General features: G+C 44.4%; 3 protein-coding genes across 4 annotated transcripts; 2 read left to right on the top strand and 1 right to left on the bottom strand.

The window, feature by feature from the left end:
* Positions 1-567: 567 nt before the first annotated feature.
* Positions 568-8877, bottom strand: golga7 (golgin A7). 2 transcript variants are annotated; one of them, XM_062451552.1, is made up of 6 exons: positions 8739-8877; positions 7767-7892; positions 5351-5503; positions 4539-4640; positions 3433-3482; positions 568-2076 (listed from the first exon to the last, which is right to left on the bottom strand). In XM_062451552.1, exons 1-5 carry the CDS (start codon positions 8787-8789, stop codon positions 3444-3446), a joined length of 471 nt encoding a protein of 156 aa, XP_062307536.1. In that variant the 5' UTR covers positions 8790-8877; the 3' UTR covers positions 568-2076; positions 3433-3443. The 2 variants fall into 2 exon arrangements, with proteins under 2 accessions (XP_062307536.1, XP_062307537.1); XM_062451553.1 differs by lacking the exon at positions 568-2076 and adding an exon at positions 2540-2558.
* A 10547-nt stretch (positions 8878-19424) lies between these two features.
* On the top strand, positions 19425-29260 carry sfrp1a (secreted frizzled-related protein 1a). Its single transcript, XM_062451543.1, has 3 exons — positions 19425-20202; positions 23452-23532; positions 27936-29260. The coding sequence occupies exons 1-3, from the start codon at positions 19677-19679 to the stop codon at positions 28256-28258; spliced, it is 930 nt and encodes a 309-aa protein (XP_062307527.1). The 5' UTR covers positions 19425-19676; the 3' UTR covers positions 28259-29260.
* An 18618-nt stretch (positions 29261-47878) lies between these two features.
* zmat4a (zinc finger, matrin-type 4a) lies at positions 47879-107989 on the top strand. Its single transcript, XM_062451550.1, has 7 exons — positions 47879-48127; positions 56411-56512; positions 67310-67399; positions 79065-79221; positions 88696-88917; positions 97179-97275; positions 107864-107989. Exons 1-7 carry the CDS (start codon positions 48041-48043, stop codon positions 107889-107891), a joined length of 783 nt encoding a protein of 260 aa, XP_062307534.1. The 5' UTR covers positions 47879-48040; the 3' UTR covers positions 107892-107989.
* The last annotated feature ends 30577 nt before the right edge of the window (positions 107990-138566 follow it).

Here is a 138566-nt window from a genome sequence, read left to right as displayed (position 1 = left end):
GGAAAAGCAATTATGTGTGAGGCTGGTTGAATAGTCCGGGCATGGTAAAAAAAAGAACTTTTAAAAAAACTGGAGGGGATATGGTTCATCGGTCACTTTCTTTTGCTGTTCCTGGGAGCAGAAGGAACAGGTGATCAGGTCTCAGTCCTTCCCGTCCGCTGGGCAGACGGGTTACTCAGCCAGGTGCTCTCTCTGGATCTCCACTCCACTTGAAACATGGCTTCCTGCTCATGCTATTCCTTAGCTGTGAGAAGGCATTTTTCAGAGGATTTAGGCAGGCCTAGTCCTACGCTAATAATTCTTGTAGACAGGAGAAAATATTGCCTTGAAGTGAGCGCAGCTTCAGGAAAGTCCTGGTGTTATTCCAGACTCTCTGTTGGGTATTTTTCCTCTCTAAATCAAGGTGGGAAGGCTTTACCAGAACTGGCTGTGTTCAAATTAGGTATGTGGAGATACGATTAACATGGGTGTACTAGCCATTATATGCAGAAATAGATTAGCAAGGAATGGATAATCACTCCTGCAGACATGCGAGTTGCCTTTTCAAAATACAATTCACAAGCTGAAAATATTTCAGTTTCTTTATTGATACAAGACATAGATTAAGAAAAGAGTTTGCTTGTGAACTTAAAAAAAAAGAACATATAAAAGTTTAAAATTTTTCAATTAAACACAAAAGTTAAAAAGGCCAAATGAAATCAATGAGTCATCATTCATCATTATTTAACAAAACACACAATCATATGTACATTATAATTATAGGTAATGTGAATGCTTCAGCAGTGCCTTCCATAAACCATCATCTCTCAAAGTCTCCATAAAATCTGTAACTTTATATTTTGGTGGCGATAAATTACTTGCAAAATCTTACAGAGATATTTTATTTCAGATAAAATATTTCACATTCAAAACACATTATTGTAGCAAAGCAACAGTGAGCACTTTTCAATCTCATTGTCTGGGAGTTCAACAACATGAGCTGAGATTTCTCAACCAAGTCCTTTATCTGAAACACATTAAGAATCAAGAGGTTTGCGAGGTGGGCCTCGGACAGGAATCCTTTTCAGTTTTCGGTTTGTAATGCTTGCCATCAACCGTAGAACAAAGCGAACTCTAATAAGATAAATATTACAATACACCGGACAGCACCCAACTTTGAACTTACTACGAGGCAATATTCACAGCCAATACAGGCACTGTCTATCAAGAGCACTTCTCTGCTTCGGTCAAAGGCATCATGATGAGTACAATTACTACACGAGAAAGCACGACAAAACCAACAGTCACTGTATCCTATGCATGGCACAGGTGAGGACATGTACAGTTAACTACACAAACAAAAGAACCATGGTGCTTAACATTTTTTGAAACATGCAGAATGCATGATGGGGTATTTGTGCCGTTGGGTTTTGAAATGTGAAGCTTTGACAAAGATGGATTACAGATAACAGAACACATTCTTACATGGAATATTTAGGCAACTTTGTTTGGAGGGTGCCTTTGTGAATGGAGCCACACTTAAACAAAGAACCTTCTTCCTTAAGTCTTAAACATCCCAGTCCCTAGGAAGCAGTTCATTTGATAGATGTAGATGCTCAAAAGGGGTCCCCTCAAAACAAAGCACAGCCTAAGTAACGTATTTACAAAGGAGTAAGATGGCCATTACTGTACATACACGAGTTAGGATAGTTAGCAACGAACAGGACAGATTGTTTAGACGCAGAAGTGAAGATTTAAATCCTCGGCCACATTCGCAAAACTAAAAAAGAAAAAAGAAAAAAAAAGCCGTCCGAACGCTCGAAAAGTTAGTCCCTTCCTCCCTCCCGTCGCTCCTACGGATGGGTCGATGAACGTTGGGGCAGGTCGGCACGGACCGATCCTAATGACTTTCGGGAATCGAAACCCCCGACGGCTTACGATGAGCAGTAAGGACGGACGCAGCGTATCGGAAAAGGGCCCGGGAGGGAGAGAGGGAGCGAGGCCCCGGGGGGGCCTCTGCGGTGGCGAGGAGGTGAAGTCCCCGCGTGCTGCGGAACACGACCAGCCTCCGAAGTTCCGCACACGCAGGCATCCGATCTGCCAGGGGAAACGTCACGCGTCAGACACTCAGACAACACAAACAAGTCGTTGCCCAGGACACCATTTCGGCAGGCCTGCCCATAAACACAGTTGCGAAAGCTAATGATTTGTAGGAGCCTGCTCTTGCGGGCTTGGGCCAGGGACGTGGAAGTGGACCGACTGAGGGGCGATCTCGCCGCAGTGGGTCTGAGGTCTGGAGGAGGGTGGAGGGAACCATTTGGGTCATCTCTGAACGACTTCTTTTACAGCTATTCTCCTGCTGTAGGGCCTGTTTTCCTACAGTACCGGCTGGGGCCATTACACCAGGGGACGATTCGTCTCATACTTCCACCTGAACTGTAAAATTCCAGGACAGCTCCTCTGGGGCTTCCAACCATGGAGGAGAGAGGGGGAGGGGGAGCAAAGAGGGGTAGAGAGAGGGACTAAGAGAGCAGGAGAAAGGAGGAGGGGGAAAAGAGCACATCTTGCCCATTCTGTGCCTGGAAGGATAGATGGGGAGCAGCTTTACATACTACTTGAGTGTAGTTTACCCTTGCTATGACCATGGCCAAGATCCAGGGCACCCGTCTCTCAACAGCTACTTGTAAAAATGTACCCCCCCCCCCCCCCCCAAAAAAAAGGACGTTTACATTCCTCAACGAGACATGTATACGTGTAGAGGAACCAGGCAGGAATTTGGGACATGAGAAGATTAATCTCCCTGTTCACTTTGTCCCATAGGGGCTGCGGCACCTGAGGTACACAGAGCGAGCAGTGTTCTGCATCGCCAGAGGCCTGGAGACTCCACAGGGACAGTGCTATCTGAGAGGCGGGGGGTGGGGTGGGGGGGGGGGAATAACTGAGGAGTTAAGACGCGAGGGTTTCATCGTCTGCCGTCGGAGACTAGCTCCAGCGTCTTCACGGCAGGATGCTCGCCCTCAAGAAGAAGGAGAAGAAAATCTAACTCTTAATGGGGAAATGATGTCGGTTTGTCACATGTAATAACTTACAACGGTGGAAAAGACTGTTGAGATATTGAGAGGGGGGAGATTAATGTGAGTGGTGGAGATCCGGGGTTTGTGAACATGAAACTGTTTTATGCAAGAAATCCATCCGGCGGTGACTGAGGAATCAGAGCGATACTGACTAAGAGAACCCCATGGCTTCACTGACTTAAGAACACAGCAGGAGAGCACTGACATAAGAACACAGCAGGAGAGTAATTAGGAATTCCTCACTGCGCGTAAATGATGCACACTTAATAATTCCACTCAATCTCACCATTGGACAAATCAAAGAGAAACATTTTCAGACATTTCTTTCCGAGAAACGTACCGTTTTTAGGTTTACGGTCGGCAACTTTGTAACACTCACCCATTGGTCTTTTATCTTCCCATGTGGTCTTCGAAGATGGTGATCTCAACCTTGATGAAGTTGGCAGGTTAAGAAAACGGAACCGGATCACTTCAAATACAGTAGGTCATTAGCCTGACATCCTTTCACTACAGTGTTGTCATTAACAGCAACTTGGCTACGCTGACACCATTTGGTTCGGAAGCCAACAGGCTTCATCCACCTCCCACAGCCAGAGGTTGTCACAGAGGTCCCCGTGTACCGGGAAGGGGGGGGGGGGGGGGCGGGGGGGACGCGAGTGGCGTGGTTGGTGGGGGTGAAGGTGTGACATTCCCGTCAATCTCCACCCCCTGCCACAGCAGTCGGCAAACCAACAGCCCTGGAGTCACGGCCCAGGCCACATGACCCCAGCCTCGGTTGCAAGCGAGTTCAGTCATGTCTCTCGATCACCCCACCAGCCAGGAGCCCTGCCACTCCCCGCACCATCCGCTGGAATGTCGAGCCTAGTCACCCAGGCATGCACCTGCACACGCACGTTTACGCCCCCACACTCAAACTTGGGAGAGCAGAGGCATTTCGGCACCCTCTGATTTTATGCAGATGCCATGGATTACATGTCACTTTTAGCTGGTGTTATTATAGTGCAACCGTACGTACCACACGGTTCCGGCTGGAGGGTGCACGGCTGGCTTCCATTACCAGGAAGCAGCGGTGGAGGGGAGCACAGAGCACTGGAAACCACACACACACACACACACACACACACACACAGGATGCATACACAGACGCGCGCGCGCACACACACCAAACTCTATTGTTTTAGCACATCAGCCCAGTAGAGCTGGTCCTGAATGATATCAATCCCAGCTTTGTTATCGTATGAACCTCAGCTCGAATTTCTCTGTTTACCACCGCGAGCTAAGTTTCTTCAGATCCTGATCATTTTTTATTTATTTTTTAAAGCCTCAAAAGGCATTAGGAAAAACACACCCCGCTTCCAATCGTGCTGGACGGGTCTGTTCTGACATGGATGCTGGAGAATGCAGGGGTCAGATTTTCCTAGTGTTGTAATGAACAACAGTTGGATGTGCTTGCTGGTCATGGGTCAGGTTGAACAGATAGGATACGACTCGGAGGCCCCTCTCTATGGGGTCGGTGAGGAGGAGACCCCTCGGAGCGTAGATCTTATCGTTCTGCTCCTGGATGTACTTGGCGATCTTCTTCAGAACCTGCGATGGGGCCAAAAACAGAAGAGCAACAGATTTTTCCATCTCATCACAAGTCACATTCGGTTCTCTTGCCTGTCCCACTTTGACTCCGAAGGGTTAGGCGATTGGCCGTACTCCAACTGATCGAGTCATAGGAAACAACCTCATCTCCTCAACCCCACCCCCCCGCCCCCGCCCCCTTGTGTTCTCTGTAGATGAAGACAGCCAGTGTGCTGAAGCGAGAACTTTTGCTTTAGAGGCCGTTGACCAACGTTCTCTCACCCTCGACCCTCATGGGTCGAAACACGGGTGAGAGACTTCCTGGTATTGTGCCTGGATATCGGCAGTCGATTTCCTTTCAACAAAACTAACTTGACTAGTCATCTCAAATAACACACATTTCCATCCTGATGGTCCACCATTAAAAACAAATCAAGCCCAAATTTGTTATCCCACATTCCTGTCTGTTCCAATAGAGAGCTTTGTGAACAGGAAGTACGACTGACAGACTGGGCTGCTGCAGGACGGAACACGCTAGAAGGACCTTCAGCTTCTATAAATCAAACACAGGCCTCGGCTGGATTGAAAATCCAAGCTGTAAACAGTTTGGAACTTCTACAGACAACTCGAGGGGATGTACGTTCTAGTAATCAATGCAAAGGGGGGGAAAACGGAGACGTGCTATAACCGTCTTTCGTCAATCCTCCTACTGGCAAGTGCGCGAGCCTGACCTTTTCATAGTGGGTCTCCAGACAGAGGAAGATGGTGTAGGCGGTGAGGCAGGCAAGACAGCCCTCCAGGTACGACTGGCCTCCCAGCTTCTCAGCCTCCAGGTACAGGTTGTTCAGCGTCCGCACGGTCTCCTCGAACTGCTGCTTGTCAATCTGCAACACACACACCCCACACGGAGGGATCAATTCGAACATCCACGCCGAGTCGTCGGATGAACGGCAGTGCGGAAGGGCATTTCTTGACTCCGTTCCTTTCTATGCTCGTATATGCTCGGATTCCCAGAATTTAGCTTCCCCCCCCCCCCTTCCGTTTTGAAAATTAAGAGAACTAAGCGTCTTTCTCCACTCCTTGAAGAATGAGGACGCCTTGGCTGGAGGCTCACCGCATGTTTTCACTTTCGACCCTGCAGGACACACCAGAGGCAGCGAGGGAAGATCTCATCAGGGAACACATTCATCTTGCCAGAGTTTCCACCAAACCAGCGCTGACTGCTTGTATGACTTATATGAGAAACACGATGTGGCCAAGTAATCACACTCCCCTATTACAGACCAGTTGAAAGAGGCAGTGTAGCTATACTTTTTTTCCCCCCCCCTCAGGCCCTCCTCACGCACGTTGAGAGGAGAAGGGAGGCGGAGGACGGGTGTGGGACTGGGCCCATTTGACTGGGTGATGGTGGGACTGGGTGTCAGTGTGACAGGACACCTGTGTGACAGCGTGAATGGGTGGCTGGGTGACAGCGAGGCTGGGCGACAGTGTGAGTCGGATCTGGTCCCGAGTGGGTCCCACACCGTGGCGAGGCAGCAGACATGGAGGCAGCTACCCAAGACCCTGGAGACCAGACCAGCAAGAGTCAGGCTCTCCTGAACACCCTCCAAGTTCGGCTCCATCATGTGCCCAAGGAATTGAGCAACAAGCTCCAGCACGTAAGTGGTCTCAGTGTACGAATCTGGTGCCCACCATTAGCAGCTCTTTGTTCTGACTCTAGTTTCTCATCCAACCGTCCACGATTCAAACCACATTGCTGCATTTGAGCATCTTTCCATTACGTCGGACGCACTGAGCGTTCTTGTTTTTGCGTTCCGGGAACAGGGAGAAAGTACAGCCCTGGGAGAGAACATTACTGAAGATAGTCTTGTTTACTGAAGATAGTATTGTTTGCCATTCTATGTCGAGCTATTAGACATGCTCATCTTGACCAGTGAATTGAAAGTCTGCATGGTACACTGTCAAGAGCAAAAAATCATTGCGTAAGTGGGGGTGGAAGATGTTTGAATTGCGCTAGTCATTTTTTGACGCTGTCCTGACTCAGTGCTCTGTATTTGCCAAACATGGTCAAATCTCACTGCCTTTCCACACATGTTGTCTCCTAAAAAAAAAAATTGAATGTAGAACCTATAATAATAAATCAACAGACCAGAAATGTTGTGCATCCTCATTTAGTTCTCCCAATCCAGAAAATGATTATAGAGAATTAGAGGACTAAAATCGAGTTCAGGGATGGTAGAACATTTCTTCCAGGATTGAAACTTGAAACCTCTCTCAACAGAGGAAAAATAAATAAAAGCTCTCTTAATGGCTTGGCAGTGCACTGCAGAGCCCATTTGTTATACAGCACTGGATTCTAGTGGAAGAAAAATGTTGGAGAGGGTTTTAATTTATGACAAGGTACTGTTGATGTTGACTCCATGGAGAGACAGCCTCTGTTTCTCCAGTGGTTCTAATTTGGGACTCTGTGTGTGTGTGTGTGTGTGTGTGTGTGTGTGTGTGTGTGTGTGTGTGTGTACACTGCTGTGCATCCAACAGGAAAACAAGTGTGCTAGAGACCACCCACTCAAGAGGAAACGTAAGAAGTGCTGGGCTTACAGAGTTATAAAGCTAAGCTTTCATGTGGTCCGCGCGTGGAGAAATGGCGCTCTTTGTCCTGCGAACTCTGAACCGCTTTGCTCGCAAGTTCTTTCATGTGGCACGGAGCAAGACTCTGTTTAGCCTCAGAGACTAGCGTTTCCCTCCCTGGATCATTCCCAAGTCCTGGAATTCAAACCTTTTCTGCAACTCTCAGACCAGGAAGTTCAAGTGAGGATAAAAAAAAACTCATCAGTAGAATCTCCAGCCTTTACTGGAGTGTTTAACTTCACAAACCCATAGGATTCTAACGCCTATGGAAATTAGGTGGCGTTAATGACTTACACATAACTGATTGGTATATTTAATAGGTTAACCGTCTCTGGAGGAGGGGATCCCTCGCTGAATTGCTCCTCCCAAGGTTTCTTCCAGTTTTTATCCTTGTCTTCCTTGAGGGGTTGGGTTGGTGGAGGAGCAGTTCTATGGGCGTATGTGAAGCCCTCTGCGACATTGCTTGTAAAAAGGATTATACAAATACATTTGATTTGATGTTCACTGTGTGTACTGTACCCTGGTCTCCAGCTCAGAGGGGAACTTGGTCTGGAACTGGCAGACAGTACCATTGGTGTAGTCTCTCTGGATGAACACTTTGGCAGAGATGGCTGGCGGCTGCCTCATGTCCTGCAAGCTGTGAGTCTGGAGGGTAAAGACATGTAAAAAAAAAAAAAAAAAAAAGAAGATGCATCAACAGGCTTTACCTAAATTTGCGGAACAAAGCTATAATTGAAGAACGCTTAAAAGTTGTCAATTAATGAAACTGATTCATAAAATAGCACAAAACAACCAACACCACCACAACAAATACAGGAAGATATAGCTAGAAGACTTTGAAATTGAGAGGGGGAGGGGTGAAGGTGGTTCCGTCTGCCCCATTCACGGTGAACTATCATACAGCTAGTGCTAGGTAGCTAGATTTTCAAATATACAGCTGGTTTTTCATTGTAATTCATAATATAACAGTAATTTGATAGCATAACACTTTAGTGTTATAAACAAACCGTATACATTTTTCTGAAAAATCGTTAGCTCCACTAGCTAGGCTGGTTATCAGAAATGTTGATAACTAGCATTGGCTACTAACGCGTTGTACTCGTAGCAGCTAAAGTTAGCTATAGCCAATTAGCTCTGCCTCTATACTGCTTGTTTAGAATATTTCAAGAAACCTTGCTAAAGACAACCGACAATATGGAACTTATTGATAATAAAAATTTAGAAGTTAGTAAATGACAGATTTGATACGTTGTGATATTGTGAGCGGACTAGCTCTAGCTAATACAGCACTGTAACTAGCTAGGCTAGCTCTACTAGTAGTGTCCCTTAAACGTTGTACCGCAAGAAACCCCAGTTAAATAGCTAGGTAAAACAGACTTCTAACAACAACAACAAATCGTAAGATTACTAATTAATTGTGTGGTTGAAGCAATGTTTGTTAATTATGGCATAAAACGATTGAAAAAACTTATTAGCTTTCTTAGTCCTTACCTCTGCCATGTTGACGGCTTCTGTGACAGCTGATTCTTGTTTATCTCTCATCAGCTAGTGCTACTTTGTGCGTCTGGATAACGTGTCCGGGTAAGAAGGAGAGAGCTTTCTTGGTTCCACGAGAATGGTCTCGGTGGCTATTAATTTTAACGTGTGAGGAACCAGAAGTATTTCATTAGTTCACAAGTTCAGCCTTCTTCGGAGCTTATGGAAAATTGAATATAAGACATCGCATTAACCAAGACCAGGACCAGAATACATTGAACCTTTAGTTTTGTAAAGTCTGTGGACTGATTTACTCCAATCTAGTATCCACAATCATTAATGTGATTAGAGACAGTGTTTATCTTGTGAACATGTTTTGTTGTGAGTCTCATTAGGTTTATTATCTTAAAATTAAATGATTCTGAAGAAGACTTAAATACATTTTGAAGACAGATGTCCATCCTCTGAGCTTTCTGTCATTCTCTCTTTCCAACGACAAACAACTTTATTATACAAAGTTGTACAAAAATAGACACCAAGGTCACATCAATATAAACACTCATCTGGAGGTGACTTTTTTACTGAGTGATCCAACTGCAGTGAACACATATAAATCTCAGGTTGACGTTTCAACAGTGGTGAGCTTGTGAGCATGTCTAGTGTTTCTCCATTAGAGAGCTGCTCCAGCCAGAACAGCCTGAGCTGCAGTTAAACCATGGTTGCGGGCTATTAACCAGCATGTGTTGTAAATGTAGGACCCAAATGGTGCTCATTAGTGGGCTCTCCCAGACTCAGGTCATCAGAGAAGAGGGGGCTTTAAAGCTTTGCCCCATTGCCAGGACACAAACAAACCCTGTGGAGGACCAATAGAGGGATTTTTACATTTACACAGATCCACTCTAATTGCCTCGTGATGCAAGGGATGGCTGAGAATATGCATTCCTCAAGGGCAAGTCACACAGATCAGCCAAGTGAACAGTTCAAAACCCCTCAAGAAGCAGTGGGAAACTGAAGTCAGGCTTCCAAAACCTTGCAGTAGCACCAATGACCTGGGGAGTTGGACTAGTGTTGGTCCTTTTCAGCTCTTAAATATTATCATCAGTTCCAGAGGGAGGATATTCTCATCTCTGGTGGGTGAGAATTCTTGATCTGGAGGAGTCTTCTGTGCTATCGAGGAGTCTACTTGAAAGTCTGAACATGCCACTGATGTCATTATCAGATCGTGTGTCTCTGTACTGGTATGACATGCCAGGAGACCCCTCTACACACATCACACACACACATGCATGCACACACACACACACACTTTTTTGGACTGCTAGGGGTTATTATCATCTTGAAGGCATGCAAATTCTTTTCAGAGACAGAGGGTCTGCCACACTCTTGGCCAGTGATCCATGCACACAAGAGGAGTGATGCAAGCTGGTTCCTTTAAAACTCTGATTTGCCGCCATGAGACTAATAGGTGAAGACACAGAACTGAACCAGATTTCAATTTCTCCTACAGTAAATGTAAAAACCCCTTACATATGGTGCTAATCTGAAAACCTTGTGCATGATATCCTGTAATGTCCTCTGCCCCAAAAGCCTTCCTGTTCTATAGTAGCCAAGAAGGAGAAACAGCATGGTCAATGTGGGTTCAAACTGGATCAAGCAGCAATATTTCATTCTTCCATGATTGGATATTCATACTTCTTCCCAGATGCCAAATCACTATAAATCTTGGAGTTTCTCTAATGTAAACATAGCTGAGTAAAGTTGCTAAAAGGATTAACTTCCAAAAACTCTTGTCCCTTGAATTTGTCACCATCCATCAAATGGGGTGTCAGGAATTTTTTAATTGATTTTAGTTCCAGTATGTCTTGATGAAAAGCTTTTCAAACTGAGAATTACAGATGCAAAGGGTTTTTCCCTAGTGTGTGGTTCTGTGGAATCCCACTCTGCCAACCCAAATTACCATGGTAACGATGTGTCACTATTACCTCACCACGATGTGACATACTGCATCAAATGTGGTGAGCAGTTTTCATTCAACACCCTGTGAAAATTCAAACAATCGCCTTCCTCAAGATGCCGGTTAAGCATTTCAAGAGTAACATTATATGCCTCTAAATGTTTATTAGCTGTTTAATATCCTGTTTAGAGCGTGTTTTATCAGTCTGGTGCATTTTAGGTCCCCTATTTCCTGCAAGTACCAATTCTTCTCACCTCATCCACCATTATTCTCCTTTAGACATGCGCATACTGTATATTGTTATATCATTTATTTATATTTTGTAGTACATACCAATCATTACTTAATTGGAGTACATAATAACATAGAGAATACTTGAGGTGTGTAATCGTTCAAATATTGAGAAATGGTGTGGTGTGTCTGTGTGTGAGAGGGGTGGGGGTGAGGGGGTGTGGCCAGTGCTCTTTCTTCACTGCTGCAGGATGTGGGCTGCCCTCACATTGGGCATGTTTTGGCTAGGATCAGGGAGTCAGGTTACCTCATATTTGGTTCAGTAGTCTGAGAAGTGTTAATCATCCAGTTAAATCACGACAGTTTTACAGCCCTGTGTGCGGGGACGCTCATGACCCGCATAACTCTGCTGCTCTGTTTAGACCTACAGATTGAAAAGTCAAACTTAACAGGCTTAAATCTCTATAGTGGGATATTCCTAGTATCGAGGACCAACACTTTCTGACTGAAACCACTCAAAGCCTGCATCACAATCATGACAATTCTAAAAGTAACAATTTGTCAAACCTGATATAAGGCCCGTGGTCTCTGTGATCCTGAACAACTGATTATTCTAGATATGGAGGACATTTAGCATTCTATGAATACATAGTATTAGACAGTATACTGCATTGCACAAGATGGATGGCAGTAGTTTTTGTGTGTCATAGCTAGTTGCATGGTTTTCAAAGATATCTGACCACTCACGCCAGTTCTGCACAAATTAGAATGATCAAAGCAAACCACAAAGCCGTGCAACAATTCCACTTTCAACATTGTTTGTGGAATTTTGTGCTTCGAAGAAAATTGATAAGACAAAGATTAAAATAAATGGCTTGTGCAAACCAAATGAGGTGGAATGATGATTGTGTTTCTCCCTGGAAAACTGGTGTAGATTACACTTTTAGAAATGGAAACATCTTCCTCTCCTTTCATTACTTGGAACTTAATGTATTTGGTGGTAAAACATCCCATTGTTTCAAATTTCACGCAGTGATTACTAAAACAAAAACAGTAAGAGAGCTGATGATCAATGAGCCACATAGTTGCTAGTCTTGCAGGGTCATTATTATCATTATTTGGTCAGGGTTTTGGCCCTCAGAGTCTTGAGATTTCTGATGTTTACAGCATCTCTTTTACCGCATGCCTTCCATAGACAGTTCCTGTGCCACAGAGTTCCCAAACCACCGCTGATAGCACCAGAGGTTGTTGAAGTTCACACAATGTGGTGAGAGCACTTCAGCAAATCGATCTTCACCTAGAAGGCACCATCAGGGATGGTCTGCATCAGTACATTCAGATACATATTTCCTCGACAAAATTCACCTCTGGGTCAAAACATTAAATCCACCGATCACTTAAATCGTGCTATTATGTCTCCAATCAAACAAATGACCTGCGTGCAGATGTGTCAAAAACAATGGTGGTCAGAGCATGCCTCACAGTGGATTTATCTCTGGCTGATCTGAGCCGGAATACTGCAGAAAGAACTAGGTCACACTGCAGTCAACCTGAGAGGGAGACCTACTCTAAAAGCAACCTGAATAAACCTCTCTTTGGAGACCTTCCAGCCGTCCAGACTTTCCTTTTCTACAAATTCCAGAGAAATGGTCTTATATGTGAATTGAGTCAATGCAATCGTGTGACCAGTTTGTAATTAATGAACATTCAAAGTGTATAACATAAGGAACCAAGAAATTTGTACATTTCCAGACAACATTGAATATTTTTTTGTGTCACTAGTCAGACAGTCCAGTATCCGTAACATTTTTGGAGTGTGCCTTTTCATAAAATGGTGAAAGTAACAAGTCTGTGGTCAAGCATTTGTAACAAGCTGGGCTGTCTTTAAAATGTCTACAGAAGCCTAAGGAATCGTTTACAAGTCTTGTTTAGTTTCTTTATATGAAAAATACATTCAAATTCACACAACAGAGAACCAATCCACCAGTAAGTAAGTTGGTCAGGGTGTTAGAAGTTCTAGAGAAGAGTGTTTTAATTCTATATGCACGGTTATGGAAATCTCTGTACAATGACCCGGAGAGAAACCTGTCTTAGGCCTCTCAATCAAACCCAGGATAGGTCTGAGTATGGAGAGCTTGAGTAAAGGCAAGGGTAGCGATGGGGGGTTATATTCATGTGAAACCAGCCCAAACAAAGACTCCCTGTTTCTGAGACCAGACAACCCCCACTTTCTCTGAACAAGATAAATAAATAAATACAAATGGAAAAAGAACCCACATACGCCCACTGAAAAGACCAGTAAGAGAGTGAGTGACAGACAATTGAAAAGACAAATTGTTACATTGTCTTTGGGTGGGGGTTGAAGCAGGGTGGATGCGCAAAGGTAATTACGGGAAGACGTGAAACATTGGGTCAAAGGTCAGACTATGTGTCTGACCCTGAGTTTTAGGCCGTCCGGTAAAGAAAGAGCCTCTGAATTGGGCCAATGTCTCTCTTACCCTATTTCTTACACCGCTCGCCTGGTGACACACACTGTCTTTTTTGAGGCTTCTCTTCTTTCTCACTTTCAATACTCTTTTCCCTTAAAATACCTAGAGAAACAAAAAAGTCTCCATGGGCTTTTCTCTGGCCGAGCTGAGAAACGCTGACGAGGCGTTTGTCCCGCAGCCACTCACCCATGTTTGATTTAATTGCTTTTCCAGTCCTCTGTGGCACAGCTCTCAGCAGCTGGCTGGAAGGGACACTGTTGCCTGAAGGAGAGTTTCTGTTTTCCTGACAGTCAGGAGACAAGCTCGGTCTGACCCACACTCACTTAGTTGGCCCATTGTACCGTTCTTTAGTACTAATCCAGGCTGGGAATTCTCCTGTGGTTGCTTCTCATTTTGGTACCACCACCTCCATCACCCCCTCTACCACCACCATCAACACCCCCACTACCATCACTACCACCCTCACCACCACCTCCACCACCCCCTCTACCACCACCATCAACACCCCCACTACCATCACTACCACCCTCACCACCACCTCCATCACCCCCTCTACCACCACCATCAACACCCTCACTACCACCACCACCTCCATCTCCCCCTCTATCACCACCATCAACACCCCCACTACCACCACCACCTCCATCTCCCCCTCTATCACCACCATCAACACCCCCACTACCATCACTACCACCCTCACCACCACCTCCATCACCCCCACTACCACCACCATCACAATCACCACCACCACTACTTCCATCCTCATTACCATCACTCTCACCACCATTTTACATTTGTCAACATTGATCAGTATGATTTCGAAAGCTTTTATGGGTCATGGGTACAGTTCAACATTTTACAGCATCACCATATGTTAAATTTGTTATGTTAAATCAAATTCTCTGGATTAATTAAACTTCTGACATTGAAAGATTTTTTCATTTGCTTAATCATGCGTAATGATTGTGACGACAGTAAAGAGATTCTGCTTACAGTGTAAGGACAGTTTAGGGTGTTTAGGGTCTACTGTGGGACAAATTCCAGTATTTTATATCAAAGAAAGAGGGGGTGGTTCAGTCCCTGGTGATAAGTATGACTAAACTAAAAGCAACATGCTTTCCTAGTTAACTGCAATGGGTTCCGGATGAAACCACATTGGTTTTTCTCTGGAGAAAAAAGTTGGAAGGGTGCCAATTAGTTTGCGCAAAGACAAGAATGAAACATTCAACCCTGACTACCTCCGCTTGTTTAAGGAGCAGCTGACAATAAACTTCCCGATTGCAGTGTATTTCCCGAAAATAGCCACTGCACCATTTGAATGACCTGATGTTGTTTTAGAATACACAGTACAGTACATCACCATTTTCTTTTAGGTCTGAAATGTCATCTGATGGGGGGGAAGGGTGTATGTGGGGATAGCCGGGGAGGTGGGAGGGTGGGGGGGGGGGACTGGGGAGGGTGGGGGGGGGGACTGTGGAGGTGGGTGGAGTGGGATGGTGGGACTCTGAGTAGAATGTAGGGTGGGGGGGCCGGAGCTTTGGGAGGTGGTTGTTTACATTTTGTGGCGCTGTTGTAGTATTAGACTTGTGGTGACGGACAGGTCCTAATCGATTGCATGAAAAATTGCACTTAATTTGTTGGAGGGGTAGAGGCCATGTTAACCTTACACTGTTGCCGTAGCCCATTAATTTGAATGTTTATGCGTGTTCATGTTAACCAGATCGCCCTGAGAGCACTGCTTTGTGTCAAGAAGACAGCTGGAGAGTGCTCTGAGGCCTGAAGGCAGAGCTGGGGTCTAATGTCTTTGGGAAATGCATGTGAGACGATGGGGATACAAAACCCAGAACACGCCACTGTGTCCACACAACACACAGCATGCCTGCCACACTCAACAAGTTACTAACGGCCTTTTCTCTATTGAGCTTTTCCCCTTTTATGACAGAAGGGTAAAATGGAAAGCTGTGCAGAGTGTAATATAAATAGTTGTGACAATAACCCCAAACACCTGCCTTGTTTTCCATTCTGCGATTGGTCTGTAGGTTTCTGTCTTAGACTCGAACTATGTCTGAATGAAGTCGTTTGTTTCCGTTACAACCAACTGCAGTGGCACGTTCTGCAGTCAGTCTCCCTCTGTATGTCTAATTTTTGTTAACTCAAAGAAATGTTGCACGATTCATATTCTGACTAAGATAATAAACTAGGTGAAGAAAGACATCAAAAAGTAAAATGAATACATTAAAAGATGATGATGGAGAGGGTGTTACTTGGTGGTGTAAAGTCAATGTAATAAAACACAGATGGATGTCAAAATGACTTTCGGCTGTAGCCACCCTTCCTAACCATTCCTACCACACATTCACATGTCTTAAAATGATATCTTCATGGAAGATTTCTTTGTTGATCATATTACTTATTGCTCATTATAACACCAACCTTTTAAAATATTGTTCCAAGTACTGTTAACTATTCTAACCGTGTAGGCTATTTAGGTTTGACTATTTCTGTTTTCTCACTTGTGTGGTATGACAGGACAAGCGATGCTCACAGATTACCCCACGCTGGTTGTGCACTGTGCAGCAGCAGGATTTTCTCTGCTTTCCTTGGCTGGCAGCTAAGCAAGAAAAGCAAAGACATGTTTGTTTTGCTGTTTCTTCCCCCTCTCACACAAATCAGTCTGTCATTTCTGGCTAGCAGGATAAAAAATGCACTGTGTGAGTATGTGGAGTGTTAAGAACCAGTTTTTGGTTTTGGTATTTCCCCAAAAAAGCATGCTGTGCACTGTACCCATCTTAACTAGCCTCTGTATCCTGTGAAATTCAGTCAGGCTGATGGGCCATGAATCAGGGTGTTGCCACAAACGGATCAAATTTTCCACGCCTAATTAAAAAAATTGTTACATGAACAATTTATGTGCAGATGAACTGAGAGTACATCCCAAATCAATTACGAACGGAGAAAACTGCAGACGAGATGCTCTCTCTTGAGTTTTTCAGTTCTGTTCTAGCTCCATTCTCTGACCCCAAAGTTGACCTCAACAAATAAGGAAGTACCTGTAACTTACTGTAATACAAGAATTCCTTATATGTGTGAAACATACAGGCCCTGATGGGGCAGGAACCCTAGTAGTGACTGAGCACCTCTCAGTACAATGTGAGCCAGATAAGTGTGTTCTCCTCTGGGCGGACCATGAGGTACGAGTTATGTGAAAAGAGATTTTGGCTCCAGTCCTCAATAGCGCAAAGACCTCAGGAACCTGCAGTAACAGAAGCAAACTTTTTTTTTTTTGGAGGGGCCAATCCCTATTCTTCGTCTGAATCCAAATTTCGCAAAGGACACGCATTAGTCATGTCCATGGCAGAGCCCAAAGACAAGCCATCACAGGCAACACGATAGCTTACTGCATTTGGGAAATTCCCTCTAGGTGCTACTGCAACATTTGCTCTGGTGTGGAGCTGCATGGAAATACCAGAAGTGTTGCTGCCAGTATTACTTCTTTGCCACAAACCTTCCTTTAATGCTAATGCATAAAATTGTGTGACTGCAGTGCACATTTTGGCGCTGTGGTAACCCAACACATCGATTTCATTGAAGGTTATCCTGATCAGTTGGAAGGAAGCACAACAATTAGGATCACGTTAATTATGTACAAGATAAACATCTAATGCAAATGTGCTCATTTGCCTTTCACAAGCCTTTTAGCCCTATCTGTGTGGTTCACCTATATACCTGAATGCGCATAACCTGATTGGAATCTGCATCGTCACAATCGTTTTGAACATGAATTGAGCACCTGCTGTTAAGCTTGGTTTATCCTAATGTTATGTGAAGTGACTGACTGAGAAGTTGTTACCACCACTAGTAAGGAGTCAGTCAACCCCAATGCAGCAGTTATACGTTACCTACACTGTCCCAGTTCTCTCTTATTGCCCTTGGTCGTAAGCCACACAGGCACTCAACTACAGGACACTGGCTAAACTAGACTAGCTAAAGTACGCCAGTCATGTTACACTCCCTCTGTGCTAAGTGCTACCTGACAGAAAGCAGGTATGGTTGTTATTTCTAAACATTTTTATCCTTAAAACACTAGCTTTTTCATTCTTGTTGGACATAGCAGAGCTTTTTCACCACATGTCATTTTTCTTGTACATACACCTTGTCACACTTGAGAGATCCAGTGTTTAACTAACGGTCACCGATGACAAATGTTTTGTGACATACATGTTGGCCCTGATCTACCAAATGCCCTTTCATAGGTATGCATGCACATGCATGTGAGATTATGAATTCAAACACTGTTGAATGAAGATGAGTGGAGAGTACACGGGAAACTCAATTTTCTTAGGCCCTGAAAGTCCAAATATTTAGTCTCTCTATTTTTGAAATGTATGCAGCTGCTATCATAGACCTTATGCAAGTTTTGTTTTAAAAGAGTTTGGTCCATTTGCATAGCATTACGTATTGATAAAGATGACTGGCACTGGACAGTGTCAATATATTGTCTATTAGGTTACTATTTAATAAGCTAATTCCTACTGAATACTTAATGTCTATCAAAACCAATTGTTGATTGCTTTCTCTTTGATATGCTGTGACTTCACCTTTCCAACCATTTTTTAATTTTGTACCAACCAGTCATTTAGTTAAAGGGTGCATGTCTTCTTTTGTGTTCTATGTGGAGATTGCTACTAAGGGTTCATGCGGATCACAGTAACAGACCATTTCCCCACCATTATCTTCACTGGCACATCCTCTCTGATAGCAGGCTTTCTCATCAATCTGAGCAAAACCAGGTCTTAAGAGGAAAAAAACATTCTCTAGTAGTGTCTCCTAAATAGATGAAGTTTGTTTTAGCAACCGTCTGTGTGAAAACTGTAGTTAGATTCCATCACCTCATAAAGCTGTCTAAGGAGTAGAATGGCAGTCACAGAAACCCGTATTAAGTCATCATTGTTTATTTGAGTAAGATATAAGTACCAGTGCTATTTCTAAAATACTTTGGAGAATCTATCTGCCCTCTCATTAAGTTGTGTCATAGCTAAGGCATGTGGGCTATGCTGCAATGCACTATAGGTGTATAAAAACCGGAAGAAGTCATGTTGTCCTGAATTATCACTTCTTTTAACGTTATCGGTGGATCAAGAGTTTTTCTAATGCTTTCATTTATAGGTTAGTCATCAGCACAAATGGGTACCATCAATAGTTATGTTACGAAAAGAATTGTTAGATTCATTGATTTATGTTGGACACATCAATTTAAAATAATTCAGTAAAAGTTTACCGTGCACTGATAAATGTTAATGTATTTTTTTACCGTCATGATAAAACTTGCATGCAAGTTGAAATACTAGTCACATGACGATGGTATTAACGAAAACGGTCCTTGCAGGGTTCCCTCCTTGTGTAAAGGGTGGCTTTTTGTTCTCCAACAAGTGTTTTAATTGGGTTTTAACGTCATTAACAAGACAATGACCAGCAAATGAATGAGGATTTACATAAAGGCGTTTGGCATGTCTTATGGGTAACATTGTAAGGAAGTAAACACATTTACGGACGAACAAATTTGCTTTGGCCTAATTAGTTCTATGTTCGCAAAAAATAACATCCTGCAAGGATGGCAGCATACAGCCTGTGAATGAGTAAACGATTTAAAATAACATATGCGACTTGATTGGCTCGCAAACCTCTTGAGACATATATCGTTTAGAGACACAATTTATATTCAATTATTAACGTCTAAGAACACATAATTTACATTGGTTGAACGGATAATTCAGACCAATTTAACACTGAACTGCAAGTCATTGCGCGATACCTTTTACGTATAATTTCGTTTTGTCGACAGGTCACGTCAGGTAGTTTGTTTTGACTAAGGAATAGAAAAGATAATGAGGGGGGTAGGGAGAGTTGAGCTGGTTACGCAGTGGGTAATTGAGCACTTTGATTGACATGAGAGTGCCAAAAGGCACAGGCGCTCTCCCATTGGACAACGCGCACTTCACCATCTCCTCTTGTTTCCGAGCTGCGCGTACACCGGGAACAGTTATCTCCGCACGAGCTTGTGCGAGCTAGTCGAACCAGAAGGGAACGGAGTTTGCAACGAAAGACTCTGCAGTGGAGTTATTGAAACCTGAAACTTGCTACAGAACATTTATCATCAAGATTCATCTTTCCTCCGTTGTTTTTTTTTTTTTTTTTTTTTTTTTTTTTTACTTTCCAGCATAACTCTTTTTTCAATTGAAAGTAGCATTACTTGGGCTCTGCAGACTTCCTGGTCTAAGTATGAGGTCCTTGGAACCTTTGTGTGATTGGAGGATCATCCCCCTGGCTTTGTTCCTGGCACTGGCATCTATGTGCAGAGCATCTGAATATGAGTACTTGAGCTGGAAGTCTGACATTTACAATGGGGGCCGCAGCTACGGCAAGCCCCCCCAGTGTATGGACATCCCAGACGACCTAAGACTGTGCCACGGCGTGGGATACAACCAGATGCTTCTCCCCAACCTGTTGGAGCACGAGACCATGGCGGAGGTGAAGCAGCAGGCTGGTAGCTGGGTGCCCCTGGTCCACAAGAACTGCCACCCAGGCACCCAGGTGTTCCTCTGCTCTCTGTTTGCCCCCGTGTGCATGGAGCACCCCATCTACCCATGCCGCTGGCTGTGTGAGGCGGTGCGTGACGGCTGCACCCCCATCATGGAGGCGTTCGGCTTCCCCTGGCCAGAGATGCTCACCTGCGACAAGTTCCCCCAGGACGATGTGTGCATCGCCATGACGGCGCCCAACGCCACTGAGAGCACCAGGCCCACGGGTAAGAGAAGCTACCAGCATGCCTCCTGTCCTCCTGTCCTCCCCCTCGTCCTGCTTCTTATCCTCCTGCCAGGCGGTTTCACTAGAGCTGAGTAGCTGTTTGGTGCTGGGAGATCATTTTCTTTCATATCAGTTTGTGATACTGGGTCGCTTTTTATGAAGCTTTGAAGGAGTTTTCAAAAGCACGAAGAATCTAGGTACTGAGTTTTCTCCAGTTTGTGAATGTGCATATCAGAGGGGGTTTGAGATGTGTATCTGATGTGCACACAACTCGGATCCTTTCCTTTAATCATGTGCCCAGGAACACTCCTTAGTTAGAGCACCTTAAAAGCCAGAGAACGCTATCACGCCAAGCTAACACGCCACACTATTGCCTGAGTGCATGCAGAGCTCTTTGGCTAAGATAATAAACAGGCTCTACTTTGACGTGCTGTGAGAATTGACACCCTTACAAATCCTCACACAACACAATGTTGTTTCAGGGGTTACGGTCTGTTTGGAGATGTAAATCCTAACACAAATGAACCAACATGACCTTTTGGGTTGCATTTACCTGTGACTGAAGAATTAGATCTCACAGTAAACTAAACAACAAGTGTCACTAGATAACAAATGTTTCTTGGGTATAATGTGTGCCTTTATTCTTTGTAAACCACTGTGCTGGGACAAAGAAGTGATGTTGTAATATTGTAATGGTCCTACCAGATGGAAACAATCTTATTCAAGGTGTTCGTTGAGTTTGTGGACAATGCTGGGAGGCAGGCCAGATTTCAATAAAATATATACTAAAAGTACTGTATATGTTATATACAATAATTCAAGTTTGATGCAAGCAGAAATATCTAATTTAGAAATAGCTTAATAGCTGATTGACTGGTAGTACACTTTTAAAAGAGAGAGAGAGATTGACAAAGAGAGAGCAGGGGGTGGGGGTAATCGAGGTTGGAGGGAGAGTGGGGGTTAGAGTAAGAAAAGTTGAATCCAGCTGGACCACAGAGACAGATTTCAATAAAATGCATAGTATAATGCATAGTGTAACAAATAAATAAAAAGCATAGTGTAAATGCTGTAAATGTAATAACATTAGTTTGAAGGCTGGAGAACTCCAACAGACCCCATCCCTCACTAAACCAATGCCTGTGTATAGCATAACCTGCCTGGAATCAACTTCTGTCTTAAGAACCTGAACTAAACCTTAATATGCTTTAGCTAAATCTCTATAGATGCTCCGGGAATCAACATGTTAGTGCTGCATGAGGAATAAAGAAAGTCACTGGGTTGTCTGAATTGCTAGTTTTTGTCTTCATAGTCTAGTCTGTAGACTTGTCAGTCTCTAAAATGAATCAGTCTCAGGGTCTGTTCCTGTTTCCTGGAGTTTCGTACAGAAGGGAAAGTACAGCTAGCTCATGCAGATTGCTCATAAATAAGACAAGGGGAGGGAGCGAGTGTGTGTGTGGGGGGGGAGGGGAAAGTGGCAAGTGGGGGAGGTTGGGGGTGGTGGGGAGGGGACCATTGGGACTGACATGGTGGTATGGACGGGATCCCAGGAGCCTGAGTAAGTGCCCACTGGAAGCTCAGGGACCACACAGGGATCCTCCGTTACAAGACGTCACCTGTTATTGTATGGTGTCAGCACCCAGGGATAAATAAACCCAGCACCGTCTGCCTGGCCTTGCAGGCCCCAGTCTGTTCAGCAGTAAGATTCTTCTCTCTGAACTGGACTCACAGACATGCCTTTTATCTCTGATAAACTCATCTAATATTTACTTGTATTGTATTTGCGAATATTAAAGTTTCAAGCAACATAGTTTCACTAAGTACATTTAAATAATAAAGATGTGCCCCCCCTTTATTACATTTCCATAAAGGGTTAACAAACATGGTTTTGTGCTCATGTTAAACAAGTGATTGTATTGAGCTGATAGATTTAAAGGAGAAACTAGTTTAAATGAAAAAAAGGGCCTATTTGGGTGGGTTTGTCCACAGCATCTGTTTTTACAAGTTCTTTACACCAGGGTGTAACTTTCTCAAGTTTTTGTCAAACACACATAATGAACAACTGGCAACCATAACACACAAACAGGCTGAGTATGTGCAAATATGTATTTGTTTATGTTTAGCTGTTTGCAGATTGATTTAATGCATTCAGAATGTTTTGAACAAAAGCAAAAATGTAAAAATGTTCAATGGTTTTAGTTCCCAATCTTTTGTTTTGAGAAATGAGCTCTGTAGTTTGACCAGAACTAATCAGTTATTTAAGCATTGCATTGTTCATGAAACAATCATGAAAGTTACTAGACCTTAACCAAAAACACATGTTTGGGTTTTGGTATATAAAAAAAAATCGTGAATTTCTTTAATTGACATTGTCACAACATAAAAATATAAACAAATCTGAAACTTGGCTTCTGCAACATAAGCACTGGATATGATGGCACCCAAGGGCTCCTGTTGAAGTATCACTTACTATCTTGGGCATGGGGTTCTAACTATCTTGGGCATGGGGTTCTAACTAGCTTGGGCATGGGGTTCTAACTAGCTTGGGCATGGGGTTCTAACTAGCTTGGGCATGGGGTTCTAACTAGCTTGGGAATGGGGTTCTAACTAGCTTGGGCATGGGGTTCTAACTAGCTTGGGAATGGGGCTCTGTGTCTGTCGTGTGTGTGTGTGTGTGTGCTTATGTGAATAGGGGTTTGCAGACCTGAATGTGTGTCCAGATCCAGAAAAGACAGCAGGATGTCATGGCAGCTGGACAGAGCATGTTTCAACCTAGAGCCTTAGGCCAGAACTAGTCACGCGATTACAATGGAATGAAGGTCACTTTGACCACAGTATAGGGCAGTTTAAAGAGCGGACATCTTGCCAATGGTGATCTGCTGTGTTCACAGCAAGGCTTAGTTACTACATGCTATAAAAGAGGAAGACATTCCAAATTGAGGTCAGGTCATCAGAACATTGACCGCACCGGCAGTTTCACTGTCCAAAAAGACTAGAGGAGGGAGGAGGGATTCCAAACAGATAGGATGGGAAATTGGTTGTCCTAGAGACAAAATTAAACTGGACTGAATTAAATTAGACTGTCCTGACCTTTTTATGTCCTTTTTCTTGGCTTTCCCTTTTCACCGTTTCTGTGCTTCATTTGAAAGACAAGGACGACGCAAATGAAAATAGTAACGATAACGAACTGTTATTTGGATCACCCTCTGCATATACAGTCATTTGTTTTTTAACACTGTCCTCTCCTTCACAGACTTCTCCCCCATCTGCCCTCCATGTGACAATGAAATGAAAACAGACGCTATGCTGGAGCACATGTGTGCCAGTGAATTTGGTAAGCATCCTCCCAATACACACACACACACATACACACGTGCGCGGTCACAAACAAAAACAGGCAAACCACACACGTTTACTTCATGACAGTACTTTTGCTACCTGGACACTCTGCCAGTTTTAGTGTTAACTATATTGGATAATATAAAAACATGAATATTAAACTAGTAAAAAACGAAACAAAAAATACCTTTGATTATACATTTTATGCGTTCCCACATTCAGCCTGCAAAACAGTCAGAAAAGCCTAGAGAAGTTTAAGTGGCTGTGTTCTGACTGGAGCACTTGAATGCATTCCTGGATTGTGACTATTCCTGCTGCAGTAAAGGCATTCGGTTCAGAATAAGCTATGATTGCCTGTGCAGCTCAGCTGACACACAGCCCATATAGTCTTTGTATTAAAAATGAGGTGATAGAAGCGAATCTGTCTGAAGGAAACCTACGTTAGATTAGACGTGAGAAAAATGAAGGCCACATTAAGAGTACCTATGTAAAGAGATAAAGTTCAAAGATTCAAGCTTTTTGTCGGTGCCATGAACTATGAACATTATGTACACCATTGGTTCCAACATTGTCTGTTAAGAATTTGGTTTATCAATGTTTCAAGAAGAATTGCAACATTCCATTCACATTGAAATGAAAAGTGATCTGTTTCTTGGCTGGTACTGGCTAGTATGTGTTAATGGTCATTCTGTTGACAATTAATAGATAGAACATATCTATCTAGAACATATCTATCTAGAACATATACCCATCTTCTAAAAATAAAAAAAGACAGAAAATGACTAGAAAATATGCAACGCCTGTGAATTAATCACAGTCTTTATTATCCTTTTAAAGGCCCATATAGTGTTACTAATTAATTGGGGTAATTGGGAGTAGCACTTAAGTCTTTATGTGGCAGGTATTTCAGGCAGTAAATCTTAGATGTTTGTTTTGTTGTCTGGTCTGCCCAAAGTGTCAGAAGGCTTGTTAGTTATAGGTCAATTTCACAGCTACGGAACTTATGACGTGTCAATGCAATTCTTCAACTTAAAAGTCTACAGTATATTAAATTGATAATGTATGTATATGTTAACAGTAGCCAGTGCTTCTATGAAGCAAGAATGGTCTCCAGTTTATAGGAAACTGTTCGGGGGGTTTATTTGCTTGCTGGCCCCTGAGTTCTGTTGTTTTCAAACTTCATTCCAAGCTCCAGATCTGGGGCAGACGGACTATGTGCATTAGAAACAGATTTTCGTCCAGTGTGGTTCGCAGGGAAAGCACTGTCATAAGTTATGTTTGTTAAGTAAACTCCCATATTCTTGTACTGTAAAGACAAGCCTCAGTGTTGTGCGAACAAAGCCCGTCCAGGGTTGCCGACCTAGAGTGACACATCTCCGACTGATTTCATCTCTAATGGAGACATATGTCGTATGTTTGGATCCTTGTCGCGAGTGCTTCATCACTTCACATTGGAGCTAACCCAGTCTGAGGGATGGTAATGACTGTTTAATGAGCCTGTGATTGCAGCAATTGGAACTGATATCACAGGGGGTTCCTTGCACAGGGGCCATCCCAGCTATAGTTTCTTTAGGGACAGTCTTGCCATAAAAGAGAATTGTACTGTTTTCAGTATTATCACTGTGGCCATGCCATGGCAACAAGCTATGGAGGGCAACATGCCAAATGTTGTGTTACAATTTTTAATTCTTTGGCTATATACTTCATTGCTGCTTACGGCCATTGTACCCAACATAAAGGGATTTATTTAACTGTGTAAACTAATCATGCCTAAAATATGCTGCCTCTCACTCTTTCCCCCCTTTTGTGCTCTAAAAAAGGCTGGTTCCTGGAAACGTCCTATTGCGAAAGATCTGTTCTCATTTACCATTGAGGTTAAGTGTGAATTTTTTCTATAAAGAACGTGCTATTGTTTGAAGTCCGAAAATAATTGCTTCCCTCCAATCTCACGATCGTGTTTGACATTCTCGTGCAAGTTGATCTTGATAAAGCTTCAGTATTGATGCAAGACAGCTTTTGATTCAGTGTGATTGGATACAAGACAATGTAGTAGAAGTCATTTTCTAAGCATAGGATTTTTAGTCTTAAAGGTCCAGGAGGATCATTTGTAACTTCCAATGGTATATCTATCGATTAAGCCGAACATTCTTCAATTGAATGGTATGTTGGAAATTATTTAAAAAAAAATCAGAAAGTAAGGCCTATTAACATCTTTGTGGAAATTTTGATTTCCAAGTTTGAAGTTGACTGTCATTAAGATTGTCATTAAGTGATTTTAAGGAAACACCTCAAGAGATGGCTCCAACTCTCCCTGGATCTTCAAAGATACATATGGACATTTGCTTCAACACATGACTGCTTTCAGCCGCTGATGGTTTTACTGCACATCCCCCTGCACAGTTTATCTCCTTACTTAAGGCTTTATGGCAACTCATTGCCACAACACGTCCAGAGAACTTCAAATAGGGCCGGCTCTATGTTTGACAGAAGACTTTGTTATTGCCATTTGCACTATCCCCATGCTAATGCAGTAAACAAAAGTTGGCTGGGCTGACTGATTGCATAGGCTTATCGGAAAAGACGGGTCTCATGGTGTTGAATAGTCCCGGCTCAGTCTCTCCTGCTGGGTTTATGGCACCATCTGAGATGCCTAAGAGGCTGTCTCGCCCTCTAAATCTGGGGAGGAAACCAGGCCAAAGGTTACAGACAAAGGTTAAAGGGCTGGATGAACTTTATAGCACTAAGGATGGATAGACATGTTTGACTTCTCTAGAACTTACCTAAAGACAATGTTATGTTTCACTTTTTTTATCGCCTGGAACATGAAAAACTGCATTGTGCAATGATTTTAAGTGTTATGGTTAGATAAACATTCTGGGTAAAAAGTTTGCATAACTGGGGCCCTGAATGTATTTGATTAAGAGTAACATACAACCAAACTCAACTGCCCCTCAGGCACTGTAAATGAATGACGGATTTCTCCCATTTAACAGTTAAATCATTTCCCATCAATTCACCTTGGCTACAAGCGGTTACTGTACACTTTGGCTGAGGAGATTATGAACACAAATAACACTAGGTGCAAATAAAGTTCAGCCCAGAGTGTAAGCTGGGTTTATCTAGATGAAGTGGTTTCAGGAGTGGGGCCGTACCTTTCTTTTCTGACTGCTAATTATGAAAGCTGCTCATTTTAAATTTCATTTAACACTAAGCCTCCTCACGGCAAATTCTCAAGGACCAGAGACGAAGGATAAAAGCTCTAATCCTTACCATGTGCACTGTTAATACCTGGAGAATACGACTGGTCCTTTCTAACACTTTAATTGGGGAGATGAAATGCAAAAGAGAAGGGTTGTCGGGCTTTAATCTAAGAAATTACAATGCAATGGTGCATACAATTCTGCAACACAATTGTGCGTATCTGGATAGCGGATCTTAGATATTGAGATAATGTGCCACGCAGGTGTTGTGAAGTTACCATGCACCAGGTTGCCCTGCTCTACACAACACAGTCACAGGGACGTGGGCATCTAGCTCCAGGGAGACTGGGACCACCTCGGGGCAGACCTCTGCTCTAGTTCAGAAGGGGAGTCAGAGGAAACAAAGAGATTATGAGGTTAAAGAGAGTTTAGTGAAAGATCAGACCGATTATGGCAAATCAGAGGCCTAGTGTGAGATTTGGTTGGGGGATAAAATGTAAGAAGAATTATAGAATTGAGACGTTTCTGGGGAGTCTTTTTTTGGTCAGGAATGAGCCACAATGTTGACCAGAAAGAGGCTGGCAATTTTTTTCATGTAAGACTTTCCCTCAATTCATCTGTCACAAGGGTGACTAGGCTACGGAAATTCCTTTCAAGAAGCCCACAAGAGAGGGTTCTTCTGAGGAATGAAACCCTGCTCAGGTTACTTCTGGAGGGCCATGTGGCTCGACAGGACGGGATTTGAACATTCCTGTCCAGTGAAAGGAATAGAAAATGTAGACGTCTCAGTTTCCCATACCTGGACACTGACTAAGAGTCATGTCCACGAAAGACAGACTTCTTTTCATAACTAACCCCAGTACCTTACAGCGCAAGGCTCTATTGTATGTGTCTCCCCTTTCAGCTGCGGTCACATATTCGTTCTCTTTCCTGCACGGTCCTATGGCGCTGGTGGGAGCTGTCGTTGAGTCCCCTCTGAAACCCAGCCTCCCAGCTTGCGGCATGTACTCACAATGTGACTGGCCTGTTCTCTACTGACATGAAATAACACCTACTGTTTCACTTGAGTTGCTAAGTGAAAGTGAGCACATTTAGCAAACATCTGACATATCACATGACACAATGCAAAACATGAGCCGCAAACATAGATGTCGTTTTTTTTCTTTCAAATCTCCCATCTCTCCTTCTGTCATTGTAGCTTTCAGAGCCAAGATCAAGGAGGTGAAGCGGGAGCACATGGATCGCAAGGTGATCTTGCAAAAGAGGAAGAAGATGTTGAAACCTGGCAACCTTAAGAAGAAAGACCTGAAAAAGCTGGTGGTCTACTTGAAGAACGGAGCCGACTGCCCCTGTCAGCAGCTGGATAACCTGGGCAACCAGTACCTGATCATGGGCCGCAAGGTCGACAAGCAGTACCTTCTGACAGGCATCCACAAGTGGGACAAGTCCAGCAAAGAGTTCAAGAAGGCCATAAAGAAACTTAAAACCTACAAGTGTCCTGCTTTTGAGAATGTCTTCTAATAATGCACCCAGTTAGCATCTCATAAGAACTTGCACAACCGTAAAAAAAAAAATCCACATTTTGGCTTTCGTTTTGTTTATATATCTATATATATATATATCTTTGTATATTTACAGACCTACGTTGTCCATTTCTGGTCAAACACAACGATCGCGGAAACCTCCTGTTATAGGGGTGGGTCTCCATTTGGTTCCTCAAAAAATACTTAGTAGGTCCTCTTCCTCACTGAAATAATCTCCACATCTTTATATGTAGATATTTGTGTTACACACTCCCCGATTATGCTGTAAAAAAAAAATGAAGAAATTTGACAATTCAGTGATTTTGGCTGAAATTGATGAAGTTTCTCTTGTTCTGATCATATATTAATCAAAGAATCAACAATTAGATCACATTAAGTAGATAATGCAGAATCAACAGTTACTTGCATTCTAGCTTTAAAAGCCACATCGTAGAGGAGGTACAGATAGGGTCATTACATAACTTATTGACAGTAGTATAATAGAGTGCTGCATTCACATGATTGTTTTGTCTTATAAATTACTGCACTACAGGTGATTCTACTATTTAGATTTTCTCTGACTTGAAAGTATTCAAATATCAATCCATCTACACGAACTACATGTACACCGTTAAATAGTTTACTTCCGCTTTATAGTAGGCTACAGTTTATTTTGTGCCAAATGTCATCCGTTTCACTATGTATTATACAGTATTTCAAGTTACTCACTGTTACAGGCAAGCTATCTGATAAACAATACTGAAACGCTTTGCGTATAGTAATCATACTTGACCAAAGTTTTTTTTATGCAGCTCCTTATTGCTGTTCATGTAAACCATTATTCAGTTTGAGAAAACTGTGGGTTGACAAATCTGTTTTGCTCAGTATTGCTGGTCCATATTAGCACTGTCAAGTTAAATGACTGTAACTTTGAATGTCAGCAATGCATTGCTGCCCATTATTATGTACATACAAATTTTACATAAATATTGAAAAAAACTTGAAACTGTTGTCTTGAATACTTGAAACAACATACTTTTGAATATACCTAGTTTTCCATTTTAGTACAAAGAACATCCACCATAATCCTACAATTCTCCCTGGAAATGTCTGATGATTTACGCTCCTAGTTCTCCTTTCCTCTCAAATAGGTGAAGCAATATAAACGTTCACATGCTGCACACGAGGAAGAGAAACCCTCACGCTAACCCACAAACAAGGCATACTACTATATGGTTAACTGGATGGAATGCTTCCCTTGTGTGATGACCATTTCCTTTCTCCTAATTGGTGGAGAAAACCTGGTGTCATTCACCCCACTGGGATCTGTTTTCAAGATGCTTTTCTAACACTGTTGAACATGATCAAATATGATGCAGTTTGAATTTCACATATTTACAGTCTCTTGGTAAGTGTTTCTTTTGTCTTGAAAAGCACAAAATAAGCAGGCATTCTTATTTGAGTTTGAAAGGTAAATAGTCCATAATTGTTTAGGATTTATGTCTTCGACTGTAACATGTGAATTTAGTTATATGAGGCAGACATGAGTTATAACTTGTCACGGCCTAAACCTTTATGGTTTGATGGTGCAATTATATCTAACAATCTGTCTTAGAATCACAGTACGATGTTTCAAACTCAGTGTAAACGTACATTTTCCGCTTTGCTGATGATGTGTGCGTATCGTCTGCTGCTATAACAACAAAACAGGAGATGCTATGCCAATAAAGTTTGCATGAGTTCAAAGTTAACTTTCATCTGTCATGGCTGTCAGATAGATTGGAGTTGCTTTTGCAGATCAAATTTTACATCCCCATGTTTTGGAAAGAATGGATCTCTCACGCATGATGTTTTTATTCCATCTCAGACCATGTTCTTTAAACAACCAATTATTTTCTTGACATCTTTGCTAACTGTGGTTTTACAGTCTATTTGAATCTTGGAATGCTGTGTAAATGCTAAAAGAATTTATATAGGCCTATATTTATTTAATCACACTGTCGGCAGTAAATTGTTGTTGATTTTACAAAACAAGAAATGGCAATATTATCTAATCAACTGTCAAAATGAAAAATATGTTTTAAAGACTTATGTATTACCATGCCGCACAGGATTTTGAAATGTAATTAATAAAGATTGGTACTGTCTTGCAGGTGGATAAAACGCATGGATAAAAAGCTAAACATTGGCCACCTTTGTTGTTCCTATCAATAAAAAGGCTTGCTGGATAATTTTTTTTATATATCATTGGGAGCAGACCCTAGACCATCTGTTTTCAGTAATGGCTTTGGTATTACAAAATACATCTCAGACGGGGATTCAGCTCTCTAATTATTGCTTCAGCTGTCTTCAAAATACCCCAAAAAGCACAGAGCGCACACCACTTTACTTGAATAAGAGACAATCTGCATAAGAACTTCTCTCATGAGCACATGCTCTCCTGGGGTAGGAAGTCCTGGTAGATGTACTTTGGTCCTAAACCATGTAATGATTTGTACACAAGAAGCTTTACTTTACATTTACATTACATTTACATTTATGCATTTAGCAGACGCTTTTATCCAAAGCGACTTCCTTTACTTTAAACTCAATGCAGCTATTTGGAAGCCAATATAGGACTCTAAGAACTGGAGATATGTGGCAAGTTTCTTTGTTTTGATAGCTGCCGCATTCTGGATGCGCTGCGACTTCCTAATCATCTTTTTAGGAAGGCCTGTCAGGAGGTTTCAATAGTCTACCCTGCTTGCAATAAATGCATGGAAGAGTTTCTCAAAATTCTGTCTGGACAGGAGCCCCCTTATTCTTGAAATGTTTCTAATATGGTAACAGGATGATTTGGCTACTGCTTTGATGAAAATATACAATTTGATAATCTGACACTGTTTTTCCAACTGTACACTGGCTCAGTATGGATCAGTGTCATTGCTAATTATACACAAACTGCATATTCGCTGTTTTCCTGCTTGCCCGTATGCTTAAGCAAACCTTAGTTTAGTCTCGACAGGAATTGTTATGCTAAGGATAGACACATTTCTTTCTTTCAGGGATTTTTTCTTCTTCTCCGAGAACCATCTGGACACTTCTGTCCACCCCTCTGCACTGTTTTCCAGGATGCAACTCCACATCCTCACATAAACTGGAGGAAACAGTAAAGTGTTGTTTAGATTTACAGTGCAAATATTTGGCAGCAAATAGACTGTCGTAACAGAAGACTTTTTTCTTCCTCAGAAAACTTTATCTTTTTCTTTTTTTTTAATGGATTTTTGAAACCAGGCTGAGCCTGAAGGTTTTCAAAGTGAGGCAGTTCTCTGTTCTTAATGCACGCATGTGCCTTCAAAGGGACAACATTACCACTAACTAGTAAAAAAAACATCCTCTGTATTTAATGGTAAAGCTGTTGCCTATTCTCCGCTTTATTGCGCACCATCAGTAGCTAGCCAGCAACATAAAAGGGTCATTTTGGGTGTTTTGTGCAAGCACCCATCCATGCAGCCATAAAACATAGACCTTGTCAGAAATAATGCTGAGCTGTAGGCTAAATCATGAAAATGGTTTCCATAGTAAGCCAACTACATAAAAATGAAACATATTGGGTCGCCCTGGTAGCTCACTCGATAAGTGCATGTACCGTTACATTCTAGTTTAGTCTTCTGCACTTTCTAGATCTTTTATTGTTTTTCTGTGAGATCACACATTTTTATGTTAATGGCATCTTACAACTGTAATTTGGTTTCAAATGGCAAATTAGCAGTTAGCAAAGAAGAAGCGTTACCTGGAAATGTGGGTGCCATAACGCCTGACGACACAACAGGTGGATGTTCACATTAGAAAAATGATTGATCCGAAAAACAAAGGACGGATTTCTAATGCGAAAGAGAAAGGCTCATGCGAAGAGCAATGAAGAGACTGATGAATGGAGCAAGCTGGAAGTCAATATTACGGAATCTTGTACAGAGTGAATGGCAAAAACAGTTAGTATTGCCAAGCAAGCTGAAAGCAGTAGTGCTGAAGAACTTCCATGATGACATGGGCCATGTGGATGCAGACAATGTGCTTCTCTTAGTCAGGGAACGGTCCTATTGGCCATCCATGCAGTGTCTAACCAACGAAGAAGAAATCAGAAAAATATTCCAAGATGTTATTCCTTGTTTTGGGTATCCTGAGAAACTGCACCATGACCAAGGGCGTGAGTTTGAGCACAGCTTGTTCAAACAGCTTGCAGGAATCTCACATTCTCAAACCACCCCCTACCATCTGTAGGGGAACCCAGTGGAAAGGTTGAACAGAATGCTTTGACAGATGCTCCATACTTGACGAGAAGAGTGAATGGACAGACCATCCAAACCAGACACAGAGCAACAAGCTACTCTCCTTTATTTCTGTTGGATTGTAGAGACCTTTGGTTGCCCTTTGACTTGAAACCAGGTAGCGAGTGTGGTGGGAAATGAGGGACACAACACTGTGGCTGAACACAAAGGCCCTGGAGAAGCAGGTTTATTGGGAGAGCTCAGAAGAGGTGAGCTTGCGGTCAAGCGTCGCATTGCAGGGAGAAGAGGGTTTTCTAACAGCTCGTGGTGCATGGGCGGTTGGGTGTTTTCTTCTGTAGAATTTGCTTGTCAGAACACAAATTCAGGTGTGGATTTGTCTTATCAACTCTCCTCATGGACCTCGCAGGTAAATGGTAAATGGATTGCATTTATATAGCGCTTTTCTACCTTAGCGGCACTCAAAGCGCTTTACAATGTTTGCCTCTCATTCGCCCATTCATACTCACACATACCGACGGCAGCGAGCTACCATGCAAGGCGCCGGTCTGCCCATCGTGAGCAACTTGGGGTTCAGAGTCTTGCTCAAGGATACTTCGGCACATGACCTAGGAGGAGTCGGGGATCGAACTGCCAACCTTGCGATTAACAGACAACCCTCTCTACCCCCTGAGCCACAGCCGCCCAGGGTCTTTATGGGAGGCTGATATGAAGGAATTGAGGTCAGGTGTGCCTCATCAGCCTCTGCCCAATGTGTCCTTGTGCTCCTGGGTCCTTGTGCTTGTCGCTTTAAGTGAGTGGTCAACTCACGCCACATGAGACACAGACAAGACAGGAATTTGCACAGTGGGCAACATAGATGCAAGAGGCATTAAAATATTGCATCAGATAAAAGTTAGATATTGTCAGCAAAGAGAAAGAAATATCACGACAAAGGTGTTGAACGTACCATTCTCAAAACAGGTGACAGAGTACTGATGAGAGTGGAACAGCTTGATTTTCGGCCCCACGGAGCGAGAGAGAGAGAGAGAACATAAGAGAAGTTTGTTTTGGAAATGGGACCAAAATCGAAGTTGCTCTGAAAAACTGTAAAAGAGGAGGGCCGCATGTAAAAATGAATACTAACCTTTTTATGTCGCGTCTTTACTTGGATGTTGGTCCAAACTTCTCATATGCTCTCTCTTTCGCTTGGTGGGGCCGAAAATCAAGCTGTTCCACTTAGCGCTCCCCCTAGAGGCCTGGAGAACTTCCGTTGTGAAAACTGGATGCAGCGTTTTTGGTTTGCGTGCTTTTGTTTTTGCAACGCGTTTATGTATTTGATTGTGTTGTGTGTATTTGCAGCGCGTTTGCTGAATGCTGCGCATGTGTTGTCAAATTAATGAAATGAAGCAAATTAATTTGCTTGTGTTTTGTCTATTTGCATGTGTTTTCTTAATTTGCAGCGCGTTTGCACATGTCGGCCACCGTATTTATTCTGCCTTTTATCGGACGTGGCCCAATGGGTATGCGCTGCTATGGGTGTAGTAGTGGGCGGAGGAAAGGAAGATGAAGTAAGGCGCCTTACGTCCCAGACAAAAGGATGACGCGCGCTGCCCGATTGCCCTGCCTGAACTAGCTGCGCTTATGAAAGTTTATTTCTCACTAGGTAGGGAGTCAGGTGGCTGAGCGGTTAGGGAAGCAGGCTAGTAATCTGAAGGTTGCCAGTTCGATTCCCCGGCTGTGCAAAATGACGTTGTGTCCTTGGGCAAGGCACTTCACCCTACTTGCCTCGGGGAGAATGTCCCTGTACTTACTATAAGTCGCTCTGGATAAGAGCGTCTGCTAAATGACTAAATGTAAATGTAGGTAGCTAGGTATGGACAAACTTGTTTTATTTACTTGCTAGACAACAATTCAATCGGTAATTTATTAACCCATATTTCCAGCAAACTTATATTGGCAAGCTTTCTAAAAATACAGTTAAAGCTTATAAAAAAAAGAAATGGGCACACTTTCAGTTAACAGATGCTACTGTTTGTATTGCGATTCCAGATACGGCCAGAGTTTCATGCTTTTTAATCTGTGTATCTTCATAAACAAGTATACATATTTATTTTAAATATACAAAAATGTCAGTTGTAAAATTTCAATACACCCATGAAAACTCTGAAATCTTCTCGAAATATTTGGATATTTGATTTGAGTTTAAATCATATGTTTCACGAGTTCAGTAATCACACCATAGATTGAATAGATAGCTTTTATTGAAGCAGAGCTGGTAGCAGAGCCAAGCTCGATGGTGGAGGAGGCTGGTAGCAGAGCCGAGCCTGCAGTGGTTGGTGGAGGCCGGTAGCAGAGCCGGGCCTGGTGTCCGGGCATGGACTCGGGGTGTGGCGGAGAGTCCTAATGGGTCACGGCCGAGCAGCAGCTCAACCAGATCCCCTGGGAAGCCTGGATAGATGACAGGGAGAAGCAGAGAAGAAAGGGAAGGGTGGGAGGGTGACCACAACATGCAAGCACAGGGACCAGAGGAATGGAAGATACTTTATACAGAACTCTTAATTGACCAAGGGGAGTTTGGTCGCATTCTTCCGTGCTTTACTGGGCTGATGCGTATTAGTTTTATTGGAGAAGGAGGAGTCTTGGTGTGCCACCTTCCTCCCGAACCTTAGTTAACCCTTTCAGGCCTAACTCCATTTGGCGATATAGTTAAAGAAACTATCCCAGAAGGGGCAGCCGCAAGCACACTTCACAATTTCCCCCAAAATGTCCCCCTCTCTGGTTATTGTTATTACACATCAGGTGGAGTCAGGGGAGTCAGGTGGCTGAGCGGTTAGAGAATCGGGCTAGTAATCAGAATGTCGCTGGTTTGATTCCCGGCCGTGCCAAATGACGTTGTGTCCTTGGGCAAGGCACTTCACCCTACTTGCCTCGGGGGAATGTCTCTGTACTTACTGTAAGTCGCTCTGGATAAGAGTGGCTGCTAAATGACTAAAATGTAAATGTAAGAACAGCTCTTATCCAGAGCGTCTGCTAAATGAACTAAGGTTGTCTCATCTCTGCTTCACTTTGCTTCACCTCAGATCTAGAACTTGCCACATCATTATCCACCCATGAATGATAATCGTTCAAACTAGAGTGTATGACCTGTCCTTTTCTCTCTGAGACTCTGAGCCTCTCAACAATGAAATATTCTACTTTTTTCTTAAACCATCCTCCAGGGAAGCAACTGTCTGGTTGGTTCATGGGGTTGGGAGTGTGCTTCCAGCTGATTCTTGACTGAGGCATACGTTAACATACTGTAGTACCATGGTTAATGACCCACTTAAATATCTCCTTGCCCTCCATCATTTCTACAGGGGGTACAGGATATCAGTGGTTGGAGCATTTGACTGCAGATAAAAAGGTAAAATCCCCCCCTGTGCTGTACATCTCTTTGGAGAAAAGCATCTGAACTAAAATAATATTATTATTGTCATGTTTTACCTCCAAATCCTGATTCCAGAAATGGCACTAGTTTAATCTTATGTTTCTCTGGTTCCAGGTCTCTATCCCACAGACACACCTGCTAGAGCTGAACGCAGTGATTACCCTCTAAACCCACCTCCTCCTCACAAACAGCTTTTGAACTGGATCTGCATGTTTGGTATGCCATCTTGCTGGATTCAAGCAAAAAGACAGCTTTATAGATTTTTTCCATTTGAAATGAATGTTAGGCACATTACATATTTACTTTTCCTGGCAGACTTCTCCTCGGAAAAAGTTAAAGGTGTTTTTTCAAAGAACTGAACTTCACAAGTGTGTATGCTCCTTGAATTTCCATAGGTAATGAATGGTACAAAAAGTACACAGAGATTGACCTGTGGAGTTACCCCTGGAGTAAAGAAACCTGTGTGAGTCTTGTTCCCCCACACAATCAAATTTAATCTGTTCAGTCTTTTTTTTACAAGCAATGTCACAGAGGTCTTCACACACGCCAATAAAACCCTCACAGCCTCAACACGTTCTACCTGCAGATTTTTTGTTTTTGCAGAGTTAGAGTAAATGTTTATTGTCATTTGAATTCAGAACTCAGAACAGGACATTATTAGTTTTGGTTTATGGGATTCTGTCTAATAGTACAACACAGAAATGCATTATGCTGCACATGTATGTATTTTTGGGTTGGATCCTATGCTTGAAGGTTGGAGCTTTTTTTATACTGTAAGCTCATAAGGAAAGTGTATGTGCTGGTAATTTACAATGTGGCACTTTTTCCAACCCCTAACCCCCACCACCTCCCTAAACCAGATGGAGCTGAGAGGTGAAAGAGTTACCTTTCCCGAAATAAGCCATAAACATTACATATGGTAATGGAGTGTTTAGTGTGTGAGAGGATATTAGAACGCTAGCTGAACTAGGCTTACGTAAACGTCTGTTTCAGCTGACTCCGTAGATCAGCGACCTTACGTCAACTACATTGTATGTATAGCTGGAGAAACGTGGAAGAACAGAACATACGTTTGTACTGTCAAGTCCCAAAAAGTTATCTACTGGTTCCAAACACTGCATATACGTATGGTTTAGCGGTTTGCTAACTGTTATAGGTTATAGCTTTAGACATGGTGCTTCAGGCAAAGCTTAGATGAGACAGACAATTGCCTCAACAACCCCAATCTGTCACATGGATTTCAAGCCCAGGCATTGCTCTCAGACTTCCCCGTTAACATGGAAGATATTGTGCTGTTCTTGTTTCGTCTGATTAAGTAAACAAGAAATCATGAACAATTACCAAAACAGACATAAATCAAATTAGAATGGGATTTCTCTGGCAGGATTTTCCAGTGCTCACTGCCTATATTGCACACTTTTAAAGATTTCCCCTGGGGCCTCTTTCATGCCCCCCCACCTCCTTCATTCTCCCTTTCACACACACACACACACACACACACACACACACACACACACACACACACACACACACACACACACACACACACACAATAGGAGTTAAGAGCTGTTTAACATTCGTAAGCGTTTATAGTGGTACTGCTTTATAAATATGGTATTGTGTGCCCACTTTCTTTTGCCAACAGGCAGACTAATGACGTGACAGATGAGTCCCGTGGTCATAACAAAGTGTTTTTACAATGTATGCGCTGGACACACAAGTCCCTGGCACAGAGGGAGGCTGCCCTCAGCCATAGCAGGAGAACTGGGTTGTAACAGGGAGTATTGCAGCTGGTATAGGCTCCTACAGACAAACCAATGAGTGCATTTGTATTAGGTTTAAAATACAGCATGGGCATTTTTTGCCGTGCTCTTTAATATTGAGCGTTTTCCCCCGCCCATTCAAGGACACCTCCAAAATAATGCACTTTACTGTTATTTAAACCTCATGCTACCGCGCGCAACTATCATCTTGGTTACAGTGGACATACAGGAATGTCTGTCTGAATCTCTGCGGGTCCCTCTCTTCCTGCTGTGGGTAGAGGGATAGTCAAGAGGAGGGAGACTGGGGAAAAGTCTGCTCATATTTCAGCCGGCTGAAAGAGGAGATTGAACTCTTATTTGTCCAAGCCTGCAGGGCGCATAATGAACTACATCATGTTTCTGTTAGAGGACCAGTATCAGGCAATATATCAGCCGTGTCAGCGAAAACACTGGAGGGGAGGGGGGGGGGGGGGAGGAGAGGGGGGAAAGGGAGGGGGGGATCTCCACTGCTCTGATCCTGATGGATGTCCTGGCGGATTTTGTGTGCCCCCACTTGAAAGCAGCATACTGTTATGTCCCCCCCTCCCCTCCTTTGAGCACAGTAACGGAGGAGGGGGGACGGGGGGGCGGGGGGACGGGGGGGCGGGGGAACAGGGGGTGGGACGGACACAACATTATGCTGGCTTCAAGTGCCTGATAATCCATGGACCGGCACTAATACATTATTCCACATCATGTCAAAGCTCAGTATGGCCAATTTGTGATTGCGCATCTCTACGTTGAAGAAGCTATTCAACTGTCAAAGGAGTGTAGGCGTAGCACAAGGTGTTTCCAGAAGCCAGTCAGACCTGGTTCCTGTGAGAGTGGACAGGAGCCTCAGGCCGCCCTCTAGTGGTGGCTGCAGACCATTGTCCCTGTGGGTCTTAGACTGACCTCGAAATCATGACTGGAGAACAATTCTGATTTATCCCTCACAGTGCAAAACGGGAGTATGCATTTACAGCAGATATACGATTGAAAACAAACTGACTAATATTTATTTTTGGGAAAATACTTTATTGGGGATTGGGGTTCCATTGACCTCTATCCATCCATCCTCCCACCCCTTCCATTATCTATCCATCCATCCGTCCATCCACCCATTATAGAAGAGTTGAGATCCCCCCCCACACACACACACAGGGGAGATTCTGTGGGTCATGCACCCCCCACCTCTGATCCCTGGATACAGGGGGTCTTCTCCCTCCTCATCCTGCACGGCGAGGGATTCCAAGACAAACGCAGCTCTGGCGAGCATCCATCCCTGTGGGCACGCCTGGCGCTGGCTGGCCGCTGCCGTGCCAACCAGCCGTCAGCTGCCAGCCTCCTCTCCGAAGTGAGAGCCATGCGTATTCACGGATCGCTTCACTTTGTCTCCTAGCCTAGATTTTCTGAAAGCTCCATGCTTAAATAGAAACAGGCCTGAATGTGGTTTTGGCCAGGGATTGGCTGTGGTTTGGATTTAAACGCAATCCAATGAGGTGTGGAGGGGTGCCCCTGATATTCCCCCGAAGTGCTTTGTTCCTGATAAACATCCTTCATCCACTTTGAGAAGAAATGCTTTTATTGTTCACTTTTCCTTCCCACACTGCACCTTGATTTACATTTACATTTACATTTAGTCATTTAGCAGACGCTCTTATCCAGAGCGACTTACAGTAAGTACAGGGACATTCCCCCGAGGCAAGTAGGGTGAAGTGCCTTGCCCAAGGACACAACGTCAGTTGGCATGACCGGGAATCGAACTGGCAACCTTCGGATTACTAGCCCGACTCCCTCACCGCTCACCCTCCTAATCCCATTGATTATGAAGCTGTTGCAGAGTTGGTTGACGACCTGCACGAAAAACAGTCAAAATGTCATGAATTTGATTACATGACTACACCAATTGTATTTCAGGATAACTTTTCAAATGTTCGTAACTTTATGTTGAAATTCTATTCGGACAAATAAGTAATGTTGGTGAATCTCCACAAGAGGGAACCATTGTGTAGCCTTTTACGCAGACATTTTGGCCACTATCACTCGACTTCTCATTACACACTAAGAATATAGTAAAATACCCCAAATACTGGTGTGATCTTGCGAAAACAGCTTTCCACAAACAAGGCCTTATGCTATCGGTTCAAAAGCCGAACCTCGTTATCATCGTATCATCATAGGTCTGCAAGTCAAAGAACGGAGGGGCCAAAACCTGGCATGTCCAATCCAAACAGATATTGTGTGACCCCATCCACCTGCTGATGACATTGTACCTGTGCTCCGTGACCTCTGTGACCTCCGCTGGCATTCCCACACCTGCCCCATGGTCTACGAGATGGGACGGCAGAGTCATGCTCTATAGTAGGGTCGGTGGGCGTGCACTCTGATAAATCCAGAGGAAGGGGTCTCAGTCAGGGGCACCGCTAATCATTTTGGGGCCCATGAAGAGATCGCAATTTGGGGCCCCCTCCTCCCTATTTTGGTTATGTCTGTTTTTTCATTCAACATATTTTCTAGATTTTCAAGCCCCCCCCCCCCCCACACACAAACACACACACCAACACTATTCCCCCCACGCCGACGCCCTTGGTCTCAGGTCAACATGGATCTCAGCTGGTATGCTATACCCCAACACTGTCAGCAGGATGGAAGGACATGAAGTGGGTGCATAACCTCAGTGATTAGGTGATCAATCACGTACATGTTTGATGTAGGATCTCTGAACAATGTCAGCAGCATTTAATATGTGAGGGAAATAAATGCCCGTACTGTCATGTTAACTGCTTCACTGCATCTTACCATCCAGGACCTGTCTATAGTCTGTGTTGAGGATCTCAGACTGCACTCTGTAAAACCTTCAGTTGACTTGACCTGCTATGATACACACACATAACACAACACATAATCTCTGTAAGTGAAGGTGCAGACCGTTGATTGAGAGAGGGCCCCCTCTGTTAAACTTGAGACTGAAAGGATTTCTCTGCCTGTCTATAGGCTCTTCTTTTCTTTGAGGTTAAAATGAGGTTACAGAAGGATTTGAAGTAGTGCCTTCCTTTCCACCATTGCCTTTTCCCCCCACAGTGCAGTCTGGAATTATTGAGCTGTAATCCCTTAGTCGCTTTGTCAGCCTGGCAAGGTGAAGATAAGAGCTCTGTGCAGGTGCTTTTCTGAGGCAAAACTCTGACCACCTCCTCTCATCGATCCTCCTCTGCTCTGTCAACGTTGCATTAGCCTTCGTTGCCGTCGTCGTCCGCTTTGAATGGATATTTCTCCCATGATGCCACTGAACGAGTGAGCACTATTCAATTGGCCGTACTCTTGATTTGAGTGAAGCCTTCTTAGACCTCACAGCTTGTTTTTCACCACCCAGTCAGTGCCTCGTCCCGCTACCCACCCTGCTCCCCACCTCAAGGTCAACGTCCAGGTGAACTTGACTATCCCACAAGGGGAAATGTATGTGGTCATACACGTCCCGTTCAAAACAGAGGCACACACACCAACAAACACATACAGACGTCAGCACAATCGTCAAGAAGAATATCTTGTGCAACGCTAGCAATATAAAATCGACATCATATACACTACAATGTCCAATTCGAATATGCAGTACACTCAATCAAAATACCCCAAACTAGTAATATAGGTGTATCTATCTATCATTGAGTAATCGGATCGCTAAAGGCACAAATGATTTTGCTGTAACTGTTTTCTTCTGCTGGGTTCTGTTTGACCTGCCACTCCTTCAGAAACACAAGAGAGGATGAAGAGGTTTATTGAGGATCTGGTCAGCCTTTTCTTTTAAAATAAGGTCAATGTACAGCTGTGCCGCAGACACCTGACCGACCCCAATGATCCTACATGCTATCTTGATCATGCACTGCCGTTTGGCCTGATCTTGAACACGCATGTTTCCAATGGTGCAGATCAGGCTGAAGGACGGAACACTCTGCTCTCTCCCTGCTCCCCGCTCCTCAACCTGCAGCACATCCAGCGGCCCTCTCTCAGGGACAGTCAGCCACTTGGAGATGGAACAATTGATCACAAGATTGGTATAGATGGAAACACCAGGATCTGAAGCGGTGTCGTGGCCTTCAGTTGCACTGAGTTCAATCAACCTAAGAATGCAGCAGTGCAAATGCCTTCACAGCTGTACGCATGCCATACACTCATGTCACCCAACCAAGGGCGAAATAGTCACACATTGGGGGTGACACATTTTGTGGGGAAGAAAACGAACAATAATAGGCCTACCGAGTCGAACTTACCTTAAATGACATGCTGTACTTGTAGAAAAGTTAGCAAGCTGTCCATCTGACATTTACGTCATACTCCTAACAGCCAAATATTGTGCTGTGAAAAAAGTCTAAACTCACTGTAACCATGGGAGCAAGGATGAGTAAAGTATGACATCGGTTCTAAGAGATTCTTATATAAAAAATAAAAAAAGAAATGCAAATGGAATCGATTTTGGAAGGACTTTGAAACGCAGACGGGCCCACGGCCGTGTATTATTAGTATATATGATATATTTTTTGCATTATGCCATGGCTGTTTGACCCTGGACAAGATACATAAATGATAAAAGTATTAACACAGAAAGTCACATCAGCCCCATTTGAAATGAAATTATAATCCTACCAACATAAACATGCCAATTATATCGAGGGCGGACACATTTTCCTTCCTAGAACATTGAGAGGGGCCTGTTCCCCACCCCCCCCTGGGAATTTTGTCCCTGAACCCAACAGTAACGAACAGCAATATTGCATGTGTTAAGGTAGCGTGATTAATCAGTCACTCCATTAACAAACACTATGGATCAGGGAAACTCCAAAAGCTTTTAGCACATCGCATGTTTCCGTTGCTGCGTTTCTCTGGCATGAAACTTCCATGTGGTTGTCTAACCTGGGCTCTGGACCGTGAACCTCACAGTTCAACCCTCTAGTGCATGCAGTGGGTTTACAAACACACACATGCTTACATGCGCCCACTTCATACACACATGCACCAGCACGCATGCACATATTTATTTAAATCTCCCTCCCTCTCACACACACACACACACACACCACACACACACACACACACACACACACGTAGGATCACATCGTACCTAAAGCACAGTGCTAATCTCAGTTCTCTGGCAACTAGTGCTGGCTGGTTTGATGCTTCTAAGCCGACAGGACTCTGGGCCAGACACACATACCCCTGGCAGGCAGGCAGAAGCCAATCTAGGATGTATTTCCTAATCAATCTGCCTCCTTGATTGTGGTCCCACTGTGTGTCTGAGGCATGGGGTTGTTCAAAAAGACGAACAAAGTACAAAACAGTACAAGGGTTCAGGACAATAGGACAATAGGACAAGAAACAAATGGAGCCATAATTCTCCTTTAGAATCAATCCCACTTTATAGATCGGTTCAGCAATGAGTCAGCAGATACGAATAACCTGTTTTGCGTGCATCAAACAAAGCACACAGGAAGCCTGCATGACTTGAAGGCAGACGTCGATTGTAAAATTGAGCAGAAAGGTGACAAGTCACCCCATGGCGACATACCCCTCTTTTCGTGTGTCTCGAGCTGTCGCATGTTATAACCCTCAATTTGCAGAGAGCTTTCAGGGTAAGATGAAAAGGGTGATGGAGGGGTGGAAAAGAAAAACACCTTTTCCCCGACGGCACCACATAGCAAACGTTGTCCTCCGATTCCTACAGCCAGTCAATTCACCTTGGTCCTCTACAATCTTACAGGCACTTTTCTGCCTGACAGGACCCCTTTGCGATGCTAAAGATGACCACGCATCGCTCTGCTCCAACACAATAGGTGGGAGGCTGGTGTAGGAGGTGTGTGCATGTGTGCGTGCGCCCGTGTGCGCTTGTGTTGGTGTGTGCGCACGAGTGTGTGTGTGCGCGCGCGCATGTCTATATGCATGTGTGTTGGTGTGTTTGTTTCCGCCACTGCAGCAGCTGCTCAGCTAATGTTAAGTGTTCTAAAGCAGGGGGAAAGAAGGTACTAGGTATGTTGGCGTACAGTGTGCACGTTGCGTGAATGAGTCTGCAAATAAAGTGAGAGAGCACCTATTTATAGCTGGGAAATTGTACTCATATAAGAAGCGGAATATGGCTTTGAGGCTATAATATGACGTGTTGAGAAGCAAGACAGGCGCTGAGCAATTTGCCCAAAAGGTTCAACAAAACGTTTGTGCTTCTCACTGTCCAATGGGAACAGATAGGCTCCTTTGTTTTCTTCTGCTTTACATAACAAACCCTTTCTCTGAGGAATCAAATGGGTTAGCTAAGAGACTAAGTTCACTGCGATCCTCGCACATCCCTCAACAAATACAAGTACAAATACAAGCTGAGTGGAGTAGGATGACCTAATAAAAAAGCCTGGCTTTTGTCTGACCTGACTGAGTTAGAATGAGAAGTGAATAAGACAGAGGTCCTGGCGGTCTTGAGCACACAACCTTAGGGCCTCATCTCAAGGCCCGTTTCTGCTCCACAGTACACAGAGCTGAGCCACGGCATGAAGTCACAACCCCCCTCCGACATACCAGGAGACTCACACACTAGCGCTGCTCCTATCACTGCCCCCTCAGTGAATTGGTGCTCACAGACTGTTCCCCGGGGAGAGGGGGAGAGGCAGGCCATTCCGGAGCCATCCCCAACCCCAGCGCTGCAAGGCCAGGCAGGCTGGGTTGAAGAAGCCAGCTGCTTCCATGTCACCAATGCCCAGCCACATGAGACAGCAGGCGGGGGATATCCTCATTACGGACTTTCTCTGACCGCGGACACGCCATGGGGACTCTTCCTGTCACCTCTAGAAGAAACTCCTACCCGGTTCGCACCAAATAAGCAAGGTAAACATCCAACATGGCTGCTGCTCTGAATGACCTGGACCCTCCTAAATCTAATACTGCAGGGGATTCAACAGGGGCATTGTTAGACATAAAGCTTTAATGGGGCACAGGCCCCTATTCATATTCTTTTTTTTCTTCCAAGCTTGCTGCGCACAATACACTACTCGGCTATAGAAACTCCCCTTGCTTAACCCACTATACAACAGTTCAGGGACGCAAGTTTGATATCAGATTTGGCAGGGACATCAATAGTTAATGCGAGCGTGCGCATTTTTGAGCTTCATGTAATATTGTTTTTATGTTTTAGTCAAAATAAGATGATCGGTAGGCCTATGATTTAGAAACTTTCAATAGTTTTGTCATGTTTTCTTAGCCTACCTATTCTGACTTGTGTGCCGAGTCGGACACCTGGACTTCTCTGTGCGTGCTGCAGTGGCTATTTGGCAAACTCAGAAGAGCGCGCTGACATGGAATTCTGCGGGCATCGGTTTGTGTTTTCGGTTAAACTGCTTTGATTTTACAAGCGTTGATTGGGATACTGTGTTCATTTTTTTCCGGGATTATCAATCTAAATGAATGCACTGACTAATTAAGTAAATTTGTTAAAACTCAAACTTTTGATTTTACTGGGGCACAGCAGATTTGTACTGGGGCACGTGCCCCAGTAAAAAGGGTCTAACGACGCCCCTGGGATTCAATATCTAATGCTGCATGTAATACATTATCCAATGCTACATGTAATACAATACCTAATGCTGCATGGAATACAATATCTAATGCTATATGGAATACAATAATACATGTCAAAAGATCCCATTCGTGGGTAGCACATGGCAGTTCAATGCAAAATTAGAATAACAGCTTTGGGTGAGCTCTAATCTAATACAAGTCACATCAAGAGGTCTGAAATGAGACAAGTGTGACCGGCCATCTATATCCTCCCCCTGGATCAGCCTATTCGCTACAGAGCAGTCCTGCATGGAATATGAATCAGCCAGGCCATTTACGTCTCATGTCCATGGAGTCTAATGGAGTAGAGCCCAGGAAATACACAAGAATAAAAACAGTTTATATGGAACGTATCTACTTCACTTGTCAATTGAGGCCTCCAAAAAGAAATGGTGCATGTCAACATCATCTCTGACAAGCTAAACCTCTAATTGTTCAGGAACAGCCACAGCCACTGAGCCCTTTAATGTTTACCCTGTTGTGCTTTGTTTTGAAGGGCTTTGGGACATAAACCTACTTTGAGTATTTTGATCCAAACATAACTTGATGAAAATGGACGTTAGTGGGAAGACGGCAAAATCAGTAGTCTGGCACCAAAGTGGCTCATGAAGGTTAAAAACAAGGTGAGTCACTCTCTTGCGTCTAAGGGATTTTGATGGAAAGTCAGGTGGCTGAGCGGTTAGGGAATCGGGCTAGTAATCAGAAGGTTGCTGGTTCGATCCCCGGCTCTGCCAAATGACGTTGTGTCCTTGGGCAAGGCACTTCACCCTACTTGCCTCGGGGGAATGTCCCTGTACTTACTGTAAGTCGCTCTGGATAAGAGCGTCTGCTAAATGAAAGGAAAGCAGAGTTTGAGAAGAAAAGGGTGAAAGCTGATATCTCCTATTGGCTACATTCCCCTGCTCCTGTCCCTGTACCAGTGCTACCTGTCATGGACTGTCGTTTATTTCTGCATCCAAGCTTCTTCCCAGACACTGCTCTTTCTCCCTTGTGTGTTTGTGTTTATTTATGTGTGCCTCCGTAAGTGTTGCCTTGACATTTTCTCATATCTGGTTGATTGCACCTGCATCAATTAATTTAATTTAGTCAATTTAATGGACAATAAAGTTGTCTTATCTTGCCTTATGAATTCAAAGTAAACTGTTGCTATTTAGAGGGATTCTTACACCAAATGAATAGTAATAGTGATGAACAATACAGTTAAACAAGAACTTGACCTCCAATTTAATTTGCATGTTGTGTGTTACTTGTCTTCATCCTGAATGTGAGTCTGCTGGGGCTAAAGGGGTTGTGGTTGTAAACAGAAATAGTAATGTACTTTAATATAACAGAAGCTGTCACTTCTCTGGGCTATTATGGTATGTCTGATTCCACCTCCAGCACGCAACTCAGATACCTTATCAACCTGGGGCTATATAACTGCTGTATGGCATACGCACGCACACACACACCTCACATTACTATACAAGCACAGTTTTTTTGACAGCACTCCCCTATTCTGGGTCACTGGGGGTTTGGTGGTGGTGGTGGTGGTGGTGGTTGCCACGGGCTACAGATCAGTGATTGACTGACGGTGACATTCTCTCTCTTTGTGTGGCTTGTCATGCTAAAATGGCATCAGCTAAAACAATAATGTCAGCCTCATGCAGATACCGCTGTGATGAATTCATAGAGACATGGATGCCGGCAATAACATTTGTGCTATCGATTGTGTATAACAGACTATTTATTAGAGATGTAGTTAAAGAAGCACTGGCAAACAACTGCTACAGAATTGATCCCCCTGCAATGCATTCTGTCATTGTTCCTGTCAGGATGCGATCCCCTGAGGACCTACCCTTTGGGACTGCATTAGGCCAGTGATGGGCGTATGGGATGATTATTAGCATGAACGTGCTGAGCGGCAGTGTCTAATGAGGTTTCTGGTCATCCATCATCACCAGACTGTACAGGAGGAGAGTTTCTTGTTATAACTTGCTGTTTTGTACTTGCTGCTTAAACACGCTGTTTGTGTGCTGTTAGTGGTTGTGTGATCAAACAGCTCGGCTCTGGGGGTGGTGTGTGGGTTGGGGGGGGGGGTAGATAACACAGACACTGTACCTCTCTCACACAAAGATTGAGCCCAGTCCAGCCCCCCTAGATTCACAGAGCCGAGTAATGCACTGGAGCTCAAGGACACAGCAAGGACACGGTAGGCATGGTGAGGTTCCCCCTGTTCCCTCCACTGAAAGTGTGTGACCTTGATATTCTGACCTACTTGATGAAATCAGCAAACCAGATTGCGTCCCTGGATCTCTGGGAATAAATCTTCCTTGGACGGAATGCCTTTAGTTTGTTCGAATTCAATAGGCAAAATGAATTATTAATGATGGTAGTCATCATATTTAAAACACAGTGTTAGCACGTTATTAGTTGAAGCTAATAAGCCTGTTTAATGTAGCTACATTACTAGTGTCAGGCTGCATCATTAAGTCAGGCTGCTTTTGTAAGGGCGGTCCTACAGAGCACGGCAGGTGTTCTACCACATAACCGGCACTAAACCTCTGATTACTTTGAAACTGGTGAGGCACTGCCGTACAGGCACAGTGTCAGAGCCACAACTACTATAGCAACCCACCAATGGGGTAGGAGCGGGGCGGAGAACAGTCGACGATTGTACTACAGAAAGGCTATACAACTGCAAAAAGCAGTGGAAGCGTCTTCTGTTTTGTACACGCGTTTCGCTCATCTGGTCAATGGATTACACAGTTTCCCTACAAGTGCAACATCAATTGACGGTGTTTCCGACACACTTGTACCAGGGCTACAGTTTGGAGTTACAGGTACCAGAATTAAATTCCTGAGTCATTTATTTTGTCTGTTGCATCGTATATTGTTTATACAACTAAGCATGCATTTAAATAGATTTGAAATGTATGTTTTTATTTTTTATTTTACCGTAACATTATGTTTTGTATTTGCTTCGTTGTGAGAAATATCGGCATCACTGACATGAGGATTTTCAATGCGCACTACCAGCAGAGGAAAATATTGTGTAGGCTACGCCGTCATGGGATGTTTTAACGACACATGTTTAAAAGTATCGGCCACGCCATTCCGCAAAATTGTGCAGTTCAATGGATTATGCATTGCTATGCTGAGATTTTAGAATATTGTTATTAGATGCGGTTTTGAATTTGAAGCCGCGCGCTTCGGACTCCTAGAAAACCATTCCCACTATTTATAAAGTCTGGTGACATCAAGCCAATATAATGTTTTGTGCCTTACACTGACCATTACAGTGACTTCAAACTATTGTTCCAACACTGCATGTTAAACCCAGCCCTGAATTTGGTATTGCATGGTCTTGTTGACAATTCAACAAAATAAACATGCAAAGAGCACGTTTACACTAACTCCCAGCTATCCAGTGTGGCCACTAGGTTAGGATTAAGGATGGTGACAAGCCACGCTGATAGGACACACTCGGTGCACCCTAGTATTTAACGCACCAAATTCTTCTAACATCTTTTTTGGCCTGATGTTTGTCAAGACGATCCTATCTCACTTACCCTGCATAATATGTGTCATTCAAACTCTGTTTCACATGCAGTGAAACATTTGGATTAGACTACTAAAATGCAGGCTACACAAGGGAAGTTTGAAATGCAACAACTCTGTTTACCATTGACAGCTTGCGTTGCACCTCTGCGTCTGTGACGTATGTTCCCCAGGTACTGTCAAGCTTATCTTTTTGCACCACTGCATTTCATTCTTTGTCATCTCAAGATCCCCATAGCATAGTGTAGCCTACGCCTTCTTGGAGAAAGATGATGTTATTCTCTTCCTGCCGTGTTTGAGTCGTAATGTAGCTTCTCTGGAATATTCTGAGGTATTCATTGTAGTTTCAATCTTTTTGAATTTACTCTGCCCTTCCTACTCTTCGGAATGGCAACACAACAAAAAAGGGTAGCATTAGGTTGTTCAGCGTCAGTGGACATGGCTTTATGCGAGCGGGATAACAACCCTGAAAAATGAATCCACCTGTTTCACCTTCATCTTATGCATTGAAACATGTTTCAGATGTGGTTGTCTGTGTCCCTATCTGCTCTCTCTGAGGCCTCATCTAGCCAGCTTAGTATTTACATTTAGTCATTTAGCAGACGCTCTTATCCAGAGCGACTTACAGTAAGTACAGGGACATTCTCCCCGAGGCAAGTAGGGTGAAGTGCCTTACCCAAGGACACAACGTCATTTGGCACGGCCGGGAATCGAACTGGCAACCTTCAGATTACGAGCCCGATTCCCTAACCACTCAGCCACCTGACTCCCTAGTAGTGCAACACTGCTTTACTCAGTAGCTCAACACTGCTACTGCTGTGCTCAGTAGACTACTGTTGGCGTGGTGGCCAGAGTTGTGAAGTCGCATAATACTTGGTATCTGTGCGGACCACAAGGTGGCTCCGTCAGTGCACTACCAAACTTTGTTTTCCTCCTTTGTCTATGATATCTGTTTCCTGCCAGTGCTACATGCTGTCTGGATGGGTTTGCTTTAGGAGATATGATAAACGTCCTTTGCCCAGCAGTGTTCCCCATTTGATATCACATGAAAATCGATCACATGGAGAATGTGCTTAGCACACCGCCCATACGAGTTCTCGGGATGAGAACCTTTATTGGCAAATGTGTCTGCTCAGACGCTGTTTGTTCATTCTATTTGTAAAAAGCTTGAAGTCGTAAAACGCTTAGGATCCTTTTCCTGCCGTCAGTCATGTGTAGGAGCTATATATAAGCCGCTTTGAAGCACTCTGCTTTGGTGTCATCAATAAATGTCTGCTTTTGTAAACGAAAAATGTGCCTTCCTTTTAAAGTTGTTTTAAAAAAAAACTTCTGTTAGGTTTCTGTTTTCCTCAATGCTGTGTATCAAACAATGAGCGGATAGGACTGGAACAGGTCCGTTATTATAAATAGCTTATGTAACAAGTAACTTCAATAAGGCCAGCCAAATATATTCTCAGATCTTTGTAAAAAGTTGAAACTGCTTAAAAGCAAAGAGCATTAGGTAGATCCAAATATATCACAGAAGCAGGTCAAGAATACGCGGAATCAGAGAACTGCCTCACAGTTTGAGATTTTTCGAAGGAAGCTAGACTCCAGTGGCCTTGCGTTAGGATTTTGTGCAATGCAGTCAAATAACAACACCGGGAACATTTGAAAGTTATGTAGATTGTACGTCGCCAGTCTCACTTATTAATAGCAACACACTCCACACTGGCTCACCTCCAACCTGATTATGTTACGGAGGTGTCTGCAACATGCTCAGGTAGAGTAGCACATTAATGTTTACACCCTGCTGTTCTTGTGGCCTGACGCTGGGCAGAATCACAACGCGTGCTCCTCAGGACAGCTGTAGGGTACGAGAACCGGAAGTTAATGATACCAGTTCTGCTCTGCAGTGCCTTGTCTCACGAAGCCTGTAGTCGTGGAAGGAGCTGCAGTGTGGTATGGGACATGTAGTCCTGCAGTCAGTAGAGCCCAGAGTGCGAGTGTGCTGCCTCCCCCAGCTGGCTTGGTCCGCGTGCTCCCCTGGGTGATCAGCTGAGCTGGGATGTCACTTTGAGGCCCCCGAGCACCAGCTGGACCAACACTGCAGATGTTTGCCGACGATAGTTGACCGACAAGCCCGTCGACAGCACAGGTCAGCCTGGGTGTGGCGTCGGAGCAGCTGATCCGTCTTCCACTGCATGGCTGAGCCGTGCTCCTGTGGCCTCCCTGTACACCTGCCTTCTCTCTCCCCTGAAGCCTGGACCACAGCTCGCCTACCTCTCCTCTCAGAAAGCAACAGTATCCCCCCACCAAATCCTCCTCGGAGCATTTCAGTAGATTCATTCAGTCGTATTCTCATTCCCTTTCCAGATATCCAGACGCGTGCGTGCCTGTCGGAGGCTTTGTGTTTTTTGACGACTTCGGGTCCTTTGTTCTCGTTCTTCGGGTTCTTAAGAGGATCACTTCGTTATTATTTGCGTGTCAACACTGATGACATGCAGACTCACTAGGAGCTCCATCAGGCTGATAAACGCCGGCGTGACCTTCGGTAAGCCCGTGAGATGTAGAGGTGGAGTGGTGGACTGCACTCAAATGATTTGAGTCCTTGAGACGACTGCCAGGGCCTTCTTACTCGATGCTGTTGACTTGATGATTAGGCAGGGATGAGAAAAAGCCCTAAACAGGACAGCCTTTTTTTGTAGGTACTTGTGTTGAAGATTTGGATATCTGCCACTAACTCTTATCATTTAGAAGTTTTTCACTGTAAGTTTAATAAATAACGACTGCATTTTTGTTAAGCATTATGGCCTGAGTCCAGGATTCTGAAAGTCTTAGTTGTCTCCTTAGCCTTGGATCATCTCTGTTGCTCAAGAGAGATGGTTCATGTTGGCAAGACATGTAGGTCTCTCTAGATACAGCCACTGTAAAGAAGGCTGCTACAGTCTGCTTTATCAGGATGCCATTGGCCTGACAAGTGATCTGACATCCAAAGGAAAGCTTTGAAAGGCATTCAAAATTCATGACGTCCTCCTTGAAAGGACACTGTTCATTATCCGCAGGACAACAACAGGTAAGGTAAGACAACCTTTCTTCATTTGCAGGATAGCAGGAAGACAGTGGGCAATGTAATCTATCAATGATTTATTGTCTTTTTAAATTATTCTTTTCACATGTAGAGTATGGGAAAATGAGTTTTGAGTGTGCTGTGTAGCTCTGATGGGGTAGAGTACCTCAAGGTGAGGCCTGTTAAGGGAATATGGGGAATGAAAATAAGCCAAGATAAACCAAAGGTATTAGAGAAAGGTAAGCTAATGAGGACCAGCAGTAATTAGGATGCAACGCTGGAAGCCTGGTCTGGTTTCACACTGTTTAACTCGGAAAGCTGCTTGTCCTTAGTGCATCATTGAAGGAAGCAAACTTTATCCAATTTCTTTTTTGCACGTTTAAATGTCTGTGGTCATGTTTCTGATTAGTGCGTTGGGCTGCCTTCCGCCTCTGTCCCTTTCTCTCTCATCTCTGATTCCACTCTTGCTCTATGATGTCCTGCCACTGAGCGGCTGCCTGCCTGGATGCTGCTGATTGTAATGAGCTCAGCTGGGATAGCACAAGAATACTCCTGTAGAGACAGGCCACCGTTGGTCATTGTGTATATCCCACACTGCACTTCTCTGAGCTGTGTTCATTAACTGTTATCTGCAAAAATACATGCGCAAAACTGAATGAATATTTCACTTTGGAATGTAAAAAATGCCTTCCCTTTGAACTTTTTTTTTGGTGTCATCTTGTGATCTGTATGTATTGTTTGTGGTAGATCTCAAATGGAACAGGGCTGATTTATTCCATAGTGCTGCACATTTTTTGGAGAATGAAAAATGTGGCCTTCAAGCCAGAGCCATTCCAGCTTTTAACTACAGCAGATTTCAGATCATCTTTATGTATTCTGTATTCTTTAATGTTTTAGAGAAAATTATTGAAAAAATAAAACACTATGCAACAATCTATTGTTCCAAATCAAAATGACAGTCCCTAGAACAAAGGAATGAAGACACTTTATCTAACTCATCCTTTATCCAAAGAGTTGTATTAATTATGTAAATGGGGAATACTTAAAACAACACACTTTTTGTCATGAATTATGGAAGTACCTCTTGCTTTAAAAATTCACAGGCCGAGTTGAAGTCGAGCTCTGGACAACTTGAGAATGAAGAGTCAGTATTTTTAACCAAACTTGTTTAATTAATTAATAAACAAATCACCTTGTGGCCTATATGATATAGACACCAAACTTTTCTCTTTGTCTTTCCACTACTTGATTCCAAACCAGAATATTAAGCCCTCTTCTTGTCAGTGTCAAGTTATCTTCCTATCAATCCCAGGCCCCAAGCCTGTCATATTGTGGAGCCTGCTCCCCCAACCCCCAGGAGCAGAAGAACCAATCTGTGCCGTGTCAAACCTTCCCTCAGCCAAAGGGTCACCTTGACGACAGCCCAGTGTGACTCAACACATGCTCATGGCTGCGCTCCAGCATCACAGATCAACACCTTCTCGAAAGCGTTACATATGACCTTTAGTAGCCTGAACATCTGCAGTGACACACCACATCGCTCTCTCTCTGTAATCTCTAAGCTGCCTCCCTGCCACACCTCCTGCCAAACCCCCCCTCTTCTACCTCTGTCCTGCTGCCCCAGCCTGCCAGCTACTCCCCTCCCTCCTCTACCTCCACAGCCTGCCAGCTACAAACCTCCCTCCGTCCTTCTGTTTCCCACCACAACCAGCTGCTCAGGCTGATTTGCTGCCTGCCTGCCTGCGGTAAACAGTGTGAACCGGGTGTGAGAGGCAGGGTAATGCCACTCCTGCTAATTTGATTGTCCGGAGAGGCAAACCGGCTCCGTTTCATTGAAGCGCAGCACGGCTCCACACTAGCTCCGACTCCTCTGCGTCGTTTTCCACAATAACCTATGAAAGAAGGTTTGTGTGTGGCGCTCCTCGGGATGACCCTAATGATGCCAAGAGGGGCAGCTTCTGTGATCGGTTATTGACTGTGTGTATCCAGCCCCCATACAACCCCTGTGGGTGGCACTCCTTTGTCTACTTAAAGCAAAGGGAAATTTATATTTGTGGGCATCTCATTTATTAGATATTCAACCCATCGCAATCAGAGCTCGCTATCTGACTGTGGTCCATCGTGTTCATGAATTGACTGTCAAGGAGGGAGAAGTGGAACATGTTAATTGCGTGAGCTCTTTTCGATCTCTCGTGAGCCGCGCGGCCTCACAATCGCTATCGTTTTTCATCCCCATAAGACCGGCGGCTCTGCTACAATGATACTAATACTGACGGACAAGGACAGGGCCTGTGTCGGGTCATGCGGGTATCTGGCCAACAATGCTTCTGTCAAAGGGAGGGTGGAGAGGTCTTTCGCCCCTCATTCCCTACTACCGCCATCTCCTCCTCCGCCGCCTCTGCTCCCAAACAGTGTTTAGACTGATTAATGATTCATCTGCTGTATCTGTGTGCCTTCGCCCAAGCCGGGCTGAGGGCTGAGGAAGGCCGATAGAGCTCTTAAAGCCCCTCATTTAGGCTGTTTGTCCTGTGGAATTTGCGCACTGTCTCGTACCAAGGAAATAGTGCTGCTCTCAGCCGATTACAAGACTAAGAGGGCCGTTTGAGCTGCACTGATTTATTAATTTATCCTCCCGCTCTTTCTTTTCCTCTTCTATTTTCTGTTTCTCTCTCTCTCTCTCTCTCTCTCTCTCTCTCTCTCTCTCTCTCTCTCTCTCTCTCTCTCTCTCTCTCTCTCTCTCTCTCTCTCTCTCTCTCTCTCTCTCTCTCTCTCTCTCTCTCTCTCTCTCTCTCTCTCTCTCTCTCTCTCTCTCTCTCTCTCTCTCTCTCTCATCTCTCTCTCTCTCTCTCTCTCTCTCTCTCTCTCTCTCTCTCTCTCTCTCTCTCTCTCTCTCTCTCTCTCTCTCTCTCTGTGTGTCTTTCTGTCTCTTATCCCTCAGTCCATTGTGCTGCAGACACTGTGGGGATGTGACAGGGTTTCTGCTCACCCTGTCAGTCTGGCCCTGGCCTCTGGGTGATCGAATGTGCAACAGCTACGAGGCACAGTGTGACCTGCTGAAACTCTCTGCCAAGGTCACTTTATTTTCAGGAACAGCCACACTAACAGCCAAAGGTAATAGGCAGTCTGGAACAAATGCACGGTGTCTGCTTCAATAGGATCATTCAAATGGAAGAGTTCAGAGGTTTGTCCAGATTAGTAGAGCGATGTTCCCCTCAAAGCGGTAGTGATATACTTACTGCTTTTTAATACAGTGTCAAGATAAAGTAACCCTATAAAGAAAAAGAACATTGGAATGACAAGGTGACCTCTCAGGAGAGAACCAACTGGAACTGGAATCTATAAAGGTTGTTTCAAGTTAAAATATCTGTAAGGTGCTCTGATAAATGATCTGGTTTTGACAAATCAATCGTTCTTTTCCCAGTTATTAAATTTTTTATTTGTTTGTCACAACTGTTTCTCCAGGGAACATAAACCGATAATGTGCGAGAACTGGCTGAGTCTCGAGTTCATCATTTATTTAAGTATCCAGGGTAGAGAAGAGATGAAAAGAAACAGCATGTTTGCCTTAAATCAGAGCTCTTGTTATCACATCCCCAACCTGATATATTTTGAGGGTCATCATATACAAATGATCCCAGTAATTCCCAGATTTGGGGATAAAAAAACTAAAGTGAATTAAGTGAGTAACTTGTTTGCTGTTAGTTCAAGAATGGATTTGGACAAAAATAATTTTTAAAATCATATGCATCATTCACTCGCACTGAGGGAACTGTACATCCGTTTTGGTTTATATCATTATTTTATTATTTCCAAGTACCTACTCCGGTCTTCCAAGCTCTATGTTTATTCTCCGTTAGTGACTTTTAAAGGACGGGCCTCATACCCACATGACCTGTATGCTCATCTGTCCGACAGGCCTTAATGAGGACGTGACTGGCTAAATGAGGATAAGTTGAGCATGAGTGCTCCCAAATATGGGATGTGGACCTCTAATGGAAGCGGGGCTGAATTAGTAATGGAGAGCTGAAATGACCCAGAATGACAGAGCTCTCAAAGGAATGGATGAAATAGCAACACACCAGAATCACCATCCACATTACCATTTCCCATGCTGTGATTTATTTTTATGAATATCCTCAATGGACAGATTCTATCTGACTCTCAGGTTCTGTATTGTTCACAGAAATGGTTTTGACTTGGCAACAGAGCATTGGCCCAGATGCTAATGCTCTTTAGATACCCGAAATGAGGTGTTATTGATTACAATTTCCTTATTTTATGACTCATTGCTGGCACAACATACCCTGCATTTGTTTGTGATGAAATATTGATGAAACAACTGTAAAGCTATGACATGGTGTGTGTTTACCTACTTCGTTACATCACAACTTGGCATGTAAAGCATTGAAGCGTAATCCTGTGTAATTCATTTGTTTCATGTCAGCAATTCCCATTTGGCTGTTGCTGGTGTAGAGAGATGATATGATACGCTAACGCTTGTCTGTCTTCTCCACAGATGAAGTCTACAGAAGTGGACCAAGGGCTTTTCACAGACAGCTACTGCAAAGTGTGCAGCGCTCAGCTCATCTCAGAGTCTCAGAGGGTTGCCCACTATGAGGTGAGGAAGACCACCTGCTCCCTTCTCTGGGGGTCTCTGACCCCCCCCCCCCCACACTCACACACACACACACACACACCTTCTTTGGGTTACCTCAGGAAAACAAGCAGCAACACACTCAGTGTTAATTAAGGTTGCGGGTCATTTGTTTTTCCTCAGTCAGCCTGCACAAAAAAATCGTAGCAATGGCCCGAACAGCAAAGCACTGCAGGTTAGACATTCCAATCAGCATATGACTCATGTGGTCTCAACCCAGTTATTAGCTGTAGTACTGTACACCAGGCGTACAGTAGTAAGCTGCACCAGGTGTACTGTACCACACCTGGCTGCTTCCTCTCCTGGCTGTTCCTCCAGGCACTGGGGAAGAAATAACCATTTTGGTCAATATTGAGATCGGGAATATTTAACGCTACTTATTGATATCATGCAGTTGTGGAGCTTGAAAATAGTGTGTTTTTTTAGCTGGGCCGAGAAGCTCAATAGCTCACTCAGTCTGAGTGAGCTATTGAATGTGTACGTTGTCACAGCTATTGCAAATTAGTGCTTGTTAACAGTGGATTTTCTTGAACTTTAAATCAAATTTGACTGAAAAACAAATAGGAAAAATTATGTAAAAAACATCAAAATGAGATCAATAAATCCAGCACATATCAGGAAAGCAAATCTCATTGATATTCTTGTCTCGAAGTCTCACCCGATGAGAGTCCTAAGGATAGGGGCTAGGTGCAGTTTGCCAAGCCCGAGGTAGAAAAGGAGTGCATTCAACACCGCACTGCTCCCTTTTTGACGGGTATACCACATTTCTATTAGCATTAGTGTACCCTAGCACACCCTAACCTTGAGAGATACACCATTAGTCAGGTACGTTACTGCTGTATGTGTACTACTGGGCCAGCTCTCCCCCCCCCTTTCCCCAACTCCCATCCTCCTTGCAGATGCTGCTGCTCAGTCACTGTCAGCTGGTGTTACTGGACAAGCCTGTCTGACTGCAAAGCCCTAGTGTGGGACGTGGGGAATAATAAGAGTTGAAAGGTCTCATATGAGACTCTGTGGCTGTCGAGGTATGAGTGTTCTTCCAGCCTGCTGGTCACTGTTGTAAAACGGTCGACGCCATTGGACCGTTTACCACTGTTGTAAGATGCATCACAGGCTTAAGGACATTGTCTATATTCATCATATGTAGTTCTTATTCCGACTGATCACTCAGCGACTAGCGCTGTCATCAGTGTTTCCCGAGAAACACTGTGTGAACACGGTGTCGAGTGTGCACATATTAAGAAGGGATTTGGCAGTATATTATGGGTAGGATATAAATAATCGGAACTGGCCATGGGTAGAAGAAACATACATCTATTCTGCAGTGCACTGCAGTGCACAGGACAAAAGATTTAACCTTCACCCACTGGTATGAAATATTTACTCCGTTATTGTGGAGTGTGCGGGTGACTCCAGCATGTTTCCTGTTGTCTCCTGCAGACGAGCCTGTTCTGGTCTCTAATGGACAGCGACGTGTTGGGGGCAGAGAGTGACGACAGCAACTGTACAGGACGAGTAGCGAAGAGAGATTTGGTTTAGTCTTCTTCAGGGGTCGTGTCCTGTGTGATTTCCATACTTTGTTTGAAACTGCTCTCTTGACCCTATCTGTAGTCTGTATTATTGATGCTGCATTTTAACAAGCCTTTAGTGGTTTCCTTCAACCCAATTTTGGTGGATCCTAAACTTAAAAGGTCCTGCATCTCTTGCTTTTCACCCTAAGACTTTTCTCTCCAGTGTGACCTTGGCATTGGCCTTGTAACAGTATTTCCTTTTTTTTATGACTGGAAGATTTGTGAGACCAATCCAGCCTTCTGAGGTTGATCAAAGTTGAAAATGCTAAATGAAGCCTTTAGGCCAAGCTCTGCTTCCAGTTGAGTCTGAGGACGTCATTATTTCTGGGCGATACAGCCTTTAATCCCTTCTTCAAACACAATAGAGACCTACCTCAGAAGATCTCTGAGATCTGGTCCATAGTGGAAAGAATCACTTCCTTCACCAGGTCACATTAATTTACAGTTCTGTAGCATTGTTCTAAACATACAGGGTTCAACATTAGGTAATCAATTCAGTGTGTCCCACATCTCACGCTTCTTACAAAGTTGATTAGCAAAGTATGTTCCGGAAAACGATGTTTTGCTTAACAGACAGTATCGCACAAAACAGAGAGAAATAGATTTTTACGGTTTTGACTATTAAATTCATTGATAGTATTATATAGACAATTTCTTTCTTAGGATTGATATTAGCAGCAGTACTGTACCAATGTGGGAAATAGTATTGTTATCATTTGCCACAGAGCCCCTTGCTCTGCACGGTTGCTTTCATCCTCTGTGTATTTCTCTGCCTTAGCAAGAATAATCTAATTTTCCTGATCTTCTGAGCCTGCCTGTCAACTGGCATTTGTCAGCACTTCTTACTCTTGTCCTTGTTTTGCATATCTCCAGCTTTTGGGCTGTATGGTAGAACAGCTGTTTCCAAATCCAGTTTTCCATGGGAACTCTCAAACTAAATTCACACGTTTTGTTTCCCCTTCACAATAGCACGGGTCTCATTTCAACAGCAGCTAATCGTTTTGGAATTGTCTTACCAGCAGCGCCTATTCCTTGGCTTGCTTGGACCAATTTGGCTACCCTCCCTCTATATAATATGACTTCACTTTAACTCTGTGTCTTACAGAATGGGTTGTCATTATCTCTCTACTCTGGAAAATGAGTTTACAAAGCAACATAGAGCTAGTTATCAACCGTTCTGTTCAGCCACCTGTGCACTGCGGCACGCTCTCTAGGATTTCGGTACCATGCCTTTCAGGATATCCCTGACCCTTCCCTTGACTGGAGGGGTGTGTGAGGAGATGTGTGGAGGATACCGAGGGACTGTACAGGGTTGTCGAGTGTGTGGACTGACCCATCTCCCCTCGTGCTCGATCGTATTCCATAGCCGAAAAAACGTAGCCTGCTTATCTAAAGGCAACAAAACTGGGCACAGTATTTCACATCAGGAAACATTATCCAGTCTAGAGACTGAATGTGGAGCATTGATGCTGTTAATAACCGAGACGAAACCACCGAGACTAATCTGGTTCGAGCTTCCATGTGACTCTTAACGTCCATATCGAACCAAACCCTGTCGAGATTTTGGGCTTCACACGTTTACCCTCCCACTCTACACGCATATAGACTTTCCTCCCTGCGCGTTAGCTCCTATTGTCTTTCTCTCCTCGCAGCGAACACGGCGCTGCTTCCTCGCCCTCGGCCTGTAGGTTTTGTTCACTGGATTCCCACGTTCAGCCTTCTCCTGGCTCGTAAATATGCATGAAGAAGGGAGAGATTGAGAGGAGAGACCAGAGGGCTGAATGTCTACACTTGGTCCCGGCGATATCATCAGCCCTAAAGCCTTCCTACCATGCCGTAGACATGTTGGGTATGACTGTCAAGGCCTTAGGCTGCGTTTCCCGAAAGCTTCGTAAGCCTAAGTTGATCGTAGAATCCATCGTACGACGATTCTTAGTTTTACGGGCCGTTCCCAAAGACACCGTAGCTAAAGTGTCTCTTAAAAATGCTCTTGAAAGCTCATAGATTAGCCTACTCCTTACGAGCATGTTTGGGAAACGCACGTAAGAAATATTGATGGTTTCGTTATTTTGCTCGATCGTTGCTACGATCCATCGTTATCGGGAAACGCAGCCCTAGATGGTTACTGCGGTGGCCTTTCTCTGTCCTTGAGCTTGCCGCCCCCTGAGACCTCACCTTGTCACAGGGGGTGAGTGTCAAATAAGGCCAATTAGAGACAATCTGATGTTCCGTATGTCTTATCGTATTATCCCCGAATCTAGGCTCTCTACGGACAGCAAGAGTGGAGCCGGCTGGTCCGTGGAATGCTGATTCGGCTTCAGTCTCTGAACCTAAATGTCCATTTGATCTCCGTTTGTTCATCGAATTTACCAGCAGCTACAGCTCTCTGTGGCCTGTGTTGGAAATATTCGTACAGCGCTCGCTCATACAACCTGCAGGTGACTTGAACACAGCCCCATCTACGGAGGCTCTTTGTGGACATACTTTTCTCCCCAGGACTTCTAACTTGGCTAGAACATAGCCAAGTTAAGACATGCTGTTTATCGGCGAGCTCATTTGCATTTCTAATGCCAACTCTGCCTGACCTTTCACTATTGATTGTGGGTTCTGGGGGCAGGGGATAAGAGAAGCCCATGGTGGAATACCGTTGTATACTTGGCTCAGTATAGATGCCTTTCATTATGTATGTACATGATAGAACTCCAGATAATATGAAGCTATCAATGCTGATTCAATCAGTCCGTATTTGAAATAACCAGATAAACACTGAATAATGAACAATTACACTGGAACCGTTCTGCTGGGTTGTGACTGTAATACAATACAATGACAAAATAAACAATTCAGAAAATTGACAGTTTATTCTGAGAGGTGAATAGCCCACGGTGGCATGTGTTCCCTTGAAGCCTCATTTGGTTAGGGTTAGGGTTAGCCCTAACTGTTGGTGGCAGTGTCAGGGCAGGCGTGTGTCGGTCAGATGCAGAAGGGAATCTAGATCCCCACATCCCCTTTAATTACATCTCATGTATCATTACACCAGTGATATCCTCTAATTGTTGCACTAGATCAGATTGGCCATCAGAGATGTTGTAGCCTGTGCTGTATGTAAGGATGTGATGCATGCAAAATGGCTATCAATCAGAAACTCTGTGGGTTCCATTAGACTCTGGAGTTAATGGGTGGAAATATTAGGCTCTTTTTATGCTGACAATGTAATGAATGAAATTGGCGCTCAGAGTCCTTTTTACCCCAGTAACGTATAATTGAGAGGGCTGATATGTTGATTGGTGCCCAGATGATTGGGTCTTTAGTGTATCAGCGGCATTCATGCCATGAGGAACGTCACGCAATTCTTATCTAATTTAGAAGGCCTTTGGAGACACTAACATTATAAGTGATTAGTCTCCTAAGGGGTGCTTCTGTCTCTCTGATGTGTGCTAATGATGGACAAACAGAAGAAGATGCTCTCAACCATGTTGTCATGAGGGAAACTTTGTCTCTCATTGGGTGCAATTACTTTTGAGAGGAAAGGTTCCCACTGCAAGTTTTGGTCAATAAACTGAATATAATCCTCTTAATGTGAAGATAACACTATACATGTGAACTTGAACAGACATGAGAACCGTTGTTACCCCAACACTAACATCTCTGTGTCCCAATACAATTCTCTCTCACAATGTCATGTATTTCACTTGAGGATATGGTTTTGAATGCCTTCAAAATGGCCTTTTCATTTGTCTCATACGCACACGTTAATAAGGGATTATAAACTGGAGTTTGTACTTTCCGCTTACATACAACAAGAACTGATTTGAACTCAATGCTGAATTATTTCCTGAATTCAGCTTGGGCTGAAATTCTGCTCATAATAATAATAATATAATAATAATATATATTTATATAATATATATATATATATATATATATAATATAAATCATAATAATGTCATGTTAGTGTTAATGTATGATGAAATCAAACCCCATGTGAGTAAGCTCTATCACACACATGGCAGAGAGGGAGAGAGCTGGATTATAAACCTCTGAATTTCATCTTTGGGTGATTTTTGAAACTGGCTTTCTTCCCTGGGTGCAATTTCCTGAGATATGAATGACATACAATTGTGTGCTATCCATCAATGCGGAATGCCGACGAATTCTTAATTAGATTTGAACACCTTTAAAACTTTCTGGGTTTTAATCAAGTAATGGGAGTTTTATTTTGGAGGAATAAAGAGTGAAATACGATGGCATTCTCCAATGTGTTCAACTATTCTTGCTTTTTTCTCTGCAGATAAAACTTGAGGAAAACCCCAAAGGCAATCGCTTACAAACAAATCACTTACTGAAAATGAGCTATAAAAAAAAATACTTTTGAAGTTGTGGGGTCCAGGAACAAGGTATAATATATGAGCTGTCAGGAAGGGAAAAAATGAATATTTGAGAAATCCCATGGCATGGTGGGAAGGTCTGTTGGGAACTCTCCAAGGTGTGTGCAGAATTTTAGTGCTGAGAGTTTTAGATCTTTATCCCTCAGTGGTTTGAGACCCTGCTCAGTTATTTCCCCAACGTCCAACGGTAGCTAGCCATTAACTTCCACATCGCTTTCACTTCCTGGTCTGGTTTCACTTCCTGGTAACTGATGTTAATGCTATACTTCAGGCTCAGATAATGATTAGACGTGGAGCGACAGACAAAAAGGTAGGCAGACAGACAGGCAGGCAGGCATTGCAATCAGGAAGGCAGACAGATTCAAAACACACAAAGTTCAAAGTGTTTCTTGTTCAAAGGCACGTGTGTCTATTATGTCTATTGTTCTTACAGTGGTATTTCTGGTTGTGTGATATACTTATTTTTCCGCATTGTTGGGTAATGCCTTCAGTTTGTGCCAGCACAACCAAAATAAGGCTCAGATCCAAGTACAAGTAAACACATCCGCATTATGTTGCCTGTTGCAGATGAAACACCATCAATGTACAGTTGTTCTTCCTCTCCTCTAATGTAGGATGTGATTGCAGATTGAGAGTGTCTTCCTCTTATCTTTGAGGGGGTAAACTCGCGTCAGAAAGTGGGTTTGTTAGTGGGAGTTTTGAGAATGAACCGCTTGGCCTAGTTTTTGACAGCATGCTGCCAAGTGTTAGGAGGAGCACATCGTCAGTTGTCTAGTGATCTACCGACTGAACAATTCACTGGTTAAGTGGGCCTTGGCTGCTCCTTGAGAAGCCAACTTGGTTCCGGGGGTCTGTCACAGTCGGGGTAGGTTTTAGCTGCAAAGACAGATTATATAAAGACAAAAATGTTCACACGACAAGATGATTTGTCTGAGGCATCAAACTGAGAATACATTCTCTCGATGACATTGAGATATTCCTAACTCAAATGTACTGTATGTCAACAGATGAATGTCACATGTTCAGTCTGAGCTGATTTTGTCCACTCGTCTACAATACAGCATCTCGACATCCTGGTACAGACTCCTCCTTGTCATTTAAGAGATTGCAGTCCCAAATGTGGCCTAACTAAAAGCGTCTTTGATTTAATGAGGTGGTCAGGCAAGAGTCATCCATGACAGACACAAGATGAGAAGAACCAGAACGGAGTGGTGAGGTGTTTACAAAATGGCTGCCTGGGGCCCAATTAGAGGGAGCCTGCAGGTTGTGCTTATGGGTGTCACTCGCCCACACTGAGTGCAGCGTGCCTGCTAACGTCTGCAGTCGCATCAATTAGTCCTCCGCTGCTTCACAGCAGCTTTATGTGGGACGACGGCGCTCTCCGCTGATGTCCGCTTTGCGAACAGCTGGGACTGCATGGTGTCTGATTAATCCATCACACACATACACACACACACAGCTGCTTAACTGCTTATAAACTTGCATGCATACACATACACACACACACACACACATACAGGGCAAACACAGGCATACACACACAGACACAGCTCTATGAAGCAAATGCAAGGAAATCGAATTATTTGAATATTACCTTTTCGGAAAAGGTCAGAAAACAATCTTTTTGCCAACTATACAAATGAGTAACCTAAGGATGTTATTTGCCAAGTGGCTGATGATGTGCTGTTCTGGGGATTAGTTTCCACACAATGATCTGTGTGTGCTCGGAAACAGCCTATTACTGGGAATCAATGGGACATTGGCGCAATTACATGCTATATGTGCTAGAAGATATTAGTCAGATTCACTGGTTCACTGTGCATGCTGTTGGCCGTATTCCTGCATACACTCTGTATGCTATTCGATTGAGAAAGTTAGCTAGAACACCGTTTTCACAAAGTCAGTCCTCTGGAAATGTCAAACCCTGATTCATTCCCACACATAATACAGACAAGCAGCCCTATGCTCATACGCCCTGATTCCGCCTGGTGTATGTCATGCAAATGAATGATGTTTCTCTGAGATCACATGGTCTCTGGATCACTGGTCACATGGGCGCATGACTGGATGATAAACACTTAAAAGCCTCTTCAGAGTACAACAAAGTGACAGCCTCACACCTCCACCTCACCCCGCTTCGCCCCACCCCCTGTCCCGACTGTCTCCAGAGCCCACCTGCCCTACTTGATGTCAGGCCTGCTTTGTCTGACTTTACGTAATTGGAAAGAACCTAGAAGGCTCAAAGCCCAGTAGGCCCACTTGTCCAGTCCGTATCAGCGCAACGACAACATAGGAAAGAGCACAGCACTGCACACTTAAGAGTTTGCTCATGTAAATGGCTTCAATTGGTGACAGGGAGATAGACGGGCACTGTAGCTCTGCCATGACATGGCATTATGTAACTGTCACAGCAGCAGGCAGACAGTTGAGTAAGATGGCTCTTTGATGTCACTAATTGGTTCTAGGCTATGAACGAGCAGTATGGATATGTACTGAAGGTCTGAGTTGTCCCTGGGCTGATGAGCTAAATAGAAGAATACCTTCAGAATACCTACTGTACATCAGAATACCTACTGTACATCAGAACACCTACTGTACATCAGAACACCTACTGTACATCAGAACACCTACTGTACATCAGAATACCTACTGTACATCAGAATACCTACTGTACATCAGAACACCTACTGTACATCAGAATACCTACTGTACATCAGAATACCTACTGTACATCAGAATACCTACTGTACATCAGAATACCTACTGTACATCAGTTGAATACCTACTGTACATCAGTTGAATACCTACTGTACATCAGTTGAATACCTATTCATATGAATTCACGTATATATATATTCATATATTCCTATTCATGTAAATCCAAATGATTCAAATATACACATCAAAAAGTAATGTAATGTAAATGTAAACACAGACTTTTTCATTGCCTTTTTTGTAAAACTTTATCAAAATTGCTGCTGCTTGTGTGATTTTGTTTGTTGCTACGTAAAGCCTGAGCCGCCATACAAACCCCTGGTTTGTGAAGTGAAGAATCTCTTCCCTGTAGCATAGAGCAGGGTTGTCTCAGGGCAACTCCGGAGCCTCAATGCTCGTCCCTTCTGTGCTCATCCCACTCTGAACTCATCCCCTCAGGCCCAGAGACAGTCCTGGGCCACACCACAACAGACCGATGGGAACTTTGATCAACTCACCCATGTGCTGATAATGCAATATGGATTTTTCCTCAGCGCTGATCATGTCAAGCGTGCATTTGGAGGCATGATTGTAAAAACAAGACACACCAGGGAGACATCCTGTTCTACTCCCTGGTTTATTTATATCTCCCTTCTCCAGTCACCATCTGAAACATACACTTTTATATGGACACACAGATGAACAGACACACGGAGGGATTGATACATTGACAGACGGTCAGCAGACAGGCAGACGGGTAGGCAGACAGACAGGCAGGCGGACAGGTAGGCAGGCAGAAGCACAGACAGAAATGCCATCAGTAGTGTAATACCATGTGTTGGTCCCAGTCTTAAACTGGTGGAGGCTTGTAGAATACAACTGGTCGACTGGTGTGAGTCCAAAGGCATGCACCAGTCCACCACCCACAGTGTGTTCACCCACTGACTTAATGAAAGGCTGCCTTTATGATCTGGTTTTAGGTCTGTTCCTGCTATGGGTTGACTGTCTTAAGTGGGTCACCCCCCCCCCCACCCCGAGACATGGTGCCTTAAATTACCCCCAGCTATGGAGCAACTGCACATGGCTACAGGCAGAGCCTACATATTGCATCTAACCGCTCCGCTGTTTGACAATGTCTTATTGTGTCCAAAGGAGATTCCTATAAAAGTCAACTCAGGTCAGTGGTAACTAAGTTTCCACTAAATTATAGTTCTGGGCTATTTGTTCTGACGTGAGATAAGAGGATCTTCCTGATGAAGCCTTTCTCATCGAAATAGACTCAGGATGCAATATCCTCCGCCGGAATCGGGAGAGACAAGACAAATAGATTTATCTGGCGCCGTCCAAGTTGACAGGAAGCCATTTGAAAAGCTTGTGGTGTCGTGTGTTCTCACACCTCGCTGCTGTGAATCTCCCAGAAAAAGGCTGTCAAACGGAAAGGCTGTCAATCTCCAACTCTCTTTTTCGCTGTCTCCTTTTCCCTTTCTGTTCTTCGCGCCCTCTTCTATCTCTCTCTCTCTCTCTCTCTCTCTCTCTCCCTTTTTGTCTTTCTCTATTCATCGTTTGAGATGTAATGAAAGGTTTTCAATAGGATCTCCTTCAGTGACTCTCAGTCCCTCTCAGTCAATGAAACCAGCCCCCCCACCTCACCTCACCTCCTCCTTTTAATTTAGGTACACATCCATGTCTCTGCAGAGTCAGAGGTGGTGTGGGTGCTGGGTGTGTGAGGGGGTCGATCGACAGTCATCCCCCACCCCAATGGACTGTCTGCTGTCAAAGCGAAGGAATCAATCGACTTGCGATGAGGGACTCTCCGTGCCTCGTCAATGGAAGCTGCACTAATTACCCAGGATATTCAGTGGTATCCATGTGCTGTGGATTTCACTGTTTTCCATCATTGCTTTTCCAGTCGATCGAGCGGTACCTTGCTATAATGCAGATGTACCCGATAACCGTGGTGACCCTAAGCTATGAATGTCAATCAATATGTCAATGAAATCTAATTATGTTGTGCGTCTATATCATTTCAGCTGAGCTCCATCAGTTATTGTTATTGGAGAAATACTGCAAGGAAGTTCTTTGTAACAATTGTTCATTTGTATTTTCAGAGTCGGAAACATGCAAACAAAGTGCGTCTGTACTACATGCTACATCCCAGAGATGGGGGCTGTCCAGCTAAGAAGCTCAGAACAGACAATGTGAGTATACACACCCCACACACACACCACACACCATGCACACACACACCCAACACACACCGCGCACACACACCATACACACACCACACACACACACCACACACACGCTCCACACACCATACACACACACACACACACACCACACACACACACCACACACCATACACACACACACCCAACACACACCGCGCACACACACCATACACACACCACACACACGCTCCACACACACACCATACACACACACACACACCACACACGACCCCCACACACACTACGCACCCACCAAACACAAACCGCACACATGCCACACATACGCTGCACACACACAGGCCTACCGCACACAGTCCCTCAACTGTGAATTACAGTGAGAAAATCATTAGAAAATTGCTTGGCTTCATACTCACAGGCAGACAAACTCAAGCATGCACATGCACATTCACACACACGCACACACACACACAAATACACACACTCTTCTCTCAGCTGTTCACTCAACCACTACAGTCTTAATGGACTTTCCCAGTATTGATTCCTGCCCTCATGTCTTGACCCTCTTCGCCTCTGTCAGAATGGTGAATAGATAAACAGCATCTCTGCTTGGCTGAACGGGGGAGTAACAATGGAACAGTCTGCGGTTGCCAGAGCTGCTTTCAATCTATTGAACCCCCCCCCCCCCCCCACACACACACACACACACACACACATACACACACATGTTAATCTGGACTACATTGAACATTGAATTTTGACAGCAGCGATTATGTCCTGCTGTCAGCCCCTGGTGGATACATGTGTGGACAGTGATGGGTGTGTTTCTGAGCTTTCACCTTGCAGGGACAAGGGGAGATGGATAATGGTGGTTGTACACAGCACAGACTGCCCTTGTTTTGATGGAAACATGGTGAACCAACACTAAGGCTCAAGAAAGCTTTTACATATGTATGAGGATAGAGTAGGTTGTGCTGTACATTTCAAAGCAATGTACATGCATTGTGCATGGCATTGTCACCTCGTGTTTTATTGTGAAATCTTTTCAACTGACTTTGCTGCAGACGCCTACTGTATCATTCAATGGGCGTCTGGGGATGGGAGATGAGATTTTTTAGATGTGCAGCAAGAGTGCAGTTTGTAGAGTGTGTGGAATATGTCATGTGTGTGTTTGGTGTGGAGTGTGTGGAGTAAGTTAAGTGTGTGGAGTGTGTAGAGTGTGTGGTGTGTGTAGTGTGTGCTGTGGGTAGCGTGTGTGTCGAGTGTTACTCTGCAGATCGGTGCTGAGACTGGAGGTCTCAGCTGTGATTACTGTGAGTCTGATCTGCCATCAGCCTGGGAATGTCTGCCTCTGGACCAGATAAAAACTCATCAGGGGACGGAGCACTCTGTCTGGATCTCTCTCTCTCTCTCTCTCTCTCTCTCTCTCTCTCTCTCTCTCTCTCTCTCTCTCTCTCTCTCTCTCTCTCTCTCTCTCTCTCTCTGTCTCTCTGTCTCTCTGTCTCTCTGTCTCTCTGTCTCTCTCTGTCTCTCTGTCTCTCTCTCTCTCTGTCTCTCTCTCTGTGTCTGTCTTTCTGGATCTCTTTGTCTCTACCTGTATGTCTGTATCGCTCTGTCTGTCAAATCTCTGACATTTGACCTGTTGTTCTCGACCAAGTCTCATAGATGACTACATACCATATTCACATAAACACATGGAAAAATGTGTTTTTATCCAATATCAATTATTATCAGCCGTGCCGTCCACAATAGGAAGATGTATATGTTCCCTATTTGTTGACTACTACTCCAACATTTCAAACTGCTAAATAAACCCTTTCCAAAACAGGAAGAAAAGGGATATGCTGGAGGTAGAGACGTCTTTTTTTCCCTTCATCTCTTCAGTTCTATGTTACCTTTTCATCTGCTTTCAAGATCAAAGCTCTCTGCTAGCGCGTGTGTGTGTGTGTGGGAGTGTGGGCGTGTGCATGTGCATGTGTGTGCACGTGTGTGTGTGTGTGTGTGTATAGCAGTCAGCTGGAATCGGTGTCATCCGCATGCATCCCAGTGTTACCAGAAGAAAGCTATATCATTGGTCACTTGATAAGAGAAGCTAGTGTTTGGTGGTTTCAGACTTCGTGTCTGGACAGAATCAGGCAGCATGGCTGAGCAACACAGCCAAGCGTAAAACTATGCTGGTCGAGCTCTCACTGCACATCCATGGGAGGAGAGGCTGATGCCTTCTGTCAACCACTTTAACACTGGCCATTTGGCCGGGCGGGGTGTCTGAACAATAGCGTTTTTTTTTCTCCAGAGAATTGTCTCCATTACAAAGATCTTCTTTGAGAAACATTGGTGGATCCAATGGTGACGTGTGTAGGTAGATGACGCAGCAACATTTGAGGTGGTCCAAATAGTTGTATCTGGATATTATCCAGTTAAGACGGAGCAGGTCATTTAAGGGGAAGACAGGTTCATATGGTGGGGAAGACGTGAGCTGAGGGACATCACCACATACAGAGGAGGGGAGATGTGCACATCCACCAAATCCGTTGTCACTAAGCAACTGAAAATCAAACGTAAGACGCTAGGCGAGATAATGAAAGTTGGGATGAAGAAGCTTTGCTGTATCTCTCCCTCTCTCTGGATCTGTTTCTCTCTGTCTTGGTGTCTCTCTCTCTATCTCTCTCTCTGTTTTTCTCTTTGTCTCTCCCCCCTCCCTTTTCTCTCTCTCTCTCTTCCTCTTTCCCTCCCCCCCCTCTTAGACAAGGTTTCAGATTCGTCTGATATCAACACTCAATCAGTCAGAAGTAGCCGAGCCAGATAATTAAATGTTCTTTCATTCCCTTTTAGATCTGAAGGATGAAATGCAACAGCTCTGACATATACTAAGGAGGAATATATGAATATTTCATTTTACACACAGTACCTGTGAATGAAGTGTGAGACGTCATTTCGCGATTCAATTCCAAAGAGCAATTCATTCCGAATGATTCTATTGTGTTGGTTCTGTTGGATCTGTTCCTCGTTCTCCTTTGTTTTCTTTTGAAAGGGACATTCTTTAGTTGAGAGCTGTGATGCTTGGTCTTTCCTGTGGGAGGGCTTCAGGTTGTGAATCCATAATGCAGGCGTTTCAACCGCTCAACCCACAACTCAAATCTGCTCTAAAGCTGGAGACATAATTATTCACCATGTCCAAGCAGTGAAGCAGTGTATTGGGAAGAAATAACAGATAAACAAGTTGCCCTCAAAATTTGTCCCACTTAACCCTCCTCTCCTTTTAGTCCTAGCCATTAGTATTCAGTGTGCGAAAGTCATTGCTGGCACTGTTTCTAACGAGTTGCTATGGAAAAAAGGCAGCACCCAATAAGCATAGAGCTCTTATGTCCATCTGTTTTGCACCAATTCAGCAAGTGCCATTGGTTACTAATAACTACATGGACCTCTGAAGGACAGTTAAACTCTCCCCCTGCCCTGGGCCCTGTAAACCTCAGTATAAATCAGTAAAAAGGATACAATTAGCAACCGGGGGGAACTTTAGGACAGACAGGAGAGCTCCGAGCCTTACTCCTTTTTAATTAGCAGGATTAAAATCAACCGTTGGTGCTCTCTAGTCTAGGAGAGAGAGGGGAGGAGAGAAAAGAGAGAGAGGGGAGGAGAGAAAGGAGAGAGAGGGGAGGAGAGAAAGGAGAGAGAGGGGAGGAGAGAAAGGAGAGAGGAGAGCGGCAGAGAAGAAGCAAGGGGTGAGATAGGGGCTGTGTGTGTGAGACAGAGACAAAGATAGAGTGAGAAAAACACAGAGAGAGAGAGCTAAGTGCCACAAACGGATTTTTAAACCCTGACCTTTCTTGCACTCCCCAAAAGGACACATCCCTCCAGATCAGAGCGGTGAGGGACAGTGATAAACAGATGTGAGGCGACGAGGACTGTGGCTGCTGCATGGCTCTGAGGTGGTGACGTCTAAAAATAGTCCGGCGGGGGCCCCCTGGGGGCCTGAAGAGCCTGGTACCCAGCACGGCCCTGTCTGGACCTGGCTGAACTGATCTCAGCTGACAACTCCACGCAGCTAACCGCAGTCGCCGCGGTAACCTTTGAGGGGGTTGAAGGGGGGGGGGGGTGTAGAGTCATAACCAAAAGCCTGGCCATGTACTCTGGCTGTCAAACAACACGAACAACACATCTGCTTCGAAATATACACATATACGTGAGAAGAGCCGTGCAGGGCCGCCGCATCAAGCGCTAAAAAAAATGGGCACATCTCTATGTCTGATGTTTACGAGCCGTCAGAGAAGAAAGAGTTGTCTGGGTATTCCGAGCAGCTCGCTAACTGGATGAAAGCCTAGCTGGGACACTCATGGAAAGGAGCAGCAGTGAGTCTGTCTGTAGTCTGGGCAGGGAGCTCTGGAGCATGCTGAGCCCCCCCCCCTCCCCTCCCCGCACTCTCCCCTGCCCTGCCCTCTCCCCTAGGATTCCGTCTACACAAGGAGACAGCAGTCATCCCGTGTCTCCTCCCGTCCAAAGGGAACGGGTCAGGAGCACAGCAGGGCGGCGCCCGCGTCCTCCTCCCCTGTTCTCCTCTCCTTCACTCCTCCCCTCCTTTGACGGCGCCCGTCTCCTCCTCCATGCCTCCCCTCCCCCCGCCTTCTCGCCTCCTCTGCACACTCACCCTCCTCTCATCTTGCCCTCCTCCCCTTCTCCTCCTCCCCCCCCCCCCCCCCACCTGTACGAGGATAGTAGATGTCCGCAGCTGCTTTGCTTGGAGCTGTTTCACGTCGTCGGAGCCGTCGCCAATAGTGCTCGTCTCTGTGAGGTATCACCTGGATGACCGTCAAGCCACCGTCCTGTGAGGATTCTAACAAAGAACGAGTTCGGAAGCGTCTCGCTCCGTGCTTCCCGGCTCGCCTGCTCGCCGCCGTGCTGAGTGGCCTGGCGGATGGCCGTGGTTGGCAGTGCCACACGAGGGGTCACGACCTCTGCCTAGGGTTGACGCCTACTCAGGATGGCATCTGCTGGTCTGTGTTGGCATGTCCAGGGGCATGGCTGCATGTGTGCATAATGAGTTCCTGTGCTCACCCAGTATCCCCACATCACTCACCCTGGGGGTAAACAGCAACATTGTATGCGAGTGTGTGCTCATGCGCAAACGTTGTGCGTGGCTTGAAGAAGCCGGCATTTCATTTGGGTCCTCATTTGGTTTGCCTAAAATTCCAAGCCGTGAGAAGAGACAGACAGGAGTCCCGTGATTGCTGATGGCACAGGTGTGCAATGCTGCCTTGACTGAACCAGAAGTGACTGCAGTCTCACGCTTGGTCGGGTAAACGCTTCCTTCAGCAACGCCCAGCAGATTGCACATCTCTCAATCTGTAGCAGGCCGGGGAGAGGGAAAGCACATATGCACGGCCTTCTTCTGGAGATCAGAGGCACGCCACTCACCCAAACAGCCTCGAATTGCTTCCCTTTTCACCTCAGCCTGTAAAGCCTCTAACAGCCTCCACCTCAGCCCACCTCTAACAGCTTCTTTCTCCAGCTCAGTCTCTATCAACCGCCACCTCAGTCTGTAACAGCCTCCCTCACCACCGGAGCCTCTAACAGCCTCTACACTTTAATAGATTTCAACAAAGACAAATGCACAAGGATGACTAATAAAAGAATGTCTTCTTTTTAAACAATCTGATACATATCCTGGTTAGAAACACCCTCACCTTAATGAGATGGTAGATGGTTTGTATAAGCCATTCTAGAAGGAACAAGATTGCTGAGGCCTGCTGACAAGGTCTGGAGAATGAGGCCCAGTGCAGGTGAGGTCAGGAGAGTGAGGCCCAGTGCAGGTGAGGTCAGGAGAGTGAGGCCCAGTGCAGGTGAGGTCAGGAGAGTGAGGCCCAGTGCAGGTGAGGTCAGGAGTGAGGCCCAGTGCAGGTGAGGTCAGGAGAGTGAGGCCCAGTGCAGGTGAGGTCAGGAGAGTGAGGCCCAGTGCAGGTGACGTCAGGAGTGAGGCCCAGTGCAGGTGAGGTCAGGAGAGTGAGGCCCAGTGCAGGTGAGGTCAGGAGAGTGAGGCCCAGTGCAGGTGAGGTCAGGAGAATGAGGCAGAGTGCTGTGGAGCTCTGGTGGATGTTGTTGCAGAGTCTACTCAAACCCTCAACGTGATGGTGCCCTGTCTGTGTTAACAACTTGCTCAGCTGGGAGGCTTATTCTTCTTCACTGTTTGTTATGGCGTGACATTCGCTTCTCAGGAAGGCAAGGTGCCACAACCTGAGAATGTGTCTTGGCTCAGGAAATAAAAGTTCGGTTGCTAAGATTTTTCCAAAAGACTCATTTTATCTGTGGTGTTTTTGTATGTAAAAAAATTGGTGGGGCACAAACCTCTTCGAAAGATGGACCACATACCAGTGAAGCTACAATACTCTCTTGCTACTGATATGCTTTTTTCACACAAAACAGTTTTAACAACAGAGCGGCTTGCTTCCACCAGGTGTTTTCGTACACGCAGGGACATCCACAAAGTGCACGAAAGCTAATTTGTGTCAGTGTGTCCGTATCTGTTAAGGTTGTTATTATAATGTTATGACAACAACCTTATCATGCCTTCTTTTTTATGCTAGCCTAACCTTTTTCTTCTAAAACCAAGTTCTAACCAAGTTAAACCCTCTGTTACTTTTACCAGCAGTTTAAGTGATGACAATATCCCAAGGCTGGAGGGCACCAAGACACTTTAATTACAGTTTATCCATAAAATGAATGCTTTGAAACCTGTGCTTGAGTATGTAGTCCCCCTTCATTCATTTTATCAAGTAAACTAGCAGGAGCGAAGCTAAGACAATCGCGCTCTTATTGCTGACTGCTGTTGGCACCAGACAGCCAGATATGCTAGCCAATCAACTCTGAAATATGAAATTACGCTGTAGTGAGGCAACAGGCTGTCAAGCCCCACTTGGCACCAAATTTGTGTGATCGACATTAATTACACCGATAGTCTGAGCATGCATATTCATATTTTACCGCGTACAATGTAGACATTGCATTATGAGAAAGGGGCTAGCCCCACATTCCATACTGCGGACACAGATTTGGAGAACGCAGTCTGAAACAGCAAGGCAGGGAGGGACTAATGAACATGAAATAAAATCCAAACCAAATGATATGCAATTAAGTAAGATGCTATAAATTATAACAGATAAAAAAATATGCCTCATCTGCCCCTAATCACCACCTAATCGCCTCTGCATTTTAGCAAATGTAAATGAGTCTGGAATATCTCAGTTATTATTCAATTTCCAAGGGGAATTATCAATGGGCGCACACCAAAAACCCTCTGGACACAACTGGATAGAATTGAATAGATACAATCATTCAGAACAACAAAATGTAATCTTGGTTGTTTACAAAAATGCCTCAAAGGCACTCCTCTTTACAGTTCTCTCATTAAACCCTCCCCATGTCAGATAAACGGTCATTGATTGGCCCAACCAGATTCTGGTTGGAGGGAAATCTATTTGAATGGAAGGGTAGCCAGACCCAACTGTCAGAGCAAAATAAAATATGAGTTGGAAGTTTCTTCTGGCTCCTATTCTACTTTTCTGTCTGGCTTGAATTTTATATCTTGTCTGGAGATGGGGTATATCAGTAATCAGACGGTGATTTATGATTTCACAAGCGCTCAATGGCCTGCAGTGGCAGCTGTACGCTGGGAGAAATTGGAGGTAGTAACCAGAGGTCTATCTTAGGGTAATGAACCATTTGCAAACGTACAGCTGGAGCCAGGGAAACGCTAAAATGGCTGGGCAGACCAATTTCCCAGCATGCCACTGAGTGAGAAGGACTACATTGTGGCTGCACCTTGTTCATTATGGAGACAGGAAGTGTATTAGCCGCCCCACACCTCATAGAGGAACAGCGCCTCACCTTTCCCCAGTGATTTGAATAATCAGGGATGGTTGATGCTATTCTCACTTCACTCTGCCTGTGTGAGAACAAATGCCTCAAAGCATTGAATCTGGGATTGGTATTAAACAGTGAAAGTCACTGGTGCTCTTTGTAGATATGCGCCTTATATTCCTCAAAAACGGGAAGTATGGTCTCATAATCCGGTATGGACTGAGCTGTTTATTGACTCTCTGCTAATGTCGTGCAATCAATAGTTCTCTATCCAGATTCTGAAATACTTTGTTGGGAATCCAACGTGGTGTGGTTTCAGACAAGGCTCTCTCCTGACCCTTCCTTACACTAAGAGGTGTGTCTGTATTTTAGTTTATTCATTCGACTTAATCACACACGCTATAGCTGAATTGCCTTCGTTCTCTCTCCCTCCATCTCCATCCATGCATCGAGCGTTAGTCTGATTAGCTTTCCCAAACAGTTATAACTCATTTTCATCATGCCGCCATTTTGAGCTAATTAAACTTGCTATGGGATCAGCAGGGTGTCTCTCTGGCTAAGATCTCACAGCACTGGCATAGCCACTCACAATCCCTGAAATCAGTCCCTCCTCTGCTGGCTAAAGAGTCATTGTGCTGTCAGTAATTACTTACTTTGTATGTTCCAGATCTGGATGAAGATGAGAGAAAAGTCCTTAGGCCCCTAATTCATTTGTAGAAATGAGTTGAAATAGCAATTACATTTCACAGTTTAAATACTGTGGAAAGTACATCTAAGGATCAGTGTAAACAATTCCACATATGGCATTTTTTCTACATGAGCACCGTTTTCTACCTTTTTCTACCTGAGCAAACTCAGTTATCAATGCTTCCCAGTAATTGTCCTTGAAGTCTTGCACTGGCATTTTGTCAAATGGAGCCTCAGACCCTCTCTCTCTCTCTCTCTCTCTCTCTCTCTCTCTCTCTCTCTCTCTCTCTCTGTTATTGGTGCTGGCATTTGTCTGAGGCGAAGGTTAAAATATTGGCTGGCATTGAGACGAGAGCAGCAGTGATCACCATGTTTCTCTCGTCTGCTCGTCATGCCACTGCCTGTCAGACAGCCGTAGTCTACCTTGTCCCACTCTATATTAAGATCAACTTTTCCTTTTGGCGGGTGGTATAACCTTGTGCTTGGATGGTCCCTGTTTCCTCTTTGTCTGTAGTGAAACTAAGCTAAAGCAGGAGTGTGTTCCCTGGCCTGTCCCCTCAAGAGTTTCACATGTGACGGGCAGAGGCAGATGCGAGGCAGCCAGACCATACCCAACCCAGCCCAGCCCAGTCCAACCCAACCCAACCCAACCCAACCATACCATACCCAACACAGCCCAACACAGCATACCCAGTAAAACCCAGCCCCAACCCAACCAAGCATATCGTATATATTTTTCAGACGCCACAAACACTAGTTGGGCAAGTTGGATCTGCTGCTCGGTGAAATCCCAGATGAGAATGTGCAGCTGGGCGTTGACAGCAAAGAGAATTTACTGCTTGCAAATCAAAAAGATTATTTGATTATGCCTCACATGAATGGGAATAAGGAGTTCAACAGAGCTGCAATGTATCTCGCACTCAGCAACACACTGCAGCAAAGCAGTAGACTACAGGCCATGCACAAGTCCAATCATTTCTCCACTTTGCTTTTTGAGAGATTACAGAGACGTCAAACGATACGTCGCACTGAAATATAGTAAAGATTATATCTCTTCTTTTCTGATGAGTCATGGTCTTTTTTGGGGGGGAACGTAAATAATTATTTACGAATGGCAGCACATTTCGCTGGCATGGGGCTTTGTATATACAGACCGATTCATATGACAGTTTCCTTTAATGTTCTTTTAAAGGGCCACACAATGTTTGACATACAGGGTACCACTCCCTCAACCTGCTTCGTCGGAGTTAGTTACATTTCGAACAATTACAATTGTCATTAACTGTGAAATTATGCTTTTTGTGCCATATGTTTATTTCGTCTCATTTGGAATGCTTTCATTCATAAAGACAAATAAAGTAACATTCTAAAATCACCGCTGGTGTGTGTTCACCTTGACAACAGTTGGGGGGGAAAGTGGAAAGTGGAACCCTAAAGAGAAAACGGCAAGGAGTGACAGAGACAGAGAGAGAGAATCACTGAAGGGCAGGACCAACCGTGGGAGGAGGGGTGGTGTGTGTGTGTGTGTGCGTGTGCATGTGTGGTGCTGTGTGTCACAGAGTGACTCACAGTGCAGTAGTGCGCAGGCATACCCTTGTTCTTGCTTTCTGCACACACACACACACACACACACACGCACACGAACACACACAGGGAGAGAGGGAGCCGTCCATTGTCCTTCTATAGTCTATAGTCATGCAGTATATAAGAACTGGCCAAAATCAAGTGTTTTTCTCTGTCTCCCTTCTAAAAGTCAACCGTGTGGGCATTGTGCCCTATTACGGATGCTTCAATCCATCCATCCAGCTCTGGCTCCTGGCGGCAGCTACTTGTCACTCACGCCTGTGTTTGGACTTCTGTTTGTTTTGCTTGGTGTCATGTAATGTGTGGCTGTGCCTTACAGCGGAGTCTTTTGTCACAGTGTGCACGTCAGTCGGCTTCCCCCTGCCATGTTCTTTAACCGGAGGACAACAGAGACCGCACACGCACGCACGCAAAACGCGCGCGCACAAATCCAGACGCGCCGCAGTCACGGGCAATAAAGCGGTGAAATGTGTACTGTCTAGTCCTGACAGGCCGAGTCAGTTCTCCGTGGCTCTGCGGCATCGCGCCACGTCGGAAAAAAACAGTTCCTCGAGGAGAGGACACTGTAAGCAGCATGGAAAGTTGGAGCCGGACATCTTTGTTCCCTGCCAGCCCCATCCTCGACCCCCACCCTGACCCCCTGGGTCAGCCTTCTCCTCCCAATAGAAATGGCGACGATCCATCTCTCTCTGACCTCTCTCCGCTTCATCCCTGATTGCTCTCTCAGGGTAATGTGCTTCTCTGCACAGATGGAGCCACAGGGAGAGGGCCCTGCCATTGCTCAGCTCCCCCCCCGTTCTCTTCTTTCCGCTGAATAGTCTCCATTTGCATCCCACCAAGAAACTAATGACTTAGCCGGCCAGGAGTGTCAAATTGCTCCTCTCGTCTGTCGCTGTTGGAGTTTACTGACGTGTTCACTGTACACCTGCCTGTCTTGGGTTCCCATGCTGCTCTCTCGCCCCCTCCGTCTCTCTCTGTGTCTCGCTCTTTCTCTGTGTCTCCGTCTCTGTGTCTGTGTTCTTGGTTCTGTTTCTGTATCTGTGTTCTTGGTTCTGTCTCCGTTTCTGTATCTGTGTCTGTATCTCTCTCTGTCTCCGTTTCTCTCTGCATCTCTAGCTATTCCTGTCTCTCTCTGTGTCTCTCGTTGTATCTCTCTCTGTCTCTCTGCCTCTCTCTCTGTATCTCTCTCTGTCTCAGTCTCTGTCTCTCTCCATCTCTGTTTCTGTTTCTCTCTGTCTCTTATTTCTTCATCTCTCTCTCTCTCTGGCTCTCTTTCACACATACACACTCACAACATAGCAATGAATTGTATCATGCTCTCAGGTCATTCACACTGATGTTTAGGGGTCACATAGGATATAACTGCCTCAAGGCTTTTCCCTAGAAAGATGAAACCCTAAGCGCTTGAACCCTGCTGAGGTTCTGGTCGGCTCGTCAGTGTCTGACTCTACGCATCCCTTTCGGTTTGGAAGCTCTTCAGGCGGAGCCATGTCACGATGCTGTCACTCAAAGTTGTGTCAGCTGAACCTGTAGCCTTGTGTCTGTGTTTCAGGGCAGCGAGGAGGGGGACGTGGACAAGAACAAGTGCTGTACGCTGTGTAACATGTCGTTCACCTCCGCGGTGGTGGCACAGTCACATTACCAGGGTAAAATCCACGCCAAGAGGCTGAAGCTGCTTCTGGGGGAGCAGCCCGCCATCACAGCCAAAGGTAGGTCGCCTCTCACAGTGCCTGTCGACGTCTCCCTCTCTCGTTCTCTCTCCCTCTCTTTCCCCTTCTTTCTCAGCCTATCCCTCTTCCTCTCTTTTTCTCTTCTTTCTCTCTTTCTCTCTCTCTCTCTGTCTGTCTCTCTGCCTCTCTTTCTCAGCCTCTCCCTCTTCCTCTGTCCTTTTCTGCCTCCCTCCCTCGCCCTTTCTCCTTCTCTCCTCTCTCTGTCCTTTCCCTCTCTATATTCTCTCCCCTCTATCTCTTTCTCTTTCACTCCTTCTCTCTCTCCCACTTTACCTCTCTCTTTTATCCCTCTCTCTCTCCCTGCCTCCCTTCTCTCTCTCCATCTCAGTGCCAATCATTGAGTTACTCTTTTCAGTTAAAAAATGGTCTTTAGACATGCAGTTAACAAATTGTCTGAATTCACACTAGACTCATGCTTCTGTATTCACGCTGTGTGTGTGTGAGTGGGGGAGTCGCTCTGTAATGAGAGCAGATAACACTGGTTAGAGCAACAGGTTCCTTGAGGGATAGCAGCACTTTGCTAACTATTGTAGCATATTAGCAGTGGTGAGCTTCCTCTGTTTTGTTTATATTTAATTACCGTCTGCTCCTCACCTCGAGGTGAAGGAAGTTTGGCAACTTCTGTAAACCTCTACAGCTGCTCACTGTTTACAAATTGGCAGTTGAGAGAGTAATGAAAGCTGGTCACGATGGAAATGAAGGGAAACTGAAAACGTATGACAATGTCCACTCGCTTTGCAGGGAGAGGAACAGAAGGATAGGGAAATACGGATAGGGGTAATTTCGTTTTTATTGTTTGCAATTTCATGTTGTTGTTTTCATTGTTGTCATTGTTTTAGTCTTGTTGAAGTTTCCAGTTAATATTTTATTTCACAAAAGCGTCAGAGACTGTTCCCTTTTATACTAATGCTGATGTGTGTAGATGCGCAATTACTGGGAAAAACGATAACCGTAGTTTATACGGTTGTCTATTCTGGTCCAACCGAAACAAGTAAGACTACATTACCCTGAGAGGTCCTCCTCTGTCTCTGTGGATGCCAATATATAAACAGATTCTGTGGTCTAAATGTTGCCTTATGGGTACTGTAGTTCTAAATCAAAGCTCTAAAGCTGAACACTGTCTGCGTGCAGGGATGTGCAGCCTGGGGGCGTTGTTCTGAGTGGGCCATGTTTCAGAACATTCTCCTCCTCCTCCACCCCTGAGTTCTCACAGCACAGTGACATGGGGAGGGAGGGAGAGGAGGGGAGGGAGAGGAGGGCAGTGTGGTAAGCCTGCTGTGTCACCCTTTCATTGCACATCAGTGTCCACCCTCACTTCCTTGCCCTCGGCTCTAATTGACCCACAAAGAAAGGAGAGTGCAGAAGTCACTCCGCGTTGTGGGCTGCCATGAGCCAATCTCAATCTCACAGGAAGAGGAAACGGTAGAAGCCTCCGACTAAGGAGTGATCGTTTGGAATAACAAAGCTACAGTCTTTGTTTAAAGTGTGCGTAGGCGTGTGTACTAGACGTGGATGTCTTGGTCTGCACTATCTGATGGGACAAGTGTTGTTGTTTTTTGCAACGTATTGCACACTAAAGCTGGAGGAAGCATCCTTTCTCGCTCTCCAAACACTTGTACTCCTCCATACACTGTATTCTGGTGTCGCTTGCATGTGGATGTATCCTTGACGACAGCGACAACTGTAAAGTATTTAATGACATGACGTGACGTCGGGCGAGCTCCCGGAGGGAATGGGTGGGGGAGCAGATGGAGAGGGAGTGGAAAGGAGAGATGAATAGGTGCCGAGATAGGGGAGGTGGAGGGGGAGGGAGAGAGAGGAGGAGGGGTGGAGAATGGAGAATGGAGGTGGATGAGCAGATGGAGAGGGAGGTGTAGGTGTAGGGGAGGGGGGCTGCAGAACGAGCCATGGCCCTGCAGTTCTCCTCAGATGTTAAGGAGCCTGACCTTTCTCCCTCCCCTCGCTGCCTGGTTAGCTCCAGGGGATTAACCCAGGCAGACAGGAACACAGCACCACAATCCAACGAAGACATTCGTCAGTAGATATCTAGTCAACAGCACTGCGTGCAATCTGTGACAATTGCTTGATTTCCCTCAACAGGACGTTGTGATTTGAGTCATGTCGAATAACATCACGTCTGCCTTTCTGTTCAGTGTTACTATATGTTGGTACTATAAACCTCGGGAAACCAAATACCTCTAGGGAACTTTCTACACTGCTACATCCAAACGACCTGTAAGCCACAGTAACCAGTTTAGCGTTTGCATTTCATAAAGTGTTCTATCCTGAATATTTCAGAAGGTTAGGGAGTCAGGCTATTAATCAGAAGGTTGCCGGTTCGATTCCTGGCTGTGCCAAATGACGTTGTGTCCTTGGGCAAGGCACTTCACCCTACTTGCCTCGGGGAGAATGTCCCTGTACTTACTGTAAGTCGCTCTGGATAAGAGTGTCTGCTAAATGACTAAATGTAAATGTAAATATTTAAACTCAACTGAAAATGTCTTCTGCAGATTATATAAAACTATCTGCTGATTAAGTTAGAGGAGAGCCTCCTGCTTTGCTGTTTCTTTACTTTTTTCTTCAATGTCAAAGACAGATACAGTCATTAAATGTGCCATCTGTGGCCAGTGGTTCAGAACAGTGGCCATGGTGTGCCTCACTGAGGGAGGAATGGACTTAGCGATCAATCGCTCTGACACAGGCCATGCCGCCGAGCCCTCCTCCCAACCTGACAGCCACTACACAGGAGTACTAACAGATCATTTAGTTTCTCTACCACATTTAGTACAGCACACCCTCCGAATGCAGAATAGGCATAGGAATAGCCAAAGAAACAGATCAAAATGATGGGTAACTTCCACTGCCCATTTGTTTGACTGTGAGCCATTGTACCTAAACAGTGACAGTGACTAGCATCCTGTTCTTTACAGTAAACTCACAGTACAGAACATTATTCCTGTCACACAACAAACTGACGAGCAGCGTTAAAAGTAACTGCTTTTTTTTATCTCTCCAAACTGATATGTAGGTCTTGGCTGGGACCTTCGTTCGCTTGAGAGGAGTGGCACGTCGGGGCTATAAGTAGAAAATGTGAGGAAGATAAATCCAGGCATCAGAAGAGCCCAGTATTCGATTTCTACTTGAGGAATGTTAGCGGAGTGGCCCAGTGCATCTTTTTTAACCAACCGTGTCCCAGGACAACGTTGCTCTAGCCAATAGGACAGCTGGGTACCAAGTCTCAAACAGACACTACGCTAAGACACAACACTCACCCCAAACACAACACTCACACCAGACACAACACCTACCCCAGACACAACACTCACCCCAGACACAACACTCACCCCAGACACAACACTCACATTCTACCCAATACTCACATTCTACCCAAACACCATTAATGCCAGAACAGCATGCTTTCATTCAGAGGATGATTGATCCATGGTTCTGGCTCAAATACTTTTTAAATGTATCCTTTCCTGTTAGTGGAGCCGCTAACAGGCTCTTATTTAACATTATACTGTACATTAAGTGAAATTCTGTAGGACTTTGCACACAACATCTTAGAGGAGGCTAGGATGGAAGGAAAGAAAGAAGGAAGGAAGCAAGGTATTTTAAGGTTCATATTTATTTTCTCTCTCCTTGTCATCACATGTTTAGGATTCTTATTGTAGAGCATACACACACGGCATATGTGAGCATGTGTAAACGATTTTGCCCTTTCAGTTTAGGCCTCCAGGACATGGCAACAAGAACATGTGGATTCAGTGACCCACATACGGCATGCGTGTTCACATATTTTTTTGAATTGTTAACACAGTGAGCATTTCAGTTTCTCATGCTTCTGTACTGTGCTATTCGACTCGGTTAGGAGTGAATGAGTCGTTCATTTCCTATTAGTATTCATATACAAACACTGGCGCTTATACAGTATGTCCTATTCCCCAAATGGCTCAGCGGGTATTGAAAGCATAGTTTCCATCTTGTATGGGAAATTCCTGGCCTGTCTCCAAGAGTCAGCAGGCTATGAGCACAAAAGCTGCAGCTCTGAATGTCTTTTCCAACCCATTGTGATGCTTCAATACATTTTTCTACCATTTAGATAAGTGCTGTATTAATTCTAGATTGCATTCTGTAGTTTAGGAACATGCATGCTATCCCCATTACAAGTACAATGCTGCACTCTTAAATAACCACTCTGTGTCATATCCATCGATGAAATACGGGCCAAACGTCCAAAGACTTTAATCTATAAGAAGTGTTGGGTGTCTACAGAGCTACAGTAGGACCCAGCAGGAAGAACTGCACAGCTTGCTGTGGTCGTGCCTCAGAGACAAGGTGAAGACGTGTTCTGAGAAAGTATTTAGTTTTGTCAGTTGTACAGTGGGGGGCAAAAGGCAGGGGGGGGGGTGGGTGGAAAGCCCAAAAGGGAAAGGCATTGTAGGGAAAGATAACTGCACGGATTCAGAGCGCTTTGATCCTTCTCTTTTTGATCCATGAGATGCTGAATCTCACCAGATTTTTCAGAGCCGTTTGCTCTCACGAAGGCTGCGTTTTACACATCACTTTGTGTACGCAGAAGGGCTGCCTAGGCAGAGGTGGGGAGTCAATGCTGTAGAAAGATGATCCTGTTTATTTTGCTTTTGGAGCTTTGAAACTAAATGCAGTATGATACCAGCATATGTAGTTGTTTCAGTGTATTTCCATAATGATTGTTAGGATGAAAGGGAAGTGGCCTTTTTCAACCTTTCGCCTACCATTCGCCTACTTTTTTTTTCATGCAAACTGGATTACAGTGCATCTTGAATGTATTTATGCACCCCCCCAGGGTAAAAAAGAATCTGTGAATTAATGATATCTCTACCAAAAATGTCTTAGATTTCCACTAACTGTATCAGGCTCAAGTTCAAGCTATCCTAATGTAACAACATAACACATTTGACTGTAACTTTACATTGTTTTGGGATGATGTAAAACTGGAGAGGAGACGTTAAATTATTTCATGAAATTATATACTTCCCATCAAAGACCAAATAGCCAACAAATAAGGATATCAAACAGATTGACTGTGGGGCTACTAGCTAGCTAACTACAGAACTGCTTAGGTTTACAAAAAAACTCATGTGAAGTCTCATTGACTTGATGATGATGCAAGAACATCATTTGCCTGACTGCAGGATTCATATCCCTTTTAATCAGCACCAATAAAACACACACACTCTACAGTTACCACTACAGCACGATGCCAAAGAAGACACTAATACTTGCATCCGCGTCGTCATCCATCTATCAGTTAAGGTGAAGAAGATGTTTTGGTTTTGCAAACCGTAAATAGGACCGCTAGTCTACTCATTAAAGAAGACTCATTGCCTCATGTTATGAAACATGAGACAACCTTCCTCAGTAGAGGAGCGAAAGCATTTATGTATCTGAAGGAGTGATGCAGCTATGTATCAGACTGTACTAGGTCATATAGATGAGTCACACAGCCTTTCCACCCTCTACTAGTATCCATGCTCCCTCATGACAGCAAACAGAGTCAGCCTTTGCCGCTACCATTTCCACAGAAGAAGAAAGCATCCTTTTCTCCGGCTCATTGTTTCTTTCACACCTCTTTGTACCACATATACCAATCACAGATCCTGCTCTGCCCTTGACGAATGAAGGTTACACACACCATCTCGCATTCTCTCTCTCGCGCGCGCGCTCTCTCTCTCGGTCTCCCCCTCTCTCTGTCCCTTTCTCTTGTCCTCCATTTCTCTCTCTCCCTCTCTCCCCCCTCCCTCTTTCTATCGCTCTTTCTTTCTCTCCGTGGGTACCCCCGTTTTCTCTTTTGTTGTTCTCTAATCCAAGACCCTATAAATATCCTTCCCCTGCCGCACTGGAGAATTGATGGCCTTCTAAGTGATTTTAAAGTGCCTTCCACACAGTGGGTGTGTCGATACATTGTCACAGGCTGACCGAGGCAGCCTGGACACCCATCTGCCCCTCCGGGGCGGGGCTGGGGACTAGTGCCAGGGGATGGGGTAGAGGGACGATGGCCAGGCTAGCCTCTGTTCCCCAGCTTGCCTGAAAGAGCACACAGGGATGGAAACAGCATGGCTCTAATGATGCTCTAAATACTGGGAGAGGGCACACACCCCACTGTGCCGTTATCTGGAAGCAGGGCTGTTATCCCACAGTCACAGAGATGAATGGGGCTGAATGGGGAGGAGGCCTTGCCTGGCAAGGATGAAGAGCAGAGGTAACCCAGTAGTATGTAACCCTGTTGGATGATAACCAATGGGATGATAAGCATTTGGATGACAAGCAGTGGGCTGAAACGCAGTGGGACGAGAACCCAGAAGGTTGATGCCCAGTGGAATGATTGTAAGCAGGATGATAAACAGAGGGATGAAACCCAGTGGAATGATAACCAGTGGGATGATAAACTGTGGGATGAAACCCAGTGGAATGATAACCAGTGGGATGATAAGCAGAAGGATGATGCCCAGTGGAGTGATAATCAGGATGACGACCTAGGGTTGGATGATTCGTTTGTAGGTGTTTACTGATAGTTAACGTTGGAGATTGTTGTGGAGTTATAACAAAATAAAAATATATAGGGAGGTGGACTATAAGGATATTAAGCATGAAAAACTAGCTATGATTACATCTGGCCCGCAGACCGTGATACCCTGAAGAGAGGATGAGTAATGGTGTTCAGCTACTGCTGCATTGCTAGCCTGTCTGAACATGCATCTTCATTGTTAATGAAGTTGTTATGAATTTCTGTATCGGTTCTGTATCATGTAATTTCTTAAAAACAGATACTTGGAGATTTATGTTCTGCTTTTACGGCTCGCTAACAGTCTGGCACAAACACATCTACTCAGTTAACCATCACTATTACTTAGGGAATCTGTACATCATGGGCCCATTAGTATGTATCTGGAGTCTAAATGTTTCTCTTAAAAAATGTGAAATTTGAAATATGTGCACAACACATATCTAACCTTTGAACGTACTTCAGAATAAAACAAATCAATATTTCTCTATTTTGCTTCAGACACAAACATCAGGGAATATACAGCAGCAAATGGCTTGCATTGGCCTCCAAATGCCTCTCTTTCTGAAAAAGTATATTTTTCCAAGTGATGGATGGTTTCTCTAAATTTGGGAACTGCCCGGTCGATGGTATAATATGTCACCTGTGGCTGCTGCTGGTGTCACGACACAGAGCCACGGGCAGCAGCACTCAGCCTCCCTTTAGGACCTCTATTTTGTGGTTCAGCAGATAATCACACCTCACCTCCAGTCTCTGCTCGTGTCAAGGGTAAGAAGGGCTGTCATCTCAGGGAAATGAAACCTTTAGGCTTTCGCTATTGTCTAAAAATGACATTTTGTATTTTAAAAAAATCTTTAAAAAAATAATATATAGATATATATAGATATTAAACACACACAAACATATACACATATAAACCTTTCTCCTAGAGGGCTTCTCAAGGGATTTAAAAAAGACAGGTCATCATGATTAGGTTATAGTGATGCCATAGCCATGTATCTCTCTTTTAAAATGTAAAGCAGCAGGAAGAATCTAATGACAATAGTTTGCTTCCATGAAATGAGCCTAGGGGAGCTATGTGTTTTGTTGGGGTTGTAAATGTCATAGGCACATCTGGGAGTGACCACCATTCCCTGTCAATTATTCAGGGAATGGTGGTCACATGGTCCAGGCCTACTCTAGCACACAAAAAGCCATATATCTGGGAAGTCTTGCTGAATGAGAGGATTTCTCTGTGTCGGATTAAGCCAGTGCCGTAGTCTCAAAATGAGGACTATTCAGTGCTCAAAAGTAATAAGAAGAAGAAGGGATCCTCTCTCTCGGGTATTAATTGCATATTACATTATGTTATATACAGAATGGGCTTGTTTTGGGTGTCAGATGAATCAAACATGAGCATGGAAAATGCCAGTGCTGTCCAAAACATCCTCCTGTGCAGCATGTCACATTGCGCACACACACACACTTGATGCAGATGAGACAAACTGCCTGACGTGTTTGCCAATGCAAATTACGCACCACTTTAAAACAACGGCTTCTGAAAGCGAGGTTCGTTAATGTCTTTCGCTTCCAGGGGCAAACTTCGCTTACTAGATGGTGAGAGAGTAGGAGGATGCAATTAGAGAAGTTTGAATCAGCATGTGTGCTCAAGCAAAGGAAAAGCAGGAGGCTTGTCTTTATGTTGAAGGAATTATCTTCTTTTTTCTCAGAAGAGTAATCTCTCTAGCCTTTTGTTCTCCTACCCCTATTGTTATCGCCCTACAAACGATATACATTTCACACTCTTTGATTTTCAGCTCCTACAGACACTTAATTCCATGCTTTCATATTCGCTTGTCTTCTTTTCTGCTGCAGTACTTTATGGGCTGAGTGGGATTCTGTCTAGAGTAGGGGGCTAATTGCTTCGTCATGTATGTCGTGTCTGTCGTGTCCCTAGAGTTATAGGCAGGATAGGCCTATTTTGCAAACCTAGACATTTTAGCTTGAGTTGAAGGGATTCAATCCCAAATATTCCACCCGTTCTCTTAAAAGCCACTCCTCCAAAACACATGAACGCGGTACCTGACTACTGCCGGGAGGTAGGTAGACAGGCAAGTAGCCCGTCCAATCATTGCATTCAGTCTGAATGCTGTCCAATCATTAGTGGTGGTCCAACCTTAATGATTGATCGTGTTTATTACAATCCTGAGAAACCCAAAGGGATCCGATTGATTTCCTTTTACTGTCAAACCTTTAGATTTATTGGTTGCTATCAGGATGTGATGTTTATTTCAGCAAATTTGCCAAAAAGTGCTTCTCAACAACATTACCTACCCTGCCTTTAAGCTGAGGACCAGAATGCTGACAATAGCTTTTACAACCCCGACAATCCAACTCTATGGTCACAGTGTCCTCGGAATTGCTGCCACAGCACACAAACAGGGCCCAGTAGGATCTAATGAAATCTGTTCTCTTTGGAATGGGCCACTCACTCTACATGTTGACTTAGGCAGGGTGGGACAAGCACTGTAGTGTTGAGAGTGATTACTGTGACAGGGCTGCGCGGCACTGCCACGTTTCCGTCTGTGCTGTGAGTTGTTTGTCCGGGGCGTTAATGGTGGCATCCATGCATGAAGTCCCAAGTGGGCAGCCGTGAGTGAAGCTTGGTTACCCACGCATTTGCCAAGTTCCATTTCGGAGGAATCATCTTTAGGCGTTTGATAGAGAAAACCACTCGTTTTGGCACAACCCGACTGTGAGTTTGTCTGCAGTACAATGTCTCTGAGACAACATCCATTTTTACCTCACATCGTGTCCTGTCAACTGCCAGCAAGCAACCAGTCTTTCAGCAGATAGAGAACTCTTCTAAGTATTTCTCTGCGCGTGTTGTTCACACCGTCGTTCTCTGGTTCTGTTTGTCCCTGCAGAGGTGCCGCCTAGTCCAGTAAAAAACTCCCCAGAAACGACCCCTGTGACCTCGCCACGGCAGCGCCGGGATTCGGACCGCTACTGCCAGCTATGCAACGCCTGGTTCAACAACCCGGGCATGGCGCAGCAGCACTACGACGGCAAGAAGCACAAGAAGAACGCAGCCCGTGCAGACCTGCTGGAGCAGCTGGGGAAGACCCTGGACATGGGAGAGATGAAAGGTACCTGGGGGAGGGGACATGGGGCGAAGGGGCGACCTGGGAGTAGGGGACCTATGGTGGATGTGACCTTGGGTGGAGAGTGTAGGTGACCTGGGGTGGAGGGTGGAGGGGGGACCTGGGCGTAGGGGACCTATGGTGGATGTGACCTTGGGTGGAGAGTGTAGGTGACCTGGGGTGGAGGGTGGAGGGGGGACCTGGGCGTAGGGGACCTATGGTGGATGTGACCTTGGGTGGAGAGTGTAGGTGACCTGGGGTGGAGGGTGGAGGGGGGACCTGGGCGTAGGGGACCTATGGTGGATGTGACCTTGGGTGGAGAGTGGAGGGGGGACCTGGGCGTAGGGGACCTATGGTGGATGTGACCTTGGGTGGAGAGTGGAGGGGGGACCTGGGCGTAGGGGACCTATGGTGGATGTGACCTTGGGTGGAGGGGACATGAGTTGGAGGTGACAAGTTTTTGTTATGCGGAATGACACACGAAAGAACTATGCCAAGGTGTTATATCAAAGAACAGCTTGTCTACAGTGTACAGTATGGTCTGTGGTGCAGAACATTCAGTACAAACAAGTCTGCAAAGAACTATGCGCACTCTAGCAGTGGATTGAGAATGGAGATTCAGTGAGGCAAAAACAAAGATGCTGCAGTTTGGCAGTCCTCGAATGAAATCGTCAACAAAGTCCTTTCATCATTCAGTCAGTCATGAATCCATAACACCGGTGAGTATTTGTCTTTTACAAGGAGCTATACACTACATGGTTTTGAGGTAAGTGAGTACATTGTTCCAACTGTGTTGTGGCTCTCTGAATTTGTCTGCAGCCCTCCTACAATAGCAGTGAGTAGAGGAGGAGTGTTTCTAAGTGGCCAGGCTGTTACAGTGGCAGAGAGGAGAGGAGAGAGTGAGTGTTTCTAAGTGCCCCGGCTCAGGGAACACGTTATGGGCTGTTAGTTTTAGAGGAGGAGGGGAGGGTGTCCTCTTCTCGTCTCCTACTTGTGCTATGTCAATAACAATTACGAGATATTATACCTTTAGTGTGTGGTGGGCTAGCTGCCAGGCTGGCAGAAGGTGCCCAGGGGCTTGTGAAGGGAAGTGGAGCACGAGGGGTAGGCATAACACAGCTCCTCTCATCTTTGATTGGAGAGGTTCTATCACTCCCAGGGGCTGATTGACTGATTGACTGATTGATGCTTGACGTTGATAGGTGGGCTTGGAGACAAGTTTTTCAAAGAGTTTGGTGACTTTTCAGGTATGTTCCGTATTCATGAGGGCCTGGTCGCCATTCCGTCGTTCCTGCAGCGTGTATTGTCACATGAGGTTCTTTGTGTGTCGTCGTTATTAATTATTGATGGGTATATATTAGCATTCGTGGGTTCAGTTAAGTCAATGGCAACGGAAAACACATAGGGCCTCATGTACTAACGCTTTTGCGCCCACTTCAGGCGTATTTGTTTTCGCTTTTCCGTGTCATGCATCTGCATTCACGGGAGGGTCAAGGGGAAAGTGGGAGTTTCCCATAAAGAGATGGGAGGGGATGTGTATAGTGCGCCTAATTATGTATTCCGCGGTATGTACAAAAACTTCCTGTGAAAGCGCACCTCTATTTTGCGGTGAAAATTCTCCGCCTGTTAAAAAAAGGCGTAAACCAGGATGCGCATTAGCCTGGCTCTGCCCTCCTATGTACTCCTATGTACTTACGCTCAATTTTCATTTTGCTTCTGTACTAGGTCTGGCCATGAGGTAAGTAAGTCAGATGTCTCCGGTTAATTTTCTACTGGCCAATCAGCGAACAGAGGGATTGGCTGTCGTGCGCTAGTTTGTGTTGTAGTTCCGTAATGGCGGCGGAGAAAGATGCGAGCGAAGGCATTCGGTCCGTTGTTGCAACGCTGCCGAATATCCATAAGCTAAAGCCAGAGCAAGAACAAGTTTTGCTGAGTTTTGTTGGTGGCCATGATGTTGTGGCCCTCCTCCCCACGGGGTTCGGGAACAGTTTGATTTTCCAGCTACGGCAGCTAGCTCTGTTACAGTAGTGGTGAAGGAATTGGCTAAGGCGAACGCTAGCGATTGGTTATGGCAGATCAGAGTGGCTCTGGGCAGTTCCAACAGTTTTAAACTTCAACAGAGTACCCGCCTACAAGGAAGTCAACACTTGTCAATGGAGCGAGGCCAGACTCTCTGTACAAATGAAATGTACGAGGGTCTGGTTAGGACCAGGCTAGATGCGCATATGCCTCCTGGTGAAATGGCAGCCGTAACCCGAGCAAGACAAAGACATAGGCCAAAGGATTTTTGCCACAAGGATCACACTTTTTTAGTTGAGTGAATCAAAGATTACATCGAATCTCCGACTCAGCGTTCACATTCTATTCCCGCAGTTGTTAAACTCCTTGCTACATTACAAATATTGGCATCAGGATCATTTCAAACAGTCATCGCTGTTTTGACTTTGGTGGCTGATCCATGATAGAAAGAGAGAAGGAGGCCCATTCAATTGCACGTTTAAATGCTCGCAATGTACGGTATAGTGGGCGGAGAAAGGCGCTGATTACCCGATGACCTACAGGTTTCGTAAATACGACGTAAACTGAAGTATCACAGCGTGCGCAATCTGCGGGTTGGCCGTGGCAGTTACGTTTGGGAATGTACGTACACAAGGCCCATATTGTTTTAGGTTAAGTGGGACCCAACCATTTCTCAGTTGGACGGTGTTCATTTTTCTGACCTCATCACAATGCCACCTGTCCTGCCCTCAAGACAGTCGGCCCCAACGTCACAGGCGGATGTCTATTCTGTACATCTCCATCTCCCAGACTGATGTCCCATAACTCAGGCAGCCTCCTCACCTCCCCTCGCCACCTGTTTGGCACAGTGTGTCTTGCAGAGAGATGGAGGAGACGTCACACAGTCATTACGCGGGCCAGAAATGTCAGCGTGAAGCTGCAGTATTCAGCACTTGCCCCTAATGAGCCTCTCCCACTCTGGCGATAATCAATTAGTAATGAAGAGGCAAATCATCCTAACGGGTAGAACTGCCTTTGTGGGGGGTGGGGGTGGGGGGGGGCACAGAGGGAAGAGCGAGCAGGGCTCTGGGGCTGCTTAATGCATAGTGCTGCCGAGTTTGGTCTGGCAGGCCCATCTTTCAACACACAGAGTTCCTGTTTAGAAAGCTTCCTCCATTTCTGCATTTCCTCTTCTTTTCCTTTTTTTTTGAGGGGCGGAGGGTGGGGTGGGGGGTGGGGGGTTGGGGGGGGGTGACAAATGAAATAGCACATCTCATTTCCCCTCCTCTCAGTTTGACCCCTCTTTCTTTCCTTCTTTTTTCCTTTTCCCGTCCTTGCCTTTTGGGCTGTTCAGACCTTGCTGGTGTGTCAACAAATGAGAACATCTATTCGGCTTCGCTCTCGACATTTGCCAGATTGCTGGGTCCTATGGATAACCGCTCTTTGAAGAGATGTCCTAAACATTGGACAGTACAACCCAGGATTGATGTTTGCGTGCGTGTGGTCGGCTACAGGACCTCCGCTCATTAGCTCAGCGCTGACCAATACTGACGCTTGAGGACAAGCCTCCAGGGCCTCTACCTGTCCACCTCTCCGCTCTGATTTACCATTACGCAATAAAAACACCAAGTTGTTTAGGGCTCTCCTTTATCCTGACATAACCCCCCATCTGTGCTCCATTTCGCCCTCAGTTTGTTAGTTGTTACAACGACCTCACCTCGTTTATCGTCCTGCGGGCTCGAGGGGAGGAAGCTGGCCTGGAAGTCCTGTTGTAACTTCCTTGACGGCTACCCACAACTTCGAAAGGAGCCATGTATATGTTTTATAGCTCTTGTACCTGTACTGTATACCCTAGGTCACAGTGCATTACTGTAAGATGATGTAATTCCACATTTGATGTGGTTATATAGTTTACCTTACTGTGAAGCTATAATGTTTCTTGTCAACCCAAAACAAAGTACTGCATTGTAATCCCTGGTGGATTTATCACGTGCAGTAACAAGAGCAAATGGATCCCTGGTAATAGGAAGACAAAAAAAAATTTGAGGAGAAATTACATTGGATTTAATTCAGTACATTCAGTGAATGTACTGTAGGAAAACAGATTTTGTGATTGTATTCAGAAATAACAATAAGATTGAATTGAATGTGCCCATTTAAAAGTGTCTTATCATTCCAGTGCTCAGTTAATGGTTCCTTTTCCTGATGTCTTTTGAGGGTTTTAGTTGCATTTCAAAGCACTGAAAAGATTAGCTTCTAATAAAAAAGTGTAATATTATGATTTCATCTCACATTTGAACAGGGTTCAGATGACACATATTTACTGTCAGCCATATGGATCTGTGATTATCTCGGTCTCATGCCACTGACAGGAAGACATGCTTTGATAATGATGGGCTTCTTAATAAATACGTAATATGTATATTATTGCCTTTAGTCCTAGTTACCTTCTCCTAGCTTTCCTTTGCTAGCTCCTTCCGGAGCCTTCGTGTCCCAGGGTTAGGGTTTCCTTTTCCTTCCTAGCATTCTTCTCCTATCCTAGCTCTCCTTTCATTTTCTCTCCTTTAACTCCTTTACTTTCCCAGCTCTATTCCTTTACGAGCTGGTCCTTTTCCAGCTCTCTTTCCATTTCTTAGTTCTCCTTTCCTTTCCTAGCTCTCCTTTCCTAGTTTTCTCGTGGGTTCCATCTGTGGACTGATGACACATGCTTAATTGGTTTTATCTTGCTTGTATCTTTTCTTTTTTTCTCTTTTTTTTTTCTTCTCCACCCTTCCTGCCTTCGTCATGTTGCTGGAGATTGTGGTGCAGTACCATGCTGTTTCCCTGTAACTAACCTCTGTGTGAGTATATTTCATCATCTCCATGTCTCCAGTGTTTGCCCTAACAGAACATGCTTACTGGGCAGAAAGAAGAATAGAACAGGGTGTGGATTTCTTTCTTTTCTTTTTTTCTTCAGACTCCCTCTCCTCTTTCAAACTGGAGGCCATTTTGGTGTCTCTCTCTCACACTCAGTCACTTCGGTCCGCTTTCTTTCTTCCTCATGGTCTTTATCAATCAGTCCCTTAGGATTCTGCATACAGCTGCCGCGTGAAGATTTTAATGCAATCTGATATGATTGCATCAGTGATTACTATTCCTTCCAAAGTGTTTAATTTAGACCGCAGCCAATCCTGTCAATCAAGTCAGCCTACAAATTGTGTTTTTCCGGACTCTATTCCAGTTGTTAATTGGAGAGACGTGTCCGGGAGATGTAATTTGACACGTCCTTCCTCTCTCCTTCTCTGTCTCCTCTCTTTCTTGGTCTTTTTCTCTTTTCGCTCTCTCCCTCTCTCTTTCTCTCTCTCTCTCTCTCTCTCTCGCTTTCTCTCTGTCTCCCACTTTCTCACACACCCACACACACACAGACAGAGAGACACTGACTCTCTATCATCCCCCTCACTTCTCTCTAGCTTCCTCTCGGGGGCCCAGCAATCACAGTTCACCAGTCATCCTTCTCGTATGTGTGTCGTATCCGCCACTCCTCCTGACCCTAAAATAGATCTATTACTGCCTTTAATGGCAGGCTCAGAGACTAGCAAATTACACCCAGCTGATCAAGTTCCTCTTCCAGAGGGCACAGGGGAAGGCAGTGTTTTGAACACAGTGTCTTCTGGGTAAGCACTCCATCCATAGACTGCAGATGAGCCCATGTGGAGACTACACATCAGTCCAACACTATCACCATCCCATGCCAAGTTGTAGCCCATCTCGATTCTACAGAGATTGCAATTTTATCAGCAATCTCCAGACTTAAGCTGTTTTTTCCCCGTGTTTCAAGTAAGGGAGCAAATGACTCCTTTTGAAATTTGTGTGTAGAGGGAATCGTGCCTGGGTATGGTTATGTGGTCATTAGTAACATTGTGGAGCTAACTCTTCGTTTTGAACTATTGTACAATTTGTCCCAAGCACCACGGAAGGCTAGCATATGCTGTTTTCAGGCTGGTTGCTCTTGCCGTATTCTGGGAGAAGATCTAGATGCACCATCTGAGAGAGGCAGATGGCCACTGGTTAATTTAGCATGAACCGTGAAGCCACACCACCTTTCACTGCTTATAAACAATCCACTCAGAGGATTACACTGTTCTATCGATCATGCTGCTACCGACTCTTTGTTGTTGGCCTCAAAGGGCAGGGCAATAGCTTTCCATTAGCACCAAGGCAACCAGACATGCGTTCGTTAAAATCCAGTGACATGACTGTTGGCTGTCCCAATGAGAGGTCATAATGAGGAGTTAGAGTGAACACGACACCAGATGTCATTCAGTTTGTGGAGACATAAGGCTCAGCATATTTCTATGCGTCAGTTGAAAACTGTTTGCATGAGTGCAGTACTGAATTTATCCGTGGGCTCTCGGGGTTTCTTTAGGAGCGGTCTGGGTGAAATCAAGATCTATGGCCAGGTTTCAAATGAAGAAAGTATGGAGACCGACTTTATATTCATTCCGCGTTTCTACCTTTTACTCTGTCCTCAGATAGGGCCAATTCCCTTCTAACCAAAACAAATGGCCCCCCCATGACTCACCACAAAGGCTCCACGAAGCAGGAAGTGAAAGTGATAAGCGCCCACAGAGCGAGGGGCATCTTGATTTCGCATGCAAGGAGGGGACTGGGTGGGTTGGAGGGGGGTGGGTGGGGGGGGGGGCGCATTGCCACGGGAACCAGCGCCTCAGGTGGGCCGACTGGCAGTGATGGATTCCTAGGGCTGCGGAACATTCTTTCACCTTTTCAAAAAGCATTTCAGAAGCGGGCTGTCAAAAGGCCAACACAAAGCCCCCCGGTGCCCCCGACCCCCCCCCCCCCCCCCTCAACTGTTGCCACTGCAGCACTTTAATGCCGGCAGCTAAGTGTGTCAAGGGAGGCTCTTGCGAAAATTGAAATCTCGAGTCCTCGGGGCCAGCAGACTGACATATGGTTATGGAGAGGGCTGATCAACAGATGGAGGCTGCAGGAAGAGAGACTTGTTCCTCCGTCAGGGAGAGAGACATCAGTCTCGGACTCATCGAAAATGGAGGGCACAAAAAAACAAAACAGCTGACGATAACAGGCGCTCGGGCCGGCATCAGAGATATCAAACAGAGAACGAGGGGGGGGGGGATTTTCACCTTGTGTCTACGAAGGACAGCCTGGAGGCGGAGCTCGGTCTTGGTGCAGAGAAAGGTCATCAACAATCGGAGCTTTCATTCAGGATGGATTAGATGGACTTGGAGATCAGATCTGACGATGAGGGCCGTGACACATTTGTTTAGCCTTGGCCTTTCCCTCCGATGGCTTTCAGGCTTTAGCTCAATCGGGTCAGGGAGGCAAGCGGGGACATGTTTCACGCCGCCGTATAGTTAGTGAAACATGACAGAGATTACACAGGGCACTTACTCTGTCGTAGCAGGCCACTAACTGCCCAGCTCGTTCACACTTGCGCACGCACACATAAACAAACCAGAGGCATGGTTACCTGTCTTGAATCAATAACATTTAAGCATGATTTACCTGAGATATGGCACGAGAGACCGAGACAAGAGACATGGGTTTGTTTGTCTTACCCTCCAACGTATCATCGCAGCATCTTGTTATTTACACAAATACCTTCTCATCCACACAAGCAACCGGCTCTAAAGTCTCTTGCCCAGTCAGACATCGAACTGGCGCTAAAGTCTGTCGCTCAATCAGTCTTGCGGAAAGAGACATAGCATCTACATCATTCATTGGTGCGTTATCCCGCTGCAAGCAGTGATCAGTACAGGAGATCAGGTGCAGCACCGCAGACAACCAGTCTCCTCCAGTGCAGCTGGCTGGAGGAGATAGAGCCTGCTGCTATCTTTAACCTGCTCTCCTACTGGAGACATCCACGGAGCTGCTGGCTGACTAGTCTGTGTCTGTTGTACAGGACAGTCAGCTGTAGAATATTCCAGTGCAATATGCTGTACTCTACACTCCCTGGGTGCCCTTAGAGAAACGTTTGAACATTATAAAAAAATCACGATTTCTTTGATGTCACAATTATATATGAATTGAATTTAAACACAATTCATTGGCGTTTCTGCAGCTGTCTTGCAGTAAAGCTATAGTTAGCCTAGCTATCCCTTAACAGATGCGAAACGAATGTTCTGCCAAAGGTAGTCACGCGTGTTTTCGTGACGTTAGTGAGCGAATAGTTCCACTCCTGAATGCTGTTTTCTTGTCTGCGTCCGCGTATTAATCGGATATGTTTGTTTCTGTGTTTTCCTTTTTTACAGGTCTGAAACGTAGCTATACCTGCGAGGTCTGCAGTGTCACACTCAACTCTGTGGCACAGTACCATGCACATCTGCAAGGCTCGAAGCACCAAAACAAGTGAGTCGCTCCCACCGTCCACCAAAGCAACAGAGCTCATATCATCCTGTTAGCTTGCCGCACGATGGCATTGTCAGTTCGTAGGCCTCAGTTTCAATGCGTCTTCCTTTATCTCGCAGCTCCCTTGAAATTCAATCGTCGCTTTCAAGGAGGCTTTCGCACGCAAACATGCAGCGAGTTTTGTGCGTAGATGATGGGAGAGATCTTAGTGAACGCGTCGGGTCTTAGACCAGATGTTACAGTAAACAGGGCTGTGGAACAGAATCACTGCTTCCTACAGGCATCTTGGGATCCCCTCATGTTCTGGCTTATTGAAAGCAATTAGTTTTAAGAGAAGAAATGTGTCTAATTGAGCAATTTTTCCACTTATTTCACATTGCCTCTAATTGGTGCTTGTGGTGCCTGCAGGAGGCTACCCAGAGCCCAGAATCAACAAGCACTTATCTAGACCCATGTAACCACCCAAAGCCTGCTACATTCCTGCCCAGACCCCACAAACACACAGCACAGTAATATCAAACACTTAGGCCAAACTGACATCGAAGCCCAGATCTCGAGCCACATACTTGGAGGTGAAGAGAAAGGGGAATGGGAGGGATGTGGAGGTCTGAACGTATCTGGCTGACCGCTAGGTGTGAGGTGAGCAGCTTAGCTGCTGTAGGGCGGGAGCGAGGCATGTCCTGGAGTGAACGCGGACTGCTGGGCAGTGTCTGGTCGCACTCGTCTAAAGGGGGATGCAGGCGCCGGGAGACATGACACGGTGTTTAACAGCCCTGGACTTCAGTCACGCTCTTCTGCACCCTCTCTTCTGACTGAGCTGCTGTGCAGTACGGACACCCAGCGAGGGGCCTCACCCCCCCCTCCGTCCTCCGTCCTCCCCCTGCCCTGCAACACCACCCCTCTTGCTTCTTACACCACCCCTCTCCACCCTCTACCCACCACCTCCACCGTCTACCACCCTCTGCCACCCACCTACACCCTACACTCCTTCAATACAACCCCCTCTACCTTCCCGCACCACCCCTCTCCACCCTCCACCACTGCCCTCCACCCTCGTCTCACCACCCCCTCCACCCTCCTAGAGGGGGGTTTCTTCTTCCACCACCACCCCCTCTACCCTCCACAACCCCTCCCCACCCCTCTCCACCCACTTCCCCCCACTACCCCTCTCCACCATCCTCCCTCTCCACCCTCTACCATCACCCCCCTCCTCCACCACCCCTCTCCGCCATGTTCCCCCTCGACCACCCCTCTTCTTCACCAAACACCCCTCGCCCTTCCTCCTCTACCCCCTTCCACTCCAGACCCCCTCCACACTTCCCCACCACCCCTCTTCCCCTCTCCGCCACTTTCCCCCCTTGTCCACCACTCCTCTTCATGAAGCACCCCTCCCACCCTACCTCACCACCCCCCTCCATCCCCTTCCAACCAGGCCCGCCGAGTCTGTAGTGCCTGCAGTGTCACGGGTGTATTTAGGTCATTGCTTCATGCCGGTGTGCTTCTATAAAATGAAGGAAAATCTGCACAGTGATGAAGGGAGGACTGGACTGTTGTTTGTCTTATGTATCCTTCATCATAACTGACTGGAAGCTGATGGTCAAAAGATTGGCTGTTTAATCTGAAAGAGCTGCTTCTTTATTTCATGCCGAAACAAATGATATTATGAATGGATCCCCTGAAGTAGGCTTGGTTTTGATGTTTTGATCCGTATAACGCCGTTGTACTGAATGATTGGATCTGTTCAGGTCTGGTCAGGTCACTTTATGTCATATGCCATACAGTACAGAGTCACCCTGATCTGTGTGCATGCTCTTTTCGACCCTATTTATACAGTGCGTGGCTAACTTGGACTGAGTCCAAGTCAATGAGGAAATTCAATTTGAACTCAGAAGGGGGAACAAATGAGCCAATCACAACCTAGCTACTAATGAGGTCTGTGATCGATACTCCCCCAGCAAGCCAGCTAGAGCCGTACAACAGCCCCAGTACCTAAACACTTAAACCCTTCCTCGTGCCGCCGGCTTCCAGAAGAGGTCTGCCACAATCGGAGGTCCCCCCCTTTGATTTACTAACTCTGTCTGACAGGCTTCTCTCTTCTCTTTCCAAGAATGTGTGGCTATGTCCTGTTTGGCTCGTCAGCTCTGGCGCTGGCCCCATTTTCAGACCTGAGTGCTTTCACACAATCTGTCCTTGGGCCTGCACTGTACCTCTACACTGGGAGATATCCAGGGCAGTTGTCTAGTGGGATATGTGTGTGTTTGTCCCCGTGTGAGGGTGTATGTGTGTATCATTGTCTGTAGCAGAGTGGTTGTGTGTGTGTGTGTGTGAGGGTGTGTATGTGTGTATCTTTGTCTGTAATAAAGTGTGTGTGTGTGTGTGTGTGTGAGTGCGTGTGTGAGGATGTGTATGTGTGTATCTTTGTCTGTAATAGAGTGGCTGTGTGTGTGCGGGTGTGTGTGTGAGGGAGTGTGCGTGTGTGTGTGTGTGAGGGCGTGTGCGTGCGTGTGAGGGCGTGTATGTCTGTAACAGAGTGGCTGTGTGGGTGTGTGTGTCGTGGTGGGTGTGCTTGTCCCCAGGCAGCGTGGAAAAGAGGGCTTTTCTGCTGAGTGCTGCAGAGACACCCAGGGATGTGTCTGGTCAGTATTAACTAAGGGAACATGGGGAGAAACACATTTGACCTCTTGTCCAGGGAATGCAGCGAGGAAGCAGAAACACACATCATCTCTCTCTCTCTCTCTCTCTCTCTCTCTCTCTCTCTCTCTCTCTGTCTCTCTGTCTCTCTGTCTCTCTCTCCTTCTCTCTCTGTCTCTCTCTCTCGTTGCACATACTGTATAGGGTTGGAACATTTTAAGGATCAGTGGAAAAATCTGTAATTATCCAGCATGACACCATTATGCTTCATGTGAATAGTCCTGCATAGGGTTATTTAGGTTCCTTTGGCTATAATTACCCTGCACTTTATGTTTAATGTAACCTTTATTTAATCCGTTATTTCTATTATTTATATCATTGAGATATAAAAAAAAGTTGTTGAGTCCTGGCCAAGAAACTATTGGCAGCACCCAGGCATTACAATATTACAACATGAAAAATTTAAGGTATTCGAAAACAAAGAATACCTTAATCACTGGAGTAAACTAAAATCGTAAATCAACTTACAACAAAACAGTTACAGGTGAGGGAGTCATCCATAAAACACTCATAAATCGTTTTAAAACACCAATCTTGACAAGTTCCTTCACTTTAAAACAAACAAATCATTTAACTGTGTGCTGGGGCTGTAGGGTGAATGTAATGTATTCATCCAGCAGACTATATTTATCAAAAGAGGTGTACTGGGGGGATTCAAGCCCAGTACTTCCAGATCCACAATCAAATGCTCTACCCATGCTATACCCATCCCCATGCTCTACCACTGAGCTATACCCATCCCCATGCTCTACCACTGAGCTATACCCATCCCCATGCTCTACCACTGAGCTATACCCATCCCCATGCTCTACCACTGAGCTATACCCATCCCCATGCTCTACCACTGAGCTATACCCATCCCCATGCTCTACCACTGAGCTATACCCATCCCGATGCTCTACCACTGAGCTATACCCATCCCCATGCTCTACCACTGAGCTATACCCATCCCCATGCTCTACCACTGAGCTATACCCATCCCCATGCTCTACCACTGAGCTATACCCATCCCCATGTTCTACCACTGAGCTATACCCATCCCCATGCTCTACCACTGAGCTATACCCATCCCCATGCTCTACCACTGAGCTATACCCATCCCCATGTTCTACCACTGAGCTATACCCATCCCCATGTTCTACCACTGAGCTATACCCATCCCCATGTTCTACCACTGAGCTATACCCATCCCCATGTTCTACCACTGAGCTATACCCATCCCCATGTTCTACCACTGAGCTATACCCATCCCCATGCTCTACCACTGAGCTATACCCATCCCCATGTTCTACCACTGAGGTATACCCATCCCCATGCTCTACCACTGAGCTATACCCATCCACATGTTCTACCACTGAGCTATACCCTTCCCCATGCTCTACCACTGAGCTATACCCATCTCCATGCTCTACCACTGAGCTACACTCATCCCCATAGATGGATGAGGATCTGAAGCCTGGGCAGATGCAGAGATCCGAGTGGTATGAGCAGACACTGAGGTCATCTCCCAGGAATGACATGTCATGTCATCCATTAGTAGGTGTGACGGAGGAGAAAAAGAATTCTGGAGACAGCAGTCTGGGTACAACGTACATTCTCCAGATTCAATGTGAGGGAGCGGTGGTGTGTGTGTGTGTGTGTGTTGGGGGGTGGGGGGGTACGCAGTGAGAGAGAGCCCCCTCTCTGCCAGACGCCAATTCCTCGAACATCGATAGGTCAAGTCGAGCAGACAGCCTCATTACCATGGTATCACCAGCCACTCGTCACACCATCCATCAACGCCCTAGCATCCCTGGCTGTACTTGCCTGTACGACACACAGACACACACACACACACACAGACACAAACACACACACACATGCATGGACACAAACACGTCAATTGGAACACATGCACACACACACACACATGGACAGACACACACAGACTCACACATGGACACAAACATACAGGGGGGGGGACACATTCATCCTAACACATTCACACCTAACTAATCGTGTGTAGAGAAGGCATTCGTCTTTGCTTTCAGTGGCCGTGAATGAAAGTGGGATTTACAGGGAGGTTGTGTGTCACAGTCATTTGTCATTTTGCTTCTGGTACCAATGTTTAGGGAAATCATCCCCCCCACACACACACACACATGCACACACACACATGCACACACACAAACACACACAGACAGATGAGTCTGTTCTAAAGGATTTTTCTCTCGCAGGGTTGATGACGCTGAGCCCTCCATCCACCATTTGCTAGTCACCTAATAACAGAGATTATGTTAATGTCATTATGAGCCTTAAGTAGGATTTTATATGCGAGGCATTACTGCCCGAATGGAATATAGCAGTACTGTTTTGACCAGGCTGGCGGATATTCTCACAATGGGAATTGAAACTGAGAGATATAGATTCTTAATAATTCATTGCCATGCCTCCCTGAAATTGTTCTGTCGACCTTTGTTTTTTTGTCAGGATGTAATCTACAGGAGCTGTCGGGCCACAAATGAAATGGAACAGTCTAGAAATTTGACATTGGAGGGATACATGTACAGTGGGGGAGGGGGAAATTAATAGCAGCTTTCTATTGTGTTCCTATTTGATGAAATCCATATGTTTGTGACAGGGAAGCCCACCTCTTCTCTGTGTAGAGTGACTGTGTGTCCTGCTCTAAGCACAGGGAACATAAAACCTAATGTATTCACAGCTCCAATCCAGCTTGTTAAACTGCCAGACAAAGGCAGCTTGATTTATGCAGTTTACCTTTGTGGATTCTGCCATGAGCCAGGGACATGAAACGGAATGGTGTATTATGGAAAGGCTGTTGTTTGGATGGTCTCCCACCTGCCTCCACCGTCCTCCCACGTGGTTCCCGCGTCGGAAGGATGTGGCTCCACTTTCATGTCCGCGCACACACACCTTTGCACACAGATTCTCCGCACAGCACCCGATGTTCCCACACCCCTGCAGTACTATACACCCTTAGAGAGTGGCCCACAACAAAACAAAAGCAGACTTGTGTTCTGCTACTTCTCTGGGATGACATCTCTTTGAACCTAGTCTCCTCTTTCTCCCTCTTCTCTGTGCCGGCCAATTTGCCACTTGGCTTTGCCTTGGCCCGACTTTCAAACACAATCCTGACTGTTTAGCTTGTTCTGAATCTCAGTTCCCAAAGGGAGATTTCATTTCCTCGTCATAAAGAAAGTAAACAGGATGCGGCAGGACGAACAGCGCAGAAGAAAGGTATTGACTTTCTTTTTTTGGATCATAAGTCAAACAATAAAAGTCCATATTCCCCTCAGTGGAAAATTCAATTCAGCTTCTTATTGCCAGGATTACTATATGTGACAGGTAATATCATTTTCACCAACTATGAAGAGTGCAAACTAGGCAGATATAAAATAACTTGCTGTTGTGTGTATACTGTATTCGGTGCTGTGAACTTGCATCGACTATACTCATTGCTCTGCCATTTCACCTCACTATTCGTTTAGTATGGTGGAGGCGACATTAAGGATACAGCACTATTCCCGGGAGTGAAGTTGACAGGTCGTCTGCCGGCTTCCTCCTCCAGGCTCTCTTAAGCATGACAGTCCTCGAGCATTGCCCAGGGAGGAGGCATCCCCTGGGGCCTGCATCCCCTGGCCTAGGCTCTGTCGGACCAGCCCTCTCAGAAGCACACCACCCGTAACCCGCACGCCTCGCGCACTCCTATAAATAAACATGCATACATCTTCAAAGAGGGCAAAACTGGCTGCTTAATCAGCCTTGACACTCTCAATCTCACAATCTCATTGCAATGCATCGGCGTACCCAGTCACATATCCCCCCCCTCTGCTCAAAGGGCTTGTAGATTCCCGTGGTAGCAGCAGGCGTGTGTCCGGTATCATGCAAGGACTTTAGTACTGATAGAAAAACATTAGCAGGGGAAAGGTAGAGCTGTATTTGTTTGGATGGGAGCAAGTGGTAGACTCAATAGCAATGTAAGTGACCATATGAAGTGTCCTGGGGAGAGCACTTTACCAGCACAGGAGGCTGACTGCAGCGTAGCGGCTGCAGGAGTCCCTGAAGGGTTGACGAAGGCAATTGATTCCGAAAGAGCAGTCGAGCTAGCTAGCGCTGTAAGCACTCCGAGCGCTTGGAAGTACGTTTCTGCTCGTTTTTCAAGGCGCTGGACTGCCAAAATATTGAGCAAGTGCAACTGTGCTATGGGCTGAGGAAAACTGTTTTGAGCTTAAGGTGGCGGGGAGTGATCTCTATCCAGCGTTTATTCACTGTGTGCGATTGGTTCATTGTTCATGGAGGGGGCCGGATGACACTCCACAGCCATCGCACGTTCTGCAGAGGGAGATTTACTGCTCGACGCTTCTGCCGGAGTTAGATATCAACTCATGCGGCCTCGAAGGCGAAACCATCGGAAGTGAGATAGCGACAAGAGAGGAGAGAGAGAGGCAAAGCCGCAGAGACGGGGACGATTGTCACTCTTTTATGATTCAGCCTCATTTCCTCATTCATTGACTCCTCTAATTAATTCCCAAGGCACTGCGAGATAGCTGGAGGCCAGTGCTGGCTGTAAAATAGACAATTGTCAGTCCCCAAATGGGTTGAGTGAGTCCGTGTCAGTTCACCTGCTGATCTCTCGCTTTCTTTTTCACTTTCTCTCGCAGCTCTTTGTTTGCCCGACGGGTTTAGGATTCTCTGCCCACCTTTCAGCGTTTCCCTCCCAATCGGTTGTTTTCTCGGGGCTTCTAAGTTTTCTTTACATCTGTCCAATTCACTGTCGTTTGCGGTTGATTTGGCATCCACTTTACGGTTCCATTTCAAGTCGTCGGAAACCTTTCAGATTAAAGTGCCACGTACAGATGGACACACAAGACAGGCAAAAAGAACAGCTCCCTCGTGCTACCCTTTCAACCAATCAGCTTCAAGGCCGTCAAAATATGGCCATGATATTCATCCTCAGCATGCTCACTGGCTCAGGCATCAGTTTCCTGTGACTTCCCCCAAGAGGCCTCCGATAAATAGGCCAGATGGGAAGTAAAGGCCAGGAACATGTTAGGAACTTTTGTGTAACCATGCAGAAATCTGCTGGGTCTATGAAAACGCCCCAATGGCTTAAAGGGTCCAAGGAAATATCCTGCACTGAATGTCCATTGGTAACTGGCAGTATGTAAATCTGCAGTTTTGTAAACTAAAATCATCTACTGTAGGCAGTAGCAACCAGCTTGGGACTATCATAAGCCACAATTGTAGCAAACGAACGAGGCTGTTTATCGCGAAGAGGGAATTAACTTCAAAGGGACTCGAAATGTCCATGTGGAATATAAGTAGCAGTATGAATAATGCATGGGAGTGCTTCGCCAGAGTAATGTGCTGACACGATTTGTCACACGCCATATGAATACATAAGCTACGCTGCTCTTACTTGCTGCGTAAGGTCATGGCACTCAGGTGGTGTGTTTTGCTATGCTACGTTGTGCCCTGCGACGCTGTGTAACTTATACCCCACTTCATGGTAAATTACTTATGAGCCAGTTTGCCGATAGAGGGGAAACTGGGAGCTTTGATACCACGGCTAGGAATGCCACTTTCCCTCTTTAAGCAAGAACGAGTCAACGCCTGCTTGTCAAGTTTTGCGGAGGATGCACCTTCGAGGGCGTTGTGGAGGCAAGGACAAGAAGTTGAGGGCAAGAAGTTGAGGGCAAGGACAGAAAGTAGCAGGCGACACCGCAAAAGTAGTGGGTTCTGGCACTTAAGACAAAGGTTACATTTTTTGGAGAGAGCCAGGTGACAATATAATAGATGTTGCCACTTATGAGCTACCTCCGAGCACCCCATCTTCCCTGATTGAGCTTGTCTAGACAGAAATATGTCAGATTAGGCGGTGCTTCAGCCAAACCACCCCATGCCGGGCTGCAGTTGCATGTTGCTGATGATGTCGCTGCGAATGACGGCACAGCTCTGGCAAGTCACTCTGGATAAGAGCATTTGCTAAATGACTAAATGTAGCTCGAGATCAGGTCGATTCTACCGGTTTGAATGCTACCTTTGAATGCAAGATTCAATCTACAGGCTTGCGCTCCACTGAGTTTTGTATACCTCAGATGCTTGCTGGTTTTAATGCCAGAAGACTATCAGTTGACATGCTGTTGTAATTAAGAGGCTGATCAGACTAATTGGATCGTGCTCTTTGAACATCTGGAACCACACATTGCATGTCCTAACAACCTGTGGTCTACCTGCACACTTTGAATCCCTATGTGTATTCCTCCACACCACAATAGTAGAGTAGAGAACAGTAATGTCCGGAGTTTATATTATAATTAATATTAACTAATTATATTTGTTAATTATATCTGGAGTTAAAAGGCAGTCTGTAGTCATTTCTTAATTCATTTCCATCTGTAATTTACAAGGACATAACTGTGGATATGTTACAATTAGCCATGCTAATTGTAATAAGAGATGTACAAGTGGTTGGATAAGCGTATAAAGTGTTCCTATATAAAAAGGCTCCATAAATACAGAATCTCTTTAATGACAACAAAATGATAAACATGACTGGCCAATGACTGGAATGGATGAACAGCGCCACTGCAGCAGGTCATTGAGAAGCACCTCTGATGTTGCCTTTGTACATTTGTTCGGTAATGGTTACATTAATCGGCGTCATGCTTTTCATTTCCTACAAAGGCCAAATGTTGTTTTTTATCATAGTGGGGGCGAAAGTAGCAAAAGTAGCAAACACGAGTGTTGCGTGTGTTGCGTGCGTGCGCGTGTGTGTCCGCACGCATGTGCTACTTGCACTCACGTGTGAGCGTACAAGCGTGTTAGCCATGTTATCGTGTGTTAGCGTTGGTACGCAAATATGTACATACACTGCGTTCGTGGTGGTGAGGGCATACATGCGTAAACAGGGTCAAACATATCTCATATACAGGAAGCTCTCTTCCGAAATGGATGTGCCCCAGTGTGGCCTCCTCCTGCTGTTGTAACGCGAAACCTTCCCCAGGGACCCACTCACCGGAACACTCATTGTAAACAGCAGACCGCGTCTCTCTCACAAGCTTACCTGCAGCTGCCAGTCGAGCTGAATAAGGTAGAAAAAAAAATCGATGATACGTTTAACATAAATCTCTCAGGTCAAGCTCAATGTTCTTCAAAATAATTCCGGACAACACCGCTGCCCCCCTCCCTTTTCCGTCAAATCAAACTCCTCACACATTCCATCCACCTTTTACAACCGTTAAGACTATCAAATGGTACTTTAGGTGTAGATTGGTGTTGGCAGTTTTGATGACAGTTATTGCCCCGATGAGAGAAACCCTATTTGGCGTCGTCTCTCAGAGAAAGCGAGAGATGACACGAGAGGATTACTCTGACTCTGTGATTGTGTGATGATGAACCATTAGATAAGGCCTGGAGGCCAGGGAAATGGTGTGCCGGGTGCACTATAAAAGCATAAATCACCACCGAGTGGAGATAACACTGCAGACACGACTTGATGGCTTTGTTGAGCTCATGAGAAACATAAAGCCGTGTGATGATACGAAGGGCACAGATGTGGGGAACTGAGAAACAGGTTTTGTACTGTAAGACTGTGTTGAACGTGTATATAGCATAGTTCGAAGGGATTCCAGATTCATTTTCTATTCAGAAAATAGAAAATGGAAAATATATTTTTTTTATATGGAAACTTAACAGTTAATGTTCCTTCCCCCATCTATCTGTCTGTCTGTCTGTCTGTCTGTCTGTTTGTCTCTGTCGCTCTGTCTCTCTGTCTCTCTCTCTCTCTCTCTCTCTCTCTCTCTCTCTCTCTCTCTCTCTCTCTCTCTCTCTCTCTCTCTCTCTCTCTCTCTCTCTCTCTCTCTCTCTCTCTCTCTCTCTCTCTCTCTCTCTGCAGCCTGAAGAATCAGATATGTGTCCAATGAGTCTTGAAGTGAAGAACAAAACAACAATTGGATTGATGTCAGACAAGCTGTGGTCAGCTTGCCCGCTTCTTTTGCCTCTGCTCTACTCCTTTTACTCTTTTACTTCTAATCCACACATGACACCGCACGCTCTCTCCCCCCCCTCCCCATCTCTATGTCTTCCCCCCACATCTCTATCTCTCTCTATTCCCCACCTCTCTTTCCCCCACCCCACCCCACTTCTCTCCTTCTTGTCTCTGTCTCCTCCCCCCGTCCCTCTCTCTCTCTCTCTCTCTCTCTCTCTCTCTCTCTCTCTCTCTCTCTCTCTCTCTCTCTCTCTCTCTGCCTCTGTCCTGTACTCTTTCCCACTCTCTCTCTGTCTCCCTTTCGCTCTCTTTCTCTCCGCCATGCTCCCTTTATCTTTCTTTCTTTCTCCCTCTCTCTACGTCTTTGTTTCTGTCTCTTGCTTCACCTTCGATGTATACAGCTTCCGCAGAGCTCTTTTCATCCTGACCGGTCTTCAGTCAGCCACGATAACATCCCGCAACCTGTCTCTCTCTTCAAAGACATTGATCCAAGGGCATAAAGATGTGGATCGGACAGGTGGCAGTCTTGTACATGCATGGACTACAGGCTTCATACTTCTGTGTTGTTGTTGTGCGAGGCTAGAGAGAAGCAGACTATCATTGGCGATTTGACTTGAGGAATTATTTTTAAAATCCCATTTAAGTATTTCATATGTTTTTTTCATGTCATTCATCTCAGATATTTATTTGAATATACAGAACATTTATTAAAATTAAGAATATTTATATGTGCTTAATTTTTTGGGAACATTTTTGTTAATGGGATTATTGCATAAAGGTATTACTGTATCATGCTTGGGTTTAATGATTTTTTTCACTCATTCAATCACATTAACTCTAAATCCTTAATGACTTTAAAGGGATTCATGGCAATAATGAATATAGGGGAGGGGTCTATATACAATTTTAAGTCTACCGTAGGATATAATTGTTATGGTATGTTGTGCAATTTTGAGCTCTTTAGTCTGCAGTTAATGGTTAGAAATTTCGGGAAATTATCCATAGTGCTTTAAATGAACCCATTGGTTTATATGTTGTCAATGTCAAAGTTAAACAGACATTTATGTGTTAATGTGGTCTTCGTCTCAGGGAAGTCCCATTGAATTAATCCTAAACTGCCCAAAAGTCAGTCCTTCACTTTCAACCAATTAATTCCAATAGACCCTTCTAGAATATGTTGATATGCCATTGGATCAAAACCATGTAATTTAGTAATGGTGTCAAACTATTGCTGTGATGATGTCCTATTTGGAATGAAGAATATTTCAAAATCAATCCGACTTTGTATACCCTTATCTAACCTTCCTGTATAATTTATTCGAATGCATTATTCCGTTAACTTGGTCCCACTTTAAACATCACTTTATAAAACCTGCATTTATATACACTTTACAGACAGTTCTAGGTTCAAGGTGTATAATAAAAGTTGCAGAAACTTGCAGATCTTTTCCGGTGGGACCAAGCTATCTTGTTAAGGGGTTTACACAGCTGATGGTAGTATTTGAGAACCACAAATCAGATGATCTTGGATGAGATTCTAATGTTGTAGATTGGATTGTTCGTAATCGGTAAAGCCAATGTACAGTATCTGTATAGAGAAGAGTTCTCTAGTCTACTGTCAGTAGTGCAATGTCAACAGAACACTCGTGTTTGATCAATAATGTAGCCTTGATGAAGCTGTTAAATATGGTATTGATGTGCTAATCTGATAACTGTGCGTTCTGTTTTGAACGGAGCAACTTTGAAATTGTCACACCATTTTTAACGCCGCTCTCGTCTTTTTTGATTGTATTTTTTTTTTTTTTACTTTGCGGTTTTGTTTTCTGCTAAGAACAACCCACCAAAGCTGTTAGTGAGATGCAGAGAGACAATAGGTAAACATCTCGGACTGAACACCAACTGAAGCTGGCTTGATGCGAAGCCACCTGCCTTGTGATGCCACAGGCAACAACCAAGTCATGTATAAAGTGTTTTTAATATAACAACCGAGAAGTACTATCTGCACGTACTGTATTTTGTCAAAGCAAACTCTGCAATCCACCAAATTGCTGTACTCAGCCCAAGTCATCCATTCGGTCCAATTTATCATTGGACCTCAAGTGTCCATCCCTTCGTCAGGGATCGCCCACCTCCCATGAACACCTCTTCCCTTGTGCTCTGACGTCATGTGCTCTTCTGTGACTGAAAATAAATAAAAGACACATGCAACAATGACACCCTCCCCCCTCCCTGTTGTTATTGACTTGAAATGTCTGTTCATCTGGTTCCTTCGCCCACAGTATCAATTGAAACAACACCAGGTCAATAGAAGCTGAGTGGGCGACACAACATACGTGATGTTTATTTAATGACCTTTACAGTATCCGAATGACAGTCAATTTGTTTCAAGCATCACAGTCAGTATGCTTCTGGATGGAGACAAACCAAATCAAAGCTGTGGATTGGTCCAAAAACAAGCGATGCTAGATACAGACATTTTCTGTGAGCTACAATGACGTGAGTAACATCCTCATTTATTACTCGCCTGAATGTAGACGCTCCGCTCAGACACCCGGTGTCCTGACACCCAATGTTCCACCATGCAGAGAAGCCAGGCCTCTGTCATTCCCCCCAAGAAGTCAATCAGCTCCTTCTTTTGATAGTAACTTTAGTAATGAAATGTCTTGGCCTTGCCCAGTTCCATGCAGCCGGAACCATCCAGATAGATTATTCCAATTAAGCCATGCAGAAAACCGAGAATCATCAGCAGCCAAAGTCATTAATTCACTCGTTTAGAATTTATATAATAGGATGGAAATGGGAACGGCCCCAAATGGGTTTCAGTGTAAGGGGGCATAGAGGGGGATGGGGTGTGAAGACATTATCTTTATTGACCTCTGAGGGGGTCATTTGAACTCCTACTGATAACACACATGCATCAAGGCAGACTTAAACCAGCGTGTATAAAACCTGCTGTGAGCAAGTCTCATGATTTCGGGTCAGACTTGAAAACGAAGCAGATGATAGTGCATCTTTCGTTTTATGTATGAATGAGCACACGTGTTGTAAAGAACAATAGGCGCCTCATCGCACTGACAGGCATACAGAAACCTGGGGTGGAGAACAACCACGGGGCCCAAGACGGATCTAACGGGAGGTTGGGTTACGAATCAAACCAGATCTGATGTCCTCGACCCAGGATGCAACATCTGTACAATCTACTGAGTGAATGCATGAGTACGTCTCACTTCCAGCTGCAGCTGTTAGATGACCAGGATCACCTCCCGGCTTCCCCTGTGGCGTGCGATCGGGGAGAGAGGAGGAGGAGGAGGAGGGAGCCTGGAGGCTGAATCTCCTGAAAATCAGTCAGGAGTGTGAAGCTTTGCTCCGGTTCCAGTCTCTCTTTTGGAGAGACAGAAGAGAGTTATTTTGAGGTTTGGGGCCAAGGTGAGAATGAGCTCAGTTCCCTATGACTGTCTAGTAGAAAGGTATACTATCTAGCAGCAGGATATACACTGTCTGGTAGCAGGATATACACTGTCTGGTAGCAGGATATACACTGTCTGGTAGCAGGATATACACTGTCTAGTAGCAGGATATACACTATCTAGCAGCAGGATATACACTGTCTGGTAGCAGGATATACACTGTCTGGTAGCAGGATATACACTGTCTGGTAGCAGGATATACACTGTCTAGTAGCAGGATATACACTGTCTGGTAGCAGGATATACACTGTCTGGTAGCAGGATATACACTGTCTAGTAGCAGGATATACACTGTCTGGTAGCAGGATATACACTGTCTAGTAGCAGGATATACACTGTCTGGTAGCAGGATATACACTGTCTGATAGCAGGATATACACTGTCTGATAGCAGGGTATACACTGTCTGGGTATATACTGTCAAGTGGCAGGATGTATACTGTCTACTAGATATACTGTCTGGTGTCAAGATATATGTATACTGTCTGGTAACCAGGTAAATACTTTCTGGTAGATATACTGTCTGGTATCAGTGTAAATAATTTCTGGTAGATGAGAAAGAGGTGTCTACCAGGATATACTCTAAGTACAGAGGCGCTCTTTTGAATTCAATTCCTGGATCAGAAAGGCAGAGATGCCAAATCTACCTCGAGCCCATACAGACTCTGTCATCCATAACCAATATCTGAAATTGGGCATTTTCCAAGACGAGGCGAATTAGAGAGTGATTAAAAAAGCTTAGCTTGGTATAGTCCTTTGAATGCCAACTGATGAGATTTAGTGATTCTAGAAAAATGCGAACCCTTTCTTGTCACTCCGAACATACTGTAAATTGTTGTTGTGATTATCTGCTTCATTTAGCTCCCTGTCATCAGACTCATTCACAGAAATGTATGTTTTTATGATACCAGCCCTTTATGAATTATTCTACCATAGATAAGGTCCATTAACATGGAAACATGGTAAGAATTATCACATGGTAATCTAAATGGAGGTTTGATGTCATGTCTTCAGAAAGGACCAAAACTTATTTGCTTGATCTACAGACAGTTAACTTTGTTCATGCCTCACGCCTAATCTTTGTGGGAGTGTTTTTTTTTCACATACAAAGTAGATGAAAGTCATCAGAGAAAGTAATGAACATAAATCAATTTTTAATGGTGCATTAATAAAATATTTTTTGCCTCATGATTTCCTTAGGCAGTGGCACAGCCTTTCCTAAAGCCAACCACAAGTTCTGCTCTCATTACCTAAGCGTATTTCACAGATTATACACACAGGAAGGAAGCACATCTGCCACCCCCCACACACATGCACACAAAATCCCTTAATCAGAATATGCAAAACAGTCATATTGATAACACAGACCAAACCACGGTAAGAAATCATATTTGTCGTTTTTAGGCTGTGGATCACTTCGGTTCAGATGCACTTCAGAGACTACAGTACCTTTACATGACAGATCCATACCAGCAGAATTAGCTTTGGGTCTAAATGGACCCAACAAACTGGTATTGTGCTGTGTCTGACTAATGCCTTTATAACGACATCCATATTCAGAAACCAACTGTGGATGAATTAGAGTGTCTTGCAATCCGTTCAGTTCAAAATGCTTTAACAAATTCCCCCCACAGCTATGTCATGGTAAATGATACAACTCTATGCAATGCACATAAAACACGATCCATCTTTATTCAGTTCCCTATGAGTCATGTGTCACTGATGAATGGCCAGAGTGGTGGGAATAGATTAGTGGCTGTCTTTTCCAGTTAGACCTCGCGTGGTCGGATCCCAGAGGCAGCCTGAGGGCCAGCCAGGCTTGTCAAGGTGTATCTGTCCAGCCGCGATGTCGCCTCCTCTCATGGCTCTTCGTGTTATTATTTCTATTCCTTCTTTTCCTCCCTCGACCCTCTCTTTCTCTCTCAGCTAATAAACAGGCCTTCTCATTCCCAGGCCAGTGTTGTCCTAGGGGGCAGGCCTGTCAGGGTGGGTTAGGGTTGCGGGCGGCAAGTCCGCCAGTCCCTGGATAAACTGGAACGGGGCTTCAGTGGCTTGGCGTGCCAGTCCGAGGGACACGACTACGAGCCCAGCACCACCACCACCACACACACACATATACACACACACACATACGCACACACATGCTGTAGACCTCAGGGCCCGGTGACAGCGTTCCTGGAAAGGCTGTATATGTGACTCCCCTGCTCCATGGCACGCGCAGGTTTGCTGCTCTGGCACACTATCTGTATACCGTATTAGCCCAGGTCAATGTGCCGGGCTGGGTGATTAATCAGACGAGGCATTGTTTAATTGATGGTACTGTACTGGATGGAGGGGAGGGCACACTCCAGAGCAATACGGGTTATTCTGGGTCACTGGTGACCCATGGTCGAAGCTTCCAGATATCATTACATAATCTGCCATGGCTTGCTCTTTCAGAGGCTGCTTGAAATGCGACACTTACAAGTCCAGTGTTCCTGTCTCCCCCACTTCTAGAGCCTTGTCTCTGCAGCACACTATCCTCCACAAAGCTGAAACTCAGAAGTGTTTCAGTACAGTACATCTGCGAGCTTCTAGAGGCAGTGTAAGTGTGTGTGTGTGTGCATATCTTCAATTATTTACAGCTGTCAGTTTGTATACTGTATCAAGTCATGTTGTTTTTCTCCCTTCAGACATATCTCAAGAACCTCCACGAAACCAACAACCAAAACAATTCCCTGGTAATTCTGCAACAAATGCTACCTATTTATAATGTATGGATCTGAAGGGCAGTGGTGGGTTCCTCTCTTAATTGGTTTCGATCTCTCATCCCAAGAGAGCTGAATGACATTATAATCAAGTAAGATTTGGGACACTGCATAAGATCACATTGAACAAAAAGCTGGTGCAATGTAATAATAATGTTAATAATTGTCAACGGATCCGATTCTCAGAATCAAGAATCCCACAATGTAAAGATAATGATACTGTAGTGGTACACCCACCAGCAACCAAGCTTTTTTTTATACAGTAGATACATTCAGATGAATAATCTCATTTACAAAGCCTGCACGTCTGACAGGTATACGAACATTGTACTGTGCTGCATACGGCTTCCAAGTATCTGCATCCCCTTCAGGGTACAAAGTAATGTAGGCAAATATGCAAGGCCCACCATATGCCCAGCCATGTATATTTAATTAACATTTCATTCCTATCTTCTCTCTGCCCTCATCTGAGGCTGTGCTCGTCCGCAGGTGGGCTCGCGTCGCTTTATCAAGCTCCCTGTGTCGGATGGACCCGGGGTTTTGCGCGTGCCGTTTTTTGGTTCCCTGATGCCGTGGCGCGGCTGCTGCTGTTGCGTGCAAGCGTGCGTGCGTGCGGGAGACTGCGGCGTTCGTCTCCGAGCTGGCCGCTCTTAACGGAGCTGATCAAACATTCATCAGATGAGGCTCATTATAGACAAATCTATTCCTGCTCACCACTTCTCACTCCATCCCATTCCCCCCCCCCCCCCCTAGGACGGAACTGTTTCCGCTCATTCTCTCCGTTCAGTTTTCAGCATTCAGCTCTCATGATTGTGCTAACTACTTGTGCTGTGACTTGTATGTTATGACATTGGGGTAAGGTCATTGCCTGGTATAAGATTATTTTTTAATGCCATGGGTCATGTGTGGCCCATTTCAGATACATGCGTGTTTCGTAAGCACGCACGTGATCGGGATGGAACCTAATGTCCCTTCCTGGCCACCGATTATTGATTGCAGGCCAAGCTGCAGTGGTGACATCATTCTGCCATGCGTGTATCTTGTGTGTGTACCATGTGTGTGTACCATGTGTGTACCATGTGGGTGTACTGTGTGTTTACCATGTGTGTACCATGTGTGTAAACCATGTGTGGACCATGTGGGTGTACCATGTGTCTGTACCATGTGTTTACCATGTGTGTACCATGTACGTGATCGGGATGGAACCTAATGTCCCTTCCTGGCCACCGATTATTGATTGCAGGCCAAGCTGCAGTGGTGACATCATTCTGCCATGCGTGTATCTTGTGTGTGTACCATGTGTGTGTACCATGTACTGTGTGTACTGTGTGTTTACCATGTGTGTACCATGTGTGTAAACCATGTGTGGACCATGTGGGTGTACCATGTGTCTGTACCATGTGTTTACCATGTGTGTACCATGTATGTGTGCCATGGTGGTGTAGCATGTGGGTGTACCATGGTGGTGTAGCATGTGGGTGTACCATGGTGGTGTACCATGTGGGTGTACCATGTGTTTACCATGTGTGTACCATGTATGTGTACCATGGTGGTGTAGCATGTGTGTGTACCATGGTGGTGTACCATGTGGGTGTACCATGTGTACAGTGATATGTGTGTGTGTGTGTGTGTATCTGTGTGTGTGTGTGTGAGTGCGTGTGTGTGCATGCGTGCAGATGGACCAAATTTCTTCAAGTAAAACCAAGTTTCCTGCCTTGTATTTCCAGACAGATAAAACCAATGAGTGTGTAATCATTGTTCTTCCATCAGCATTGACCTGTCTACTGCTGACACGGTTTGTATTCCACCGGGGGGAAAGACACAAGGCCATTGATCTATGGCTTGGGCACTTTCTTTGTAATGTTGTAATGACAGCCTTGGGAGAGCTTGCTGTTACAGTGAGTGTACTGAATGTGTTGGAATTAGTGTGTGTATGTTTGCATGCATGCAATATTTATTTGTACACAGCTGCATGTGTGCATGTGCTGTACTTGTGGATGTGCCTGCATGTGTGTGTGCGTGAACCTGTTTGAGTGTGTGTGTGTGTATGTGTGTGTTTGAGAGTGTGGACTCTTCCATATAACTACAGCCAGGAGATTATCTGAGACATATTCATGCTGCATGTTATCTGCATCTGATTTGGCTCTCAGCCCAATGTGGGCTGCTGGAATATTCTCTCCTTCCATTTTTAAAATGGTCTTTTGCATGTTTAGTCTTACTTTGCTCCTTTAAAATGGAATGCATTAAGTTTGCATCGCAAAGCATTTTGAGCAGTGCTTCTTAGTGTTGTTGTGAGCATGAAATGCTTTCTCTATTAATTCAATTGAGATATTAATCATTCGTAATCTTAATCTTTTGAAAATCTGTTTTAGAGCCTATCCCTCAGAAAAGCGTCGTAAACATTTCTGCATTCATCCAAATAAATAGGCTAGGCTGAGAGTGGTCAAATTGCTCTATTGACAGTCCAGAGCCTCTGAGTGTGACATAACCAGAGTCCTCTCCACTCTCCAAGGGGTAAATGGATCTGTCACATCCACTCACGTGAGCCAAGTGACAGAGGGTGAAGGAATGACTGTGTGTCTATACAGTATATACACAGTATGTGTGTGCGCGCGATAGGGTTGGGCAATAGGAACACATTTTCCTATCGACAACCATCTGCGCTTCAGTCGGCGAATTTGCAGGTAGTGATGTATCGGACCATGGTTGACCCGTGATCCGTACGGATCCCGTTAATTCTCAAAATCTTGATGCAGTGAAAAGATAAAGACTACAGAGTTGCGTGCTGTGTTTTACTTTGAAGCACTAATGATTTATTTGATAATTAACAAGCGCAAATTAGCTGCAACCATGTACAGTAGGCCATACATTTTGGTGGACTGGCCGACCAACAGAGCGAGATAGTCGCAGCAAAAAAACTGCCTCAACAAATGATTTTACAAAAGACTGTAAACTTTCAAAAGAACATATATTCACATTTAAATAACCAAAACAAAGGACTGTGAATCGGCAAAATACTGGCAGAAACAAATACACTGCAATGGATTCAGCACACTGTCGATTCCTGATGTATTTGTCATACGGCCCAACCATAGTGTGTGAGCGTGGTGATGGTGTCAGGGGAAATGGGGTGGGGTGTTAAGGTAAAGGAGGGGATCCTTCTCCTTAGTTGACTGTCTGGATGTAGGGCAGATTTTGTACCCAAATATTCTGTTTGTAAACTTTGCTGCATACTGCAGTGCTGTGAGGGAATACAAATCCTAAATTTGAAAAGTTACCTTCTCACTCATTGAGAATTCATACTTTAGGCACCCTACTAAGACAGTGCTCTGCAGAGATGGCCGAGTGGTTGGATAAAGAGCCTGTAGGACGGACGGCAGTTAGGACTTGGGAATCATGGGAACACCATCTCATATTCGGAGTCAAACCAGGAGTACGGAATCTTACACACAGGCTACTGTACAGCCTGCTTCACATCAAATGCAAAGGAATGCCGTCTCTTGGATCATACTGTACTGTAGAGAAAGTGCACCATGAACAGAAACCGAAAGATAAGGCTCAACCCACTCACAAGGTCTCTGTTCATACACGGTCACTTAACATCAAAAGTGCTCAATTAGCACTCCCTGCCTTTGACCTTTGCATAAATGGGCTGCATGCTGACTTCCACTTCGGATTTGGTCCCTCAAATGAATGCTCCGCCTGTAGATTAGCAGTTCTGCGGTGGCTACAACGCCTGCCTGTGTTAAACTCATTCCCAACATCCCAATCCATTATTCATGCCTGACGTCTCCCGGCCACTTTGATCATGCAAACATTTTGCAAATATTGTAAGTGTAAGGAGCAAGGTAGAAATAATGGATCAGCCTGTCGAGAGAGGTGTTGTGATGTGATTACGAATTTTAAATGGACAAGTGTGACGTATTGCTAGGCAAGCGTGGCAAATATCCCAACTACAAAGGTCTGGGCATTGCTGTAAAGACAGTCTCTACACCTGCTGTTACATGGAAAGATGGTCAACGATTCCAAAAACATTTGCAGCGGTCTAGGTCTGTTGTCTAGGTCTGATTACAGTCATCTTATATTTTTCCCTAATTTATTGGCAAGCACATTCTGCTATCGTCATCATGGTAACACAACAGCTAACGGCTGAAGTTAACTCTCTACAGATTTTGCCCTATGGAGGGAGAGGCTTTGCTACCATTAGGCCTACCAGGGATTGTCCTGACTCAAAATGAAGTGGAGATGGTATCCTCCTGATAGGGGTGGATTGAGACAATAATTCAGGCTGAAAATGACTCCAAGCCACTGAAAATGCTCTACTCACAAGGAATACACTAATCATTGCACATACAAATATGCTATACTGGACACAGTCTACAGGCTGTTGTGTCACAGCCCGTGTCAACTAGCATGGCTAGCTACTTAGCTAGCCATGCTGTGGGGTATTTTGTGTGTGAGTGTATTTTTTACTGACCTTTCGGTTTTGCCAAACATGTCAGTTATTTAGCTGCATTTGTGGCAACTTAAGGACCTGTCTAGCTGTCTTCTTCCCTCCCTTTCTGGTCCACCTTTCCTTTTCTGACTGTCCTGTTCACCAGGCAACTTGTTTAAAATGTTAGGAAAGTATACCCTCTCTGGAAAGTGATGACGTGAATTATATTACATGCTGTGAACATATTTAAGCAATATCACACCAGAGGGAGTGCGTTAATGGACTCATTCTCGTGTGATATTGCTTGATTATAATGTGGAAGGAATGAAATAACTGGAAAAATCGACAATATCAGCGGACCCATTAGCAGGCTTTTGGTTGTCGTTATGACTGGATCATTTATGGCTGAAATTTATCACAGTTAGGTTAGTGAGATAATATCCACAAAACTGGATTTCAAAATGATGGTGACTATTCTTTAGTATTATTACTATTAATATCACCTAACTACTATTACCAGCAAACTAACATTAGGCCTACCGGCTGTAAAGATTAGCTAGCTAGTTAACGTTAACTATAGCCAGTTGGGGTTCCACACAGGCAATGTTTTATAGATGATAAGGTGTCCAAACAGGCAGTTCTTGATACATCTGTCTTGGTGTTTAGGGCTACATCACCCAGAGGAAAATGTTATTGCTCAAAGGTTGCTATTCTACAGCTCATGAGACAAAACTGTGACTCTCAGTTCAGCCTTGTTTTAATTTCAATTTTGTCTGAACCATTTCTCAAGTGTTGCTCCTAAAATTCACTAGGAGCAATAGGTGAGACAGAGCAACATTAGCAGGAGTCATAGTTGAGACTTGATGGAGATAACTTGCTCAGTCTCATTAATGGCTCACTTTGTTCTCATTAGGAAAGAAAATGAGCAGTACCAGAGCTAATATTGAGCAATATATGAGTCATATATCCATTTCTCATATGTTGCTCCTAAAATTCACTAGGAGCAATAGGTGAGACAGAGCAACATTAGAAGGAGTCATAGTTGAGACTTGATGGAGATAACTTGCTCAGTCTCATTAATGGCTCACTTTGTTCTCATTAGGAAAGAAAATGAGCAGTACCAGAGCTAATATTGAGCAATATATGAGTCATATATATTTATATATTAATGAAAAAAATCAAGGAAACTTTCAACAAATGCATGCAAATGGACCCTTTATTTAATGTTAAACAAAAATGATCACTTTGACAGAAAGGGCCATATCTGTAGGGATCCTTACATAGATATATACAGTATATCTGAGCAAAAACAAAACTTTTAGTGGATGCTGAACATTAGCAGAAGAAAAATCTGAACTTAACATATAAAGAATGTATATCTATTAGGGGTGGAACGGTACACTGAAGTCACAGTTCGGTTCATACCGCGGTTCAGACATCACGGTTCGGTACGAGTTCGGTAAAACGGAGGGAAAAGCAAAACAAACCAGGTTCCTCTATGAGTGAATACGGGCGCATTGAAGATGACATGTCAATTCCGATTGCGTCACAGATTTTTTGGGCCCTATTTGTATGTGTATCTAATGGCTGGTTAAGCACTGTAGGGAGAAGTAGTACAGTTTTTTTTGTCTCGTTCCAGTGATTGGCACACCTGGGTGATGGCGTCGGATATTTTTAGTCATTTAGCACACGCCAGATGTGTTATATGCGTTAGCATGTTAGATGTACTTCCACTCACATACCCCACAATCAGTGACGTGCGGTGATGTCAGTCTGTGATATCGGCAGACACCGCTGCTGTCATTTTGACTTGAATTTTGCAGGAATTACGCTTACAATGTAGCTGGTGTAATGACGTTAGCTGCGCAAATGTCCAGTAATATCTCAATTTTAATTGGTCCATGTTGGATACGTAACGTAGGTGATTACTGGCATAACATATTTACGTGCAAAGGCACAGCAGAGTTGTGCTTTTCAACGTACATATTGAAGAATACAGGATGGAAGTGCGCAAGTGAGTTTTTCGCTTGTCATCCACAGTGAACGGACAGTAAAAGCACTGCTTATTCTACTATTTTTTTTGTATTTGATTATGACTGCACGTCACTGCCCACAACTGCTGAACAACGCCGACACACAGTGCTCGTCTTATCCACCACTCTCTCGCCTGTACTACTGTAACTGAATGGGAAACCAAAGTTTTCCCAAACTTTAACTTAAAGAGGCCGACGGGTCCTCTATCTCTCGTGGGTCGCCACCACTCGCCATACTCGTCCTTAGTGCTGCTAGCTATCTCTGACTCACGGCGGCGCCAATCAGAGCTTCAGAGCTACATATTAGATGTCCCTAAAGAACACGAGTATCTAACAGTAGTTCCGTATTACATTAATTAATTAAGTTTAAATTAAGTTTTATTCATTTTTATACCGTGTATTCTCCGTGTAATTTCATGCACCTAACCATGACGCCCATACCGTACGGTCTAATACAAATACATGTACCGTTCCACTCCTAATATCTGTGTATTTTCGACCCTCAGACGGCATTTGTTGATGAAGGCTTTTTTGACCCTGGCCTTCTCCACAGGTGTCTATCCGCCGAGAGTTCCACAGCACATGATGTAGGCTGCAAGAATAAAAGAAAGCACAAATTTAAGATAAATTCCCCTTGCGTACTGTAACCATGGTGTGGAAAATCCTGACTTAATTGTTACCAGGGAAATAATAGTCAATGTCCAGTTTTTGCCCTGATCACACACAAAACACCCCCCTCCTTTTAGGGCTCAACAACTAATCGCATTTGCAATAATATTGCGATATGTTAAAACATGGCAACGGCTGCGATTTGGTCATGTGACTCGCGAGAGCAAAGCAGTCTGCACTCCGCAGAGAAGGCATCAACGTGGCATGCTAACGCTACGCTGTACCTTGACCTGTTGTACAATGGCCTCAGTCCCAAAAAGGAAGCTGTGTGGGACTTTTTTGGGTTTAAACACCCCCAGACAAAACCGTTGCAGGGCGGAAGGTAATGTTTTCTCTCCCGTGTGTGTGTTTGAATGTCGGTCTGTATGTGTGTGAACAGGATTACGCAAAAACTACCAGCCCGATTTGTATGAAACTTGGTGAAGGGGTTAAGCATGGGCCTACATAATTCTGACCATAATTCGTCATTAGGCTCCTTGACGATCACTGCAAAAGAGCTGCAGTTCCTGTGCAGAGACAGGAGAACCTAGCAGAACAACCATCTCTCCAGCTCTCCATCGTAGCCAAAGCCCACCTGAGAGGTCACGACAGCTAGTCAGACTCGTTAGATCAGAGAGGTATATTAACATCGCATCGTTTGAGTATCGTAAAAGTCGAGACTTCAGGACCCCGGGTTCTGGACTGGATGGAGTGCTACAGAGAAGGTGTTCTGTCAGAGTCTCCCATGCATGCACAGGAACACTGAAGCTATGTAAAAGTGTCTCTTTTTAGTACAGGTTTACTGTGCAACACTAGTTCACTCCAATGTTAAACCTTTGCTATAAAAATACCACTCCAAGAACCAAAATAGTCAAAATAACAGACAGAATACACCATCGTAATTATGAACTCATGATTACCGGGATCAGATGTTTTTCACCGCCGTAGGTTTTGTGTTTTTGAAATACATGCAAGTGAATGTCTGAGACAGAAAGAACCTCCATCAACGGTCTTGACATAAACAGTCCACACAACAATAATGGCAATTGCAACTTCATGTAATACTCACCACAAAAACTTGAGCCCACGGTTACAGAGCTGACGCCAGGTGACAATGTAGTGAGAAAATGTAAATCTGCTGCAACAGAAAAACACTTGTATCATGCATGCAATTAATACATTGTGTAGCCTAAGTTCTAGAGCAGGGTTTCTCATAAATATATTTAGTGGAACGAAGTTAGTCTCCAACCACTCTGAGGCGGCAACGTCACACAAAAACGTAAATGTAATAACAACAGAAAACGTTTGGTAATAATAATGTACCTTCATTTGTAGCATTTTGTTATGTCGGTTTAAAACGTGGTTGCTAACTTTGACTATAGCACTGCAATTCCCCTCAACTGGGGTGCATGAGTGTTCGACCATCTAATTGGGTGTGCTCAAGCCTTCGGCGAGAGCACAACCTTTGTTCTCTCACATATATATTATTGTGAGAATGCTGTTGTTTTTCAACTTCTTAGTTCTTCCGCCGTTTTTTGGCCTTTAACTCGTTCTGCATACTTTAACCGATTCCTACAACTTTTGTATCAAAACGTTCAGCTCCTTCAGGAGATGATGGCTATGACTTTTGGTATTTCTCACTTTTATACTTTTTAAGACATTAAGGTTTTTGTGCAAATTATTCTCCCATTAAAAGTAATGGTAAATCCTTTCAAATCATTAAAAAGCTTCCTCCTCTTTCAAACGTAACTACTTCAGCTTACTTTCAGCTAGAGACACCATTCAACCTTTAAAATGTTCACAAGACATTCAGCTATTCCCAAATGATTCAGCTTTTTCAAATGTTCAGCCAATTTTGAATTATGACAGTTTGAAATACATTAAAATGTTTGCTCCTTCTTGATTTTTATGAACGAGCAGCCAGCAGAGCTTGCTGCTCTTTTTCTGATATTCAACTAATTTGTCAAACAAATTCCTCTAACGTTCATATAGTTTAACTTACAGAAACAAGTTATACCTTAAAATGTAGGAAAAATTGTCCTCTTTCAGCCAATGTAACTACTAAAGAGCTCACATTTACAGATTTTCAGCTATGAGCCTTGAAGCGAGAGCAGCCTTTCAAATTCTCTCACTAACTTCAATGGAGAGGTGAGTAAAATCAGTCAGAGAAAGCAAGAAGGAACAAGATTTTGAAACTGCCGATAGAGTCGTATTTCTGACCGCACAGACATATAAAGGACATCTCTGGTTTCGGCAGAGTCTTGGGTCTCGGAAAATATCCTTATATTTTGGATTGGACGTATAGTTTTGCGTCTAGGTCAACTTGTTTGAGGTGTGGATGCTAGGTAAATGTTCGTTTTTCTCTCTGCCTAGCTCGTTAGCTATCACAGCTGCGCCATCACCGTGGCAACCAAACAAACAAGCACCAGGAAAGCAAAAGGAACACGTTTTTGAAACTGCAGGTAGAGTCGTATTTCTGACTGCACAGACATATAAAGAATATCTCTGGTTTCGGCAGTCTTGAGTCTCGGAAAATATCCTTATATTTTGGATTGGACGTACAGTTTTGCGTCTAGGTTATCTTGTTTGAGGTGTGGATTCTAGCTACATTTCTCTTATTCTCTGCCCTCAGCGCGTTAGCAATCATAGCTGCACCATCACCGTAACGACAGACACACACCACTCAGTCTCTCACACAGGTGATTGGTACGTTTACTTGAACATGAGAAACACGATTACTAGCAATTGTCGGTTTATGCCAATAATACGATTACTCCGTTTACATGTGTAATTAGTTATGCGATTACTCAATAAACGCGTCTACATGATTCTTTTTTATTAATCGTTGTATGCTCCACGGACAAAACTTGCACCATCATCCTTCTGCAACAAAGTGTCGCCGTGTCTTCCTGTATCGGCTCTACTGCTGTATGTTTCATTCCATCAACACATTGAATCCTACTAAGAAAGCCGAGTAAACGCACTCAATGGTAGGCTACATCTGTTACTGCTATTACTATCCCAACTATAATTTCAGCTGTTAAAACGATAATATTCTTGTTCCGACTAGCTAGCCTACTTCTTCTGTTTAACAGTTCAGCTTTCAGCTTCTCCCGCATTGTAGGCTATTTTAGCTCTTAGCTTTGTTAAGATGATGCAGATGATGCAGTTCAGCTTCCACACTGCCTCTTTTGTGTGACACATTTTTGAAATTCATTTCAGCTTGCGGGTATTTTCTCATTTCTCACTTTTATACTTTTTAAAATATTAAGGTTTTTGTGCAAATTATTCTCCCTTTAAAAGTAATGGTAAATCCTTTCAAATCATTGTTGGAATGCTGCTCCAGCCCCTTTCAAAAATACCTTTCGGTTGCTTTGAAGCTTCAGCTTATAACTTTCTACTAAATTTTCACTTTTCAGCTTTTTTAGCATGGTCAGCTATCCCCATTCAGGTTTTCAGCATTCTCACTGCTGTTTCGCAGGAACAGCCTTTTCTAGTTATTATTATTTTTATTTCTTTTTGCCCCCCTAAAACTCAGTCAATATTTGGCCTACATAGACAACGTAGGTGTCAAAAGTTTCGTCTTGGTAGCAATTGAGTTGATTGTATTGGGATTTACGTTCCGTTGCACGGTTTAAGTAGAAATTACGTTTTTGTGTCGAAAAGTGAAGCTAACGGTGGCTAACTTGCTAACCACAGTCAATGACGCTACTTACGTCACTAACGTCACGAAAACTTGCGTGACTACCTCTAGCAGAATATTAGTTTAGCAGCTCGTTAACTTCTGGGAGATAGCTAGGCTAACTATAGCTTTACTGCAAGGCAGCTGCAGAAACGCCACAAGCAAAGAGGCCAGGTGATAACTATTTACTAATTTTACTTTGTGATATGACACACAATTGTGATGTGTAATGTACAATATAAGCTGATATTATTAAGGAAGTACATCTACTTTCGGAAACAGTAGTCTACTATTTCACTGAAGTATTAGCATCATGACATTAGCCTGTGTTGCCCGGGCAACACATACTACAGTGGTCTATGATGTAGCGTTATCTGTTTTCAATCGTTAAAATAAACATTCCTCACATATACATTTTCGTTGTAGGGTTTATTCTGACATTAGTAAACGATTTGTTGGTGAAAAAAACATTACCTGTGGTTTCAAACCAGTGTAGCTCACTGCAACGTTGTAGCTTACGTGAGACACACTACAAAAACATCTAGCTTACACAACTGTAGGAAGTCAAACGGCGACAGAACATGTTCGGCACTCCCCTTACTTAAATCAAAAGTCTATCTAACTACTAACCTGAACTTCATTGCCACAGCCTAAACGTTGTCAATCTGTTCATGAAAATAATTAATTTCATCTTAAACCGTACAACGGAACGTTAAATCCAATTCAACCAACGCAATCGCTACCAAGACGAACACAGCAGTAGTCTAGTACTGTACCGTAGTAGTACAATTTACCGGGTAGCTTCTCCACACAGGGCTATATCGCATTTTGCGTTGTTACTGACAATGATCGCTACCAGTGAGCTTTTTATGAATGACCGATTTTCCACTAAATAAATGTCAAGCTTATTTACGTTTTGGGGGGCATATTTTCAGTTAGCAGATGGTACTGTTTGAATCGCGATTCCATCTTCTACTGCCGGGTAACGTCGTAGAATAATCTTCAAAGGGGGTTCTTTATTAATGAATGCATGCAATGAGTAGGCTAAATGCCTGAAAATATCATGAGAAGGGAAAAACTTAAAATGACGTTTAAGTCATAGAGATTAGGTCAATTTTTACACCGGTCTGCCCAATTTATTCGTTTTGTTTCAACGATGAGGCTGCCTCTTGCAGGGGAAATGAGAAGACATCTATTTCATTCTACACTTCACTCGTATTTTCAGTTGTAAATGAGCAGCAAAAAAAAAATGCTTTTAAATCTATGTCATCTTTATAAATAATAAGTATGCATCTTTATATAAAATATACAGAAATATCAGTTGTAAAAATTTCATTCAAAAACGGACCCCTGTGCAACCGACGCAAGCAAGCACACCCTACAATTTCCCCAGAAATTGTACCCTCTCTAGTTGATTTTACAGTAGATCGAATTCTTATCATCATATCCGGCATCGCCTAGCAATAATTTCAAGCTTGCCGCTCAAATTGCTAATGTTGCTGATTTGAGGTCGTTTTTATACAACTAAATAAGCACATGAAAGCTGAACATTTGGATTTAGACTTTCTTTGGTATGTATTTGTAGGAAAGTCACATCGCGTGGTCGGAGACTTATGTGGGCTCCACATGGTCAGAGACTCATGCCATGCACATAGCTCAGGTGGCCCGCCAGTTTCATGTGGGCACCCCCACATAGCTAAGTTAAGGGGGCTAACACACAAAAGTATTACACAAGTTCAGACAAACCTACTCGGTTCCCAGGTTTGACACAATATAGTGTCACTAGCATGTAAATTATAGCAAGCTAGTCTCATGGTGTGTCGGCTATCTAAGATGGTGGACGAAGGTTCGTAGCTAGTTGCCTTGCATGTGATAGCCAAAGGTAATCCTAATGCTAACATTAACTTATTTCTTTAGAAAATTGTGAAAGTCAAACCCCAAATCACCAGGTAGCTATTGTTAGCCATGCATACTTACATAGTTGAGATGAGTGATGGCTGGAACCACATGGATAGATAAACGACACATTTCTTCCACTGAGTTGAGCCATGGAGTGAGTGATGACTGAACCGTTGAGTGAGTGATTTGCGCCCAATGCGCGATTGCACGGCTATCGCGAGACAATTTGAAAGCTGATAGGTTACTTGATTGATTCACTTTATCACAAAATGACCTAAATAGTTTCATGTAGGCCTACACTTTCTGCATTCTACACAATGCGATCACATTTTGCTAAAGAACATGAAACAATTGTGTAAAATACACAAAAGATGCTTAGTTTAATCCAATCCAGGCCAGTCTAATTGTTTTCAGTGTATATTTAACCAGCATTTTTTGTGCTGGCGTAAAATTGCTATTACACACATGTTCTTGTTGAGCATATCATTGTGATGTATTGTGAAAAAACAAAAGGGTAAAAACAGTTCTAACCGCATGCATCTGTAGTAGGCTAAACACAGTGATTTACCATTTTGGGTTTTTGTGTAGGCCTACTTTACCGTTGTTTTCACGGTAAAACAGTTGTAGTTTTTACAAAGCAATAATGCAAAAGTTAGCAAACTTTCTTGTATTTACATTAACAGTACTTATCTGTTAATTCAACAGTTATTTCATGTTTTATAATTAACAGTTTTTTACTGTTGCTACTTTACTACCTTTCACTGTTAAAATTACGGAGTTTCTTTACAGTGTGGTTATCCTCTCTACTGTTTTCCATTTCTATTTGTCCTATTCAAGTGCAAGTAATATTGATAGATTATTGATTTTGAAATATCCAGTGAAAACATATTGTTAAATTTGCTTTTGTCTGCATTATGTTAACCCCAATTTTCGCCATGTAAATATCAAAACATCTGTTTAAAATGTCATGGGAATTTGTTTTTCGTCATGGACAAGCATATAAACGACATTACAATGGGCAAGTTTAGTTAATTTTTAAAGAAAACAATAAATCTGGATGAGAATTCAGAGAGTGCTTGTGGAGAGCTCTTTGGTTGTTGTGTCTGAGCTCAGCATGAGATGCATGAATGAGACTAGGATGTGAATAGATTGAGATTATAAAGAGATTGATATCTAAGAGACTGATCTTTTTGATCTCTGCCTGAGATCAAAAAGAGGCACACAACTTGAGAAAATCTGAGACTTATTTCAGAGCTTGATGAGATCTATTATGAAACCCAAAAGGAGACTAATTTGAGATTTTGTGAGGCTTTTTCTCAGGAGAAAAACATGAGAAACAGGAGAAATAAGCCATAATCTCGTTTTGGTTTCATACATACCTCATTCTTGTCTACGAGAAATGCATGAGACATTTTTGAGAGCTCTTTGCTAGTTTTATTTTCCTCTGGGCAGAAGCCTATATTTTTAGTCAGTCTTACGAGTGAACTGCTGCACAAGTTCACAGGTTCACACCGGTGGGGGCCTCACCATTACTGTTACTGTAACTTTTATTTGTCCCTCCGCATGCTCTAATTCTACTTTCTCCCCCGTGGTGTGGGGGGGGGGGGGCATAGACGTCAAGTGGACATCAGTCTCCTCTGATTGGCCAGACAGAGTTCCGGGTCCCTTCCTGTCCATCTACCTGACTGTCTTGTCATCAGAATCAGAATGGGATTTATTCGCCATGAAAGTTTGCACAGACAAGGAAGGTGCATACAATAAACATATAGGGACCTCAAATTTAAATATGTGGACTATCTATACTAAGGGTACATAAACTAGCAGTACTAAGTGGAATTAGAATTAAATAAAATATACAATAAAATAAAATATAAGACATGATGTGCTGATCCTAGGCTTCTCAGCTCTGTGGCTATGCACTGCCTAAACTGACACGCGCCAACTAAGAGGACTGATTTGGAACTCTGAAAATTTGTGTTTCAACATCCATGTGCCCATTAAAATGTGTATCTCTACTCTTGATGCATGACTAGGCAGGAAGGGATCCTTGACTAAATTGCTCCTCCCAAGGTTTCTTCCAGTTTTTTCTCAATTTGTTTTCCTTGAGTCTTCCTTGAGGGTTTAGATTGATTTAGGTGCAGTTCTACGCATATGTGAATCCCTCTGTGACATTGCATGTAAAAAGCTATACAAGTAAATTTGATTTGATTTATTTGTTTCTGTTGAATTATTGTTCTGTCCCCTTCCTTGTTGGTTTGAATATTCAAAATATGTCCCTCCACTGCATATGGTAAACCCTTTTGCCTCAATCTGGAGGATATCACAGAGGTATTACTCCAACAAGAATAATTTACACTGACCGGTTGTATGCAACTTATCCCTTGCCTTCTTAGCAGTTCACAATAGTAGGCCTATCCGCTGTGCAAAGAAGCACAGCTTGACAGGCTAGCAACAGTAACTAAGGTGGGTGGGGCTGTTGCAAAAGGTCAATGGTTGTTATCAATGACAGAAATCCAATGAGTGCTATGCTTGTTAGAACATGGTTTTCCATGTAGACACCCGTCTAAACAAGTTTTGTCAGGAGCTAGAGGTGGATGGAAGTCAATGAACAGTCTTTATGACCCTCACGGAAAACGCAACTTTAAGGTCAATAAAACAATTGCCAGTTCCTCACACTGTCTTGGTCTAGTCTTCTGCACTAAGCTGGCTACCCAAAACCAGCCCACAGTGGACATAACAGCCCTAGGTAGATAGCAGGGGCTGAAGAGCCCTGCATAGATGCTAGATTAAAGGCCGCTAAACTGTATCGTCGCTAACTTCTGTCCTAACATTTTCTCAAATTGTTCTACCAGGTCTTACTGAACTTGTGCACATCAAGATTAGGTTTAAGGTTAGAGTTAAGGTTTGGGTTTAAATCAGGGTTAAGGTTAGGGTTAAAGGAACGGTTAGGGGGTTAGGGTTAGCCCTTTAGTTTTGAGCTGCTGGGAACATCTAAATCAGGGTTCTCCAATCCTGGTCCTGCATGTTTTAGGTGTTTCCCTTCTCCAGCACACCTGATTCAAATGAATGGTCATTACCCGGCTTCCACAGAGCTTGATAACAACCCATTCATTTGAAACAGGTGTGCTGGAGCAGGGAAACATCTAAAACATGCAGGACAGCGGCCCTCGAGGACCAGGATTGGAGAACCCTGATCTAAATGGTGGAACAAATGGACATAACACCATTGATGTGGCTAACTGTGATACCGTTGTGATAACGGTGTACAACGGTACTTAGGAATGGTTCGCTTGACCCGATGTTAGTTTCCTCAAGGATCACAATGACTCTTGCTTAGAGACTTGTTGCTCTTGTGGTTAGTGGTAACTGACTTAAATTTTTGTACTCGCTGTGATATATTGTTTTTATTATTGTTGCTTGCTTTTTCCACAGGTACACTTGCACTTATAGCAGTTCATGTTGTTTAATTGTAACTTGTTTAACTACATGCTCTTATGGTTCTTCCCTTTGGCACTTATTTTGGTTGTTCACAATGTGTGCTTCATGTTTTGGCTACTCGCAATGTTTTGTGGCTATCTCGTTGTTATGATCAGTGACCTATGCACTTTGTAAAGCTCTCTCTTGGAAGTCGCTTTGGATAAAAGCGTCTGCTAAATGAATAAATGTAATGTAAATGTAAATGTAACGTGGATGAACAATAACGTTTTATTTTGTATCCCATATACTTGATGGAGTTGTATTTCTCCATGTACTGTAGCTTGCTAATCAGTTGTGCACCAAAGAGTGACAGCCAAGAGACAAGCAGCAGATTAGACTTAGAAAGCTTTGATAATGTGCACAGATTTGAAACAAATTGAGCATTAGCAGACACCAAGAGGGCTTCAATTTCTCTTAAGCCCTTGATTGTTCAATTAGACTAATGGCAAGTGAAAATAAGGCACCACCCAGGTTCAAATTTAGTTCAGCACAGGATCACCCAGGCCTTTCCAACGTCATACAGGACACCTCAGCGATGCTCTGAATAAGGTGCCATTAAACTCTCAACGCAAAGTTAATATCAAGTTTAGGATAATCTCAACTTCATCTGGCAGCTAGCCTGTATACAGTGTTCCGAATGGAGCCAGACACAGGCCAGGTACGAGGAGGGTGTCGAGTTGCGACCCCCTGTGGCTACATGAAAGCCCCATGTCAACTCCTTCTCAGCTGACATCCTGGCAAGGCTGGCTGGCTAGTTGATATGAGCTCCCACCCCCTGTAAGTGGACGGGAAACCCTATCAGGTTGTCCTCATCAAGTAAGTCTCAACAAGTCAGGAGACACTGTCCTGCCTTCAGCTCTTTTTCTCTTTAGTAGTCCAGGGACATGGCCCTGACCCAGGACCTACACAATACCTAACCGCCCCCCCCCCCCCTCCACCCCCCCCCCGCGCACACACACACACACTATACCTAGCTATCCACCACCCCCCGTATCCAAGCATATCCAATGAGGGTTCAGTAGAATGTCAGCCTTTATTATTGGCAAACTGTGGCCACTCCAATTATGTTACTCATATCGAATCATATCAATGTAATCTCTTTATCAGGAGCCTGCACCACCGGAGTCCATCCAAGGGGTCTCAGAGAAGCTGCAACCAAACAAACAAATTACTGTTTTGGACTCAAAGTTCAGTAAAGATCCTTTCCTGGCCAATGACAATCTGATTGCATTGCAATTACTGCATTGTAAACTATTTTACTTTGTGTCCATTTATTCACAATGATTTTGAAACTATTTTGTAAATGCTAAACACTTTTAAAGAGTTGGACAGTTTTTTCCGACTGCACTGTGAAGTTCTATGATTGATATGAAATGGGCAGCTTGTTGTGCATGATGCTGTTTCAGTTTACTTTTTCAACACTTACAATGTGAGTGTGAATAACAATTTATTAAAAGGGGGAAATCACCGGGGGCATGTTTAATGTCAAAAACAAAATTTGAGAGAACTTTCTCGCCTAGGCTAGCAGAAACTGCAGCCTTGAAAACTCCTTCACTGGAACGTGTATTAGTCCAGCTCACATAACTGTTATTGATCGGATGAAATGCATTTCGGCAATTTAAACCTTATTCGACAGTGTGAAGCCTGAGGGGGCTCATTTGTTTTGATGAATAGTTTTTCCACTGTAAAATCCTAGCTATAATTTTGACATGCAGCATAAGCTACAGGGTTTCAAAGGGATTCTGTTCTAAATGCAGATTCATGGTCCATGCACGCACACATACAAGCACACACATCACACAGGTTCATTTCTTTTGGAACCTGGAGGATGCCAAATCATCTGAAATGCCGCCTGACAAACGCTGGAAAGAAAACCATGACAAATGGTCTATGAAATGATTTTAACTCAAACATTACCTGCCTATCTTTCCTTAGGCAGATGCTCACGGAGCAGCTAAGTTTCAGAAACTCCCCGTTCAATAATGCAAAAGCCATTCAGCTGAACTCTGAAACATTAGAGCTTTTTTAGTTTAAAAACTTCAGCCCTTGTCTGTCATCTCACTGGCACATATTCGGGGCAAAATGACAGAAAGCATATCATACAAACCCTTCTTCTGTAGTCCACTGCATCTGCAGGTTACTGTAAGGAGGCCAGAAAGTACAGTGTCTGTGGACAACGGTACTGAGGTCCCCTGGGACAATCAGAGGATCTACCCACAGACAGAATTCAACAGACCCCAGAAATACACTATCTCACTCATGTCCCCACAGTTCGGTTTTTCTCTGCCCTGGTGTTCCCTGGTGTTCTATGTCATTGTCTTTACCTGTCTTGTTAATTGTCATGTCATCTTGGTTCGCTTGTTTGTGTTATTGCGTCCACCTGGGTCTTTTTTGGCTGTGTTTTTAGGTTTCGTGTCTCGTCCTTGTCGTTACATGGAAGCTGCCGGTTCCCAGCTTTAAGACGAATACACCTTTTGCTTCTCGGAACCCTGTCTGCCTCTCTGTCCTGCGTTTGGGTCCTAACCCTAACCCTGCACACACACCATGACATACACCAGTGGAACCTTTTTTTCTTGACAGCTTGATACCCCGTCACCTTTAACTCGTAACCCACAGGCAAGGAATGCCACAGGAGAGACTCTGATTGGACATGGAGTTCAGTGTTCTTGTGAGTGAGCCATATTGGCCTTCTTCATTCCTCACCAGAGGATTGACTGGAGTGAACTTATTTCTCTGCTCCAGAGATTTAGCTCATCCCCTCATACATATTTAAAGGGTCCTTGCTATACTTAGCCGCTGAATCATGCATCTTGCGCAACAGATGTTATAGTCTGGCTATCTAATCATCATGTTCCCTTCAGGAGGAGGTGGACTGGGCAGTCTGGCTCTCTCTGACACCATTGGATGTCACTGTGGCCTTTTCCATTAACCTCTTGCATGGGTCTCCAAAAAAAAAGAAGGAAAATGTACAGAATGCCTTTATTTGTAATGTGGGTCTATTTTCCAGGTTCCAGTTGAAATGTAGACGCAGTGATGTGTTGATCTGTGGGCCCCCTTCTGTCTCCTCAGAAGGGGGGACGAGGTGCCCCTGAGCTGGCAGTGCTGTTTGGTCTGCCTATGGACATGACATATTGGTTAATGCACGGGGAATGGTCAAGAACAGTTTTTAAGCATGCAACAGCACTCGAGACATTTAGAGAAAGCAATCAAAAAGGCAAACATAACCCCTAAAGAAAATCTCACTTGTGAACTAACCGTTCTGCTCACATACCACAGTCAGGCCTTCTTATTATTGATCCCGTCTATTCTCTAAAGCTTTAAGATAGTTACACTACATACAGTTGTCCACACTCTAAATATCCCAATAATAGAATAACAGATTTTTACAGGAGAGAAACATGTTCATTCCGGTGTTGTTAGGAATGTTAATGTTAATGTTCCCATGCAGGAATACAGATGGTGGATGATACCAGATGGCTGTTCATCTTGTCTAATTTGCTCGTCATATTTGTCTGTTCATTTGGGGAAATTTTTAATGTTCCAATCCCTCCTGTACTGATCAAACTAAATCGACAAGTTCCAAAGCTTTGTGCATTTATTTCTGCCTCGCCCACGGCTGTGCCCCTGTTTGAGTTTTCATGTTTATCCCTGCCCAGGCTGTGTCCCTGTGTCTGATTCACTGCACCTGTGTCTTGTTAACTGTCTGCGTGAGGTTTTCAGTTGTTTCTTGTAGTCGGGGGTCAGATGGCTGAGCGGTTAGGGAGTTGGGCTATTAATCAGAAGGTTGTTGGTTCGATTCCCGGCCGTGCCAAATGACGTTGTGTCCTTGGGCAAGGCACTTCACCCTACTTGCCTCGGGGGGAATGTCCCTGTACTTACTATAAGTCGCTCTGGGTAAGAGCGTCTGCTAAATGTAAATGTCATGTAAATGTAGTTGGTTTCACCTGTGTTTAGTTTGGTCCTGTGTATCGATGGCTCCTCTCATGGCCATTGTTTTTATCAGTTCCTTTTTGTTGAATAAGTGAGTATGCCTTGTGTGCTCAAGTTTTTGGAAGATTAAATAGTTTGGGCTTTCGGGTGATCCTGCCTTGCCTTCCTTTCCTTGCATTTGGGTCCACCTCCTGCACTTACCCCTGACACCATCACAGCTGGGAGCAGTGGCCATTTTGCCAAAGTTTACATTGGCAATTTCCGGTGCTTGTGGCTTTTTACCACCAAGCCCATTTCATCATCTCGATTGGAATAGAACTGGGGCAGAGGATCCTTATTTTAGAAGTTCCATCAGGGGGCTTGTTTGAGCCGTAATCATGAAATCATTTGGGGTATAATTGTCAGGGAGGAGACGTAAACACCTGGTGATTTAGGAGCATCTTCAGAGCACCGGGGATCATGACAGAGTCGCTGAGATGCCACTTAATTCTCAGTTTGACCATTCAATGATTCATATCTCAGATCAATCTGCCCACCAGGCCCAGACTCAAATTACACACCAGCTGAATCATTTAGCATTTACTCTGGGGATAAATTACCTTTTAAAGCACATTATGCCCGTGCTCATCTCTCCAGCAGCAGCAATGCCGGCCAAGCACCTGCAGGAGTGGGTGTCCTTCGGAGTTAATGACGTTATAAAATGAAACAATTGATTTGTCCTTCTTTTCCTGGCAAGATAACGCTTCCAAAGTCCTGTTTATTTTTTGCCAAGGGACTTGGTTATTGTCTTTGACACATTTGTCCCGTAGGTATTTGAGGAAACTCTGTTACAGCTTTCCTATTATCCACTCGCGATGCGTTCATTGGTACTCCATGTGAGATGACTCTGTGGCCAACCGTATCAAGGATGTTCACAGTGTTCTGTAACACTATCTCCTGACTATTATCTTACATATATGAGCTGGTACTAGATATCATACACTAGTGTCACACTGGCTTCGGGGTCGTGTTCCAAGGTCTTGCTAAGCCCTTGCTCTATAACCTCGGACGGTATCATTTTCAAAATGGCATCATTTGGCATTTCAGTTTAGATTATTCGTTTACAAGGCTTTCCGGTACGGAGATAATTGCATCAAACATTCATGATGATTTATTACAATATCTGAAAGGCCAAACTCGTAATGCCTCACTGCCTTGCTGCAGAACAACAAGTGAAGTAGGGCCAGTTCTGGGGGGAGGGGGGGGGTGTTAATGTGTGGTAATTAACATACTGTACAGCTATAACATAAGATATTTCAAACTGGGGAGCATATCTATGTTCCCAAAATATGTTCCCAGGGTCTTATGTTCCCCAGTTAAAAATTGGGTTCACATGTTAACCTTCTCATTGAAACGAGTCAAATTTGACTTGTTTCAAGTTAAATATTTCATATTATTAATTTGATGGAACAAGTCTTAAAAAAACTATATAAATCCCCCAAATCCAAAGACAATCACTCAATTCGATTTTTAAGGTCTGAATGAAATTACCCTAAGCTTGTTATTCAAATAAATGTTTAACTAAATGGAGCTAGCTGAATCACAAAAACGTTGTGGTTTTCTGACATGTCCTACAAATGTGCTCATCTTATCTGGTTTTGTTGGTTGTTGATCCAGTTTCTCCTCTCCTTATTTGAGCATGGTGTTTAGGGTTAGAGCTAACTACAATTTTTGGAGAAGGATGGTAAACAACCTGCCACATTTGGAAGTCTGACAGCTTCTGTAAACATACTGTACAAGACGTGAGACATGCTGGCTGGCATCAATTACTTTGGATGCCATTATAGCTTGGACAGCATCGACCACATCAACAAATTATTTCTCAGTACTGGCGAGAAATAACCAGATCCCAAACCATATTCCACAAAACGAAAGGATGTTAGATAGGATAAGATAAGGATAGATTAGGTATAAGTGGCCAGCAATCCTATGGCCTGATGATTTATCTCAGAGAGAAGCCCAGTGTTTATACAAAAGAAAATCTGTGTGCATACAAATCAAGTGACAACCAAGCGTCGCTGAGCGCCTACTTGGAGAAGATTTATCCACCCTGCATCTCGAACTGCATGCTTTTTATTTGGACTTTAAGGATGTTCTGCAGCTGCCGTTTCAACGTACAAACTGTTGCATGCGGTATGCAGACAATTGGGACATACTACTTTGTCGTTTCATTGCGCCTTCAAACTTTAAACCCTCTTCCTCGCACATCTGTCACAGGTCATTGCACAAAATGTGTATCATTTCCATGGAGATACACAAAAAAAACAAGGAGCTGACCAGAGACGTGCATACTGTCCGAGGACCACCAGGAGGAAGCTCTGGTGTTCTGCATCTTTTGCTAAGCAGAGGATTGTGGGTCAGAATAGCCAGAAAAGCATGCTGGCTTGCATACTGCATCATGCGACCAGATGCAGTAGGACATCCTGGTATTTTTGACATACTACATATGATATACTATGTATTGGGACATACTATGTCTTTTTCTGGCATACTATATGGTATGGTAGGATGGGTATTGGGATGCACTATTTGTGTCTCTTCCATTTAAGATGTCTCTGCAAATCTCCTCTTTCTGACTAGCTCCAAGGATGAAAAGACTTTCATCCTTTCAAAGCGAAGCAACAATCGTTAGAGTTATATTGAACATTTTCTAGACTTGAAGGTGAATTGAAGGGCTATAGATTGTCTGCACACGTTACATCTAATTTAGCGCCAGTTTCGATTCTGCATGCTGGCCGTAGTTACTACAGAAAGGATAGCAAGACACTTTATCCACAAGGGCCTCTTTAATGTATTGTGGAAGATTAACGAGGGCAGGGCGGTAATTCTCATTGTTTAGATATGTTAGATAAATGTCAGTATCGTAGTGCGGCAAATGTCTTCTTTAAAGGTCACTAGCTTTTATTACTGCCCATGTGTTTGTTCAGTTTGGGACCCTGGTATCATTTACTTTGTCATCATGGCAGAAATTGATTGACCTCATTTGTTCCTCATCATCACCACCTCCCTGTCCCATGGTGCAGTTCTGTTTAACCAGGATATGCACTTAAGGAGAATGGTACTAAAACATGGAAGTCTGACATCAGCGTACAGTGTGTATGCTAATTTAGCACGCTTTCTAATTGGGTTGTCATGTCAAGGCAGCATGCATTGGGTCCAGGATGCCAGAGCTGCATTATGGACCAGACAGTCTCATATCTTAACAATGAACTCTGGGATTAGTCACAATAGGCTACTGTACAGTCCCTACATTTATCATTTGCACCACAACAACACGCATGGAATAGACAAAAAATACAGCCTGCATAAAGTAGAAGGCACTGCAACAAATCCACCAGACCCTGGTTTACAGCTGGTTTAGTCGAGGGACCCATGGTAATCTAATCTCAATCTTAATGGGAGAGATTGGTCCGGAAGCATCTGTGTCAAATCACAGACTGGGACAAAACATTTTATTTTGACTGGGGGGGGGGGAGGGGGGGAGGAGAGAGAGAGAGAGAGAGAGGAGAGAAGAGAGAGAGAGAGAGAGAGAGAGAGGAGAGGACAGAGAGAGAGAGAGAGAAGAGAGAGAGAGAGCGAGAAGAGAGAGAGAGAGAAGAGAGAGTGATAGAGTGTTGAGAGATGAGAGTGAGATGTGAGATCAGTGAGAGATGTGATAGTGTCGAGAGTGAGAAATAGAGAGGAGAGGGAGAGTGAGAGTGAGTATAGGACAGTGAGAGTGTGAGCTGCTGCTGATCTTGCTCCTACTCTGGTGCCAGAAAATATGGTGTTAACACTTCACAGCAATCCAAATCCCGTTTGTGTACGAGGGGACAGTAATTAACCACCTGTTGAATGACCTCTGGAATCATATTGATTTGCTAGTCATAACAATTGCAATGGCATTCCGCTTCGCTAGTTTAAAGATGTGATTTTTGTTCTTGCAGACTATTTTTTTTTCTTTAGAAGCGCTATGCGGCTGAGCAGTGTACAGTATGCTACCAAACTTGTCTAAGTGAGGGAGAAACCAAGTGGTGGATTATTACTCAAGCCACTTGAGCTGTGTTGCAGCCGAGACAGGGCTATACATCGAATTGTCTTATTCAGCACTGGAAAATACAGAGCTATGTCCTCATTTTCTCTTTCTTTACGGCCTGTAATCTTATTTCTTTGAGGACTTTTGTCCTTCAGATGGCATGAATCGAAAAGTTTCCGTCGAATAAAAAACGTCACGGTCGTCTGCTAGGGATCCTGTCATGGTATAGCTCCCTCCTG

This window comes from Osmerus eperlanus, chromosome 25, assembly GCF_963692335.1.
Source record: "Osmerus eperlanus chromosome 25, fOsmEpe2.1, whole genome shotgun sequence".
Classification (NCBI taxonomy): Eukaryota; Metazoa; Chordata; class Actinopteri; order Osmeriformes; family Osmeridae; genus Osmerus; species Osmerus eperlanus.
The sequence above is the reverse complement of the archived record's forward strand: the minus strand, read 5'-3'. Positions and strand labels throughout refer to the sequence as shown.

Excerpts from the sequence above, each read along its gene's own strand:
- golga7 (XM_062451552.1), bottom strand. The coding sequence starts at position 8,789 with ATGAGAGATAAACAAGAATCAGCTGTCACAGAAGCCGTCAACATGGCA. Across the intron at positions 5,504-7,766 it reads CCTCTGAGCTGGAGACCAGG|ATTGACAAGCAGCAGTTCGA; the intron begins GTACAGTACACA and ends TGTGTGTTGCAG. Across the intron at positions 4,641-5,350 it reads TGGAGACCCACTATGAAAAG|GTTCTGAAGAAGATCGCCAA; the intron begins GTCAGGCTCGCG and ends GCCCCATCGCAG.
- sfrp1a (XM_062451543.1), top strand. The coding sequence starts at position 19,677 with ATGAGGTCCTTGGAACCTTTGTGTGATTGGAGGATCATCCCCCTGGCT. Across the intron at positions 20,203-23,451 it reads TGAGAGCACCAGGCCCACGG|ACTTCTCCCCCATCTGCCCT; the intron begins GTAAGAGAAGCT and ends TCTCCTTCACAG. Across the intron at positions 23,533-27,935 it reads CATGTGTGCCAGTGAATTTG|CTTTCAGAGCCAAGATCAAG; the intron begins GTAAGCATCCTC and ends CTGTCATTGTAG.
- zmat4a (XM_062451550.1), top strand. The coding sequence starts at position 48,041 with ATGGATTACACAGTTTCCCTACAAGTGCAACATCAATTGACGGTGTTT. Across the intron at positions 79,222-88,695 it reads GCCCGCCATCACAGCCAAAG|AGGTGCCGCCTAGTCCAGTA; the intron begins GTAGGTCGCCTC and ends TTGTCCCTGCAG. Across the intron at positions 88,918-97,178 it reads GGACATGGGAGAGATGAAAG|GTCTGAAACGTAGCTATACC; the intron begins GTACCTGGGGGA and ends CCTTTTTTACAG.